This window comes from Physcomitrium patens, chromosome 23 (genome assembly GCF_059467195.1).
Source record: "Physcomitrium patens ecotype Gransden chromosome 23, ASM5946719v1, whole genome shotgun sequence".
NCBI lineage: Eukaryota > Viridiplantae > Streptophyta > Bryopsida > Funariales > Funariaceae > Physcomitrium > Physcomitrium patens.
The window spans coordinates 3,905,292-4,044,615 of NC_143432.1; the positions used below are offsets into that span (position 1 = coordinate 3,905,292).

The window sequence follows — 139,324 nt, forward strand, 5'->3', positions numbered from 1 at the left end:
AGATCAATAGTTCATTAATTAATTATTGAGGTTTAAATCTGTTTTTGAAATTACTAGGGTTTAGTTAAGATTTGATTTAGGATCAGGGTTTGATTAGGGTTTGATTTAGGATTAGGATTCAGTTAGGATTTGATTTAGGATTTAAGATTAGAATTAAGGTTTGATTAGGATTTGATTTAGGATTAGGGTTTGGTTAGGATTTGGTTAAAGTTTGATTTAGGATTAAGGTTTGGTTTAGGATTTAGGGTTTGATTAGGATTTGATTTAGGATTAGGATTTGGTTTAGGATTTAGGATTTGGTTTAAGATTTAGGATTAGAATTAAGATTTGGTTAGGATTTGATTTAGTGTTAGGATTTGGTTAGGGTTTGCTTACGATTTGATTTAGGATTAGGATATGGTTTAGGATTTAGGATTTGGTTAGGGTTTGATTTAGGATTAGGATTTGATTTAGGATTAGGATTTGGTTTAGGATTTGGTTATGGTTTGATTTAGGATTAGGATTTGATTTAGGATTAAGGATTTGATTAGAATTTGATTTAGGATTAGGATTTGGTTAGGATTTGATTTAAGGTTTAGGATTTGGTTTAAAGTTGGTTAAGATTTGATTTAGGATTAGGATTTGATTAGGATTTGATTTAGGATTAGGGTTTAGTTAGGATTTGATTAAGATTTTATTTAGGATTAGAATTTGGTTTAGGATTGGTTTAGGGTTTAGGATTTGATTAGGATTTGATTTAGGATTAGGATTTGATTTAAGGTTTAGGATTTGGTTTAGGGTTTAAGGTTTGATTGGGATTTGATCAAGATTTGATTTAGGATTTAGGATTTTATTTGAATTTATTTAGGATTTAAGATTTAGTTAGTTTTTGGCCTAAAATTTGAATGAAATCCAATAAGATTTCAACTAGGATTAAATTAAGATTGAATTGAGATGTATTTGAGATATGTTTGTAATCATTCTAATATTTATTTAAGATTTCTTGTTGTTTCTTTGGAATTTCTTTGAGGTTTCTCTGAATTTGATTAAAGCTTATTTAGCATTGTTAATGTTCTATTAGAATTAGGATTTTGTTGTTGTAATTTCTATTCTACCTTCCACAGCCAGGTGCTTGGAGCATTCTCAAGCAAGACTTCACATATTATGACACGGTTGTCTTTATAGAGAGAATTTACTTTAAGAAAGTATTGGATTTTTGATTGTCACTAATTACTCAATTAAGCTTTTAGATAAAAAAAAAAAATACCAAGTCTATATATAAAATTGTCCTTATAGGAGCAATTACATCAATATATAAGTCTTAAGTACCAATGGTCGCCAAAAATATGATAAAAATATTATAAAATCTTGTATATCCATAAAGTGAATTTTTTTTAAACTTCAAGAACTCATATCTCATAATCGGACCATCTAAGCAAACCAAAATTTTACATGAAGTACTGATTTACTATAAAAAAATATTACAATAAATTTCAAATAAAAATTTGTTACAGAACTTGAGATATTACCAAAACCCTAATAGTAACTTCAAATCCTTGCTTATATACATCCATATATAATTTTTTTCATATCTCACAAATTAAGTATTCAAATACTATAAAACTTTGATATATAACTTTTTAACCTAATAACATGTATTTTTAGAAATTTTGAGCCAAAAATTCACTCAAAAATCCAAGATATGGCTCCAACCATTGCTATCAACAAAACAATTCACTTACTACGTTTGAATTACATATGTTATCTTCAATGCTCTATAACTTCTTCATATAGACTCCAAATGCAAAAATTCTTTCAAAATAGATGTAGATCTTAAAATCATTCTTGCAGTCGCAGCTCTTAATCTCTAAAATCTATCATTAAATTCCTTAACTTCAAACGGCTATAACTTCATCACACTTATTCCAAATCCTCTAAAATTTGTATATAAATTGTGTTCCAAATTCTAAACTTTATAAATTTTTCTTTTGATTTTCAAATGCTCCTTTTGAAGTCATTGAAATCTTTATTATGGTCGTAGATAGCCTACTGAATGCCTATTGAATATGGCCTTTGATCAATAGGGATAAAGATCTTTATCTTTTACCTTCATCCATCTACATCTTACTTTCATCCTTCCAAATAAGTTTCTTAGAGGTTTGGAACTTCATCTTTGAGCTCTAATCTTTGCTTTAAGTTATATACTAAATATTTAAATCCTATATAATTTAAACATTATAATCAATATAAGTAAACCTCAAAATAATTTTTTTTACATCAACTCTCTTTAAATTAACCTACTAACCATTCTAAAATACATCAATACTTATAAATATATTATCTATTTTAATTAATTTTTATATACTATAAATAATTACAATATGACATCGTGACATTATTCCTCCTTCTAGAAATGAGTTCCTTAAGAAGTAATGATCATATTTTGAGGAAGTCTAAGATACGGCAAATTATATTTGAAATATTTTTTGATCTTTATTCTTTTTAAAAGTAGTTGATAGGTCTTCTTAACCATCGATAACATTACATTTCAAGGTAGGAAGACCACCCTGTGATATGATCATTGTTGAAACCTTCGTAACTTCTTTCAAACAAAATATTTGTAATACCATTAGGAATTGTGCCTGCTTCTAATAAAATCACTAAACATCCAATTTTTTTTCTCAAGTTGTGATATCAAATGTATTGTATCTTGCCATGTATTCAAAAAAAAATATGTTGTTCTCAAAAGTTATCATCTCTATTATGTCGTCTTGAAGATTGTAATAATTACAATGTCTCATCTAGTAAGTTAATAAATGATAGCTCTTAAGTTGAATCTACTAACTATTAATTTTCTATTTTTTTACTATCACAATTATGTAAAAATTAAAAATAAAGATAGAATGTAGAATGCAAAATTTTTTGATTTTTTTTTCTTTTATAGCAAAGATTTTATATCCTTCATCTTGATTTTGATGGATGTCATTAATGAAAAGCTTTAATCTTCTCTGCTATATTTGTGAGATTTTTTATTGGCTTCTATGTGTATTTATTAATATCATGTCTGTGCTAATGGAAAAGATATTCTAACTTATTTCAATGCCGCCTTGAGTCTAAAACTTCTTCCACTTCAAATTCTTCATTATTATCTACTTCTATAGGAAGAGGTGGGACTTGTCTTTTTTTTGGTATGTTCACAATCTTGTATGATTCAAGAAGAGACATGTAAAATATAGGAAGGATCTTCATTGACTCTTATAGATATAATCAATAAATAACTAGATTGATTTATCTATTAATAAGAAAAGGTCCAACTTATAACAAGGACAAGTAGTCTTCATATTACAACAAAATAATCTTCTTAATTATTAATGGTACATCTTAAATATAGCTCCAAAATTTAGTTTATGCACTTTTTTTTTTTCATCAGTTTGAGGATGAAAGGTCAAAGAAATCTTAAGATCCATCTTTAGAATATTAAAAAAGATTTCTAAAATTTTAATATAAATTAAGTCCTCCTATCTAAAATAATATCTTTTGATAATCCATGATATTAATTATTATTGTCAAGAAAAAACTTTGCTATTTTTTTTTTACCTGTGATAGATTTTGTACATAATATAAAATAAACCATTTTGATAAAATAATCTACTATCACAAATATAGAATCATACAAACTTGAGATTTGAAGATTTGTGATAAAATCCATAGAAACAAAAGACTATACTTATTCTAGAATAGATAATCGCTGAAGAAGTCCATAAGGTTGATGAGAAGGAATTTTTGACCTCAAATAAATTTCACATGATTGAACAAAGTCTTTTACATTCTTCCACATTTGCTACCACCAAAAATCTCTAAATATTAGCTCCAAAGTTTTATTGTATCCAAAATGTCTTATTGCTGGAAAGTCATGATGTGCTTGAAAAATACATAAATATGTTTCTTTTTTTGGAACATATAAGCGTTCTTCAAAATAAAGTAGGTTGTTTTTAAACTCAAACTTAGAAATATCAGGAGACTTAAAAGAAGTATTTTTGATATCATAAATAAGAGGATGAAAGGACATACTTGATTGAATTTGATTGAGAAAAATTGAATCAACAATCAAAAATGAAATTGTTTTGCCTTCAATAAAATTATCTTCTATTGATTAAAAGCTATATTTTTTTCTTTTGGTATATAATAAGAATATTTAAAAAGGATATTACATAAACCTTATTATTTTCTTAGCAAATAAGTGATATTGAAGTTAAATCTTGACAAAGACATGCTCCAATGAGCTTGGAAATGATTCAAAATATATGCTGATATAAAATACTTGATGTTCTTGTGATCTATATATATATATATATAGTAATTGGATTAGAAGCACCTTCTAGATAATGATACTTTCTTAAAAAGAATCTACAATTATAAGAAGTTCTTTATCATGGATCTTATACTTGATCTCGGCTATTGAGAATTTTTTAGAATGGAAAGCTATTAGTAAAACTTGTCATCTTTTTCTATTTGTAATAAAATAATAGCCATAGAAAAATCTGATGCATTTGTTTTCATAAAAAATACCTTAAAAAAATTGATGCAATATAAGATTGGTGCAAAAATAAATGTTGATTTTAAGGCTTAAAAAGATGTTTCAGATTTTTTACTCCAATCAAGTTTGTCTTTGCATGTAAATTGTATAAGAGGAGCCACAACTTGAAAAAAATTCTTCATGAAGATTTTATAGTACTTGGCAAAGCCAAAAAAGCATTGTATATTTTTTACAATTTTTGGAAACTTTCAATCTAAAATAATTTGAACCTTTTTGGATCCATAATAAGTCCTTCATTGGAAATGATATATCTTTAGAAGTCAAGTTAAGTAGTATAAAATATATATTTTTTCAACTTGGTATATAATCTTATATTTCTAACTTTTTATAATATATAATTGATATAAATTTCATGTTTTTTAGTATTCTTGGAATACATTAAAATGTCGTCTAAGTAACAAACAAAAAAATCATCTAAGAACTTACAAAAAATACTATTCATTAGATGTCAAAAAAACTATTTTTTTTACCACAATTAAAATATTATATTATTACTTGTAATAATATAAAGGCTTTCTTACACAATTCTTGGATTGAAACTCAAAAAATTGATTGTTACACTTCACAACAAAATCAATTTCTTGACTCAATGTTTGAAGTTTAGGTAAGTTGATCATCAATTTTTTTATTTCATATTATAATCTATAGAAAAATTGTAATACAAATTGCATCATATTTTCTATACATAGATCAAAAATTTGCCAAAAAAGCCTCTAGATCATCCAATATTAGATCTTATTGTTCAAGAAAAGATGTAAAATATCATAATATTAAATCTAAAAGAAGTATATCAATGAATCTAACTTGTAATCTTGGTATTCGATAGCTTTGGAGTTGAGGGTCAATTACAAATTATATTTAATTGATAAATCTTCAAAATTTAGATCTTGTGCAATGAAACTTCTTAGATAAGGCAACTCTAGGTTTTTTAATATTGAAAGAACATTTTACTATTGAAAAAAGGATGTAATTTGGTGTAGATGTTGAAGCAGCTTTAATCATATTTTTATCTTCATTTCTTGCCATTAATATTATTTTTGGTGGCAATAAATTGAGTCAATGCATTGCAAGCATCAACTTCTATAATTACTCTTACATTTTTGCCATTGCACTCTTCATTTCAAGAAGCTTTGCCATGATAATACTTTAAAAAAAATATCTAATATTACTCAAGACAAATAAAAGAGAGAACTTGAAAATAAAGAAAATACTAAAAATAATATCAGTTTATAAGAGGATAATATGTAACTTCTAATACGCTTATGTCTTATCAAGAAAAAAAGATAATATACTCTTAATCAAGAGAAGATAAAGCTCTAATATTATAAGTGCACTTTTGTCAATCTTTCAAGGACATGAACTAAAAGAAGATGCATAAATTTGTGAAATCTATAGTAAAAGAAATATAAAAAAATAAAAATAAAGAAGTTTATATATTGAAAAGAAATTAGAATGGCTATTACCAAAAGACAAGGAAATTAGAGACTCTTGAATCTAGACTAAAAGCAAGAAAAGAATTGATAAGGGTGAAGAAAATTTCACTCTTATCTCTGTATATATTATCTATCTAGGATCCATGTGGCAATATTCTATAGGACCTCAAAAACGTCTCGACTTTATATGACACATATCTTGATTTACAAGACAAGTTTTTTATATGGATGCTACATAGTTAGCTTGTTTCGCAAGCAATCAATACATGTGGTATATAGTTAGTTTGTTGACCAAGTTTTTAACCTACCAATCAACTACAAATACATATAAAGTCAATACAACATCTACTAGCTTCTAAGAAGCTTCTTCAGAAGGTATTATAAAATTAATCTATTTTTACCTATTTCTACCTATTTATCTAAGTAATAATTATAATAGATATATATTTTTGATACATGTATATTTTATTAAATTTAATGCCTCACTTTGCTTAGATTTCATAACCACTATATAAGTTATTTGAAAATGTAAAAAAAATATTTGACAAGAAAAACATGAAAAAGCTACAAAGAATTTTAAGGAGGTTTTAATATGACCATCTACTCTAAGTCAAGTAGATTATCAATGTGAAAGGTCAATAGTAGTGACAACAGATATTAATCCAATAGCAATTGGATAGACTATTAAACAAAATGATCAAGAAAAAAATAGATTTTTTATAAGATTTTGAATTAGAATTCTTATTGATAGACAAACGATATATCCATAAGATAAGTATGAATTTTGAAAAGCACTTATGGCTTTAAAGGCTAAAAAAAAATTATTTGATTGGAACTAATGTTATTTTAGAAATAAATTGTCTGCTTTTATTTGGCATGGTAAGAAATTGATCGACTTTGGATATTGCTATGTTGACATGGATAGCTTACATCCGGGCATTAAATCCAATTTTGAAGCACATCAATAGCAAAGATAATTTAACAGCAAACATATTGTATAGAATTAGATATATTAGTAAAGAAAAGATGATGGCTTGTAAAGATAAAAAAAAGTTGAAGGTAAAAAGACCTATGGATATTCATTTTCTATTAAAGAAGTGAGTTGTAAAAATAATATTCAAGTATTTTAAGAAAATCTATATAAAAAAAAAAAATTAAAGATATTGGAATTTATTTGAATACAATGAAGAGGCAAAAAGGTTGAATGGATAAAGCTTTTAAGGATATTTAACATCAATCTTATCACTATCTTTTCAAAGATGGATTTTTGTAGAAGAGTCCAAAGACAAGTTATAAATACCTATTGTAGATGGTATGAGACTTCATGACCAAAAACAAGGTTTTAGAAGAATTTTATAACAAACTTTGAGTTGAGTATAAAGGAATTTGGACCACTTGTACTAAAATCAAGAAGAGATATTGATTGAAAAGATTATTCAAATATTTAGAAGACCTTTTAGGTTCTTACACATATTATTAAGTACAATCTAAGATTAAGTATACAAATGAGCTTCAATCTATCTATCTACCTTCTATATATTTTCAATAGGTGATTAATTTGATAGCTATGCCATCTAAACTTTGGGACATGAAATATTTGGTTTTGACAAGAAAAAGACTATCAAATTTTGTTGACGGAAAGACTTTAAAGACCAAGTCTATAGTTTTGTAATAGAGAGAGTTTGCCTCAAGAAGGTGCTGCATTTCTAGCTGCCACTAACTATTTAAATAAGTTGAAAGTTATAAAATAAAAATCTTATTTATAGTTTGTCTTCAAAAAGACAATCACATCAAATACACAAGTCTACGATGTACAATAATTATCAAGATGTAACTAAATATCTTAAAATCACTTCTACTTCTATAGAGATTTTTTTTTGTTTATATATCACTTAATAACTTTTAATCTAACCATCTAATTAGATTCAAACTTTTTTACAAGTTATCCTGTAGTTTTAACTATTTTTATAAAAATATTTAATTATAAATTTATTATAAATCTTTGGATATTGTCTAATTTCAAACAAGTATTAAATATATCAATTTTTAGGCTTATAAGCACTAATTCCATCATATCTCAAAAATCCAATACGCAAATTCCATGAATTTTTCTTATACAACTTCTTAACATAATTATCTATACTTTTGAAAATTTTAAGTCAAAAATTCATCCAAAAATTCAAGATATGGTTCAAATAGAAACCTCAATAAAAAAACATTCACTTATAAATTCCAATTTTTAAGCACTAATTACTAATAGCTCTTTCTTCCTAATACTAGATTGGAAAGCATCAATTTTTTCATATAAAATGTAGTTCTTTAAGTCAGCTTTTAAACATTATTTTTTGATTCCTAAATACCTTCCTACAACTTTTTATAATTATTGAGGACTTTGGAACTTCTTTTAAATAAAACATTTGAAACACTATTATTATATAACATGAATTCTTACTTGAAAATGTATTGAATACCTAATTGTGGAAGGTAAATAGAAAATACGACAAGATTCCATCATATCTAATAAAATTTTAATTAAATTTAATTAATCTTTAATAATCCTAATCAAACTTTAATCAATCTAAAAAAATACAAAAGAAAGACGAAGAAGTCATTAATTAATCTAAATTAAATAAATAAAGAAATTTGAAATATATATATATATATATATATATATATATATATAAATAAATAAAATTCTTATAAAATAATAATAATCTCTAAAAAAAAATTAAAAATAAATATTTTTAAAGAAATAATAAAAAATATTTTTAAAATAGTAAAAACAGAAATTTTAAATGAATCCTAAGTAAATCTTAGATGAATCCTAATTAATTCTTAATGTAGCCGTAATCAAATCCAAATAAAACTTTAACAATCCTAAACAAATCCTAGATAGGAAAGAAATGTAAATAAAGAGATTATTATTAGATAGCAAAAAATCCTAAATAAAGAGATTATTATAAGCATATATTTAGCTTATCTAAAAAATTTATTTTTAAAGTCAATTGAAAGTTTAAGATTTAAATTTCATGATTTATAAGCTAAAATAACGTAGTTATTTTCAATTTTTGACATTCTTATTTTGACTTAACTTATTATGAATTCCATCAAGTTTAGGATTTAGGATTTAGGATAATATAGATGTCTTAATTTTTTGACGCCTTTATTTCTAAATTTTAACTTTTTCTATTTCTTTTCTTTTTCTATTTTTAATTTTAAAAATAAATAAGATTTTATAAGTTTTGATTTGATCTACACCTCTTCTTTAAAGATTAAAGTTTAGAATTTTAAAGTTTAGGATTTAGAATTACATGTGTATGACTAATGTTTTTACTTTCTTATTTTTTTTTTATTTTGATTTGATCTATTCTTAGTTTTTGTTGTCTAAAATTTCAATGGTATAAATAACTTGTTGTATAAATTCTTAGTTTGCAAGATATAACATCTTTGACTTATAATTTTGAATTTTGAATTTTTTTCATAGAAGGAATTTTTTTAAATTTGAAAATACCACTATGTCCAATTGAAGGTTGTCCATTCTAAATATGTCATTGATTTTTTTTTAAAAGTATGTAGATTTGTAGATATTGAGTATTTGATTATTTTGAATTTTAAATTGACTTTGTGTATGGATAGAATATTATAAGTTTTGATATCATCTAGTTTCTATCTTGGTGGTTTAAAAATTTGGTGGTGGATTTAGAATGCTCTATAAGTATTTTAATTTTTAGATTTAGGATTTTTGACTTGGTATGTTTTTCTATTAATTTTTTTTGCCTTGACTTTTTGAAATTTAGAATTGAACTACCCTCCTAATTATGATGCTTTATGATTCTAATAGTATGTTTAGAATCTTTAGAAAGTCTATATTTTAGAGGATATGAGATTTCAAAATTACCAAACAATCATTTTTAGAATATAATGGAAAATTAAAAAATTAAAAAGACTTGTTTTACTATTACATGAAATTAGTAGCTCACATAAGTATATATGTATTTTTTGGTTGCAAAATGTCATAATTAAACTACTTTTTAAATATATTACATGTTATTGTGTGGTAATACTCAATTTGTTGTTGTTTTTGTTTTTTCTTTTCTTTTCTTTTTTCTCCTCTACTAACTTAGCTCTTTATAGGATATTTTTTATAGCATTTATGAATTTTCTACTATTCAAAACCTACAAGTAACAAATCAGAATCTACAAGTAATAAACAAGTAACTTTAATAATGACTGGATTGCTTCCAAAAATGAAAATATCCCAAAAATTGCAAACATTAACTTCTTTCTGTTCTATAAAAACAGTTGTATTACTTGGTCTTGTCATACACCATGTTTACCTTATTTATAGGTTATTCAACACTTCCAATGTTCTTTGAACTTTTGCAACAAAGGAAGCAAACAACAAAAGCCGTTTATCGTTGAATGTGGCTGACAATTTGAAGGCACTTAGCCATTACTCTGGTATTTGTTTAATATGTCTCAGGTTGGAATTTTCATGTTTAAGACGCATCAACGAAATGAAGACCGTCGACACAATTGAGATTTTATCCGTCCTTGATCAACGTGAATGTGAAAATGTGGCCTTATCGGTGAAGCTCTGATAGTTTTGGTTGTGCAGAATGTGCTGCATCAGCATGAGCAAATAAATAGGGGGTCCACTTAGTAGACACTTCGGAGCTCTGGGCTTACTATGTTAATAGTGGGGGATGTTAACCTTGTTATTTCAAGATTAATCTCGCGGCCAATCTCACCTGATTTTTGCCTCTAATGAAATGGAGCACACCCAATCATTGGAAGTAAACAATTGCTTGCGTCCATGAGCAGAGATAGGAAAGAGCGATGCGGTTACGACCATTTTAATTACAAGCTTCCTAAAGAGAGATAAGCAGGAATGACGAGACGTTGTCTTGCTCACCATATAACCTTCAGGAAGGTTGGATCCATTTCAGTAAACACTAGTCAAAATACCAGCTTTACTTTCGCCAGCAGAAGCAGGAGAGTTGTGTATATAGTTTACTATGATTCTAGCGTTGGTTAAAACAACCTTCGGCATAGTGTGACACCATCACTAATAGGTACCTGGCTGATTTGAATCCGGGGATCCTTGGCCAGGAAGCTGTTCAACTCTAGGATGAAAGGCTTGTAGTAATGGAGATACTTGGGAAGAGGATCGTCGGCGCCAGCAACAAGCGCCCCATTCCAGAGCGTGTTGTCGTAGCCGATCAGTCCTCCCACCCTCACCAACTTCATGAGCTTCTTGTGGTAGTTCAGATAGTTGTCTTTGTCCGCGTCTACGAAGATGAAGTCGAAAGAATCGTGATTCTTGTCCTGCCAATTCCAAGTTTGCAATCTGATGAGTTGGCCTCACATAGACAGGTCAATAACTGTTTTTCTTTCCACACCCTGTACAGCTTCTTACACTTCCTTGTAATAGTGGGTGTTGGTTTCCAACAGTAAGATTCAACTTTTGGACGGTTTTCAGGCTTTTTCTCTGGCAGGTGGAGGAAGCTGTCACCTCAACATGTTCCCGTCACTGTGGCAATGCAATGACAAAGATGTAAAAATTAGGGTTCGAGATACACTGATTTTACATCTTGTAGGAGAACTTCAATGCTGTCCATTGCAGGTCCGTCCCGGAAGTCGATCTTGTGAGCAACGCCCGCCTTTTGAATTACCGGCGCTCCAATGTCATACCACTCCTTGCTGATGTCCAGCGCAATCACCTGCACCGTCGAAAGTTCTCGACGTCAATAATTGAACCCATCGTCTTCGTTGGACTGAACATTCTGGACAAAATGATTCCTGGAGCACAGAGTTGTCTTGGACGAGATTTCACCTTGCCATCCGGCGGTAATGCAAGGGCGGTGCAAAGAAGCGAATAGCCTGTGTATACACCGATCTCCAGAGTGCGCTTCGCATTCATGAGCCGAAGGAGAAGCATCAGGAACTGGCCCTCATCGGGAGGTGTGGCCATCATATTCCTGCAAACAATTGTAAACATTCCCGTTTGAACAAAATTCATTTTCTAATACTTCCCTTCAATAGTTTGAGCCAGAATATAAAACTCATCAGTGTCTCGGTACCAAGAGTGCCGCTCGGTGAGTTGTCGGAGCTCCTTAAGCTCGCCGGCTTCACGAGGATACACGCTGGTGTCCAGAATGTACTGCAACAAAGAGGCCAATACCGCAACAATCAGGTTTCCACTAGCTGCAGGAAACAGCTCAACTCTGGCAGTTCATCCAGCTCAATTGCTTGTGGTTCGATTAACGATATTGATGTGCACCTTGTAAAGAGCGCTGCTGCGAAGGAGAGTCTTATGACCAGTCTCTACGTGCCGTCCTTTCACCTGTGTCGCTACTTCTTCCACCTCTTCGACGTCCTCCAGGTCCAGCCCCATCTCTCGAAAAGGCTGCTTCTCAATTTCTCCGTTTCCAGCGATCACCATCCCTGTTTTTCTTAATGATAGCCTCTGGATCTTGTCCAAATTTTCAGAATGGTGGCGAGAAATTCAAGTCTATTTCCAATCAATAGTGGTAAACAGCTAGCTTGGCAGCGGGTTTCTTGGCTTCTGAACATTTTCCTTTGCCTGGTTATAAATAAAGTAGAGAAAGGCACGCCAAAAAAGCATGCCCAACCAGTCCCTGCCTAACAAAAACCAAACCCCGGCATGCTTTTCTTACCACCCCTCATAAAATCAGTCTCACTGACCAATAATGTCGTTAACCTCACTAGTCAAACAATAGGAAACAGCAACGCACCTCCACGTTGCCTTGATACTATCCCACATAAGTAGACTTGAACGTTAGTCTTTCCACTGCAACTGTCCTAATTCAATCAATAGACAGTCACCTGACCACTTTCTGTAGGCAGGAACGCAATAACAACGTCACAAATATCCTCTGAAAATGTCTACCTCGTAGCCAGCGGTTCAAAAAAGCTTGGAACAAAAAGAACAATCCGAAGCTTGGAAAAAATTCAGGTAGGTTGTTACACAGAACTAAAATTGATTGCCCATTTTAAAAAAATCAAGTGTACAAGTACTGCGCTTTACGCACATTAAACAAAAGTACAGTAAAAGTGGACATCTGCTGTCAAATGTACGCAAATTCCGTTAGGAACCAGCCAGTAAACTGGTCCTGAGGGGTCTATTGTACAAGAGCTCTGATTAACAAGTAGAAAGAAGGCAAGCACGACGCTTTGCATCGCCTCTCATTCTAAGCTGTCAATGCCCTCGCATGATTCCATGGATGTATCCGCCTGCCATCACCAACGAGTACAAGGAGACGACTCCTGCAGGGAAAACCTTTCCAGACTCCTGATACCGAGAGCCCATGACGAACAACAGGAGGCCTGATATTCCTGCGAAGGGAAGTGGAATGAACATCGGTTAATTGAGATAAACTTCCGGTTATTGCACTCCTGCAATTGAACACTAATAAGAACGAATATCATAAGACAAGGTTGCCAGTTGCGAGAACTTACCGAGACCGATGACTGAAGACATGATAGGTTTCGTCGGCAGATTCATGAAGACGTAATATAGGATAAGGGCTGATCCTCCACCAGCCATCAGTGAGTTATTGCTGCCAGATTTGGCATATCCCATAATTCCTCCAACTGCAACCATTCAAACCAATCAACACGAGTATTAGAAGCGCAAATCCATCATACTTTTACGTTGCAATCGAGATACAATCAACGAACTACAAAAAGAATATCATACGACCACTCAGACGAGAAACAAGGACTGATTTCTGCTGCAAGCCACAATAAATCCTTCTCAGAGTAATGTAAGATGGGTCCTAACGATTAGAATGGTAAAAATGGTTGATCCTCCACAATACACAGAAACTAGTCAACATTTGCCTGACACTGCTAAAAATTGGTTATAATGTAGGTTTCAGCTCCACGCCCTTCCCAGCTATGTCCGATGAGATATAAGCTCACCTCTGACGCGCACACTTAAAATACCTAAACCTTGGCCATAGATTCAGAGTACCATCTTCATATTTGGTGCTTGTCATCACCGACGATGTATACAGCAGCATCAATTTAGGTCATGCCAGTAAGTAGGAAAACGAGCTACTCACCATCTTCGTTTCGCGGGACAAAATTGGAGTTACCCAGACGATAGAACATGACTCACTAATCAGAGATGCTTGATTCTACAATCAGATTTAATAGATCGAATCGAATATCGAAAGCTGATTGACAAGTGATGAAGAGTAGAGAGAAAATGTTGAGAATCGAGCACCTCCCACTAGAATCGCATACGCTAACGTCAACTTCTGCGACAAAGATAATCCAGCCAGCTTCTTCTTGGCGCCCTCTCCGTCAGCTCCGTCATCGCCATCCCCACGGCCTCCACTGCCACCGCTGCCACCATCGCCATCTCCTCCATCCCCTCCTCCCACTGCGTCTTTCTCGGCTTTCTTAATATCCTCAAACGTGGCTCCTGAATCTCCCAGCTCGGCCTTACTTGGCCCGTATGCATGTGGGGCACCGTAAGCTCTGGGCGTTTGAAAGTTCACGGGCGCTGAGTAGTCCGCAGGCGAACGATAATTCCACTGGAAATCGGGCCTGCTCTTGTCACCGAAACTGGGATTGGGAATCGTCTCCGCCGGCCGCGACCCTCCGGAGGGATTCTTCACAGCACCAGGCGTCTGGTAAGGGAAAGGCGCGCCGTAGCTCGGTATGCCATAGCTGGGATGTGAGGCCACTACGCCGGAGCTCTTCCGGCTCCGCAACCCAATTCTCTTACCCGAAAGCGTTGATGAAAGAGAGGGCAAAAACAAAGCTTGAGGACTTAATCCGACACCAGATGCAAGTGGGACAAACGAAGACGAGGGGAGCGTAACAGCTGCTGTAGTTGCGAGCGCCATCACCATCTACCTCGCAAATCAATCCAAGCAATCAATTCGTGACCAGCAATCTAATTTGTGTAGCCAAGCTTCGTACAAAACCGAACGAAACCAGAGCTTAAAGTTGCAGGGAACCAGGACACAACCAATCACCCCCGAAGAATCCGAATGATGCTGTTGCTCGACTGAGCAAAGCTTTTTGCAGCTTGCATGGATAGATAAACCAAAAAGATGTCGGACGGAGGAGGTGGCGATCGGGGTGATCCAAAGCTACTCCAAGTGGCTGGATGAGACGCGTCAACACCCACAACGAAAAGTGGGTGCGGATCCGGATTTGTAGACAGCCGTCAACAGTTGATGCTTCTGCTTTTTACCGTTCCGAAGGCCTCGGAAATCATTGGCCCATGTTACTGGTTGCGACGGTGCGGAAAGTCGCTGGTAAGGTCGACTTACTGATGTGTTAGCATGATCGACACATTTTAGTTCGGATAAGTTCAGAATCCTTAACAAGTACGTGTTTCATTCTTCAAAATATCTGACAACCTGTTAGTTCGACAGGTAATCTTTACATTTGCGTCGACCCGGGGAGGTATACACTCGTAAGTCAGTGAAAATCTACATTGCTTCAATGTTGGAACGACCAGTAGAGTTGAGGGTGGACAGGATCAGGGTCGATTTAAAAGGAGACTCAGTCTAGATGGAAAGTGGGAAGAATGACGATCAATTGACCCATTAAACTTCAAGGTACTTGCATCGCTGTCAGTGTTTGAGTTAATATATCCTCCGCGATTATTGATATCTACAACATACTCAATACGTAAGTTTCCCATCTTTAGCACCAACCCACACATGGGACCCTTTCCAACCCTTGCAATTATTCTATCAGGATCGTTACAAAGTGCTCAATTTTTTTGTAAATTGGTCAGCAAAGCGTATCTACCCATTCAGGAGTGCGCATCTGCTTATAATCCGACAGTACGTTGCGTTCACTACATTGCAAGATGCAACCACAGCGATATTCTAGCCGATAGTTACTGCTAACACAAAACATGAGCACGGTTGATGACTGGCTTCTACACCTAATTGAAACGACTGAAAAGAGTAAGATTCCGATATGGTGACCGCGAAAATCCGTTTTAGGACCGAAAATTCACGAAGTCTTCCATATCTAGTGTGCAGGGCAAAAGAAGAAAGATGATCTTTTGGTGGTGCTTTAGTTAGCTGAGGTATGTATCCAATTCTCACAAGCTTATGCCTATTAAACAAGGGCGCCTAAGCTCCCAATGATGACTCGAAACCTGGATGAACCTGCGTGAAAATAGAATAAGTTCCCTTGTGAATTAGACTAAACTTCCTAAGCATTTATGGCGAGTATTGTACCACGAAACTGTACCCAACTGCAATGAGAATCAAAATCGTGAGGAAAAGAGCATCAATCTGCATACTCGATAGCCACAAAGACAAGTTTCAGAGGATTTGTGTGCACCATTTCCTTCGTGAGTGGCACATTTACATTAAATCAGTCCAACTGGCCTTCTTCCCAGCTCCACTTCGGAAACTGACATTAAAAAGCAGTCAAACATAGGATGGACTAAGAAACAGCTGCTTCTACAGTAGGTTTTCCAAGACATGGAAAGTTATGGGCACGATCGCTTGGTCATTACTAGACATAGCGAATTACATTTTGATGTCTTAGTGCAGATGGCTTTCGAGTGCCCTTATTTCTGAAGTTCCAAAACCCTTCATCTTAGCGTGTACACAACTTCGATTATGGTACCAACCCGGAAGTGCAACACACTCCATGTCGAGAGCGTCAGGTTAAAGTCGCTGCTAACCAACCACGCCAAGTCGGGAGCGCACACGGTAGTGTTCTGGTAGACGGTCATGTCGCGAATACTCACGGTCTGTAGCGAAATGCCTGGCGCTCTGTGGCATCTATCTGTAACAACTAATGCCACAATAAGACAACAGACAATGATTGAAAACAAGAAATAACTTATATTACATCCAAAGTCGAGACATCGTGTTTGACGAGACGGCTGGAAAGTGACGGTAACGACATAAGTTTGGTCTCCTACACAAGTCTGCGTTGTTGCAACTATCTCCGGAGACTTCATTGTGCAATAAATGGTCAGAACTTTGGAAAGTATGTGCAAAAATTTGTTGCAAATTATCGTTGCTTAGGCCTGCAAGTGTTAGCCAGTGAATTAAGGAAGCAATTCAAAGGCAAAGTATATGATTTGTGCTCGACTTAAACCATGTTCGTGAAACCGGGAATTGGCAAGCTTCAGAATCGGGGGGTTGGATTCAGTCGGTATCGACTGTTGTTGACAAACGTAATACAGAAGCATTAGGATCGACAACTGGAATCTAAGCAGCTTTTGTGCAGGATTCCGTCTCCTGGAATGGCTTGAAATGAGCTTGCTTCAGTCGGGATTATTTGACTTTACAGTCCTATGATTATTTCTGTGATTATTTCAATGACTATTTCTGGGCTGCATGAAAGTATTCCAGTCAAGTTCAATGTACTCTAGTGTGTTCGTTGTTTAAAATTTTGCAATGTAGCCCAGAGTCAATTTCAATGGCTTCATTCTTCGGTGGACTGCCTTCTTGGATTGAGAGCTAGCATTTGTACACTAAAATGAAGTCAGCTGCAAACGGCATATTCAGACATCACCACTACCACTGTAGTATCCTCAGAATTTGCTAACTATGTGTTGACACATTTGCAACACCAGAGACTTCGCCTCCATGATATAGGTTGTATTACATTGCCGCCCACCATCTAATCCCAAGATTTCATATTTCAAGAAGGCCCCGTTCAATTCCAACCCTTCGCACCAAACCCAAAAATGAAACAATACAATTACAGAATAAAAACAAGCTGGAGTCACAGGATTGGTCAATTACGGTCATGTACAATACGGAAACACAAGATAGCTCCTCCACCTGACCCAGAATGCACTCTATTCATCGTTACGCTCCTGAAGAGTTCTGTTTCCTCTGCTCAGAAGCAGCTAACTCCACGAAAGACATGAGAAGAAACCCAAAGGCTCTCACAAACAAAATCAAGATAAATGATATGCAGCTTAGCTTAAAGCCTTGGGAACACCATAAACAAATAAATGAAATTCTAGAGAGCACCATTGGGATAATGTTCCGAGCAACACGACATCAAATGGCAGCCTACCTCATAAGAGTGGACGTGGAGGGCCATTACAATTATCATTACCTCCGACAAAACTATTTGTTGTTTGATGAGTAGCATCACAACGAAGTTTATTACCAAATAATTTTGAAACGGCAGTACAGTGCTCTTCAAATGCTCTCAAGTGACAAACCGTGTATTTAAAAGGCTACAATAAAGAAGTTTCAAAATTTAGCAACCGCTAACAAGGTATCTTGCACAGAGCTGCACTATTCCTAGACCATTCAATTGAATCCATAGGCTTAGCCAAGGAGCTTGGAAATAACGCCAGCACCGACTGTCCTTCCTCCTTCTCGAAGAGCAAAGCGTTGTCCTGCAAATAGAGCCATGCATCAGAAAATGAAGAGTTCGAGGAGGATAACGTGAAGCAAGGCTATTTCATAATTTTCCCGTCTACTCATCCTCGTAGCCTACTGGCAAACACTGAAAAAATACGCCTAAATAACTCGATTATACCATTTTATCACTGGTTTTTTTCAGAAGTCAAATGGTATTGAATAGAAAAACGAAAACAAAACAAAACTAATGAGCTGAGTGTATGCTTCATAAATTGTGCAGATAGTAAGTTACCAAGTTCAAGGGGGCAAGGAATAATTAGTTCAAATTGGGCAGTCAAGTTGTCTCCAGGCATGACCATCTTGATGTGTTCTGGAAGCTCAACTTTTCCAGTTACATCTGCAGTACGCAAGTAGAATTGGGGTCGGTAGTTGGAGAAGAAGGCAGTATGTCGGCCTCCCTCTTCCTTGGTAAGAATGTAAACCTCTGCTTCGAACTTGGTGTTAGTCTTGACAGTACCAGGCTTGCAAATGACCTGCACCAGCAGTACAAGAAATAAGGAGGGTTAGTAAATGAAGCCACAAACAAAGATCTCACCAAAGAGGAATGTTCAGGTCTGCCAACAGTTGCAAAGATTGTTAAAACAACTTTAAAGATTTGATTGTTGTACATCACAGAAAATGTCCACCTGTGACATTGGTAAAAGAAATGCTTCACCTGTCCACGCTGCACTTCGTCTCTCTTAAGACCACGAATCAGAAGACCCACGTTATCTCCTGCCTGTATCAACAAAACAGTTGGATAAGATTAGTTGTTTGACAACGTGAGCCTATCAGAATATATGTTTGTGCCAATGAAATCAGATGTTCAAAAATAAGATTCTTGTTAACCGATCTGAAGATATTTAGACCGAAACGAAAAGAGTAAATGACGAAAAAACCCCAGTAACAAGATCACGAGGACGCCTGAAACCTTCAACCCGCAAGTCATGTTCACATATTTGGGTATATCCATTTCATCTCAAGTAACATCCGAGACATAGCTCCAAATCAGTGTAAACAAATACCTGGCCTTGATCCAATTGCTTCTTGAACATCTCCACACCAGTGACAGTTGTCTTAAGATTGGGACCCTGCGACAAATGAAGTCACAAAAAATGTTCATTGGCAAAGCTTGGAAGAGTGGAACAAAGAAATCGGTTCGCTTATGCAAATGCAAACGGAAGAAGTTCGAAAAGTATTCCGTACCGTGCGTAGTCCAACAACCTCCACCTCCTCACCAATTTTAACAACACCTTGCTCCACACGTCCAGTCACTACAGTTCCACGACCCTGATCATAGAAATAAACAATGTCAATAGATAGATAATCTAATATGTGGCAAAGGGCATCATTAATACTTACATATATAAGGTGCTACATGTATACATCGGCGCTTACTTACCAGAGATGCAACTTCAACTGAAAGTCATGGATACACGTTTTTCTTTGATGATCAAGATGAACAACGAAATCACCAAGAACCGAAGCTTAGTCTAAGATCAAAGACATCGAACATAATCTCGCCTGAATAGAGAAAACGTCCTCAATTGGCATGAGAAAGGGTTTGTCGAGGTTGCGCTTGGGCTCAGGGATGTATGAGTCTACAGCCTCCATCAACTTTAAAATTGCATTCTTCCCAAGCTCTGGGTTAGTTCCCTGCAATGCGGCGAGAGCAGAGCCTCGGACGATAGGGATATCATCTCCTGGAAACTTATAAAATGAAAGTAACTCTGCAAAAATAGTTATTGATCAGAAATTTTTCAACATCTGAAGAACAAAGTTTTCAGCAAATTTCCCTGAATAACTTGAGCCAGAGCAAAAAGTTCACCTCGCAACTCCATCTCCACAAGCTCCAACAACTCTTCATCTTCGACAACGTCCACTTTGTTCAAGAAAACCACCAATGATGGAACTCCGACCTGTCGCAGTTGCAACCCACGTCAGAATTTAGGACCTTACACATTAAACTCCTTTGCGAGGTACAGGAGTGGGTGATACTTTGATCCAAAAAAGACACGTGTTAATGCGATCACAACCCCTTGAAGATTGGGCTCCAGAGGATCTACTAACCTGCCGAGCTAACAGGATATGCTCTTTAGTCTGAGGCATAGGGCCATCTGGTGCTGATACAACTAGAATACCACCATCCATTTGTGCAGCACCAGTAATCATATTCTGCAAACATAAACCTAGAGATTAAGTATCATCTTCTTCGAGAAATCCATCAAAGACAATTAGAGTGGTTTCGGTCCAGATAAGTGACCATAGAAAGGGAAAAGAAATGCTAGGACTAGTAAAATAGGATCATGAAATATACCTTCACATAATCAGCATGTCCTGGACAGTCAACATGAGCGTAATGTCGGTTTTCAGTTTCATACTCAACATGTGCCTGCAAAACATACGCAAAATTTCTTCATGAGAAATGGAATTATATTTATAAAGGTCTTGGTATTCTCAGTTACAACATGCATTAGTAATCAGGTTGAGCATTCTGTGTCCTTGAAAGGAATTATTTCGTCCCAAACAGTTGTAACAAAAGAATATAGCAAGTTGAACATAGCCCCAGCAGAGCAATAATGAAAAAATAGCTTACTGTAGCAATGGTGATACCACGCTGTTTTTCCTCTGGAGCTTTATCGATCTCGTCAAATGCGATTGATTTAGCCATACCTTCATCAGCCAAAACCTGCCAGAGGAAATCGCGATTAAAGGATAAATGCATAATTCTCAAAGAATAGAATTGAAATATATCAATGTAAAAAAGTAAAGGAGAAACTTGTGACAATTCGATTAAATTCAACCAAAAACTGGGAATACCACAACGCTACAGCTAGCAATCAGATGATCTTTCTAGTGAACTCAAAAACCAGAAATTACTGGTCAGAGGCAAACCTTGGTGATTGCTGCAGTAAGAGTAGTCTTTCCATGATCCACGTGTCCAATTGTTCCAATGTTCATGTGCGGCTTACTGCAAAAATCTCAACACAATTCAGCGGTTAAAATCTATCATGGCCTGAATTATATATTCAACAGCAATTTACTTCATAAAATGTCCATACTACTCACTAAAAAAACTAGAAACGTTTCCACAATGGATTGTGCTCGTCTCCTACCAAAAGGCCTGATTGCCACCCACCATCAACTACTGACGTTTCTGTTAATTCAAACGGAAATATTTCCAATACATTAAATACACGACTTTGACAATGACCTAATGAATGAAACCGCATTTGTACGAATAATAGGAAGATCAAAGCATTCCATCATTACACAAAAGGGTTCCCAGAGTTTCACTTCAGAAGGTTCGAACGCCACAGTGTATCATCTAGAACCCTAGTAAACCCTGCCGCAGTAAAACATAAGTGACCGTACGCTTGCACATACACGCCACTAAAGGACTATTTTTGCAAGAGAGGGTAATTTCACAAAACCCTTTCCGAACCCTACCTACCCGGAAGCCAAAAAGCCATCCCATATGTCATTCATGTTTTCTGCATGAATCCAAAGTATCCAACAAGCGCCAAATTACAATTCTCCTGCTTAAATGACCTCTTCGAATGGATTCTTAGTATTTACAGAATCAAAGCGATTCATGGTTTCACAATACCTAAAGTCTCACGCATATCTAAGGATCTAGCGAACGGTAAGTTACGAGAGAAAATTCAACATAAGAAAATGCAATGGCGTTGGGAGATTCTATTTACACTCACTTTCGGTTGAAGGTGGCCATCGTTCGAACGGACACCAGCCCTTTCAAGAAATTCCTCCATAGGGTCAGCTCCTGTGACCTCGCAGACGATTCGAACGCATTGCGGCGACTCTCGATGGCGCTTGATGATGCAAGTCCGCACGAGTGGTACGTGCAGACAGAGGATTGTGGCAACACAAACTTCAGCAACGACTGCGAGCGCCGCGCCCGCGCTATCGCCGCTGCCATGGCCGTTCGCACACACCTAATCTAACAGTAAGGCACAACTCGAGGCACCCACAAACCCTGTGAACCCACCTCCCGAACACAAACCAGCGATCGATCGATCACACCCTCTGCGAAGATCCGATTCCAAGATTTTTCGAGCTAGTGCACCGATCTGGCCCCAGCCTGGAGCGACTCTACCGAAGAAAAGTGCCGAACCTTAAACCCTAAACCCCACCCTGGCTGGCATACTTACAGTTAGACTGCCTGGTTTCCATGTGTCCACCTGTCTTGCTGGTAACCTTTCCCCATTACTTTAAAGCATATTCCGATGACTCCTATCGTCTTCTCTCCTGTAGAATTATTCGGAAGATTGAAGTGATAATTCTGTGAGTCCAAACTTAGCGAGATTTCAGCACATTCTAATTGTGTGTTTACATTTAACATCTTGTTATTGCGAAGGTTCTATTACAGGTCAATTCATGGGTTAGCTATCTTATTTTCTTCCGTTCCTTTTTTCGGTAACCTCAATGCTCTACTTTTAATCAGAACCCAAATTTGGATGCATTTAGTTGCCACAATGAGTCGTTGAATAGAAGGCCTCCCTTGAATCGGCACAAAACTGCTTGCATTCGAGGTATTCCAGGTCATGCGTCATTGTTGGAACAATGCAACAGATAATACTCAGTTCCCCTTCCAAGCAATCAGTCCTGATCAAGGGCGTGTTTGAGGAATTGCAATTTCGAGTTCCCCTTCCAAGCAATCAGTCCTGATCAAGGGCGTGTTTGAGGTATTGCAATTTCAGATTGACATTGGTTGGGCCCCCGAAAGGGCATTCCAAAAATATTGATATGCCGGTACGTGTACCCAGCGTACGGTATTCTTTAGTAAAAGGCGAAAGAATAGTTCGCTCTGAGCTGAGCACCCGGTTAGATGTTAACAATGAATGCAACTGTGTACTAATGTGATCCAAAGGACTCAGTGTAACCGAATGATATGGGATAAATGAGAACTGGGCATGATATTGACATGCGAGATAGGTGTGTATAGATGATATGTAAAGAGGAAAACGGAGCTTTGAAGAACCACAGAGCTCGCCTGTGTGTTCTAGCAATGGCTTGTCGATTGCTAGATCTCAATGAGCATCGTCACCACCATCTGATCTGGTTGCAGAAGCTCCTTGTGATGATGGTTCCGGCACGCCACTGGGAATGGCACAAACGCCGAAAGCAAAACGTGTTTGGAAACGACACAGACGAAGAAACTTGGCCCTCGACCCACAAGGCATCTATTGTGTGGTTCCTACTATTCCTCGACGTTCACAGGTTCCATGATTCACAAGACTACCTCAGATCAAAAGATTTTTCTGTCGATTTCAGTTTCAATTGAAATATGGAAACTGTGATGAGGGATCTAAACATAAGCTTGAAGTTTGAAGAAAAAAACTTAAGAACGTTTGAAGATTATCCATTTGTTGCAAATATCAAGAAGCCATTGAGTTTTAGTCACTCTGCATTGCAAGATGATATATAGGAGAATGTTAAATAGACCCAGGATTTTACTAATTTAATCCACCCATCATGACAAAAAAAAATGACCTCCATTCATTTCTCCACTCTTGTATCCAAAACCAATGAAAACTAACTATATTCTTCATGATTACCATATTCATGGGTAAATTTAATAAAAACTTGGGTCTATTTAACATTCCTGTATATGTAAATATAAACATACGTATAATTTTGTTTCCAATAATCAACACATGTCTACAAAAATGTATTTATTTTCTTTACCAAGTATCTTTACCAATCTTTACCAAAGATGTGAAACACAACGGATGAGCGCTTTCATCGACGATGAGAAAGACGGTGGTTAGGAGTTACGGCTATGCTGGAGAGTGCCCGCGGCTCGAACGAACAAACGAACGGACGGACGGACGGACGGACGGACGGACGAACACTGGACACACATACACGCACGCACACAGACAGACAGACCTACCGATGCATCATCGGGGTGGAATTTCGTCGACGGGGATGTCCCCTAGCTCAGGATCGAATGCGAGTGTGTACTCACTCGTAGCACACGATCGCATGCTCCGATGTTGGTCCTGCTGTGGAATCTAGCGAAAGTTAGCCCGCTGCGTGCATTTCGTCTCGTTGCCTGACTTGTATTCTTCTTTGCACTGTTTTATTCGGCAATTGGAGTCGTGGATGCTCCAATTTTGAGCCGATGTCTGCGATTCTTGTGTGGTTTCTGTTCCTCGGCAATCTGGCTGCAGAGAAGGTCTTTCTGGGACGGGATTGTGCGTTACTCTCTGGATTTTCGTCTGTTGAGCTCGCTTTGTAGCTCAATTGACTTCGTCCCATCACTTGTTGGACACCGATTCTGGGAATTCGTGCGTTAATGCTGCCCTACAGCTGTGTATCCAGCTTGCTTTTGCTTGTTCTAGTTTCAGCTTGTTTTATTCTTGCAGTCGTGAGGATCGTCGTTGCGGGTGGGCGGAAGAATATGATCTGGATGTTCTGGGATGTGCAGTCTCACAAGTTTTTGATTGTTGCCGCAGTTTCTTGTTTTAGGCTGGCTTTTTGCATGTTTAGGTTTGTTTCGGTGAAATTAATTTCTGCTGCTTTCTTTTGGCAGCTTTCTGGGATCTTGGGCGACTGGACGAGCATCCACGATGATATCCTGTGAAAGAGTGCATAGCTCAAGATCAAGTAACTTGGGCAATCAGCGAGTCACTGCAGGCTCAAGATTAGTAAAGTGAGTTGTACTGCAATACAAGCTCCCATCGAGCATACCTTAACGGAAGAGCGTGGGAGTGGATTTCACAATGTAAATAATTTTTGTGTTGGGGTATTGTCGACTTCGAGGGTTTTAGCAACTGTATAACCATATTATCAATCCAGTGGGAATTCGCAGATTTTATCCACAGTTGATTATCTGAAGTGAAAATGCTAAATCTCTGGAGCAGGTTACTTGCGTTACAACACGCTGAATCGGATCCACAGCTCACACTGGTGTTTGAAGCATTGCACGAGTTAATAGAGGTTGAGAACGGTAGCACAAGGATGTAAACTGGGAGCATTGGATTTGCCTGCAGTGACTAGAGTATAATCATGGTCTCTACCTGAGCTTATGTACCCTGCTAGAGTATCTCGCAAGAGGATTGTCACGAACATATTTATCGCATGCTTCAAGCATTGCGCTCAGCAATGGGAAGTTGAGATACAATCCTTTATAAGTTTGTGAAGCTCAGACGAACGAATAAGGAGATGCCGTGACGTTGCAACAGAAGATTTTGGAGGATGGAGGAGGTTGTGGCGACGCTCTTAGAAGAGGACGAGGTGCTGGGGATTGCTCAGAATTCGTATGAATGGGATTTAGGTGGCTGTGGAGGTCGGGAAGATGTGAACCACGAACATTCTCAGGATCTTACAGCTAGCACTAGCAGACGGGAAATAAATAATAATTCTTTGGGTAGCAACGATGGTACGCTGGTTCCTGCAACCAATCTTGAGGCGTTTCTATTCATTCATGTTTGTTCTGATCACGTTCAGTTCTCATGAATATGTTATAGCTTCATTTCGTTGACTCTCTTCTTCCTTAATTTAAGATTATATGGTTAATCTAATGGGATCTTTTCTCATGTGCAGAGGTATTCTGCCACTCCGCTATGTGCTTCGAGGAGAGTGGTAATGATTTTGTAGCAGAAGCCAGTGGGAGGAACAATTCTGAGAGGGTGCATTGCTCCAGAGTAGGTGCTGAGGAGGATGTCGTAGTGGGCTTAAAGAAAGACCATGCGGAGTTGGGTAGGTCTTTTCAAATGGCAGTCAGTGTTCACGACTGGGCTCTAGCCGAGAGTCTCATACCTCTGGCAGTTCCTCATAAGCTCAACGATGGCTTGTGTATCGCCCTGGATTCCATTTGGTTTTTAAGGTGAGGTTGATGTTGTGTAAGATTATTGATCAAATTATAAGTGACCTGAGCTAGAATAAGCGTTGCAAAGTAGGATTGAGAGACTGGATGGTTCAAATGAAGGGAAGTAAGCAGAGACATTTGTGGATTATTTCCAGCACGACACAGGAATTGGCGGCTGCAACACGTTTAATTGAGTGTTTGATGCTTGCTGGGGCTCACGACTTCACACGAGCAGTTCTTCGTACTTCCTTCTTAGCTTCCTGCGTGTCAGCTTGCCGATCACGGACTATGAGCCTGGCAGACACCGTTACTGTAATGGCACAAAGGTAAGATTTTCAATATCTGAATCTAATTAGCTTAGTGTCTGATAAATGTCATGGCTTGACACGTTTCGATTTTGTATTCATGGGCTGGGTAAGGAAGCGGTAAAACTGTCTGCTCGTTTATGCAGGTTAAGAGAGAGACTTCAGGAATGTAATGGTGATGAAACTCCGAAGGATGAAGCTGCAGCCAAAGTTCAGAGGTTCATTGAATGGGCTTTGAAATGCATTGGCTCACAATCACGTGGAAAAGGAGCACACTCTGGATCACCCGGTGACATAAGCATGGCTATTATACACAGTTCCGCTGTAGAATCACGGCTTCAGCTTATGGCGTTCAAGCGACTTTTGGAACTAGCTGGTTCTCGATTGAGTAAAAAGGATTTTACAGAAGCTTTTGACGCAGCATGCTTTCCTCTCACTTTGTTCTCCAGCGCCATTGATCCTGGATGGGCAACTGGCATTGCCGCAAGTGCTATGCAAGGGCTGTTAGGGCTTTTAGTTGAGGGAGGTGCAGATAATGTTAATCAGTGTTTTCTAGAAGCTGCCAGGTTTGGAAGCACAGAACTTGTACGAATATTGCTCCAGGTGATCAATGGACCTTTTATTAGCTGTGAACCTACGACAGAAATTTTGTTTCTGGGCAAATTCCATTAATGCCAAATAGTGTTATTTTTATGCTAATTTCTTTCATGCACACTTAATGATTTGGGGTGACTAAATGATTCAGTACGTAATTGGAGCTGCGAATCTAGTTCTTACTCGCGTAAATAGCTTGAGCAGGATATGGAATCTAACAAAGGTTTGATGTGTGCAGATTGCACAATGGAATGGTGTGGAGTTAGACGTGAACTTAGCGGTGGGATTTGCCTCCCACTACTGTAAAATTGACACCATGGAATGCCTTGTTGAAGATGGTAAAGCGAATTCTTTTTTGGGGCCTCTTATGAGAGGTGCTGAACGGGGTTGCATGGAGGTTAGACTCATCAATCGATTTGTCTTGAAATTATGCTCTACTCATTGGTAGTGAATTCATCTGGAACCATGTGAAGTATGCGTCGCAGAGAAGAGCCATGTCTTTGTTTCTGGTCACTATATTCGTAGTGCTGGGACATAGTGCTTTCAGTTACTCTGTCTTCTGCAAGAGATAGGAATACCCTTCATTTACTTAATGCGCACATTATGATACTAATGAATAGCGCGTCAATGGGTTGCTGTGCAACAGGTCGTTCAATGGTTTGTAGGAAAGGGTTGTAAAGATATGGAGTTGTGTTTAGCGCTTACTGCTGCAGCTTCCAGTAGCCATGTGGATGTTGCTGCCTTTCTCTTAACCCATGTTCCTCATCATGTTTTGCACACTCTCAGCGCCGAAATTCTCAAGGTATTTTTAATATTAAAGATGCCTAATGAGTTTTGGTTACCAAAGTAGAGAATAACTGGTTTTATTGATATGCTTTTACACACGAACATCTAACAAGAGATTTCTGCTTCTTGTCGTAAGTAACATTTCTACAATAAATGTTAGTAACCTTGAACTACTAATATTATCTTATGGAAATCAAAGATGTTCTGAGCAGATCTTACCTGGTTTTCTTGGAGCACAGGCAGCAGGTGAACGGTCTGGTGGATCTCTTGAAGGCATAGCTTTTCTTTTGCAAGCTGATTTCTTAAATAACCCCACCGCGACGTACAGGACTGCCGATAGCATTTCAAAATCGGAAGACGAAGCAATCACCTTGGAGCTACGGACGTTTCTACAAGAAGAATGGTCAGAGGATGCTTTTTTGAAGGGGCGTTTACTTGGCCAAGCTCACCATCTTAACGTCATGCGTGCTCTGAAGCGGGGTTCCTCACCACTTCACTTGCAGGAACTTCCTTTGCAACTGCAAGTCACCGTCGCTTACCTTCCGCTCTACAAAGAATGCATGGCTTCAAGCGGGGTGGTTCTTTCGCAATGGCTTAGAGGCCAGCTTGTTGAGGCAGCTCTGAGGCTGAATGAAGGCGATCTATGCTCATCGGAGGAGCTTTTCATGAAGTGCAGCAAGCATGAGCTTCTCTTAATCCTGGAGTCTCGATTGCCGGGTTTCGTGCTAGCTTCCGAAGGCAAATGAAGACAAATTAAATTCTACACGGTGGCTCGCAGTCATGAATTAATATTCGAAATTTTGAATTGTCATAATGAGTCTCTCTCTCGTCGCCTGAAATAAGAGAGAGCCTTGGTCCTTGAGGAGCAACTTCATCTCCCCTTGTTGGTTATTGGACAGCACAGCCGATGAGAATTATTGTCATTGAAAGCACAGGAAACATGGGTCACGCTTCAGCAAATAAAGTTGACTCTGCTGTAGAGGAAGACGACGGTGATCACGGTCTTTCTGTTCGTTCTCAACTGGATCAAGCTTTAATCCGATACTACGGTTATGTATTGTTGGGAGACTGACGATTGAAATCACAAGTTCGATCTCCATTCCAAGCCGGTCATGGCTCCCTTGAATACTTTGGACTCATTGGTTGGATCCATGCTGATGTGGGGGTCCGTGAAGCCACATTCAATGCTCAAGTTATCAGGTTTAACACGGTTGGCTGCTGTGGATGATGATGAGCTATTTGTAAAGTGCTTGGACTTGGAGCCTAAGAGTGTTCCGAGTTAGATTAAGTGCCCTGAGTGATACTCGTCTTGGATGCAGGCCATTTGATGTCTTCGAGAGCGTTCCAACTTCGTGACATAATCTCTTGTGGCAGTGTGTCTATTAAGAGGGATTGGTGATGGAGTAGGTGCAGGTGTGGTTGCATCCCGCCCCTTCCAAGGCGAAGGCTTGCATTAAAGATGGCCTAGAAGAATTCACCCAGTGGTTGCATGTGGTGCGGTATTCGTTTGTGCGAGAAAAGTATATTGGAGTTGAAATGTACAAAGAATCCATTTTACTGGGCTTGCGCATACAAGAAACTGAAAACGTGAAATAAGGCTGCATGGCATTGAAGTCTGATCATTTTTCACGGTAGGGTTGGTGTGTGTTGTATTCTAGCTTAATGCACTTCGTTTTGTCATCGCTGTTGATTTCACACTTATTCTCAGTAGTAATCAGAGCTAAAGGGTGGTTGTTTTGGTAAAGGCGAAACTGCTCTGCACTAGCATTGTGAAAATCTGATTTTGTGCCACACAATTGATGACATTGCAACACTTGGCATTTTGGAAATTACTGAAGTCTATGATGAGATTGACATCCGCTACGAATCCTTTTGCAGCACCTTGTGTTAGCTGAAATATATATATATATATATATATATATATACAATGTTGAAAATTATCTAAAAGCTTCAGAGCAAGAGCGTGTAAGCTCCACAATTGTCACTCTCAATTCCTGGATCACCACAGTGTGTCTATTACAGAAACGGTGATAACGCCTATTCAGAAACAGCATCCAAATCGTCAAACATGTAAAATCAGGACAATCAGAGCCAGCGAGGGGCAATAAGCAGAAACAGACAACCGAAAGTGATAAAGAAAGCTAGAAATTAATGCTTGATTTTAAAAAAATGTGACTGGCTCGATCAGTGACAGCATCGTTGAACCTGGCTTCGAACACATTTGCAGGAATCTCAAGCCTGTTTGCTAGAGCAATCAGCCGGTTCACAACGTATTCAAGAGTCTCATGGTTCGTGCTGAGGTTGGAGAACGTGCCGTGCTTTGATCTTCAAGAATTCGCCACCCTAGCCATGGGGCATCGAAGGCGAGATTAAGAAAATTCGACACAGTTTGATAGCAGGACCAGGGAGTAGCAAGAATCATACGGAGCAGGAAAAGGGTGCATGACAATCATGATAGTAGAGCAGTAACGCTCCGCTACGTGGTTGACAATCGGACACCCATACTCGCTGCTCGGATTGTTGTACACGAAACCAACGTAGTGGTCAGGGACTGCAAATTGCGCCCAGCTGCCGCCAAATAATTTAGAGCAACAACAAACCTAACTCAATTGCTCTGTACAACTACCTAGTGAAGGAGGAAGCGTAAAAAGTCATCTTCGGGAACAGAACTGGAGAATTCGATGATTCCAAAGTCTTAAAAGACGTTTCTCATTCAAATTCTAGAACAACTGACATTTTCTAAGCTAACAAACAAACGCGATGAGATGCAAGAAGTCCAGAATCCGAGACCGAGACTCTTACCATCCCCACGGCCGCGAAGTAGCCTTTGATCGCACGTTCTCACAACAACAGATTCCGACAAGTCTTCATTGACAGATGATTTCAGTGAAGAACTCTTTCACACATTGGCAAAGGATGCAATTGTTGCTAGCGAGTGAGGATCTTGTTGTAGAAACCTGCATCATCAAGCTCTCTTTCAACAATTTGCCCGTCTCATGTGTTCTACCAGCAGTTTGTAAATGTAGAATCCGATGCATATGCACCGGTAAGGGACATTTGACGTGAGGATAGGAGATGTTGGGTGAATGCGGTGAATTGGTTTAGGGCTGTGGTGTTTGGGTGATGGAGGTGAGTGGACAGGGAGGGAGTTGAGGTGAAGGGGAAGGAGATGCAAGGCTCATCAGAGTTGGCTGCTGGGGCGTGTCGCGCGTGGTACTGCCTGCAATGGCTGTCACACGAGGCTACGGCATGCCCGCTGCCATGCACTAGACGAGCGCGTCCACTTGCCATCTCGCGTATATGAGAAGGGCAGTGCTTCGTCCTCACAGAGTACAGAACTTTCTGCAATTTCGTCTACCAGATTAGAGGTGAAACTTACAAGGTTTTGTTGATCAACTAGTGCTGGGTTGAAACTGCTACCAGCAAATGTACAGATGACACCGGATGTATCTTTGGAAATCTTTTGATTCCCTTTGTGGCGCTAATTGATAACAAGAGTCCAGGGTTTGAGGTCGATCGGGTGGTTTGGCAGTGTACCAGCGCCGGCAGTGATTGACCGAAATGAGGAAATTAGCGATATCAAACGAAATTTCAAAGACAGCGACAACCAGAGCCAGTGGATCCGCCAGAGATGTCAGTAGGACGGATACTGAACGCAAATCTTGCACATGTCAGAGGGACTGACTGACCGGCCTCAATCTCTCACCAGCTATGGGGCGTCAACTGCCGGGCAGCACGTTGTATCCATCGCGATTATTCAATCCCTAGCGTCACCTGCACTGGGATACCTCAGCAAAGTTTGAACATCTGGCCTACTCGTGCAAAGTCGTTTGAGTTCCTCAGAACAATAAACAGGATTTAGGAAAATTCTATGAGTATTTTGCTTGGATTGAAGAAGATGATGCTGAGAGCCGAGAAAGTTGCTAGTCAATTCATGGTGTACTTCGTCTTGAGTCCACGTTGTGAATTTGTTGTGGGGATGCTGTTATCAAGCATTTATTAGTGTAACATGATGATTCAATGCGGCATCGCTTTCATATCTAGAGGAGCTTTGTGTTACGCTTCCTACAACTTTGTAAAACTCATGGCTGAGTAGACTTAAGTGTACTGACAGATTGCTCAGCAATTACACGAGGGAGTGAGGCTCAAGAATGACGAATAACCCAGGAGTATTATCAGTGTTCCGTTGTCTATTTTTGAAGTATCAATAAGTGTAGCTTCTAATTTCTTTTGTTTTGTTGGTTACGTGCACACACATGTTGCCTGTGGTGGCAGTCGACATTCGGCACTTATCTGGTAGTTATTGTGGCTTAGATACCAGATGTCTGCAGAACCATTGGAGGGTATGCTGTCACTGGCTTACCTTAGGTTAAATGCCATTTAATTTTGCTTTTTTCCTGTTTTTAGGTCTCAATCATCATTAATTTCAGACGTACTAGAATCTGTCCTCAAAATTGTCATGGATGCTTTCATCACAGTTTGCAGTTAATGGCTTGGCATCCATTAGAATTCATATTTTCAGTAGTGACCTATCTGTCAGTAAGTCTGCTGTTCTTATATCACTTGGTCATATATCCTTTATTGTGGATCTTTTTGGCTTGAGGTACCCCTTTGCCTTGTGATGACATGTACTACAACTTCACTGGAAGTGTCCATTGATGAGTCAACAACCTGATTTTCTTTTGATGACACACATATCCCAAGTCAATACTGATCTCAACTTGTTCAACTAGCAGTGAGCACATTAAATTGTATTGCAGTACTGAATGTTTGCCCATTTCTTTAAACAGCCTCAATACCAACACTATATTCTGAGATGAAGTCAAATGAGGATGAAGGTTCTGGAGCACCAGCTGCTCAATGATCTGCTACAGCACATACTCAAAAACAAACAGACAACAACAAAAAAAAAAAAAAAAAAAAAAAAAAAAAAGGAAGATGTCTAAGGTATGGATTCTGTCAAAGGTGCAATTTTAAAGCATGCCAGATTGTAATATACAAGAAATGTAGGACACTATATGGAAAGAACAGAGGGTGTCTTGGTACAATTCACTGCTTGTGGCAACAAAAGTAGTTTTGACACTAGTATGCCATCTGTAAAAACAAATGATTTGCATGTTGTAGTATGTACTGTGGGTGTTCATCATATGAGAAACCTTCCAGCCAGTGTTTTTCTAAAGGTCCATAAAGTGTGTTTTGTGTCACATAGGATACATACACTGCATGGATATGGATGAGGCTTCACAACTAAAGCAAATGGAACTTTCCATTCCTCCCACAATTATCTACTTGTAAGTTCAAACCACCTCCCTTGTTACCCACAGTTTTGAGGGGATTGTCCATGTACCTTCTTGAGTGTGTCTTCACATTCACAACACATGAAAGAAGTTGAAGTGTTTATTAAAACTAAAAAATGACAAAAATAAATAAGAAAATGAAAATACTCCTGTCCCGGTAGTAATAGGTTTAAACACTTTCTTTAGACACCAACATCATAAAATTTGTTGTCTTGTGTGTTTGGTTGTTGTTGCAAATGGTTATGCATTTGGATGTGGAACCTCTACTGTGTCAATTTGCACCTTTTTATGTGCAGCAACCTTAGTTTATAGTTCACATGTTTAATTGATACAGAGTGACATCTGTGTCCCACATACAATTTAGATTATGCTCATATATACATGCATGTATATGTGAGTGCATTTCCTTAAAACATTTCAAAATTGCAAAATTTATGCACTGTAAAAGAATGGATATATCAATCTTGAAAATAGTAAGCACTTGTTTAGAATATGAAAATTGTGGAAAAAACATACACACTTTATTGGCTTCTACATTGCTAACAAAGCCTTTCAATTAACATACATACATGTACCATTGTTTTGTAGTATGATAATAATAGCCAGGTTTGCATCAATGAACTTGATTCTTTGTCAAAAAAAGACTCATTATGTATTGTCATAATAACTTTTCCAATTGATAATAACCAAATAATGAAAAAATGTAAAAATATATTTAAATAGTGATATTATTTGCCATCACAAAGTTCCACAAACAAAAACATGATTTGGCATACACTTCTTTTTGAGGAAAAAAACAGTGTATGATGAATAAAGTTACAGTTTTAATAGCTGGAAATAAAGGTTGTTTGTATGCATATGAACTACACATGAGTAAAAAGATAAAAATAAAACTAGATGCAATCCACACAAATTTACAAATAAAAAGTGAACATTCACATTTCAAAATCACATATCAAAATTACATGAAAAGTTGAAGATTGATTTTAATTTTAAAAAATATTAATAAATAAAATGAAGTAATGTCATATTTAAGTGCAAAGAGTTGCTAAAGAAACACCTCCACGTTGTCAACATGACACCCTCCTTCCTCTATTCCTCCTTATTCTCAACTCATGTTCAATGTCTTCATCTCCTTGTTTCCATTTCCAATAACCATTTTCTATTCCAATTCATTATTATTTTATTTTATTTATTTTACAACAATAATCCTAAATAGAGTTGTTTTTATATATAATTATTTTGTGACTAAAATGTTGCTAATGTTGTATTGCAATCTTCTTATTGTAATAAAAAGATAATATATATTGTTTTGATTAAATACTATTGAATAACTTGATTGTATTTTATGTACCTATGGAATATTAAAAAAAATAATTAAAATTTAAAATAAACAAGTCTTTTGAAATAGACATCATGTATATAATCCATGATTGAAAGCTTTGGAATTCACAGTGTTGGGATAGAGAGAATTTGCTTTAAGAAAGTATTGGGCTTCAAGCTATCACTAATTGCTCAATTAAGTGTAATTAGGTATAGATAAGATATTGGTATTATTGACACATAAAGATAGATAGTTAGAACCATGGAAGTTTCTAGAATTGGAATTAGATTAGTAGACTAGGTAGGATCCATCATAGAACATTCTAGAAAGAGTTTAGGGTGGTTATTTAGATAAGATCCACCATAGAATCTTCTAAAAGGAATTTAAGGGGGTTATTAAAGTGAGATCCACCACCTTGGAACATTCTATAAAGTCTAGGGTAATAGAAAAAAGTATAAATAAGGTTGACTAGGGCCTTTTGCAGCATCTAATCAAGTACGGCTTTGGATCCTTTCTCTTAATACAATTGGATTTTTTATCTTCCTGTTTTGTTTTGTTTTGTCTAAATTTTAGTTGCTCACTTTTGTCTTCCATGTCTCATTTAATTTAATTCTTTTGAATTTTTTTCTGCTCCAATTTGTCCTACCTTAGCATGAGATTTTATGTTATCATGAATTAGAAGGATCTTAGACACTCAAGGTAGACCAATCATGTTTCATTAAGCCTCAAGATTAAAAATACACTAAGTTTATATATAAAATTATTCATATATGGCCAATTATATTAATACATAAGCCCTAAGTACTAAAAATCACCAAAAATGAAACAAAACTGATCTCGAGGGTCTAAGATTTTTTAATCCACAGGAATATAAAACCTCATTACAAAGTAAGATAAAATGGACCAAAAAAAAATTAAATAGAATTAAATAGAATAAAATATGAAAGACAAAATAGTGCAAATAGAAATAAAATAAAATAGAACTAAATAGAAAGATGCAAAACAAAACTTTACTAAGAAAGAAGGTCCAAAGCCATATATGATCAAATACTCCAAAAAGCCTTGATTAATCTTATTTATACTTTGTTCTACCACCTTGGATTTTTTAAAATATTTTTAGATGATAGATCCTACTTAGATAACCATCTTAAATTCTTTCTAGAAGGTTCCATGATAGGCCCCACCTAAATAATTTTTCTAAGTCTTTTTTAGAAAGTTCCATAGAAGACCTCTCCTAAATAATTGTCCTAAGGTCTTTCTAAAATGTTCTATGGTGGATCCTATTTGATCCATGAACCTAGCCTCAATTCTAAAAACTTCCATAACTTTTCAAACATGGTTCCAACTATCTATTCCTATGTGTCAATAATACAAATATCTTATCTATATCATGTTATAATTAATCTCCCTCCACTACTACAAAACGTCCTTGTTTTGCTCCCAATAGTATTTATAAATTGTCTTTGGGCAATAGATGAGGTTCTATAAAGGTTCTTACATTACATCCTAAATGAAATAATCTTTTTAAAAAACTTTGTACTTAAGTTGCGAACGTCTATTGCGAGAGCAAAGGTAGCAATGCTCCAAAATACTATCCACTTCATATTCTTATTGGTCATCAATTACAACAGGTAGTAGTGGTAGTTGGTGTCAATTTGATAAGCGTTTTGGCTTAGTATAAAATTCTTTCAATTGCAAAATATGGGAGAATGATGAATTCAAATATGTGGCAAAAACTTGAAGTGGTATATGACATCAAAAATCATTATAGAAATGCGGAAAGGTGCTAGTTTACAGATTTGATTTGATATAACAAGTGGCAAGTTAGCATTGGAGAATAACACCTAATCACCATTTTCAAAAGTCTTATATTGCCAGTAATTATCCATATATTGCTTCTATCAATTTTGTGTGATAAAGAGGCAGTACAATGCTACTTGTAAGGCTATTATAAGTCATTATATAAACTCTTCTATTAACAAATTGTTGGTATCAATGGGACAATAGAGATTTGTTGGCATAATTAGGTGTTGATTGATGTTAAGAAAAAATGGTGTATGATCAATATTTGCTTGAATACTATCATTGTAAGTAAATTTTAAGGGTGTCAAGTATTAATCCTAGTCATTAAGATGAACTACTACAAATGTATGTAATATATCTTCCAAGGTCCAATTTGCATGCTTTGTTCATCCATCTATTTGGAGATAGAAGGTTATAGACATAACAAGTTATGTGCCTAGTAGCTTAAATAAGGCTTGTCAAAAACTTCTTGTGAAGAATGAATCTCAATCTAAAATAATGACATGAGGTAATCTATGGTGACGAAAGACAGTATTGAAGAAGATCCATGTAAATGTTGGAACATCAATACCTTAGTGTATCGTAGCCAAGTAAAGTTGCTTGAAAAGTCGATACACAAAGACAACAATTGGAGTATGATATTCAGCTTGAATACAAACAAGGCAACAACATATTATATCAGATATAGTATTTAGAATCATACAAGTGTTCTTTTTAACGATGATGTCATGATTTCATATTTTTTAGATGCAAATCATATAGCAAGGGTCAATGGACAGTCAAAACAACTAATAGTTTTTCCAACAAATAGTATCGCTACACCTTTGTTGCATGTACAATTACTAATTCTCTTGATTATATGTAGCGTAATTGCATTCTACTCTTTTGAGCTTATATGATTCATACAATGTTAAGTATATAAAGAAGGTTGAGATTATATGATTGTAATATTAGAGCAGTAATGAATGCCTCTTTTAAACTATCAAAAGCACTTTGCAGTTCTAGTTTCCATTCAAATGAAGATCTTTCTCTAATTGGTTCGTCAATGAGGCATCAAAATGTGTAAATTTTCAAAAAAAATAGTAATAATATCTTACAAGGCTTAAAAATAAGTAGACTTCAAAAGCATTCTTAGAGGTTAGTCAATCTTCTATTGCTTTCTTCTTATCTTGCTCTATGCATATGCCTTCATAAGATACTACATGTCTCAAAAAATTGACTTTTTACTTCCAAAGTTTATATTTTGATTACTTACAGTAGAAGCAATTATCTTGTAGCTGACATAACTCTTCTTGTAGATGTTACTGATGGTCTTTAGAGGTTTTACTATACACGAGGATATTATCAATGAAGACAACTACATACTTATTTAAAAGGTCTCAAAACAATAAGTTTATGTGATCCATAAAAGACATTAGAGTATTAGTGAAGCCAAAAGATAAATAAGCCATTCAAAATATCTATACCACATACAAACTGTCATCTTTTCAATATCCTCTTTTGCAATAGGTATCTGTTAATATCCACTCCAAAGATCTAATTTGCTAAAGATGGTTGCACCTTAGAGTTGATTAAGAAGATCATCCACACATGAAAGTAGATATATATTTTTAACGGTGTGCTTATTGAGCCCTCGATAGTCAATGTAAAGTCAAAGTCTACCATCTTTCTTAGGTGCAAAGAATACAAGTATTGCCCATACTGATGTGCTTTATCAAATGAGGCCCTTTTCAAAGAGTTTGTCAAATTTTTTCCATAACTCTTCGAGCTCATTTGGTACTAGGCAATAAATTGGCTTACTGATTTGGCTCTAGGCAATAGTTTTATTTGAAAGGAGATACCTTGATCAAGACGCACACCACTAGGTAGGTCGCTTGGAAAAATATCTCAATATTCTTGTATGACTTGTTTTGCTCGTTCTATTCCTTTAATTGTCTTTCCTACCATTGATGTAAGATTTAAAACCACCATATATAGTACTTACTTATGTTATATTTGCTTCTTTATAAAGCTCATTCCTATAAGTAAGCCTTTAATTGCAAATTATTTTTTTTCTTTACTTCATGTGGAAGTACAAAGAGTCACCTTGTGTCTATCATCTTTGAAGGAGATTGTCCTTGTTATACAATCAACTTACTTATTTTTCACTTCTAGCCATGGCATACCAAGATAACATCATATCTTAGTTGTATTATATTGAACCTCTCTCTTAGGATGTAGATGTTAGTCAATCTCAAGGTTTCTTCTTCACATGTGTCATTTAATACATTCTCTTGATCATCTGCAAGTTCTATAATATCTTTCTTGATTATGTTAGTTTTAATCCCATGTCAATTGATAATTTAAATTCAGATGTAATTTTCTATAGAGCCACAATTTATAAGCACTTAACATAGTTGTTGATTTAGTAGTCCTGTTAGATGCACTAGTTGATTCTTTTTATAGTTATTTGAGGCCATGTCATTTGTCTTTGAGAGATAATAGCTATCCCTACTACTAGCCTTTGGTGCTTTTATTAACGAGCCTTATTTCCTTGCTTTATCTTATTATTGATTAGGTGAATTTTGAGACTATAAACCTACCTTGTTTTATTGGAGATTAAATTTTGAAATTTTGGATAATCTCCTATCTAATGGCCTGGCTCTCGATAATAGAAACACAATTTCTTTTGTACTAATACTTGTCATCTTTATAATATCAATGATCCTTATAGGGCATTAATCTCCATTAGTATTGGTTGTTGTACCATAATGTTAAATAGTGGCATAAGACTTTGTGCTATAGGTCGTGTTCCATGATTTTTGAAATCTATAGCATCAACCATCTCTATAATCTTAATTGCCACTTCAAACGTTTGTGGATTCTTTAATTCCATATCTTGCTCAATCCTAGATTTCAAACCTTGTAATAATTGATCCATCATCTTTACCTATGAAATATTGCCAATTTGGAGACATATTGACTTGAATTGGGAGACATAATCTTACACCAACCTAAATAGTATAAGATTTATAAATTGATCACATGCTATCTTGTTCACATTGGTGGGCCAAAATTGATTTCTAAATTTGGTTTCAAACTCCTTTTAATCACAAAATCCACCTTCATCTCCATAGCTTTGAATTCGATGTTGCCACCAAATAGTTGCCGCATCTTTCAAATAGTTGGTTGTATATATAATTGCTTCAATGGTATTTGGTCTAGATAGTTAGAAGTATTGTCATATGTTAAAGAGCCATTGACATACATCTTCTTATCTTAAAGTCTCAGAGTATGTATTAGGCTTATTAAATTTCAGCCTAGCACATGTTGACTTTCTTGTTTTGAAAGCTTGTATTTGTCCTTGCAAAGTAGCTATCTAATCTAAAAGGTGTTGTATTTGAGCCTCCATTTGAGATTGCTCTGCTATATCTTCCATGCTATAATTTCTTTGTTGGACTCCACTTTTGTATTGCTTTCTTACCTTTTGGTTGACTTTTTAAGAATAATGCATAGTAGCTTCAACACAACATCTACTATAATTACAACAATTAACCTCAAATTAGATGATGGCTATCAATAGACTACCAAAAAACAATCAAATATTTTTTCTCATACCAATGAAAGAGGACCAGTTTACCTTGAATATTTAAGATTCTTCAAATCCACAGCAATATAAAACTTCATCACAAAATAAGATAAAATGGAATAGAAAAAAAAAAAAAAAAAAAAAAAAAAACTAAAACTAAAACTAAAACTAAATAGAATTAAACTAAAAAAGACACAAAAGAAAAAACTATGCAAACAAAAATAAAAAGATATAGAAGTGAATAAGAAGATGCAAAATGAGACTTTACTAATAAAGAAGGTTTAAAGCCATATTTGACCAAATACCTCAAAAGACCCTGGTCAGTCCCATTTATTCTTTGTTCTACTATCCTAAACTTTATAGAATATTTTTAGATGATGGATCCTACTTAAATAACCACCGTAAACTCTTTCTAGAAGGTTCTATGATAGGCCTGACTCAGATAATTATCCTAAGTATTTTCTAGAAGGTTCTACGGTAGACTCCATTTAGATGACTGCCATGAGCTCTTTCTAGAATGTTCCACATTGGGTCCTATATAGTCTACTAACCTAACTCCAATTCTAGTAACATCCATAACTTTTCAAACATGGTTCCATCTGTCTATTGCTCTATGTCAACAATAGAAGTACCTTAACTATATTCTATTACAAAAAATGTGATAAAATATTATAAAATCTTATATGTCCTTAAGGTGAATTTTTTCCAAACTTCAACAGCTCATATCTCACAATTATAGTGTCTAAACAAACCAAAATTTTACATGAAGTATTGATATACTTTTAAAAACTACCACAATAAACTTCAACTCCAAATTTATTATGGATTTTAAGATATTATCAAAATCCTAATAGTAGCTTCAAACCCTTGCTTACATACACTTGTGTGCAAATTTCTTCATATCTCACACACTAAGAGTTTAAATACCATAAAACTTTGATATGTAGTTTTTTAACCTAATAACACACACTTTTGGAAATTTTGAGCCAAAAAATCATTTGAAAACTCAAGATATGGCTCCAACCATTACTATCAACAAAACAACTCACTTATTGCCTTCGAATTACATGTATTGTCTTCAACGTTCTACAACTTCTTTATACAAACTCCAAATGCAAAAATTCCTTTGTAGATCATGAAATTGTCATTGCAAACACACTTGTTGACCTCCAAAATCTATCATAAAACTCCTTGTATCCTCAAAATAGCAACAATATGGCTTAAAAAGACACCTAAAGAGACTTAAATAACTTTAAATTCAAATTAAAGGTCAAACATAAAAAGAACAAATGTCAACAAAAATGCAAATCCTTAATGGTTATTTCTAATCCATTGTTATATTTATCTTTTTATTACAAAAATAATTATTAAGTGATATAATTATCAAGAAATTTTAACACAGATTTTTTTTTCTGTTTTGAATTTACAATCCATTGTTATATTTATCTTTTTATTTTTTAAAGAATATTAATTATAAATAATTTAAATTTATTTTTTAAAATTATTTAATAATAATGAAGAAAAAAAATCCATAAAGATACACAACAAAGATCTATAAAGGGTTCCTACTTTAGTTCTAAAAAAACCACAATCCATAGCTTGAACAAAGTATATTTCTCTTATCAATCTGCTGTTAACATTCCACAAAACTAACAGAACAAGATTTTATAGCAGTTAAATTTCCTCAGATTTGTATGGATTTTGGTTTAAATGACATACCCCCTGAAAAATACTCTATTGACAGTGTATTTTTCCTAATTATCTTTAGATTCAAGGTTGTTATATTTGCAAGTTAATTTGAGTATATATCTATATACACACACACATATATATATATATATATATATGAATGTGTGTGTGTTGAAGAAGAGTCTCGGGACTACTATGAAATTTTTGTTGAAGTACTTTGCATATTCTTATTCTGCAATGTTATTGACTTTGTAAGAAAATGTTTTATTATAAATGCAAATTAGTCTAACATGATTAGCAGGGTTATTTTCTAAGGAATTCAGAAATGAAAAATAATAACTAACATCAGTTATATTTATTTATTTTTTCATATAAATCCATAAAACGCTGAGTGAGATATACATATGTATTTTTTTTAATTCAAGTGAATAAAGAAACAGGGCTAATCTTGTTAAGCAATAAAAATTTACTTCAAATTCATAGAATCAAATTATTTTTTTACTGTTAATATTAATGTGATGGTTATTCTATAAACATTTTGTGATTTGAAAAGTAGAAGGAATAAGGCATTAACCAAGAGTTCACCTTTCGATATATATATATATATATATATATGTATATTACACACACACACACACTCACAATGTTTGAAATAATAAAATTATTTAAGTTATTAGATGTGATGGAGCAAAGTTGCTATTTAGAACCCGTTGAGTGGGTTGTGATTGCAATTCTGAATATAGAACATATCACTCAAGTATTAACCGTATCCTACCATTCAAATCCCAACCATATTGTGCTGAATGAAAAATGCTAGGATCAAGGAATGGGATATCGTTGGCTCATTGCATAGAACCCCAATATAGAGAAAAAGTTACTTTTCTAGACAAGAGTGAGCTAGAGGTGGACCCAAATTCTGAACTCAATTTATACACTGGATCCAATGCATTAACTTATTTTCATTCATACAGACGATACATACATTGTGGACAGATATTGACAGGAACAGGTGCTAAAGTAGAAATGGAATCATGGGAAAAACCATATCCACCTAAAAATTTGAATACTACGTGGGTTCAACTTAATCAACACTGTAACCCATCCATTTATCAGTATGTTAATAATCTAAAAATATCTGTATTATCTATGTGAGCAAAAAGAGGAATGGGCCTCCACGTGGAACTAACAACTTGGAAGTTTCATGCAAGTGGATGGGTATATTTATTGATGGATGTCTTTCGTTCAGGCTTAGTCTGCCACGTGGGCGATGGGAGCACGAGAAGGGCACAGGTTCTCGGTGTGGCACTTCTCGGTTAGACCAAGTGGGAGCGGGGCTATTTTAGTGCCCATCGTGTTCTCAAGTGGGAGCGCTAATGGCACAAGTAGTGTAAGTGTGGCTGGGCTTGAAAGATGGGGGGGGGGGGGGGAAGATGGTTCACATGGAGGGCACTGCTGAGTGTGCACGGTGAAGAGTGAACTTGCACCATGTTTTTATAAATGTACGTAAAGAAATGCTTACTTTTATCATGTATTTTAATGTTCACCTTTTACCACATGAAACGTATTGGTTGCTAGAAAAAACGAGTGCCAGTACACAGTTCGAAAACATGATTTGGGTCATAGAGCTTTGGTTAATTATTTTTAATGCAACGTAATCGACATTTGCAGAATTTTTTGTTGCTCAATTATTCAAGCTGGGTGTATTGGGATATGTATAGATGGTTGAACATTTGTACTTTAAATTGTGTAATGTTAGTATCAAATGCGCTGAATTTCTACTTTGATTTCTTAAGAGATTCATTATTCCTCAGTTTCTAAGTAAAACTTCATGGTTTGTTTTACGGAAGATATGTTGCAAAGTCAAACTATTATTGATGCAATATTAATATATTTTGTTTGAATGTATTTTACTGTATCGTGTTCTTAGGGATAAATCATAACTGACAATTTTCCTTTACGACACATTACTTAACCTTTAATCATATGACAAAAGTTTGGTTAACGATAGCTTCTTAGAATGACAGACTGGACCTCTGATCGTAGTAATGCAATTTCGAATGATTAAATGCGATTTAAATAATATAATTATTTGTAGCTATGGCGTTTGATTTGAGCACATACTGAAAACTACATTTATGAGGCTAGGCAACCTCTATCAATCAACACGTGTTTAATTTTAATTTTATTTTCATTGAGTTTGTAGCTTTCCACTCAAACATCACACTCAACAAATTATTCCTAAAGTCTAAATATCTAGAGTTTAAAAGTTATTTCTACAATAATTTCCTTTATTTATTTTCATGTCAGAATTTGTATACAATTTGATTCCAGTATGTTGTTTTGTTGCACTTGTTGGATTAATGTCAAGCAACAACACAGTGTGAAAGGGGTTTCGTTTAGGTCTACTGAAGAAGGCGTTTAAACTTTACACGAACCTACTGAAGAAGGAACCCTTAGGCAACATTTTCCCCCCCTCCCTTCCCACAAGTTCTCTCGGCCACCTCGAGGGCAGATTCCTGAACAAATCCAGCTGGAACGGTCGTCCGAAAAGTACAGGATGACGTTTCCGAAAAGAGCTCCCCGGGTGAAGATATCTCCCTCGGAAATTCTAATCAAATCCACATCCAGGACCCCCCCTATCAATGAACCCCATTTCGTATCCTTTTCGGGACCACGTTCACTTTCTCACAGTGCCTAAGTTAACCCAACGAAGTGTAATCTAACGAGGGTGCAATCCAGCATTAACCATCGTGGGAAATTCAGTTGAAGAGAGCCTATTTCTGTTTGGAAGCTCCTGAAGGACCGGTAGAAGTGGGATAAGAGTCGGATGGTGGGGCAGTTAGGAAGCTTCCTACTAATCAATGCTAATTCCGGGGTGGAATCGTCCTGCGCCTCGCGGTCTCGGTTGTCGTCAGCTATGGGAACTGCCATTGCTTACGACTTGCCTTTGTCGCAAGGCTTCATTACCAGTCTAGTTTTTGAATTACTGTTACTGTAGCTGGCATCTGCATTGGCACGAGAGAGTACGGACATCACGGGTGAGCTTCGTTGGTCCTCGTTGGTATGGTGTTTTTGTATTCTTCTGGGTATCCTTGTGGTGATCGAGAGAAGGGTCTGTGAGAAGTGTTTAAAATACGTGTGATTTGCGGCGTGAGCGGTGTTGAACAAGGCTACTAGAGCGGGAACCAACTTTAGTTAATTCATTTATTTATGTTATTATTTTTTTTCTTTCCCCTAGCGTCGTTGGCATGAGAGAGAGAGAGAGAGAGAGAGGGACAGTGGGAGGCAAACTAGACACTTACGAGCGAAAGAGGTGAAGCGCTAGAATTCCGCTGCTGCGGCACCAGTTGGGTTTTTCCATCGAAGGTTCCTGCTACGATTGCATTTCAGAGCCGAAAAGCATTCGAAGATTTGATTGCGATAATTGCAGATGTTGTATGAATCATTCGGTGTAGTCGAGAGAGAGAGTGAGTGAGAGAGAGAGACACCGACCTTGCGAGTCTAGTGAGGTGCGAACGGCTTGTGCTATGAAAGTGGAACTAATTTTTGTCGGACTGCGTTTCAACCCTCAGTTGTGGTGTTCATTCCCTGGTTGAAAGAGCTCGGTTCCATTTAGCCGAGAGTCTCTTGTTCTGCCTTGTTTCTTCTAGGCGCTATTTATCGGTAGGTTTTTTCCTCCTGTGTTGAAGAAAACAGGGTAGATAACGTCGGTGTTGTCGCCGTACAGTTCTTTTGCCCTTGAGCGACACCTAGGAGGTGCCTGAGTTTGAGTGAGGCTTGTAAACAAGCTCTAAATTCAATTTTACAGTAAGCCTGTTAAAGCTCAAGAGTGCGCTGAGGAGTTTGCTTTTGATACAGCAACAATTACGGGCTATGGTGAGAGATGTATAGAATATGTTTGATACTGCAGAGTATCGAGCTCTTCGGTGAGGTCCATGGTTCCATCCTTTTTGTGAGCGGTTGTTAGCGCATCTTTTGCGTAGAATTTTGAAGGATTTAGTGTGTGCTCTTGTTCCGACTTTTTTCTATCACAAAAAGTAATCGTTATGAATGACAAAGTTCTTCAAGGAGTATTTTCTTAGTACAGCACTTGCAGCCCAAGGAGTGTAGGCTATGCAAGTAAGGTACAAGAGACGTAGTATCATTTTATTGGTGGTGTATCAAGTCCACCGTGATGAGTTACCAGGTGCGACACTTTCAACCAAGCACCAGCAGGTTTCGTAGTGGAGGATTCATTTCTGTGTCACTACGCATTTCTTCTGGATGCCAACACTCCAACTGGATGTCATCGCCGCACAAACCTGTGCAACCGGAGCCCAAGAAGCGGAAAGCGTGTCCCACAGCCACTGCGTTTCTAGATCCCGGGCTTTGGAAATTTCTTCCCGATGATTTGTTGGAGAAAGTGGCGGCTTTCATGCCTTTTCCGGGTCTTTTTAGGTGCCGGGCCGTGAACAAACGACTCAAGGATTTTGTGTTTTCCGAGAAGTTTCAAGAAGCTCGGGCGTGTGTTCAGTCATGGAATGCCTTGTCTCCTACATCTCAATATCTTCTTATTTTTGCCACAATTGAGGGGAAGAACATGTGCACTGCTTTTGATGCGGTAGCGAATCGATGGTTGTGCATGCCCCCAATGCGGGGACTTGATCCTCGAGCCAAAGATTGCATAGCAGGTGAGGAATTGTTCTTCTACCTTTTGTTTATCCCAGTGCTGCGGTTCTTGTTCTTCGATATACTTGGAACGATCATCAGTGTTGATTTACAGTACGTTGAGGCATCTTGTTGTCACCAGAAGCTCAATCCCGTCTTTTGTATATGTGTGTGGAGGTGTTTTAATATTAGTTTTAACTTTATATGGTTTTCCTTCTTCCCTTGTAGTGTTCCTCTGACAGTTCTGATCAAACCCTCCCCCTGCATCCCTTTCAATCAATTTATTTGATTGCGCTTCTATCCAGTTGATTAGAATATGAACATTCTGCTCCTTTTCCACGTGGCAGTATGACCTAGTCATATTTGTTCTTGGAGCCAGGAAGATTCATGTCTCTTTGTGGGCGAGGTGGTACCGGATGTTCTACTTTCGCAACAAAACACTTCGAGTCGATGCCGTGTGTAGGTGTTGTGGAGTGATGACGTGGAGTCTCTCGAACTAGTCTAGTGTCAAGGTTTTTCCCCTGATCAAACGTACATCTTATTCATTGCAGGAGACGGGGGACTGTTATGTTTCCGAGACGTGAATGAGCAAGGGATTGCGAGTTTGTTTGTCTTCAATCCTGTCACAGCGAGCTGTAGAGAGCTACCGCCAATGCACGTTGGCAACTCCATGATGCAGCATAATTGGCTGTTGACGCATATGATCTTTAACAGATTCACAAGTTCCTACAAGTTGTTAGTGCTTACCAAGAGAACGTGTCCTCAAGCCCTTGCTCACATGGAGATTTACGACTCTCTTACGCAAATGTGGTCCGTCGACAATAACTTATCGGTCATTGAAAGAAAGTACAAGCTAAGCTTTCCTCCCCAGGTGGGAGCATGTTGTGACAACTTTTTTTACTTCGTGGCCAAGGAAGGCATCCTAAGGAATAGCAATGTAATGGGGCTGGTTGTGTACGACATTTACGAGGGCGTGTTCCGTGAGAAGCTTCTGTACAGATGTGAACCAAGATGTCCAGGAAGCAAGATTGGAGTGCAAGTCGTGGAATGCAAGGGCACAGTGTACATGGTGGTTCGCGAGGACGATTGCAAAGGCACCAAGGGAGTTTCTTTTTGCAGGCTGAATCCTTCTAAAGAGCAAAAGATTGAGGACGCAGTGTTGTTTGAGAGTTTCTTCGCCAAGTGGGGCTCCAAGTTCCCTGTCTATCGGTGCGTTTCTGTGCGTAATGAGCTAGGCTTACTTCTCTACGACAAGTCATTTCAAGTCCTGGCAGACGATTTGTCCGAAGAGCTCAAGCTTCCACCCTGTCCTTTCCAAGGACTAGCTAATTTTGTCTCCTCCACATCCCTGCTCTCCTGCAACAAGCCGTTACACGTGTATTATGCTACACAGAATGTGGTCTCCGAGGCTCACTTTCAGCCCAATGCGTCTGCCACAGTTTAAGCGTAGAATTGCAAACCTCTTCACCCTCTAACAAGTTTGGTTATATTCTTATTTTTAACTGAAGGTAATTTTTTTGGTGATCAATAGGTAGACAAAGGAATTGTCTTTGAATGCTTCTCAGGGATTCATTAATTCCCTAAGGAAGCGGTTTTCTGGGTTAGCCAACATCTGGTATGACGTTAGATATAAATCGTATAGCGTGCGAGGGATGCACTCCACATGTGTATATAATGGTTCAATTTGACGCGATCTATGAGACTTACAGCATCCAGTTATTTTCGTGGTACATCAAGGAATACCCTTGGTTGTATCTGTAGAGTCCTTGCGGATGAAACTTTCGTTTTCTCCTTGTGCACATTGTGACCTTGCATGTGTAGCTTCACAGGAGTGTACGAGTCTGAAAATTGTTGTCATCAAGTGTTTGATGACTTGTACATTCTCAAAGAAAGCTTTGCGAATGTATTGAGGGGTGGTGTTTTGATGTATTATTTCAATATAATACACATTCAATGCAGGAAAATGTACACAACAAATCACTTCATCAATTCCTACTTATTCGTATCAGGAGTCCAGATTCTTTATTTGGAACATGATGAATGCCGTTGGCAACTCCATTTGATACACCTTTACAACTTCTAAATTACATCAATAACAGTTTATATGTCAAAATTCGATTATTGAAGTGTGTTGGATTTCACACATTTTGTGAAAATAAAGAATTAAAAATAACTCTTGCTTGGTTTGATTGTTTGTTTGTTTGTTTGTTTTACTTCATTGGCATATTACAACTTTCTTAATGTTGGTCTCAACCTTTATGCAAGAACCTTTATGCAAGGTCTACTATATTATTCATTTGAAATTGATTCGAAAAATGTATAAGATCTACTTTATACTACCTTGATTTGATTTAGAGTTGTGTTGTCATTGATTGCAGTTTTTGTATATTTTAGTTTATGTGTGTTTTATTCAATAATTTTTTGTTTTGATAATTCAAACATTTAATTTAATAATGAGAAAAATATTAAAAATATATATGTAAAACATCATTAACATGTGAAAAGGATCCCAAACTATTCGTAGTTTCTAAAAACATGTGAAAAGGATCCCCAACTTTTTGTAGTTTCTAAAAGTATCTATAGAGGATTCTGTAGACTTATGGAATTGGTCTTAGGACCTCCCTTGGAAAATTCTACATGACTTAGTTGTTATTGTGTATCAAGGAGACAATTCCACAAGACTAAGTTGTTATTGTGTATTAAGGAGACAACAAGAGACACATTGATCTTGCCAATAATTATTTTTAACAATCCTATTATTGTACTATTTCTAACCTAGTATCTATTCTTGTTTCAAATCTAAAATATCATTTTATTTTATTTTATTTTTTAACTTTTTAATCCTTGGTTCTCTATATTTAAACCCTTGACATGTACAATGACCATACCACACACATGCTATAAAACCAGTATTTATCTGCAAACATTAATTGAATATTTTAAAAAATAAAAATAAAAGATCCTATTTTTACATGAATCTACATTTACAATCTCCAATCTTTCCATTCAAACAAGGACAAGTCAATAAATTTTTATTTATGTATCTACTTTATAATAAATTTACAATTATTTTTGTTTTTACATTTGTAACTTGATTTGTTTATGTCAATTTTTTTCGTTTTTTTACATGTATGATAGATGAATATGATTATATATTACACATTCACTTATTGATATTTGAATCAAGTCAATAAACAAAATATTCCATCTTATTTGGTCTCATCCTGTATATATATATATATATATACACATATGTGTTCTACAAAAAATAAAAAATAGAAAATCATAAAAAATGACTATCTGATGATTACTATATATATATATATATATATATATGTTCTACAAAAAATAAAAAATAGAAAATCACAAACAATGACTATCTGATGATTACTATATAAAATATAATAATTCTTCTTATTAATCAATTGAATATTTCATTTAAATATTTCTGTATTTAATTTATAAGAAATCTTAAAAACATAGAGGATTTTTATACAGTTAGGTTTGAAGAGATTTTTAAAGAAAAAGTATGAAAGAATTCATGGATTTTAAATTTATAATTAGTTGATAATTTATTTTCCCCTCTTTCACACTGTGTACGTGTGTGCAAAAAGAATTAGAATTTGATGTTCATTTTAGCTAAATTTATTGGAAATCTTACTTGTAATGATCTATCATAATAAGTTCACATAGTAGTACACTTATGATATGTTTATTTTATCTAATGTTACTAATTTCAAAAACTAAATAAGCAAATAATATTTTCATGTTTTATGTTTTATATTGATTTAATTTCTTTGTTAATTCTTTACTTTATCTATGTGATTATTTAAATGCCATAAACACATATAAAAGATTCAAGTGAAAGCAGGTGATCAATTATTAATTTATGAAAAAAATCATATACATGACACTAAAATAACACTAACACTGGGGCAAAAAATGTACACTTAGTGTATTTTATTAAAAATAAATGAACAAATAAAAGGGAAAAAATAAAAGGGAAAATGTAGTATAACCCAATGTAATTCCAGGTTTTTATTTATATCATATTATATGTATATATATATATATATATATACATACAACCAAGTCAATTAATAAGCCAATTCGTAACGAATGGGTTTGGCTCCAAATGAACTTGGACCTAACACTACATGGGTCCTAACACCAAAGGAACCTAATTCCGTGTCAACGTGAATCCGCAGGGATGTTATGCTGGTGGCGTAGCATGGCAAACGATGGATGACCATGAGTTTTCTCCATCGCAGTTCAGCTGACAAACTATTCAAAATTCCCAGGGCCTGCTTGTTCCGATCCTCACAACGTTACAGTTCCCCTCTCACCAACTTCATTCCTCCTTTGTTAAGAATTCTCGGCCTCGCTCGATTTGTTCTCAATCTTCTGAATTGATGGAGTACTGCTAGGGTTTCAGTTCCTAGAAGAAAATAACTCATACACTCGCTTTCCGTGCTTTTCGTGCACGTTTCGATTTGGTTGGCCTTTCTGAGTGAAGTTGATGCTATTGCGCGGTGTTTTTATTTTTTTTATGTTTTTTACGGTTAAATCAGAATTTGAGATATCGGTGGTTGGATTTCTTGGCGAGGTCTCGATGGCACGCACTTGAGGATATTGAAGAGGTTTTGGTGGGACGAGAGTCGATTTACATGTAGTTAGTTCGTGAATGGCCTCAGAGTGATTCTGGCTTTAGAGCAGAGGAATCAATCGGGGATTTGTCGTGTTGTTTTTTGAAGTTGCATGCAAGTTTTAATCCTCGAAGGAATGATAATAGCATTGTACGAAGTATGCAGTGAGGCCGCCTGTTACGGGTAAATATCGGATGCACAGTGTATTTTTAGGAACCGCGGGTGGACCGGTAGGCGTGATTACATGGATTGTGTCTGAAATAATGTTTGTCCGCTATCTTTGACGACATCGTTTGCGAGATTAGACTGGACTAGCGTGAATGCAGCAGTAGAGCAGATGTTCTTTTGTTTGTGAATTTGAGTAGAGGAGATCTTGAAGAAACAGAAGGAGTTCAGCCATGGACGTGGGATCCGCGGCCGCTTTATATGCTGGTTCAGTGTTGGTGAAGAAGACGTTCGAGGCTGTGGCGCAACGTTCGCTTTCGTCTCTTTTCACACGTCTTAACGTGCGCTTTCGTGGCCAGATTGAGCTTCAGGTTTTTGGCTGCCTTCATCTTCTTTGTGCGTGATTTATTTATCCCGTGCCGTAATTGTGTGTGAATGCGCTGCTTCAGTATTTGGTTTTGTTTCAGTATTACATTGAAAAGAGATTTTATGCCTTTTACTTTGTCCGACTGTTGTGGGATATGGTATTTTGAACTTGAGTGGGTAGTGGTGAAGCTCACCTCCTTCACGTGGATTTTTACTAACAGTCTGTTCTTGGCAGCTCCAATTGCTGCAGAAGGAACTTGAATCTCGACTACAGGCGAGTCGGTGGACCCACGTTTGGATTGTGCTTGGTGTAGTGTTTGTCAGACTATCTCTTCATGCGCTCAATGTGGCGACTTATCAATAAAGGACTTGAAGTTCCTCCGATTCTGCTGTTGTTGCAGTTATAAATTTGTCATTCGTCTAAAATCAATCTGCTCTGTCTTCGTCGTAAAGTGCATTCCATGTATTTGTTGCAGCAGTTGAATAATACTTACACGAGATCAGTTCGTAGAACTCCTGTTCCAAGGAGCTGTCAAAGGCATGCCGCACTGAACCTTCATCTTTCTCAATCGATTTGCAGGTGTTGAGCTTACCAGTCGACATGTGTGTGCAGTATGTACTTCATGGGAATACAGCACTTCAGGTGCGTGTATGCGATTGCTATCTTTGAGTCTCCATTCTGCCCTAAAGTTGACCTGGTTGCGAAGGTAAGTGGCATCAGGGAACTTAGAAACACTATAATATGTTGCTATTAGGAAATCATTGACTATCCTGTGATTTTCTGTGTTGATTAGTAAAAGATTCTTACTGTGGGTTGGACTGGAACTAGGGTGCACTGGACATGGCAATTCGTGTCATTAACGATATTGTGAGCTTTCAAGAAGAGCTCGAGGCACAAGCATATAACGAGGTGAGTAATTGGTGCTCTTACAGTTGGTTTAAGAATCCCAAGGATGAATGGTTTCCGGAACGGTATGTGGTGCTAATTTTAAAAATTGATTTGTTTGCTCTTTTGTAGAGCATTGTGAAAACTTCCCAAGCTGATGCAGTCGCCCGGCTACAGGGTTTCATGACACGGTATGTCCACGTGTGCACGGCTTCTTCATCAGTGAAGCTATGAAATCTCTAGGGGTTGATATGTGCTCTTGATGGTCGCAGATTATATTATAGCTGGTTCTAGTTGTCTGTGCATGTCACAAGTATTCTTTTTGTGATTGTAGGTTGGACTCAATCTTGCCATATCTTTCTATGGCAGTCAATGCTGTGTCTCTTCTAAGAGTAGCAGACTCAGGCTTGTCGCCTTCACGACTCATGCAGGCTAGTCATTTGGTGAGAATTTGCAACTTCATTCCAAATATTTTGGATTAGACCGATTTAAAAATAAAACAAAGATCTTGATCTAGTATATTGATAGAAGTGTTCACTATTTTCCGTGATGCAGAAAACGTCATATCGGTAGTATTAAGGTTCTCAGTTATCTGCTCTGTAAATTGTCCATGAACGACAGATTCGTACAGCTAATGACAGGGAAGGAACTGTAATAAGTTTTCGTGCTAAAATGTACAAGTACGAGACAAAACTGACGTTGCCACGGTGGCAAGAGAAAATGATGAGATGCTGCGTATCTCTGAAGCAAGCTGTTGCTATGCCTGGTTTGGGAAGTACTGAGTTTGTGCTTTCTATCACCAATGTAAGTGCAGTATTTCTTCAAATTGGAAAGAGAGATTTTATTGCTGAATGCTTTATACATTTGTGAACCCGTTTAGGGTTTCTTATAAAAAGTACTTTGCATAATGACTACCAGGAAGAAGAATCTGAATCTGGAGACATCCTTATGTGCATTTGCCTTCCAGTATCGCATGTCTCTGCTGTTGGTCTGTCCTTTTTCCTTCTTGAACGAGCTTTTTGGCTAGTCCTTTTATTCAAAAGCTCCGCATTCTTTTTAACCATGTGAATTTCCTAATTTGAGCGAGCATCATGTCTGGATATGATCCCGTTGCAATCTTGTTGGTTTCATCAAGTTCAAGGCAACTTCATCTGTAAGAGATGCAATTGCTCGTTTTTATTACTAGTCTACGAATTTGCTTTAAACTCCCCTCTGGTTTTTATGGAAATCGAACAGTTTCATCATATATGTTAAGATTTGGGTGTATGTGTGGTGGGTGCCAGGCTCATGCACATTGCATGTTCTTGGACTTGGTGAGCACGAGTTAGAAGCTGTTTTGCTGGTAGACGCGGTGGTTTCTTCTGGATCTGTCGCGGAGATTGCTAAGGATAGCTCTGCAAGCAGTTCTCTTTTGGTACGTTTTCCCTCTTTGAGTTGCAGATTTGAGTATAACTTGAAATGGAGCTAGACAGTATTTTCGTGCAATTCGGTCTGCTAGTGTATCTGTTGAAATTAAATTCTGCATTCTTTATACTTTTTGATTAAGTCCATTGAGTTCCTGAAGTCAGAAACCGACTTGGTTGTTTTTGGTGTTCGGACTAGTCTCCGTCATGCTTGCATCAGAGCGTATCATTGAGGACGTGCTTGGATAGGGTAGAGTAGGTGGATGGACGAGAGCTTAATGTTTGTATCCGTATTTTGTATCTGAAACCACACCTTGGTGATTTGCAGGAATCGAACCACTATGCATTCCAGGTATATTGGTCCCCTACATAAAGTAGTATGAAATTAAGGACATGGTGTAAGTTGAGGGAACACATTGAAGTGCCTTTCTATTCTTTGGTTTTGTCTATGGAGCAGTGTGGTTTTGGAGAGATAATCTTGCAGTTTTACATGCATTCAAGTGTAATGACCTGACTACGGTTCTGCATTAATTTGTGGGTATTGTTGATGTTTTTAGGCCCTAAAAATTGTTATTTTCCATGGACTGGGGTATGGGCGTGAATACGTGTGTTGTCTCTGTGTATATTAAAGCATGTTGATTTTACAGTGTATCGAAGGTGAAAATGATGCTGGTAACGAGGACGATGCTAGAGGCCATGATGGAAATCCTAGTCATGATGGTCAAGAAAGTGATACTTTGGAGCTGGAGTCAACATTTGGGTCGAAGGTGTACAAGTTGGGGATGTTGGAGGTGAGTCTCCAGATACACTAAGTAATTGAATGTCTTTCAAGTGATTTTCTATTCTTTTTGTGTCAAATTCAAATCCTGGATGCAAGAACCCAATTCCTTGATTTGAAAATTTAGTTTGTAATCGAATGCACATTCATCTTGCTTATCTAAGTTTCACTTATCCTATGATTCAAAATGTAACTGATTGATTTGTGCAGTACGCCTTGAGACTATGTATGCTACAAATGAAGGAAGAGAAGGAGCACTGGCTACTATCTGATGAGCGGATTCGACTCTTCTTTGAAGATCCAAGGTAAATTACCGATAATTTTCTGATTGTATGTACCGTCGTGTAACATTTCCAGATAGCGGTCTTCTGTTGGGTGGAAATTCCAATACAAAACCTTTTTTTAGAATGGTGCTTTTTATTTGCTAGTATATATATATATATATACAAATAAAATTATCCAGTTGATTGTTTTGTTTATTCATGGCTAGAATGACGAGTATGGATTTTGAAGTTTGAATAGACGTTTTCATTTGTTGCAGGTACATTAGCGAGCCTGCGGGTATATCCCAGAAGACTAGATCTGGAAGTGTGAAGATACCGAGTGGCTTTCGAACACCCACACCAAGGAAAGGAGACTCAGTTAGATCTTTAAATAGTAGGACATCAGTTGGACCCAAGGTAGCACCAAGGATTATCGGTTCAAGATCGAACATCTCTGAATTGTTTTATGACTTAAAACTGGAAAGTCCTGGTGGTTCTGGTTCAAGTTGAGGAGATTCCTGATGGAGGAAGTTAAGATGCTCAGTCTAGGGTGGAATCCAGTTCTTGACGGGCGACTGTAAATGCTCCGTGCGAATTGGACGGGAGTGTTCATCACTGGTCCTATGTAACTAGCAGGACTGCTTAAATAACCTTGGTGAGTACATCTTCAATAAATCAGAGCAGGTACCTATCATGTTCCGCAGTTTTGAAGTCTAGACAACGATGGTGGTCGCAATTTACTAAGATGAGCTTTCGAAGAACCGTCAGACAGATTCAGAGTATGGGCGGCATGACTTGACAAAGAACAGGCTGCGCCCCAACTTCCTAGCTGACGGTGCTGATGCAACATTCTCAACTCTTCCCAACCCTGATATTTTAAATTCCATGGTCAAATCCATGGTTAAATGTTATGATTGATGTAAAAATGTTGGAAAGCATCGACGTAACTTATGACTGCTAACGTTTGATGTGTACGGCGTGTAATGTTTTTGTCTTGAACGTTAGCTTGTTCTGAATGTGTATGCCCAACAAACCAGACGTTGGTTTTTCTCCACGGTCACTTGAATGATGATTTACAACAGGTTGTAACATCATGCCCTCTGCAGGGTGTGGAATGTAGTCAGCAAAGTTTTGCACCAGTCGACTGCAAATCTAAGACCAGAACTTATCCATCGAATTCATCAGTCAGTCAGTGCGAGCCAGGAATTCCCCTGAACCCTTACTGACATAAGAAGATTTACGAACTGGGTTGCTTGCGGGGTGTTCCATCCTTTTTAGTAGTGATCATGAAGGCGCAAGGGTATCAGTGGTACCACCGACGTTGCCAGCTGAATGCGATTTTGGACTGACCTGCCCAGTTGCATATCCCACGAAAGTAACTGCAGTACACTACGAAAAGAAACAGTCATCTAACTCTATAGATGTTGAAAGCCTTCTCACAGGAAGAGTCACCATTTTATTTTATTTAGGGAGTTTTTTCAGTACCCTTAGAGTAACTTGCTTCATTCGTGTTGAATTTCATTGAAGACGTAAGAAAAAACCAATAAACAACCATAGACAATATCAAGGAGAAAGTAGATTGAATATTAATTTCTATAAACAACGTTATGCTTTTGAATCTAATAATTAGTAATAAGCATAAAATTAAGAAAAAATGCTTATAATCCTCTTGAATGTTGGTCGTTTTTCTTCTCCAATCTTGATGTCAATCTTCTAATGTTAATAGATTCTTTTTGAATTATTTACTTATTCTCAAAACTTGCATAAATTTTGGAAACTAAGTCAACTATGAAAAAATAAAAAATAATTTTAATCCAACTAGCATATTGCTCAAAACCATAGGAATCTTTATTGACTTTCAAAATCCATCTATTGAAAACCTAACTCATTTGAATTTTTATTTCTTTTGATTTGACTTTCCAATTTAAATCAATTAAATAACAAACATCCAACACAAATATATTCACAATTCCAAAAAAAATTACTTAAAAATCTTCTTAAAAATTTATATAATTCATCAAAATGTATATTCTTTTTTATTCTACAAAAAACAAAGTTACCAAAGATAATTATAACTTTGCAAAGCTCTAATAAAGTCATTATCTACTCATATCCTTCAAATCTAATGTTTTCAAAAATTCTATCAAATTTGTTCTTCTACCTTACTTTTTAATTAACAAAAGAATCTTTCATTTGCTGTAAGTGCACAATTTTATACATCATAAGTTGATTCCAACTTTGATTCACAATTGACCTTCTTTAGGTATCAGTCTAAGGTTTTTAGGTAATTTTTGAATGCCACTCTTTACTTTCAACTCTTTATTTACATATTTGCATCATATTTTTTTCTATTTTGTATCAAAAAATTATATTAGTAAATCTCATAATTATAAGAGATTTATTATCTATTTTTATATTATTATTTTAATTCATTGTGTATGAATATCAAAAATAAATATTAAAATGATTTCATAAGAAATATTTTAAAGTTTTCTTGTCTTAAAATAAAACAATTCTTTTTGGAAGATCTTGTTTCAAATATTTGTATAAAAAATTATCTTGAAAAAAATAATAAAACTAACTTTATGAATAAAAAATTGATATATTATTTTTAATAGAATATAAACTATTAACAAATAATTGAATAGGTTTCTTGCTATTAGTAAATCTTGCTTGTAATAAATATCAAGGACATAAATTGTCACTATAAAGAAAATAAAAAATAAAAATATAAGAAAAGAAGAAATAGTTACAAGATAGAAAAGAACTAAAATAGCTTTTGTCAAATACAAAGAGATTAGAAAGTCTTAAACTAAGACTAGAAATACAAAAAAAGTATTGATAAGACTAAGGATGGCCTTAGTCTTCTTTATATATATATATACTAGTTGTGAAGAAGGTCTTGTAAAAGCATCTTAAGAACCACAAGGCATGTGACTTAAAAAATTAATTATAAATTGCTTCCAATGTGGCTTTTCAAAAGTAGAAAACTTGTTGCACAAGTTTTAATGGCCACATGGCATATCTATAAAAGTCTAAACATCTAATTTGTATCTATAAAACTTTCTCAAAACTTCTTTAAAAAAATATTATCTTTCTAACATACTTCTACTAACTTCTATTTATTCCTCTTTACTTAAGTATTATAAATATCTGTTATATAATCTCCACTTTTAGGCTAGAAGTTCCATAAGGAATATTCAATTTGTTTCATAAGTTGATAAAGTTCAAGATCCATTGTTGTATTATAACATGGCTATTGGATAAAAGAAATAAAAGAAATATTGTATTATAAAATGGCTTTATTAAAAATATAATAAAATTTTATTTTAGAAAATAAATAAAAGTTAGGAAGGTAGTAAAAATAATATTGTTGTTTTTTTGTTTTTGTTTTGTTTTGTTTTGTTTTTTTTTTTTTTGTCATAAACAGCTTTTGCTTACCTTGTAGGACCATAAAGAAGACCAAACAAAGTAAGATCAAGTTTTCATGGTATTATTTGGAGAAAACACCAATCAACCAAGAGGCACCTGCTGCGCTTGCTCCGAAATTGCAAAATGTATGAAGTGCAAATTTCATCACTACAATCCCAGTTTCCTTCAACTACTCCTCATCCTTCAATACCTCCGAGTGCAACACGGCATTGTGGTTGTGGTATCCATTGCTTTGCAGAGCCAGTGTGGTGTAGATGTGGTGTGGTGTAGTTGTGGTGTAGTTGCGGTGTGGTGTAGGGTTGTCCATGGCAGATGCAACCGGGCCTTGCCAGTGCAGACAGTATTAGTACAGCTCTCCAAGTGAATGCAAGCAAGCGATGATGGCGGTGCCTGGCAATAAGTGAGATAGGAGGAGGAGACAAAGAGGTGGCTGCTGCTGCTGTTGCAAGTGTAGTGCTGATGCTGCTGGAGATGGTGGTGGTGATGGTGTGCGTGCATACATGTGTCCCTGAGGACGACGGCGCCAATGTCGAGACAAGTCTTGGCCAGAGGTTTCGCAGACTCCGAGGCGTTGTATAACCACTCAGTCAGGGCGGTACCACCGGAAGCGTGATGCTGAGTGTGAGGAAGCGATCCATCTCTTCTCTCTCTCACAATCAAACTTATTTGGAGGGAGGACAAGTCAGCTGAAGCTTCTTCTTCTTTTAGCACCCTGCCTGCCTGCCTGCGTGTATGCCAAACCTGTTTGTTTGTTTTGTCTTCATCGGGAACCAAGGGGATCACCCTCAGTGGGAAGAGGGGGGGGGGGGGGGTTGTCTTCAGAGGTCCGGCTTGACTTGGATCTGCGGTGGTCCTCGCCACCGTTACAGATTCTCCCCTTTCGAAGAGTTTCCTCTGGTTTCTAGTTTGACACTGAGTTTCACAGGCACTAGGCTGTGCAGGTCTAAACGACTGGTATTATGTGACAATAGTGAGCGGTGATCTATTTTTTCTTTATTCAAGCATATGGTTGCCGTGTGTAAAAAAGAATGGATAGAGGGGATAAAAGCAGGTCCGTTCGTAACGCAGATTGGGGCCTGACAGCCAGTAGTTGAGATACCTACAACTATGTTAATGCCGTCCCCTTCAGTCAGTGGGATAAGTTAATGTTCGCCTCCATGTTAGTACAAGTTAAGCTCCGCCCTCATCATATTTGGCAGTACTGCAGCTGATGGACCGATTCCAATGAGCGCACTCAGAGGAGAGTCAGGGTCGTAGATGCAGATCACAAAATAGACCTCCAGGGCGGCTCCCACCATAATTTAAAACTTGGATTCAATGAAGCACGCTTTGGTGGACAAGCCCCCAGACTCAACCGCGTGGATGAAAACCGCCGCAGCGGAATTTCATCTGCGGGCTGAAGATCGTGGGGCAGCGGGCCATGCACTGAACTCTTCTTCTGCGAAAGACACATTTTCCAATTGTAGCTGACTCGTCCTGGTGAGGCTCTGCTTATCAGCACTACTGCGTCTCGAAGTCGGGGAATCAAACTGTGGGGGCCAGCAGGGGCGAGTGCGCTGGCAAATGTGGCTGCAATCCTATGTTCACCTTCTTCATACTCCCTTCCACCTTTTGACCCATGAGACTCACTCATCCCTCTTTCGCCCTGGGGTTGGGGGAAAATATTGAAGATCTGCCCGCAGCCTTCGAACTGGATGAACATGGATTTTCCAAAGATCATTCCCCCGATTGCTCAGTCTGGGAGTGGATTCGCCCCAGCCCCTTGAAGCAGGGCTGAACTTACCTGCTATTGATTGAGTTCTGCATCCTTGAACCGCATCAACTGATAATCGGAATCATCAACTCTGGTCGGGGCCCAGCACCTGCTCAAATGCAGCTACCAGCCTAGTTTCCTAACCCAGCGTTCCTGAACGATGACTGAACGCCACATTCACAAACACGACACCCTGAAACAAAGCTTCTAATAAAAAGTACTGGTGCTCGCTCATATCTCATTACCTGATCCATCTCAAATCTGCAGCTACTCTGACTTGCGGACACAAGCGCACTTCAACTCTCCAGTCTTGGATTCAGGGCCCAAAACCCCCTGTACTGGTGCTCCCTTTTCTCAGTGTTCCTGCTGGACGGAGCTCGCCGCGCCGCTTAGCCTTCATGAAAAGCGGGGAAAAAGAAAATACACCGCAGCAGTTCTATATGTCGTAGTTCTCTTGTCTCACTTCCAGGGGGGGATCGTTTCCATCTGCAAATGAGCCAGCAGTATTCAGCAGCAGGTGGCGTTTTCCTAGAGTTTCCATTCTGTACTCCACGCACATGTCAAACACACAACCAAGGCTGTCTTAAATCCAATGCTTCCAAGCATTAAACCGAAACTGCTCTGGGTAAGCGAGCAAGTCGTGGCACGAGTGGGTGTGTATCTGTGTGAGGCTTTTTTTTCTGGCTGTGTATCTGTGTCTGTTTGTACGCATCATGGCAGAGAGTACTCACCTTGCTTGTCGAATGAGGACCAGAGCACACTCATGAGAAGCGTACTGCAGTCAACTGCGGCAACGTATTGCTGGCTATAGCGCCTTCGCCACCTGATCAGCTTGAAAAGCACCTGCTGCTGCATCGAAAGTTGAGCTCAGCATTGCAAGCAAGCAAGTGCTACTACTACTACTACTCCTCCTGGTAACACTAGCTGTAGCACAAGGAGACACCCAGAAGCTCCAAGATATGAAGCTGGAGAAGGCAATCTATTTTTCCTTTATTGCTTCTAGCCCTGGTGTTGCAATGGAATGGACTAAAGGTGCACAGATTTCGAGCTATAGCTGCTCATCTGCCGTTATAGAGAGACTTTACATCTGATGGATTAAACCCAGTTGAGAACCTGCACAATGCCCTGCTCTCAGTTGTCATTGCACATCAAAAATGCTGCAGTTTATTATGGATTGCTTCCTTCAATTGGCAGGCAGATGATGCGAACTAATGTTTGGTGATTACTTGTTTGCCATTGTGCATTCACAATTTATCTTCGCTCATCTCGTGGTTGTTGATACGTACGCTTGTTTCACTTTCTGCTAATTTTATATATATATATATATATATATGTGTGTGTGTGTATAGATTTATTTGTTTGATTGTGTGTGGGGTGTATTTTATTGTTTTGGAATATTGGAATTTTTGTTGTTGATATAAATTTGAAAAGGTTAATTATGGGTTAACTTACATCTACAACACTTAGGCAAATTATATCTGCAATTTCAAAAAATAAAGTCTTTACAAGTTAACTTATTGCACTTGAAAGTTAAAGATATATTCTCTATTAAATGTAATATATAAGAAGATTATTTTTAAGCTTATTGGCAAAATGGTAATGTGTGAAAATTGAAGCTATAGAATCATATTGCAATTTTAATAACAAGATTAAAATCTTTCATCTTAGAACAAATGCTTATGACTAAATTTAAATATTAGTCATTATATGAACTTTAAAATTATTAGATGTGGTTAATTAGATTAATTCTTATTATTTAAAATAAAAATAATTATATATTTATAATATATATATATATATATTTAAATCAAATGATATGTTTTTAAATATATTGATATGCATAATTTTAAAAAATATTCTAGGCTTTTTAATTATTAAAATAATAAAATTAAAAAACCACCACATGAATTTATTTATTTATTTTTAATTAGAAATTATAAAATCACAAATAAAATATAAATAAAAATACATAATAATAAAAAAATAACATCTACTTCTTTCATTAAAAAATAAATATTATCTATAGATTAAACTGAGAAGATTATATATATATTTATATAATTTAATTTATAATAATTATTTAATTATGGATATTTTTACATAAAACGTAATAATTTAAAAATAATTTTAATAATTTTTTAAAATATATAAATATAATTTATTATAAAAATCTTAATTGTTATTTATTTAAACATGAGGTGGTGTTAATTGCTTTCTTCTTAATATGTTTAGTTTCTCCATTAATTTGAGAATGAAAAGTTAAAGATAATTTTATATAATCTTTTAATGTATTGAAAATTATTCTCCAATATATTAACACAAATTAAGATTCTCAATTATATACAACATAAATTTAAAGTTTTTAATATATATATATATATATATATATATATATATATATATATATATATATATATATATTGTTTTTGTTGTTTCTTGATTTGTGATAGATTTTGTACAAGATATAAAATATGTCATTTTAGTTAGAAAATCCATTATCATAGAATTAAAAGTATGTACTAAAATTTATTGAAACAAAAGACCAATGTTATTTTAAAGTTGGTAGAAGTTGAAGAAGCCCATAAAGTTGATGATCTAGAATCTTTGCTTTAGAATAAGATTCACAAGATTGAATAAATACTTTGACATCTTTTTATATTTGAAGCCACCAAAAATCTCTTAAGATAGGCTCTAAAGTTTTATTACATCCAAAATGTCATACTATTGGAAAATCATATTGTGCTTGTAATACATGTAATTGTACTTGATATTTTGGAATATATAAACATATTTTATAATAAAGAAGATTATTATGGAATCCAAATTTTCTAGAGTTATTATAAAAAATATTTTCAATACAAAAAATAAAAGAATCTATTAACAATCATATAAAAGCTTCATCAATAAAAGCAATGTCAACTAATTTTTTTGACTTAATGACTCAAATATTTTTTTAGAATAATATGTAATAATAAATATATATTGTAATAAAGACATGATTTAATAAAATTAGTAATAATTTAAAAAATATGCTAACATGAAAAATTCAAGGTTATTATGATTGGTTTAAAATTTAATTATATAAAAAGTATTTTCTAGGTAGTGATGCCAATTACAAAAGAAATCTGTAAAACAAAATTTTCTATGTTATAGATTTTATGATTAATTTTTTATTTTTAAGAATATTTTTGAATAAAAAATAATAGAATAAAATCTATTAATTACATCAATTTTTAATATAACTCCATCTAATATTAAGTCAAATGATTTTTTTCCATAAAAAAGTATCTATATATATTAAAAATTTAGACTATATAAAATAAGACCTAATATGAAAGTTATTATTAAACCTTCATATATTGTTTCTATATCTTTATCACATTCTAATTTGTCTTTAAAAGTTAAGTATCAATAAAAAACGAAACTTGAAAGAAATTTTTGATAAATATTTAACAATAATTTATAAATTCTAAAAATCATATACTATCATGTGTTATCTTTGCAATTGTCTAATCTATGATTGAATGAACCTTCTTAGAATCTATTTACAAATCAACCTTTGTAATACTATATTTTAATAAATTTACATGAATTATGTGAAATAGATATATTTTTTTTATCTTAATTGAAGTTCCATATCTCTAATTATTTATAACATAAGGCAATTCCATTGTTTATAATATTTTATATTATAAAAATAAATAAAAATATTATCTAAAAACATGAGATAAAACAATTTAGAAATTAACAAAATATGTCATTAATCAAATATTAGAAAGAAATTGGAAGATTTTTATATCAAAAGATACAATATTATATTCAATATAGCTATATTTAATGTATAATTTAATTAATTATTTTTTAAAATATACACTAAATTTTAGGCTTACTATAGATCTATTTTAATATATATTTTACCTATATTTAATTGATTAAAGAGTTTTTAGATCAAAAGTAAGGAATATTAATTATTATTGGTCAATTTGTTGAATCCATCATTATGTCAAGGACAAGAACTTGATGAAAAAACAGTTCAGACAAGTAAGCCTTCACTCAAAGAAAAGTAACAAAATATGAATAATAAGTATGTATATTGAAAAGAGAAACTAGAATGGCTATTGCCAAAAGACAAGAAAACTAGAGACCCTTGAAACTAGACTAGAAGCAAGAAAGGAGTTGACAAGAGTGAAGAAGCCTTCACTCTTATCTCTATATATATTATCTAACTAGGGGCTACGTGGCGACGTTCTATAGGACCTCCAATATGTGTTGACTTTGTAGGACACATGCCTTGACTTACAAGGCAAGTTTTTCTACGTGTGGGCCACATAGTTAGCTTGATCTTCAAGCTAACAACATGTGTGGCACATGGCCAACTTGTTGACCACGTTTCTAATCCAAAAAGTCAATTAAAGACACCTATGAAGTCAAAGCAGCATCTAAGAAGTTTTTAGGAAGCTTTTATATTAAATATTATAGAATTAACTTACTTTTATCTACTTTTATTTACTTCTACCTATTTCTATATGTAATTATTAACTTACATGATTATGGCCGTGACATTACCCCTTCTTTTAGAGACGAGTTCCATGAGAAGCGGTCATCATATGTTGAGGAAATCTATGATGCGACGAATTGTATTCGCCACATACTCTGATCTCTGTTCTCTTCGAAGATGATTGATAGGGCCTCTCAACCATCGGTAGTGTCTCATACCAGGGCGGGAAGACCACCCAGTTATTTGATCATTGTTGAGGCCTTCGTAACTTCCTTCGAATAGAATATTCGGAACACCATCAGGAGTTGTTCCTACCTCTAGCAAAATCACCAAACATCGAGAGTCCCTTCCCAAATCGTGATACCAAACGCGTTGTATCTCACCATCTGTTCGAGGAAGAACATGTCGTTCTTGAAGATCTTCATCTCGATTGCGTCATCTTGAAGGTTGTGACAATCGTAATGTCTCGTCCGGCAGGTCAGCAAACGAAGGTTCTTGAGTTGAATCCGCTGGTTGTTGGCTCTCCATCTAATTAGCATCACAAATGCAAAGAAGTTACAAACAAGGATAGGAAATTGAATGTTATCTTGCCTCAATCTTGTCTCTTTTATAAGAGAGATTTTCATCTTGGTTTTGATGGATGTCGTTGATGAAAAACTTTGACTTTAGCTGATGTATTTGCTAGATTCCTGGATGGCTCCCATGTGCGTTCACTAATATCATATCCGCGCCAATGAACAAGATATTTCAGCTTATTTCGGCGCCGCCTTGAGTCTAATATCTCTTCCACCTCAAATTCTTCATTATTATCTACTTCTATAGGAGGCGGTGGCATTTGTCTTCTTCCTTGTATATCCACTGTCTTATATGGTTCAAGAAGAGACACGTGGAATACATGATGGATCTTCATTGACTCCGGTAGATGTAACCGATATGCAACTGGGTTGATCTGTTCAGAAACAGAAAAAGGGCCAAGCCTACGATAGTCCAACTTGTCACAAGGTCGAGTAGTCTTGATATTGCGACGAAGTAGCCATACCTTATCACCCACGTTGATTTGTGATTGCTCCTTACGATATAGATCTGCGTTTATCTTTTGTCGTTCTTGAGCTTCCTTCAATTGCGTCTTCATTATTGCATGTAACCCTGACAACCGATTTGCCATATCTTCTGCTGCAGGATTATCAACTTTTGAAAAATCAAAAGTATCAAGTCGTGGATGATAGCCATAATTGGCAAAGAAAGGTGTTTGTTGCATGGAAGAATGTACCATATTATTATAAGCAAACTCTGCCAATGGCAGAAGGGTTGTCCAATCATCTTGTTGGTAGTTGATAGTACACCTTAAATATTGCTCCAAGACTTGGTTTACGCGCTCTGTTTGTCCATCAGTTTGAGGATGGAAAGCCGAAGATAGCTTTATGTCCACTTTTAAAATCTTGAAAAGGGTCCTCCAAAATCTTGACACAAATTGAGTTCCCCTATCCGATATGATATCTTTAGGTAATCCATGATAGCGATAGATATTATCAATGAAAAGCTTAGCTGTTTCTTCACCTGTGATAGATTTTGTACATGGCACAAAATGTGCCATCTTGGTGAAACGATCTACTATCACAAATATAGAATCATAAGATCTTGAGCTTGGAAGATCTGTGATGAAATCCATAGAAACAGAAAACCATGGTTGTTCTGGTATAGGTAATGGCTGAAGAAGTCCGTAAGGTCGATGACGAGGAATTTTTGATCTTGAACAAATATCACATGATTGTACAAAGTCTTTGACTGACTTCCACATTTGTGGCCACCAAAAATCTCTTGATATGAGTTCCAAAGTCTTATTATATCCAAAGTGCCCTGCTGTTGGAAAGTCATGACGTGCTTGAAGAACACGTAAACGTGCTTCTCCTTCTGGAACATATAGGCGTCCTTCAAAATATAATAGATTATTCTTGAACTCGAACTTAGAAGGATCATGAGACTTGGAAGAATTATTCTCGATATAAAAAACAAGAGGATCTGAGGACATACTGGACTGGATTTGCTTGACAAAAGTTGAATCAACAGTCAATGTTGATTTCATTGCTTGGAGATGAAATTGCTCCGGTTTCAAGAGGACCGTTCTTTGTTGCTCAAAAGCTGCATCTCCTTCTTTTGGTGCAAAATAAGAACGTCTAGATAGGGCATCAGACAAACCTTGTTGTTTTCCTGGCCAATAAGTGATAATGAACTCAAATCTTGACCAAGATATACTCCAACGAACTTGACGACGATTCAACACGCGTGCTGACATGAAATATTCGAGGTTCTTGTGATCTGTATACACAGTGACTGGATTAGAAGCGCCTTCTAGATAATGACACCATTCTTGAAAGGAATCCACGATCGCAAGAAGTTCTTTATCGTGGATCTCATAATTGATCTCGGCTGCTGAGAATTTTATTGAATGAAAAGCTATCGGATGAAGTTTGTCATCTGTTCCCATTTGTGATAAAATTACACCCAAGGCAAAATCTGATGCATCTGTTTCCATAAAAAATACCTTAGAAAAGTCAACACGATATAAGACTGGTGCAGAGACAAACGATGTCTTCAAGGCTTCAAATGCTGCTTCCGCTTCTTGATTCCATTGGAATTTATCTTTACTAGTCAAGCGTGCAAGTAGAGCTGCAACTCGTGAGAAATCTTTGATGAAGATCCGATAATAATTGACAAATCCCAAGAAACATTGGACATCTCTTACTGTCCTTGGAATCTTCCAATCCATGATTGTTTGGACTTTCTTAGAATCTATCATGAGACCATCATTTGAAATGATGTATCCTAAAAAGTCAACTTGAGTAGTGTGAAATACACACTTTTCCATCTTGGCATACAATCCTGCATCTCTAAGTTTTTGTAATACTTGACGAACATGTATTTCATGTTCTTCGACGTTCTTAGAATAGATCAGGATATCGTCTAGATAGCAGACGACAAAATTGTCTAAGAATTCACGAAATACATCATTCATGACATGTTGAAAAGCAGCTGGTGCATTCGTGAGTCCAAAGGGCATGACATTATATTCGAAATGTCCATACCTGGTTCGAAACGCAGTCTTCCATTCATCTCCTTCTTTGATCCGTACTAGATTATATGCTCCTCTTAGATCTATTTTTGTATAGATCTTAGCTTGATTCAATTGGTCAAGGAGTCCTGATATCAAAGGTAATGGATACCTGTTCTTGATTGTGATCTTGTTGAGTCCTCGATAATCAACACACATTCGTAAAGATCCATCTTTTTTCTTTACGAATAGAATTGGAGCTCCTGCTGGAGATTTTGAATGGCGTATGAAATTCTTCGCTAAATTCTCGTCAATATATGTCTTAAGTTCAGCCATCTCATCTTGCGATAAACTGTAAATTGGTCCAAATAGTGGCTGAGTTCCTTCCTTGAGGTCGATTGAACAATCATATAGGCGATGCTCAGGAAGAATATCTGCATTCTTTTTCTCAAAAACGTCTTGATACTCCTGATATTGACTTGGAATGCTACTTGAAGTCTTTACGTTTTCAAAAATAGGTGCAGCATAAATAGCAAAAGTTGATCCTTCTTTTGCTGCGTGTATAAATACTTTTACACCTATCAGTACGGGTTTTACTATACTAGACTTATAATTTTTTACTTGGTTGGTAGAACTATTAATAATACTTTGGAAAAAGTCAAGTTTATGCGAATTCCAATCTATTCGAGGGTTATATTTTTCTAGCAAGGATAAACCTAAAATAACTGGATTGGACGGGGATTTAATTATGTTAAAAGCTATGTAGCTATCATGACCGTCTATTGTTACTTTTATAGGATGAGTTTCATGAGTGACATCTCCAGAAGACAAGGGACGACCATCTATGACTTCTACATGTACTGGTTTAGGTTTCTGTATAAAGGATATTTTACGACTTTTAACAAATTGTTCATCTAAAAAACATGCTGAGGCTCCCGAATCTAATAAAGCAGAGGCTTTGTAATTCTTAGGTCCTAAATATAAGTCTATTATAAAACAAGGAGAGGGTTCTGAGGAGAGGATAGGACCTTCATTAGGAATTGTACAAGGTTCCAGCTGCACGGTCCCTATTGTAGCTGGACGAATCCGTTTTCTGACATATTGTCTTCTTTGACCGTCGTACCCCTCATTTTATAGTTGCGTCTTTTCTTTGGACAATGTTGAGCAGTGTGCTTAGGTTCTCCGCAATATAAACATAATCCTTCTTGACGACGACGAATCTTTTCTTGCTCAGTTAGGGGTTTAAAACGTACCGCGTCAATTTGCATGTCTTCTACTTCCAAATGTACGTTTGGCAAAGATGTTGATGTTGCCATTGAGTAATAACGTTGAGGTTCCCGTGAATGATTCTCGGATCGAAATTCGAAAAGTCGATTATCACATTTTACCGCAAAATCGATTGCTTGACTCAAAGTTTGAGGATCAAGTAAGTTGAGCATCAATTTCTTTACTTCGTATTGCAATCCTTAAAGAAATTGACTGATGAGTGCAGCATCATCCCACTTGATGTCAATTATAAGTTGTCAAAATTGTGAAGCATATACTGTTACTGAGCAATTTTTTTATCGCAGAATTCGGATCTTATTTGTTGCAACACGAGTTGCATCGTATTGACCATACATAGATCGAAACTCCGCCAAAAAAGCTTCCAAATTATCCAATATTGGATTTCGTTGTTCAAGAAAAGACGAAAACCACGATAATGCAGAACCAGAAAGTAGAGTGCCAATAAACCTGACTTGTGATCTTGGAGTTGGATAGCTTTGCGGTTGAAGTTCAATTACCAATTGTACTTGATTGATGAACCCTCGAAACTTTGATCTCGTACCATCAAATTTCTCAGGTAAGGCAATTCTTGGTTCTCTAGTGCTTATAGGGTGTTGTACAATTGGAGAAAGAACGTGATTTGTTGTAGATGTTGAAGCAGCTCCGATCATCTCTATATCCCCACTTTCTGCTATTCTTGTTCTTTCTTGTGTTGGCGAATTGAGTTGATGCATCGCAAGCATTAACTCCCTCATTTGCTCTTGCATTTGTGCCATTGCACTCTTCATTTCAACAAGCTCTGCCATAATGACACTAAGAAGAAAAATTTGTTTGATATTGCTCAAGACAAAAGAAAAGAAAGACTTGATAACAAAGAAGATACTAAGAACAATATCAGTTTAGAAGTGGGTAATCCGCAAACTTCTAATACGCTTATGTCTTGTCAAGAGAAAGGGGTAATCCACTCTTACTCAAGAAAAAACAAAGCTCTGATATTGTAAGTGTACTCTTGTCAATCTGTCAAGGACAAGAACTTGATGAAAAAACAGTTCAGACAAGTAAGCCTTCACTCAAAGAAAAGTAACAAAATATGAATAATAAGTATGTATATTGAAAAGAGAAACTAGAATGGCTATTGCCAAAAGACAAGAAAACTAGAGACCCTTGAAACTAGACTAGAAGCAAGAAAGGAGTTGACAAGAGTGAAGAAGCCTTCACTCTTATTTCTATATATATTATCTAACTAGGGGCTACGTGGCGACGTTCTATAGGACCTCCAATATGTGTTGACTTTGTAGGACACATGCCTTGACTTACAAGGCAAGTTTTTCTACGTGTGGGCCACATAGTTAGCTTGATCTTCAAGCTAACAACATGTGTGGCACATGGCCAACTTGTTGACCACGTTTCTAATCCAAAAAGTCAATTAAAGATACCTATGAAGTCAAAGCAGCGTCTAGGAAGTTTTTAGGAAGCTTTTATATTAAATATTATAGAATTAACTTACTTTTATCTACTTTTATTTACTTCTACCTATTTCTATATGTAATTATTAACTTACATGATTATAGCCGTGACACATTAGCTAACTATAATTGCAAGGATCCATATTTTTTTCTTCATTGAAAATATTAATATATTTGCAAAATATTTTGAATGTTAAAGAAAATTTCCTATAATATTTTTATCAATATATTCCAACTAATTTTTTTTGCAACAAGTTGTAAATTAGTCCAAATAGTAGTTAATTTCTTTCTTAAAGATTGATTGCACAATCATAAGATCAATGTGTATCACGAACATATATAGTGACTCAAAAAATTGTTTCAATGTTGACATATTTTGGAAAGAATGGTTTATTATAGATGAATTGTAGTGAATAATGACACGTGGTTTATATAGCAAATAAAGTACTCTTTTATAGCTACCAAATGAGCCTAGAATGAAAAGAATCCATTAGATAATTGCGGAGCTATGATCAATCTAATTTGAAGTAGTATGGAAATAATTTTTAGAGTGTCATGTCTAATTTTTGGATTCTATCAATTACTCAACATTCTATCATCATCAAATTTATTATTAAAATATTATTACTAATCTAATGACATCATTAATACTTACTAGTAGCTGTAAAAGCACCATTCTTAATCAAAAATTTTGGCATGGATATATTCCAAATTACCACATTTTAGGACCTTCTAAAATCTTCTGAAATTTTCTAAAACCTTCTAAATACTTATAGAATCTTCCACAATCTTTTAAAAAATTCTATAGGCTTCTAAAAGCCTCTTTAGATTTCTAGAAGCTTCTTTAGACTTCTAAAAACTTCCATAGAAAGTACCATAGACTTCTATAATCTTCATTATAATATAAATAGGAGTCTTTGGAACCACTTATGCTATCAATGTTATTCTTCGTCTTTAATCTTGACATATTTCTTTGTCAAATTCTTATATCCGTGACAATTCCTTGAACAACTATGAAACATATTCCCTGCTCTCTCCAAGACAACATCACATTTACTCTTCTTCATTTTCAAAAATCTTATGGCCAAAGTACTTTTGAACTTGGCTATAATAAAGCTATTATATCTAAGGTAAGAAAAAAGATTATTTTTAATAGGAAGAACTTTAAGTTAGGCAGACCAAAGAAACTCACTATAGTAGATGAAAGGGCAATCATTTGCCAAATCAACACTAAAAAGATTGAAAACACTGTTGAAGTTGCTAAAATTTTTAACAATATTATCAATAATCTTATATCAATCCATACCATTTGAAATGTTCTTAAGAAATGGAATATGAAAGCCATAGTGAAGAAAAGAAAGCCACTACTATCTATCTACAATTAGAAACAATGCTTGGATTTTGCTGTGAAGTACAAGAAATGGATTGTGAAGGATTGAAAGAGATTTATTTAATCAAATGAGATAAAAATCAATAGATTTGGATTAGATGGCAGAAAGTGGTTGTGGAAACAAAAGGGTCAATTCTTGCTTGACAAAAAGATCCAAAAAATAGTTAAGCATGGAGATGAAAATATAATGGTATGGAAATTATATGGGATAAAATGAAATTAGAAGGATGGCAAAAGTTGAGGGGAAGATAAATGCCAAACAATTTGTAAAAGAATTTGAAAAAAACTTGTTTCCTAGCATTGAAGAATTTGACATTTCTAAAGAAGAGGTGATTTTTTAGCAAGATAATGATCCTAAGTATAACTCAAAGCTAGCATGAAAGTGGTTTGATTATGATGGGATTAAAGTAATGGATTGGCTTGATCAGTCTCAAGATCTTAATTCCATTGAACACCTTTGGGAGCACCTCAAATACCAGTTCAATACCTAGAAAATAAAATCAAAGGGAGTTTGGAAATTATGGGAAAGAATGGCTACGGAATAGAATAATATTGAAGAAATTTTGTACCAAAATTTAATAGAAATTATGCCTAGGAAGTTAGAAGCAATTATCAAGGCCAAAGTACTGATATATAATTGGATACCACATTCAAAAAAATATTTCAATACTGTTCCAAATTGGATTGGTTATAGCTTTACATTAACTTCATAGATTTTTTTTTAACTTGGGCTCATTTGGTAGCTATGAAGGAGTACTTTATTTTCTCTACAAACCATATATCATTATTCACTACAATTCATTTGTAATATACCATTCTTTTCAAAACATATCAACATTAAAACTATTTTTTGAGTCACTATATATTAATAATTATTTAGATTGTAGACTTAGGTAGAAATAAGTAGAAGTTAGTAAATTTAAAAATATCTAGTAAAATAGCTTCTTAGAAGCTTTATAAACACAAACTTGATTTTTCAAGTATTAGTAAGTAATTGGTAGGTTGAAAACTTGGCAAACAAGTTAGCTATATGTTAGACATGTTGGTCAGTTATTCTATAAGTTGGTCATGTGGTGTATATGTTAGCAACTTGCTTTGTAAATTAGACATATATCTTGTAAGTTGGACTTGTATTAAATGACCTATAAAATGTTGATGTGTACTCTCCTATTTAGATAGTATATATAGAGGCAAGAATAAGACCTTCTTCACTCTTAATGACTTTCTTGTTCTTAACTTTGTTTCAAAAATCTCTAGTCGTTTTGTATTTGGTAATAACTATTCTAATTTCTATCGTATATTTTTTTTTAATATATCTACTTTCTCTCTTTAAATATTATAAGAGTATATTACTTTTGTAAAATCTTTTTTTGATTCATGTCTTTAATAATATATTAGCAATATATCAATTTTTTTTTAAAAAAGAAATCTCCATATTACGTATGTTTTTTTAAGATTCTATTGTAACTTTTATTTGAATAAAGACTTGGTGCTATATAAATGACAAAAATATATATTGCAACTTAAAAAAATGATCCAATAAATAAAATTTGAGATTATTTGATAGAATTTAGATTAAATATTAAAATAATTTTTTATAATTTCTAATAAATATCAAGATAATACATTTAAATCAAAGACAACTAAATTTTATCAGATTTAATAATATGTTGAATGTTGTTGAAGATAATGTTGGATATTTAATCTCTTAATTCTACTTTTGAAGTCTTCATTGCTTTGAAAGTATATAAATTTATTGCAATACAAATTTTCTATCTACAAAACATGCTTAGATTCTAATAGCTAAAAGTTCTTGAGTAAAAAATTCATAATTTGAAGTTGGAATGAATATAAGATAGTTAAAAAAAGATATAGGCTTCAATAGTGGTATGAGATGTATTTTATGGTTGTAGTTTAGATTTGTTCAACAACAATGATCATACTGTAATTAGATGTCTCTATTTTTTTTTGACTTTTTTATATTTAAATTTGCACTCCTTGTTCTAAATCATATTGTTTGATATGATAGTCTTGTACTTTGTGATTCAATTTTTTACATTATAAATACAATTTGCTACAATAGCATAATTTTATTTATTTATTTTATAGTATTCATTGCCTAAATTAAGTTATATTCATTTGAATAGAATTTAGCATTGATAAATAGATTTTTAAGAACTTAAAAGTTTTTTTATTCTTTAATTTGTTCTTCTTCATCAAAAGTTTGTTCTTGGCACCTTTTAAAGTATTAATTGTTGCATGCAATTGCTTAAATGCTAAATTATTCCAATCAATTAGCTTTTGGCATTGCTAAAAATAAATTTTAGACATAGTCTTTTAAATTATATAGAAATGAATTAATAAAAGCTTTATTGTTCTAATCCATATTGTAAGAAACTTGTTGGAATTTGATAGCATAGATAGCATTTGAATGTAATCTTTATTGCATACATTAGAGCTTTATTTTTACTATTTTTTTTAAAAAATTTCTTTCTAAAAGTGGTTGTAAATACTTCTACAAATGACTTTAGATTGTACCAAAGTTAAAAACTCTTCTTTATAAAAAGTGAAAATTAAATAAATAGATAACTAAAAAAATAAATACATAACTATCAATCTTATTTAAATGATTTTATTTAGATATTAAAAAAAATATTTTAAAAAAAATAAAATGTTATAAAATCTTTAAAATTTTGATTTTTTAAATTAAGCTTCTTTAGCTCAGTAATAATTGGCTAATTTATGATTATACTAGCAAAATTTATAGAAATAACTTATGAAATTGATCTAGTAATTTTTCCTTTAATTTGCACAACTTCTTAGTATAAAGATTGGACCTCATTGTTGATTTCTTATACAGGCATAGAAAGGGTACTTCTATAGTTGAAGTTGCTAATTTGTGAGATTTTTGCTCAAATAATTTTTAAAACTCATAAAGATTTATGATAGTTACAAAAATATTGTCACTTCTACTAAATATAGTATCTATAGTTTTTTTTTTTTTTTAATATTAATACTAAGAAAAATTAAGAAATGTACAAGTTAAACTAAAAGAAGATAATCTATAATTATTATTATCAAATAAAATTTTCTATAATAAGATTTAGTCCATTATTTTTTAAAAATAAATTAATGTTAGAAAAAAATTATTAGTTCAAAGATGAACAATTTAAAATCTTTAAAAATACAAAAATAAATCTTAGAAGTAGAATAATCTACTTTCTTTTTAAACAAAATAATTATAAAATATTAATAGTATTATTAAATTATCAATGATAAAATCCAAAAGACAACACACTCATGCATTAATAAATACGAAAGAAAGTAAGGTAAGAAGAATTATTTATACAATAGAAAAGAACCAAAAAAGCTATTGCTAAATACAAATAAATTCAAAAATCTTAAATTAAGACTAGAAACATACAAAAAGTGTTGATAAGACTTAGCCTGGTTTTAGACTTGCTTCTATATATACTATAGCTATAAAAAAATAAAAATAAAAATAAAAAAATAAATTTTGTAGAAGCTTTTTAAGGACTACAAAGCATATGGCCCAAGTGTCTAGTTACAGGTTGCTTTTGAGGAATCTTTCTAAAAGTAAGAAACTTGTGGTACAATTTCAATAGTTTCAATATTTATATATAAAATTTTAAATATCAAATCCTCATCAAGGAAACATACATATATTTATGTTTTAATCTTAAAATACTGTTGTTAATTATAAATTATATAGAAAACATCTTACTTTATATTTAATTATAGATAAAAAAAATTGGTAAGTTTTTTAATTTGTAAATTGAATATGTATATCATACTGAGATTCATAATTCATAGACTAAATGATTTAAAATAAATACATTATTATTAAAAAAATAAAGAACCTATTATCTAGTCTAATCAATATATTAGTCAAGATACAAGTATTTGTTTTATACTATCTTTATAAACCAAAACTAATGCATCAATAGAAAAATAATTATTAAAAATAAGTAATATAAATAAGATATCTTATAAAGATACTAATTGTTAAGATATAAGTAAGATTAAAAGAGATGCTGAATTGAAGAACATTAATATTTTCTTATTTTTATAAGTAAAGTCTTATCTTTATATTTCTTAATTTTTTTAATAGATCTTTTGTTGGCACAATGTTAGACCAACAACAATACTTGTTACAATCTTTATGATTACATAAATGGCTTTAAGATAGAATTGGATTTTTTAAGTGTGACCTAAGATATTATTATAAAAAGACATCATGTAAATATTAAAGTATTTATTTATTTAAATTTAATTTCCTATCATTAAACATTATAGTTTATATTTTTAATTTTGATTCTTTTTACCAACATGATTTCAACTTCAAAAGAAAGTTGAATTCTGTACAATTTGATATTTTATTTCTATTTCATTTGTTTCACTTGTGCAATTTTTTCATTCACAACTTTTAAAACAGACACAAACTTCAAACCAAAAATTATGTTAAACTAAAAAATTATTTAATTAAACTAACAATGTTATATCTACTTTCAATACTTTATTAAAAAAAGCATTCAACTGTTTTTGTGCATAAGAGACATCAGAAATGCAAGAACTTTTATTACAGTTAACATAAGCTTTGTGTAATTCCACTTCGTCACTTCCATCACAATATACATATTTAGTCAATGAAAAATCTCAACATTTAAACAACAAAATATAACCTCACAAGATGCCTCAATTCAGAAATCGCTAACAACGCAAGCAAGCAAAAGAAAGTCACAATGCATACAAAGTGGAAGCTCCGGAGCAACCAGAAGTGCAAAGCAATGCAACGGCGATGGTGGTGGTGCGGAGAACTGCCAAGCACTGCAAGCACGACGAGCGATGAGTAACAACAACAACAACAACAAGAGGCAGCAGCATTGCATGGAAACAAGGAAGCAAATATAGAAGGGAGAAGGGCAGCGGTGTGAGCTCCAGATGAGCCACCGCCCACACGGTGTCAGTGAACCAGACAGGTGGGTGACTAGATCACGGCCGCCAAGCAATGCCCGGCTTTGATTTCGTGGATTATTTGCAGAGAGGCATCGAGAGCTGTGCGAACACCCTGGTCACATCGACTCAGCAGCACTCGAGTCTAACGAAAACACATTGCATCGATGTGTGTATAACTATGTGTATATGGATATATATATATATATATATATATATCCATGTGTGTGTATGTGTGAATATTTGTATATATATATATATATATATGGAAAGTTTGATAGATAGAAAGAAAGAATGAGAAAGAGAGGGGGGTTTTTACTCATGAAACCATTCCAGTATGAGAAATCCAATCAAGCGAGAATTACTGACTTTGCGTGGCACTCCAAGTTTACACCCAACAAGAAGAGCTGGTTTATACAGAGCTATGAGGACTTGGGCATAGCCAGGGATCATTCCAAGTCAGTCCAACTTGGTGTGATATGGTGTACCTTGCTAAGCTCCACCCACAAGGCGGCACTAGGGAAGGCTATATCTGTCCGTGGGTTCGTCGAGGCTGTCGCCTCAGGTGAACCGCATACCCGGAGCAGCAAACTATATTTCTCTCTGGTGATGTTGGTGGTGGTGTGGCAGCGGAGGAGATCGCCACTGCAACGTTGTAGTGGGTTGGTACCTTGCAGCTGTTGTTCTATACTATAGACCAGGCCCAACAAGCGGTGCGCCTCACATGTCGAAGTACGTGAAGGATCACTTCTATTCCAAACGCCTCATGATCTCAAGCAGATATTGTTGCAAGTAGCGGTGGTGGTGGTGGTGTGTGTGTTTGTGTGTGTATGCGTACGTGTGCTGGCTGTGTACCTCCTCCTCCTCGCTTTATGCCACCAATGCCACGACCTTATACGCTCTAAAAAGTATGTTACACTATTATGCTCAGCACTCCTGCGGTGGAATCGATCTACAAGCGATTTTTACTCACGGCATGTAGTACCTGTTGCCGCACTGACAGCGCCACACCTCGGGGTAATATTCCGTCTCGGAGATGACGCCGTGAGGGCTGCTGATGGCAACGTGGACTGCCTTGCACGGTGTGCACAACCCGCACTTGGATCGGCATGTAGGGGGCGATGATCCCACTAGACCCCTTCTGCCGCTGGTGCTGCTCATTCTCCCACTGACGAGTTTCGGGAGGGAGTCAAAGATGAGGTCGGCTTCCTGCGGTGTTCTCAAATCCATTCTCTGCCACAAGGACCCACAGCTCGCACTCATCAGTGAATTAAACCCAGATCCACGACGGATTTTGTCGAGATTTTAATGTATCCTTCCTCAAAGGAACATGGGCTGCGGGTGCGCCGCGGCGGTGACTGTCAAAAATGGGTGCACAACTGACCCAATGGTTTAGTGCTACGTTAGAAATGACCGCGGTCAAAACTGTTGCAAGCTTCTTTAAAGAGTAGATTCCCTCAGTCTAGAGTCAGAAGAATTGCTACATTCTCACAAGGCTTTCTCTTTTCTCACAAGATTGGAAAGGAAAGGAAATAAATATGGGTGCAGAGACAGGCGAAAACTTGTCAGCTACCAGCGACTTTGGGAATACAATTGTGACAATCAAGCATGACAGTTGTTCGTAATTGTTCCTCGGAGCGAATCACGTACAACATAATTCAGAGCTAGAGAGAGACCATATCTGAAATATCTATGCGGCCATTCCATTCTCTTGAAGATGAATTCCAACTCCCTTCTATGAACAACGAGCTGTACAGGTCTAAGAGTTGTTAAGTACCTGAATGGTGTGTGGTTCCTTTTCTGCTGATTCCCGCTCGGCTTGAGTAGAAGTTGCCGGTGTCCTCTCCTCATACGATATCATCGTCTCTACCGATGGCGTGTCTGTGCACAACATATAACGTGATGAGTGAGAGTCGCCTTTCCGATTTAGTGGAGCCAATCCCAGAATATGATGACATTTATAATCCCAGCTTCCATTCGCTGGTCGAGAATTCTCTTTAAAAACATGTAAGTCCTATTTAATCACAAAAATAAACTGTTGGTTTTCTTATGGTCAAACTAAATACGAGAACGACCACCTGATCGATATAGAATAGAAACATTCCGAGGGAGGTTGTTCAGTGAGCCGAATCAACCATTCCCCGTGAATGTCGAGACAAATTAGATTTCATGGATTCTAGAGATTCAATAGACGGATCTGTCAATCTTTCTAGTCAATGTGGATTAAAGAGGAGGGAATCTTAACGCTCCCCATCTAAACACCATCCAGACCTGAGGAACAAAAATAAATAAATTAAAGCTTCATTCTATTCATTGAACTGATCGATTCAGCTTTCCGATCAAACATGTTCATCTGGATAAAAAAAACAAAACAAAACAAAACCAAAGAACTTTTAAGGTTCAACGGGAGTGAAGAATGCGTTTTACTTAATCAGAAAACCTGAAGACAACCTCAAATTTGCAAAATCGAGGAGCGGCGAGAGGAAAATGGGTTACCAGCTGGGCTGCTTCGTGCAACAATGGAGACAGGGAAAATCGCGAAAAGCGCCAAGCCGATCAAACAAGTAACCATACCGGCCGACATGTTGGTTGTTCGGCGCCTTCTCCCGGGCAGTATCCCCTTGCCACACACCGATTCAAATCGTGTGTGAACTAGGACCATAGTCTGACCGTTTTGTGAACTTGAGGAGCGATTTGGTTCGGGGGTGCCTACTCCAGAACCGACCGACCACTCTGACACCGCTGAGGCGAATTGGGAGGAGAAGAAACAACTGATCGTGTCCAGCTGAGCTGATCAGCGACGTCGCAACGTCGAAGCACGCTGCGAATATTGTCAGCTCGAAGAGGTGTGGCTATGTCAGGCTCGTCATCTCCAGACCGTGAACTGTATCAGTCGTGTACACAATACGGCTCACAGGGATGGATAGGGAATAGAAGTGATATGCGTGGTACAGCAGCGACGCCTCTTTCTTATGAAGCCGTCAGAGCGCCCACTGAGCTTTCCAGCACATTTAGGTACCAAGCTCGATGACTCGAGGTTTGATCAAACGTCACAACGAGGCAGAGAACTTACAACTTACATCGACTGGTCACGGTGGTTGTTGTCACACTGGGTTCAATCGTCATGTAATTCTCGCACCCAAAAGCCTTTTTAGTCCTCATACTTTTTATGGTTCTGGATGAACATACAGGGACCAATTGTGTGTCATGACTTGACTTTGGCGAGCGTGCAAGGAGGGACGGGGGAGGAATCTCGTGAACTAATGGGGGAAAAAAAAAACTTCTGGTAACCGTCGGTGATCGCAGTAAGTTTTCCTACCCAACGTCTACGCTGATCAGTTAGGCCTCAAGTCAAATCGACACATATGTACGCTACTCTCCAACGAATCGGAGTGAACCACTCTCTGAGTTTGAGCCAATCGTGGATTCAGCTCCGAGCCGCCACCACTGTAAGAATTCTGACGACGTTGATCGATAGCCTAGAGTGCTACTAACCAACGAGGATCGTCTTCAAAGTGTGTTTTCTATTCGCGTCTTAGCAATCAATCTAGTAATGAGACAAAGATCAAAATAAAGTGAGTGGGAATATGCATATATATATATATATATATATATATATGCGTGTGTGTGTGTTTGTGTTTGTACATACTCAAACTAGTACTTGAGCTGCTGCTGCTTACGAGAAAGAGGTAACTACCCCGACCAACTCTTCTGATTACTTAACTTCCCGGCCGCCGTTCCCACAAACTCTACCTACAAATCGATTAGAAGTCAGCGGGAGATGCAGCAATCATGGGGTGGCTAGCTAGCAAACGAACATGAACAGATCACGAAGGTCTGGAGTCACAAAGTCTGAAGCGAGGCGCAAATCACGGCACCAATGATTCCCTTAAGCCTAGTTGCTGCGGGAGTTTAAGCGCACTCGTAAGCACGACACTCCGCGGTTTGTCTCATTCTCCGAACCTAATCTCATCATCCACATCATCAGCATCATCATCGTCGACGTGTTGATCACTGATAATACGCTGCAACCTTCTTCTGCTTCGTCTTCTTCTGATTCTCAACCTCTCCACCACCACACCCCGGTGCGGGTCCTGGAGCTGGGTCGAAGATGCGCGCCGGAGTGGAGTGGCCCCCCCTAATTCTGACAGTTGATGGTCAGGCAGTCAGACCTGTGCGGCACGAAGGGCGAAGCGACAGGCATCTTTCTTTTCTAGATTCAGCTGGTCTCCTGCCCTCACGCAGCAGCAGCAGCTCCATCTCCACAGTGCTCCCTTCCTCCCTCCCCCTACTCTACTCTACTCTACTCCACTCCACTCCTACTCTCATCCCATCTGCTATAGTCTAGCCTAATCTAGACTAGACCCCCTATCCCAACCATCACACCCTGGAGGGGGGAAAAAAAAAAAAAAAAAAAAAAAAAAACTCCACTCCTTTCCACACTCCACTCCTTTCCACACTCCACTCCTCTCCACGGCAATGCAGCTGCAATTCAGCCTGCTAAAATTCTCACCCCTCTTGATGACAATCACACCCTCCCATTGTAAACCAAACCAGTGTGAGCATCGAAGCTAGGAGGAGGAAGAAGAAGAAGAGGGAAAGAGGGGGGATGATGAAGAAGACGATGAAGGAGAAGAAGACGAAGAGGAATCAGGAGTTTGCAGGGATGGCAGAGCTTTGTTTTAAGATGACGATGGCGTATTTGTGGTGTTGCAGAATCAGCGTCCATGGAATGATATATTTGCTAAACTTGCATCATCAATTGCATCAAATCACACACAAACACACACACACACACACAGACAGTGGGTCCTGGTGTATCACAACTGAGATGGACGGAGACTAGTCAGTGAGTACCCAGTTCCATCTCACTCGCCTTCTTTCGCTGTCTCTCTTCTCTTCTCTTTTTCTTTTCTTTGTTTCATTATTTGTGTGTGAGTGAGTGAGTGAGTGAGTGGGTTTGTGCGTGTGGGTTTTGATTCTTTTTACCTGCCAGCGTGGCATTCAATCATGCTCAACCACAGAGGCTGTGGTGGTCAACCCCACAGAAAAGGAACCTTGTCCTTCTACAACCTTCTTCTGGCTTCTTATTCTTTCCTCTCCTTCTTCTTCTTCTTCTTCTTCCATTCCCACTGCTTCTAATTCGTCTTCTTCTTCTCCTTGCATATGTCAGAATGTGTGAAACATGTCAGACGCAACTAGAATCACAAGATTTATAGAAATGTGTGTATTCAAAAAACCAAAATTATATTATTTATTTATTTTTATTATGTTGCAGTTGGAGATAGTCTTTGCATTAGGCATGTTTTCTATAACATGTTCTGCATGTTTCTGTAAGGAAGCGTTTGAGTTGCCTACTTCATGAGAGAAAAAAACTGGTGTGTTGAATGAATACAGCATTTTTTTTTTTTTTTTTTTTTTGTTCTGACCAAAATTCTGTAAACTATAAATGAAAATTGAATAACATAAAATGAAGTCAAAGTTAAAATTTAAGACAATAAGAGAATAAATACAATAATAAAAAGTAACAAACACATGGTGTGTATTCAATAACAAAGTGAACGACTCTTGAATTCGCATTCTTTAGAATCCAAGTTAATATATTTGAAACTGCAGATTTTTCTATGAATTCAACTTCAATTTCATTACTCAATTCTTTTTCTTTTTCTTTTTACCAGATCTGCAGCCCCAAGCTTGAGTTGCTGGTGGTTGAATTTGGAGGGTGATGGTGACCGAGCAGCAAATGTGGACATTCTATTATACTCGGTCTTTTTGTATTGAAAAAATATATATAAATAAACTAAAATTAAAAACTTTGTTCCTAATAACTTGTGTGATTAGAGCACTTGATTGTGAAGGGGGAACACAAAGATGGCACATATGCAAAAAAACACACACACACACACATTGCAGCTGTGACAACAGCATTGGAACCCAAACCCAAGTGGTTGCCAAAGAGCTTTCTAACACACAACAAACTCTTGTTGAGCTCCACTGACCCACTCAATGACTAGCACTTTGTTGCCATGGCCCCAAGTGCCCGCATGGCAATCCTATGTGGCCACATCATGTGCCACTTCACCACTACATTGGTTCAATTTTTTGCTATGCTAGCCAAAATCCCCATCCTTAGAGTTGTAGAAGATGTGAAGAAGAAGATCTTTTAGGGCTAGTGTATGTGTTTTATGAATTATTGGAAGTGAGAATAATTATGTTTCCATGGGTGTTTCAAGTCCTAATTCAATGACTAGCTATTTGTTCATTAACTTACTTGCTTGTACTAACAATTTCATCACAATTCACTGATTAGCTGCAAATCAATTGTTGCCTACTCACATCACATGTTAACAAACTCAACATACTGCCTGTTTAAGTACATTGTTGTTGGAACGTTAACTAATACATGATTGTGGCTACATCATACTAATACATGTATTAGTATAAGGGAATGATTTATAAAAATACAATAAAATCAAATAAAAAACAGTAGACAACTGTGGTAGCATCTTTAGCTTTACTCAAAATACATGAGTCAAAATTGTTAATCCCTGTCATAATTCATTGCTATTTTCATTTTGATTGTAGCAATATTATCACTATTTTTCAAATATTAAAAGAAAAAAAATAAAATAAATCAAGAACCAATTTTTTTCATCTTTTCTCTACTTCTCTCTCTCTCTCTCTCTCTCTATATATATATATATATATAGAATTTTATTTTCTTAGTTTGGAGGGAGGTAGGAGGTGGCCATTATTAAAAAGAGAGGGCTAAGTCAATGAAAGTGGAGGGGGGGGAGTTAGTGGAGCTTGCCAAAGCATGTATGTTTCATAGAATAGAATAGAATAATGGGATTTGTCAATGCCATGCACATGGAAGGCTACCAAAGAAGGAAGTGGCTCCATCTCTTGTCCACTCTCCCACTCCCACCTTTCTATCTATACTCTCTCTCTTGGGGCACTCAAACCAAACCAAGCCAAAAAATTAAAATTAAATTAAAATAAAACCCCTCTTCCAATGCATTATTCATCCATCCATCCATCCATCCACTCTTCCCTTTTCATCCATTGGCTTACAATTCGGAGACCAAAGCATCCGCCATATGTCCAACCAACTACATTCTCCAAGACGCGGGAATGAATGAGAAGAGGTGCTTTCCTCCATGACTCCCGCACCACTACCACTCCTTTGTTGCCCCCCCTCTCTGACATTGCTTGCATCATTCTATCATCCCCCATTCCGTGCATCTATGCATGAAAACTCGCATAATAACCTGTATAAAAACTTGCATAAAAACTTGTAAAAAGTTGGCAAAAAGTAGAAGAAAAACCCTAAACCTAATGTTGTAGCCGTAGTAGACAAATAGCAGGACAACCTTCAGCATGAGTTTGAGGTACCCATGAGTGGATTGGGAATACAACCCATGTGTGACTTCACCCACCATATGGTTTGTGAACATGATTCAATGTTGTTGGATGCTTTACTGTACTTTATAAGAATTTGAAATTGATTATTGTGCACATACATTACATAGATGACTTAATACTGAAATTAGTGACCTTAATCTGCACCAATAATTAGCAATTAATATATATTGCTTTTCCTTGCTTCATGCAATAACATGTGTTTAAATGATTTCAGCTTGAATGACTTCATGGTGCAGTTAGTTGCATGTAAGATCAACAACATTGATATAAAATAAGAAGGTACTGTTAAACTTTTTTTTTTAAAAAAAAGACTAAAATATCACTTATTTAATTACAAAAATATAATTTTCATAATGAATTTGTGAAAAAAAAACCAAAGTATAAATTCTATACTAATGTTTTTTCTTCTCAGGATGCTTTTAGATTTTAGGAAATTACAAAGAAGTTTAATGAACTATACAAAGAAATTACAAAGAAGTTTAATTTCACCTATACTGTTTTATGATTTACAAAAAAATATATGAAATAAATAAATATTCAATCTTAAATTGTACTTATACTTAAAGGTATTGATAGTTTACTCATTCTTAAAACAAATTAAAATTTATATTCATTCTTAAATTGATATTCATTCTTAAATTGTACTTATTTCAAATATGCCACTTCTAAAATAAATTTTTACTTAAAGGTATTGATAGTAAATAATAATAATAATAATTATTATTATTTTAATAACAACAACAACAACAACAAAAGATATCAGCATTATAGATTGATTTTTAATTTTTTTTTAAAAAAAACATATATAGATGTTGATGTTAATTTGAAAATTTTCTTTATTTTTTATTATCTTGTAAGATATTATTGATAGAAGAGATGCTTTTGATTTTTATATTTTTAGTTTTTATTTATTTTTATTCTAGTTGAAATGAAACTCTTCAAAGTTTAATATCAGAATATATAAGACTTTTAAAATTTATTTTGAATCTCTATTATTCAAGTAATTATTGTCAATCATCTTCAACATTCTCCAACTTATGATGCCAAGGCTCAGCATTGTTTATTGAAATAGAAGTGATGCCATATTCAGTTTTATATTTTGTATGTAGTTGCTTGACAAGGTAATATAACCACATTGTACAATGGTTGTACTACAAAAATTAATAAATTGTTGACAAATGAAGTTGTGATTTTACTAACATGAGTAATTTAAACAGAAAAAAGACTTATTAGTGGAAAAATCAAATAAATTGTGATTAAGTTATTTATTGTAACATTCAATAGCTAATAATTTAGAAAGAATTGCAACACCCACATAATAAACATGTTCTTTTGGATGATTAGACTATCAATGTTCATTAAAATTGGCATTGACACTATCATTTTAAACAATAACCATGAGCATGGTTATTTTAATCAAGTGGATGGTAGTGAAATTATCAAGCTGATTAAATTCAACACACCAAATTTATTTTAATTTTTTAAAAAGGTAAATCATAAAACAGTAATAATAATACAATTTTTTAATAAAAAAATAAAAAAATGATATGAATTGATATAAAATTAAGGGAAGATAATATAACTCTACCATGTAACATAGATTATCAAAAGAATAAGAACACTCTACGAGGAATGCTAAGGCTATTAATTTTTTGTAGTTATGGTTTGAATAACAGAATCCAATTGATTTGTTGGCATTTAAACTAACACATTTTAAATCATTTGAATTGTTTTGTGGTTTGTAACCATTGTAAACGTTCTCTAATGAGAAAAAAGTATCATAGACATGTGGCAATATAAAATTTTACGATGTTATTATTTGATTTGGATCAGCTGTTGCATTGTATGGTTTTTATTTTGATCATTCTTTGTTCAATGACATTTTCTTGTATGTTGTTCCTTTTTTTAGAATCAAAATCATTCAACAGCATTCAGCATAATTTACTGTTTTAAAGTTCTTTTTTTCTTTTTTTCTTTAATAGTAGAGGCAAATGTTTCAAGGCACAAAATTCTCTAAGAAATAAAAACATAATGTAATATGTTGCATTGTAAAAAAAAAAGTATAATAATTTTCTCTTAACTATAGTAAAAGCAATGATTGGCCAAAACTTGTAATTTTTACTTAAACTTATTTTATGTATTTAACACATGATGTTTTTAATCTTTTTATAAAGAAAAAAAGAAGAAGATATTAATCATTTTTTTAAAATAAATTCATTTCGAATACTTTACTTATTATTGATTATGCATTAAGTTTTTGGAGGTTTTCAATTCAGGTTAAAATACTCTGAAGGTATTCCAGATTTTTATACTAACAAAACATTTAAACTTTATCAAATTTTTATTGAGTTTCACAATGACACGATTTTATTTTTTATTTTTATTATTATCCTTTTCTGTCATCAAGAAGGATTATCATATCATACTTTCTTATCTTTGACTTTTTTCAATCTATTATATTTTTATTTTACTTCTTAATGATACTTGCTTAAACTTTAACAATCATATCTCCTGCATCACACTATTATCAACTCACATATTATTTATTGTATAGTATTTTGTATCACATTACTATTAGTTTCCCTTTATATACATAATCAAATTTTAAAGTTTAAAGTGTAGACCAATTTTTTTTTTTAAATTTTTTATTTAATTCCCATCAGAAACCATAATTCTCAAATAAAATAAGAAAACAAGAAGAAAAACCACATTTATATAAATACAACAACAAAACTAAAAGAAACGATTTCTAATTTTAATTTTTTAAAATGTAAACGCTTAAACTTGATATATAATAAGAAATGATTAAACTGCAAATGTAAACACAAGAATTTCAAATGTTAAATACTTAGAACTCAACCTATATCAACAATAAAAGTATACATTGTTGTTCCCACTATCCATGCATGTTTCCGTCACAAACGTGTGTTTTTTTTTTTTTTTTTTTTTTTTTGCACATCAGGTTTGTTTAGAAAATTGTATTATGGTTCTACAGCCACAAATAGTTTCATGTTCAACTATTTCATGATTTTGTGACAAGCTGGCACCATGACGCCATCAAATTGATGAGGTACAAAATCATTCTACCAATCTATGCCATGAATAGCATTGACACATCCACAATCATTCCAATGCAACATTCTTTTATACAAAAAAAAATCAGGTTATTAATTGTTTCTTTCGAACTATTAAAAATAGAATTATTCTACATGGCTCTTCAGTACCAAATGACATCAAAATTGAAAGCCAGCTGGGTGATGGTCCCCCCATCACCCAACATTTTCTGAACCAATCTTCTATGCAATAGTCTGCATTAATTTATACTTCAATATATATATATATATATATATATTCATATATATAGAGAAACACACAACAAAGTTTGAGAGCATTAGAAGTTTATATTAGTTTCAACTTGACTTGTGGACCTAGCTTGTTTCAAAATTCCACAGGCTATGGCATTTGCAGCCAGGCTGTTCAGACATCCCCAACTGCAAGCTGTATTTTATTTGTTTATAAATTAATGACAGGGTTTTCAGAGAACTGAAGTTTTGAATCAGTTTGAATATAAAAATTGAAGTCAACAAGGTTGCAGAATGGGTGGTTTTCCAACTTCCCATTCATCTCGTTTTACTTGTTCTCCATTAAAATACTACCTTGTGACAGCATTTGCATGCATAAATATATGTACGTGTATCTATGTGTATATATATATATATATATATATACTTAAATAAGTTCAGTTCTGTCTATGTTATGTTATAAAGGAAGGACAGCCAGGGGTCCCTTGCACAGAGTGTGGGTAAACCTCCAGCTGGGAATTACAGTTGGAAGCAAATGCTTTGAGCAGTCACTGCAATTGTTGAATTTTGGTAAACTAAAAAAACAAGTCAGGTGTGTGGCTCCACGTGGGAAGTTGCAAACAAGCCATGGTCAAACTCTGGACTACTTTCTCAGTGGAGTTGTCAAAAGATTTCTTAAGAAGGTCAGGATTTTAGCTTGACACATCACATACTTTTTATTACCATTCTTATTCTTATTGACATTCTTTTATCCTTTTCCTTCACTTAAGACTACAGAAGATTAAAAAAACGAAAAAAGAAAAGAAAAGAAAAAGGAGTGTGGTGGAATTTCCATCTTGGGCACTTAAGTGAGCTTGGACTAAGATGAGCTCTCATTGAGGTTGACCCAACCACTTCTAACGACATCATCAGAGTTCTACTGTTCTCCGTTCTCCCTTTTATTCCAGGTAAGAACATAACCACCACTCCAGGAATTGCTAAGACAACTTCCCTCGATATAAAAAGGACTACAAGACGTTGTTCTACTGGAAGAAAGAATGCCACGTAAGAAAGCAACACAAGGTTTATGTGAAGAAGCCAAAGGGTCCTGGTGCTCATAATCGATGAAAACGCGACCAGGTATCAAAGTCAGACTACAACAGATCATTACCCAATTTGGAAGGCTGTCAGGAGTAGGGCTACACGTTCTACAGCAAACCCTGTTGTGTTGTTTTTCCTACTATTACTAAATGTGAAAGATGGTGCAATCAGTATGCGCAACAGTAGAATCTGTAACACCAATGTAGGCATATTATACTGAGATTGTCATATAGGGGATACATCACCGTGTGTCGATCTCAGTGTACACCTACATTGGTATGTTGTCAAACAGGAGTTCGTCATCATCGTACCTTACGTTGTTTTCTGAGGAAATGCAGACAAGCACCAGCCTCGTAGCTCACCACGATAGTGATTTTACACCCAATATTGAGCTCCTAACTGTTGGAAGCCTTTGTCACGTGAAACCCTCCAGCAGGGAGCTGGAAGCTGGAAACAAGCTGCTCGGGTACAGATCGTCATCAGCGTTAAATTTCTCAATCAAGGGGTCATGACAATGTTTGTAGTTAAGAACTGTGACAGTCTTCAGATGAAATGCTGAATGGATAGCCCATGACATGAATGTTGATCTGGTTATGCAGGGTCAATGCAGCTGCTAATTATGAATATTTTCATGAGATGCGTCAAAAGTAGAAAATGTGCAATGAATTAAAGTAGGATGGTTTGGAGATGGGCCTTGAAAGATGGCGAAGCTTCTTAAAGTACACTTAACATGTTGGGAGAGCGTGTAGAACCTGGATTCGAGGTTGTAATAGGCACGTCCCCACAAGCTGTAAGCGAGACAGCCAAGCCAATTGCAGTTGAAGGGATACTTCTTTGGAAATGTAGGTATGCAGAAATCTCTCGACCTTTCTGAAGCTCTGCTCCAAGCTGCACTTACAAGGATTTCAATCTAGAGGAATGACAATACCAGCAAAAAAATTCCCAGTTCAAGTAGGAATTCCTAACTTCTTCCAATCAAACAAAAAATGTGAAAAATCCACGAATGCTACCGTGGGTGCGACAATGCCTATCAACTTTGACTCGTCATGTCTACATAAGGCATGAAGATCGGTTTGTCAATTGTGGCAATCGCGAGATCTCCAGCGCAAGTGATGCTAACAGTTGATGACCAGATGGATACTACCTACCCACTTTAGCCTGATAGATCCACCTGCACAAGGTCGAGTGCTCAGTGTTTTTTATTTTCTTCTAAATTTTACCTTAAATCCAATGACAAATTTCCATCGCCTCAGAACGAGATTGACCTTAATTAATTACACATCAATTGACATAGGGACAGTAGTTGATGAGCTAAAACCTGTTTGTTACAATGAGAAAATCCTGTCGTTATATTCAGACACCAGTTGTGTAAACGATTCAGAAATAGCTCAAACAATGTATGAAATATTGCTGGCAATAGATGGATCTCTGGTGATAGCTGAAAGCGGACAGATTAGGGGAGGAAAATTTGTACTTTATCTTTTCGAAGTCAATTCTTGAGTGTAGGATTATTTAATGCATCATTGATTCGGGTATTGATTCAGGAGAACAACTCGGTTATCCTTCCGTGCATTTGACATCAGCTCCAAACTACCGCAGGCCCTTCACCAAATCAACATCAGATCTTTCTCATACGGGCCACTATATGCAACGCATGACTGAACAATTACGTGACAAACTGTGGACATTCTCAATTTCACCGTAATGGGAAACACCTCTTTTTCCATTAAGTATATGGAAGCGATGTGACACAACCGAAGCCAAAGGAGAATTTGATCAAATAATTCATTTCTAAAGGAACTGCTAGGAGAAGAGGACGTCTCGAGAGCGATTTGCATCGTTGAAGCTTGATTTTTCCACTGATGATTTCAATTGATTTAAGAGTAACTTCCTGCAATTCACTCCGCAAAAGCAACTCCAGCAACCCCAGCCTTACACCCCTGTTTCCCGAATTAACCTATCTTCTCAACAGCCTTTAGCAAGTCACGAAATATCCGGTTCACAAAACTTTCATGAATTCACTTGGAAGACGTCCAATCGAATCTCTACTTGTCCAAGGCATTGACTCGACTCTCACAGATGTGCAGCTACATGTCTTGGATGATGATGACATACAAAGCATCTCTACCGTGTTCTACTTCAAACAACCCAATTCCAGGTATCTGCCAGGAAAAAGAGGATGAAGACATAGAACATGTCACACAAGCACCAAAGACTAGGGGGAAAAAAAGTAAAAAAGTAAAAATAAAAAATGCCACTACACTCAACAGCTCGGCCTTCTCAGTAAGCATAATCAAGAAACAGCACCACAAAAAAACCTAATTCTCGCTTTCTCTCTCTCTCTCTCAAACTTTGCAGCTCTTGTCGCCATCGAAACGAAACACAAAGTTGCGGAATTCGGAGCAAGAACAATGCAACGTAAGACAAGAGCCCCAAGAACAGCGCCTTATTCTTCAAATGCAGCTCGCCCGATCGCTCGCTCTGTGCAGGACCCGCCACGAAGCCGTGATTTTGGTGACATGGGAAGAAAAAGGATGGAGTGAGGAGCTCCCAGGTATCTGACGACAATGGAGAACAGATCTACGGAGAAGCAAAAACTGGCTGCAATTCGACATCTGCTGGAGTGGAGACGAAGGCACACTGGGCAGCTGATCCATGCCCAGTTCCTACGCGTGTGAAAAGGGTCCCCTTCATCACCTGGTCTTCCAAAAGACTCGTGTGCTCCTTCGCTGTGTGAAAAGGATTTTCGGAGTTCCCTGATCTGAAAAACTGACATGTGCGCTTCTTCGCCGTGTGAAAAGAGATTAGAGATCGCATGACTTGGAAAAAGAGACATGTGCTTCTTCGTAGTGTGAAAGGGTTTCGTCACAGTGGCTATTTGTTCACAAAGCCACACAACATAAATGGAAAGTTTTATTTTTTAGTGTATATTTTTAGTAAGTTTATGTCAATATTTTTAATATCAAATTGTATTTAAAATTCTCATGTTTAACTATTGCCAAGTAATATTTTATTGAATGAATTTTGCTCATATCTATCCACATATGACCATTCGAAAAATGCTGAGGCTACAAGCACATCTTAACTTGCTACAAGCACATCCAAAAAATGTGGATGTTATAATGTGGATCCTGCCACATGGATACAAGTGAAGGGGATAAGATGGATAGCAATCCTCCTCTGGTGGTCCCATTGATTGGTCAAGGGGCAGCATCCCTTGCAAGAGCCTCCAATGGTACTACTTCTAGAAAAAAAAAAAAAAAATTGAATCCACCAGTTCGGAAAAGTATATTGCCAACTTTTACTACACCACACCATAGAATAGCAACATGCAGAACAGTGTTGTTATTTTGCAATATAATGCAGTGACTATCACTGCATCCCATATTCTCTTTCTAAATTGGTATGGTGCTAAGAAGTTTGCAATATGTTTGTTTTTAATAACTTTGCAGATCAATTAGAGTTTCTTCAAGACTTACTCAATTCTTGTTCATCATCTTTCTTATAAAAACAAAGTGGGTGAGTACATTCAAATTCATGTACAAATTATTTTTGACATGCCAATAACAATAAATTATATGTCTTCATGTAAGTTTTTCTTTGTGTTTTTGGCAATAATGGTGCAAGGAACATCGGAGAGATGCTCTCATTGCAAGTTGCAAATATGTTGTGTTGGTGAAGATGCTTTCCACTTTTGATATTGGCATTTGGTTTTTTTCCTTTTAAATAGAATATTATCATTAATTATGAAGGTTTTTAAGTTTCTTTTGTTGCATATTACAAGAAAAGGCAAAGAAAGCACAACTCATTAGTGATGCCTTTTTAAACAACTTAGCTTTCATAACTTTGTGTATAATGAAGGCTAGCCAAGAAATTACAAATATAATTTCTACCTCTCAAAATTACATATTTTTTAGAACTAACTCTTTACTTCTTAACTTGAAAGACTTAGATGTTCAAGACATTGAACTTAAGATAAAGCTCCAAATCAAGAAATAATTGAGAATTAAGCTATTTATTTTGGATTTTCAAATATACATCCTTTTCTTATCAATCTTCTCATAATTGATTGCAATTTCTCTAGAGTAATAAAAAAAAAGAGTTTTTGAGATAGCTTTGTCCTTTTAATCATGCAAACTTCATATTCATATGGTGTAGTAGGGTTCAATTTTCACAAAGAGAATTGCTTTTGGACTATTGTTCATCAATTCTAAAGTAGTCTTATAAATTAGTCCATTATTGCTTAAAACTTTGTTAGAGAAATTATTAGTGACGTTGTACAGCAAGTGCTTAAATCCTTATTTCTATCAATTGAAATCTTTAGTTGTAGTTATGCATGCATCATGTATAGTAAAAGTCTCTAGTCCAAAATTTATAAAGATAATTAATGCATTTTTTTTGTAAGAATTGTTTAGCTTAATAATCAAAAGCTTTTGATATCATGAATGTTATATACTTTATTCTCCAACTTGTGGTGCATAATTTGATAAGTCTTCTAAGATTTGGTACACAACCATAGCTAAGGACAAAAAATGTCATGTGCAAGGAAATATGTGATTTAGTAGTTTTACACAAATTATTATTTATTTTTTAATATAATTTTTTTCTTTGTAAATTATGAATTATAATTATCATAAATATAATGACTATGAATATAATATATTTATTTATATTTATCTATATATATTTATCTATATTTATTTTATTCATCCTATTTCAATAAACAATATTTTTATGAATCAAAAAGTATTGTTGATTAATACCACCTATAAGACCAACAAGTATTGGATGCCAATCTTGTATGTTGTTAGGTGCACAACTTTTAATAATTCTATTATAGTGGTGCTTGTCTTCATGACTTCAAAAAAAGTTGGATTTTATTAGATTGCAGTCAAATGGATCAAATAATTATTTATTGAGGTATCTTTGCCTAGCATCTTTGTTGTAGATTGTGAACTAGTCCTAATCAATTTGCAATTAAAGAAATCTTTACATCTACTAGAATTCTTCTATGCTTCTAGTATATTAATAAGAATATTATGAAAAATTACAAGCAAGACTTTACAAATGAATAATGGCAAGAAATTTTGCAAGATTATCACTTAGTAGTATTTGTATATCCTAGGACAAGTTTGAAGTGCAATATACTGCTTTTGAAAAGATATGGAATGTCAATTTTTCTAAGGAAATTAAGTATATCAAAAATACATAGATTAATATACATAAGAAATGTTTCTTGCCACTTGCACAAACAAGTTTTTTTACTTTGGCAACTTTGTGACCTTTGCAATAGAAGACATATACTACAAACTTAAGCAATGTTTAGAATCAAGTAAATTTGATTTTCTTGGCATATGCTAGTATATAGAATTTTTCATCAAAAAACATGCACAAAAAATATGTGGCACAATTCTCATGTGAAAAGATGCTTATTTTGACATTTGCCAATGTAACTGTTTGCAATGAAAACTTTCAAGATCTTAATTAACGAGTCTCTTATCAAACATTGAAAAAAGTCTATGAGCAAGTTAAACTTGCATGTTTGACTATCATAGACAATATTGAGCCTTGCAAAGAAACTTTCATTATAATACTCAGAGTACCATATTCACATCTAATTTGAATTATGCTACTTCAAGAATAATGCTTCAATTTCAATAACTTTGTGTAAAGGATATGAATCCCTAATAAAGAAATCTTTAATACACTCACTATCAAGGATATAAACCTTGAAGTAAGAAATCTTTAATACACTCTTGTGTCATTCAAAAAAATTAGAAAGTCGATCAAAGATGATATAGTATTAAACTATAATTGCTATTATTAAAGACAAGAAGATTAGAAAGTCTTGAAACAAGACTAAAGACTAGAAAGACATTGATAAGAGTGAAGATGGCTTCACTCTTGCATCCATATATATTCTTAATTAGGAACTACGTGGTTATGTTCTATAAGACCTTCAAAACATGTTGACTTTACAAGACGCATATCTTAACTTGTAAGGCAAGTTTTCTATATGTATGCCATATAGTTAGCTTATTCTTCAAGCTATCAATATGTGGTTAATTTGTTGAACAAGTTTCTAACTTATCAATCAACTACAAATACATGTAAAGTCAAAGCAGCATCTATGAAGCTTTTAAGAAGCTTCTCTAAAAAATATTATGAAATAAATCTACTTTTATCTACTTCTACTTAATCATATAGATAAATATCATATTAAATATGTATGTCCGTAATATTACTCTTCTTTCTAGAGATAAGTTCTATGAAGTGCAATCTTCATATGCTGAAATTCAAGATACGATAAATTATGTTTGTCACATACTTTGATCTTTATTCTCCTTGAAGATGGTTGATAGGTCCTTTTAGCTATCGATAATATCTTATACTAGGATAAGAAGATAACTTTGTTATTTGATTGTTATTGAGATCTTCGTAACTTTCTTCAAATAAAATATTTAAAATATTGTTAAGAGTTGTTCCTACCTCTAATAAAATCATTAAATATTGGAAGTCTCTTCCAAAGTTGTGATACCAAAAATGGTATATTTTGCCATCTATTTGAGGCAAGGTATGTCATTCTTGATGATCTTCATCTCAATTACATCAGCTTAAAGGTTGTGACAATCATAATGTCTTGTCTGAGAAGTGAGCAAATGAAAGTTCTTGACTTGAATTTATTAGTTGTTGATTCTCTATCTCCTTAGGATCACAAATACATAGAAGCTACAAACAAGTATAGAAGATAGAATGCTATCATTTTTGGATCTTATTTCTTTTACAATAAAGATTTTTTATTCTCTATCTTGATTTTGATGGATGTCATTGATAAAAAGTCTCAACTCTCTTTCTATAACACATATATATATATATCTATTTTAATTGTTACCTAAATAATAAAAATATTTAGAAGTAAATAAAAATAGATTCATTTCATAATACCTTCTATAGAAGCTCCTTAGAAACTATTTTGATGTTGTTTTGACTTTACATGTGTTTGTAATTGATTGGTAGGTTAGAAACATGATCAATAAGCTAATCATGTGCCATATATATTGGTAGCTTGCAAAATAAGCTAATTATATGGCATCCATATAGAAAACTTGCCTTACAAGTTAAGATATGTGTCATGTAAAGTCAATAAGTTTTTGGAGGTCCTATACAACGTCGCTACATAGATCTTAGATAGATAATATATATAGAGCCAAGAGTGAAGTCTTCTTCACTATTGTTAAGTCTTTATTTACTTCTAATCTAGTTTCAAGATTTTCTAGTTTTCTTATCTTTTAGCAATAGTGTCATGGCCATAATCATGTAAGCTAATAATTACATATAGAAATAGATAAAAGTAAGTAAAACTAAGTAAAAGTAAGTTAATTCTATAATATTTAATATAGAAGCTTCTTAGAAATTTCCTAGATGTTGCTTTGACTTCATTGGTGTCTTTAATTGACTTTTTGGATTAGAAACGTGGTCAACAAGTTGGCCATGTGCCACACATGTTGTTAGCTTGAAGATCAAGCTAACTATGTGGCCCACACGTAGAAAAACTTGCCTTGTAAGTCAAGGCATGTGCCCTACAAAGTCAACACATATTGGAGGTCCTATAGAACGTCGCCACGTAGCCCCTAGTTAGAGAGTATATATAGAGACAAGAGTGAAGGCTTCTTCACTCTTGTCAACTCCTTTCTTGCTCCTAGTCTAGTTTCAAGGGTCTCTAGTTTTCTTGTCTTTTGGCAATAGCCATTCCACTTTCTCTTTCAATATATATACTTGTTTATATATATTTTGTTACCTCTCTTTGAGTGAATGCTCACTTATTTGAATTATTTTTTCATCGAGTTCTTGTCCTTGACAGATTGACAAGAGTGCACTTACAATATCAGAGCTTTGTTTTTCTTGAGTAAGAGTGGATTACCCCTTTCTCTTGACAAGACATAAGCGTATTAGAAGTTTGCGGATTACCCACTTCTAAACTGATATTGTTCTTAGTATCTTCTTTGTTATCAAGTCTTTTCTTTTTCTTTTGTCTTGAGCAATATCAGACAAATTTTTCTTCTTAGTATCATTATGGTAGAGCTTGTTGAAATGAAGAGTACAATGGCACAAATGCAAGAACAATTGAGGGAGTTAATGCTTGCGATGCATCAACTCAATTCACCAACACAAGAAAGAACAAGAATAGCAGAAAGTGGAGATATAGAGATGATCGGAGCTGCTTCAACATCTGCACCAAATCACATTCCTTCTCCAATTGTAGAACACCCTGAAAGCACTAGAGAACCAAGAATTGCTTTACCCGAGAAATTTGATGGTACAAGATCAAAGTTTCGAGGGTTCATTAATCAAGTACAATTGGCAATTGAACTTCAACCGCAAAGCTATTCAACTCCAGGATCACAAGTCAGGTCTATTGGCACTCTACTTTCTGATTCTGCATTATCGTGGTTTTCGTCTTTTCTTGAACAACGAAATCTAATATTGGAAAATTTGGAAGCTTTTTTGGCAGAGTTTCGATCTATGTATGGTGAACACGATGCAACTCGTATCGCAACAAACAAGATCCGAATTCTGCGACAAGGAAACCGCTCAGTAACAATGTATGCTTCACAATTTCGACAACTTACAATTGACATCAAGTGGGATGATGCTGCACTCATCAGTCAATTTCTTTATGGATTGCAATACAAAGTAAAGAAATTGATGCTCAACTTACCTGATCCTCAAACTTTGAGTCAAGCAATCGATTTTGCGGTAAAATGTGACAATCGACTTTTTGAATTTCGATTCGAGAGTCGTATACGGGAACCTCAACGTTATTACTCAATGGCAATATCAGCATCTTCGCCAAACGTATATTCGGAAGTAGAAGACATGCAAATTGACGCGGTACGTTTTAAATCCCTAACTGAGCAAGAAAAGATTCGTCGTCGTCAAGAAGGATTATGTTTATACTGCGGAGAACCTAAGCACACTGCTCAACATTGTCCAAAGAAACAACGTAACTATAAAATGAGGGGTACGGCGGTCAAAGAAGACAACATGTCGGAAAATGGATTCGTCCAGCTACAATAGGGACCGTGCAGCTGGAACCTTGTACAATTCCTAATGAAGGTCCTATCCTCTCCTCAGAACCCTCTCCTTGTTTTATAATAGAATTATATTTAAGACCTAAGAATTACAAAGCCTTTGCTTTATTAGATTCTGGAGCCTCAGCATGTTTTTTAGATGAACAATTTGTTAAAAGTCATAAAATACCTTTTGTACAGAAAACTAAACCCATACATGTAGAAGTCATTGATGGCCGTCCTTTGTCTTCTGGAGATGTCACTCAAGAAACTCACCCTATAAAAGTAACAATAAACGGTCATGTTAGCTACATAGCTTTTAACATAATTAAATCCCCATCCAATCTAGTTATTTTAGGTTTATCCTCGCTAGAAAAATATAACCCTCAAATAGATTGGAATTCTCGTAAACTTGACTTTTTCCAAAGCATTATTAATAGTTCTACCAACCAAGTAAAAAGTTATAAATCTAGTATAGTAAAACCCGTACTTATAGGTGCAAAAGCATTTATATACACAGCAAAAGAAGGATCAACTTTTGCTATTTATGCTGCACCTATTTCTGAAAGCATAAAGACTTTAAGTGGCATTCCAAGTCAATATCAGGATTATCAAGACGTTTTTGAGAAAAAGAATGCAGATATTCTTCCTGAGCATCGCCCATATGATTGTTCAATCGACCTCAAGGAAGGAACTCAGCCACCATTTGGACCAATTTACAGTTTATGGCAAGATGAGTTGACTGAACTCAAGACATATATTGACAAGAATTTAGCGAAGAATTTCATACGCCATTCAAAATCTCCAGCATGAGCTCCAATTCTATTCGTAAAGAAAAAAGATGGATCTTTGCGAATGTGTGTTGACTATCGAGGACTCAACAAGATCACAATCAAGAACAGGTATCCATTATCTTTGATATCAAGACTCCTTGACCAGTTGAATCAAGCTAAGATTTATACAAAAATAGATCTAAGAAGAGCATATAATCTAGTACGAATCAAGGAAGGAGATGAATGGAAGATTGCGTTTCGAACCAGGTACAGACATTTTGAATATAATGTCATGCTTTTTGGACTCACGAATGCTCCAGCTGCTTTTCAACATCTCATCAATGATGTATTTCATGAATTCTTAGACAATTTTGTCGTCTACTACCTAGACGATATCCTGATCTATTCTAACAATGTCGAAGAGCATGAAATACATGTTCGTCAAGTATTACAAAAACTTAGAGATGCAGGATTGTATGCCAAGATGAAAAAGTGTGTACTCAAGTTGACTTTTTAGGATACATCATTTCAAATGATGGTCTCATGATGGATTCTAAGAAAGTCCAGACAATCATGGATTGGAAGATTCCAAGGACAGTAAGAGATGTCCAATGTTTCTTGGGATTTGCCAATTACTATCGGATCTTCATCAAAGACTTTTCACAAGTTGCAGCTTCACTTACACGCTTGACCAATAAACACAAATTCCAATGGAATCAAGAAGCGGAACCAGCATTTGAAGCCTTGAAGACATCGTTTGTATCTACACCAGTCTTATATCGTGTTGACTTTTTCAAGGTATTTTTTATGAAAACAGATGCATCGGATTTTGCCTTGGGTGCAATTTTGTCACAAATGGGAACAGATGACAAACTTCATCTGATAGCTTTTCATTCAAGAAAATTCTCAGCAGTCGAGATCAATTATGAGATCCACGATAAAGAACTGCTTGCAATCGTGGATTCCTTTCAAGAATGGTGTCATTATCTAGAAGGCGCTTCTAGTCCAGTCTTTGTGTATACATATCACAAGAACCTCGAGTATTTCATGTCAGCACGTGTGTTGAATCGTCGTCAAGCTCGTTGGAGTATGTCTTTATCAAGATTCGAGTTCATTATCACTTATCGACCAGGAAAACAACAAGGTTTGTCCGATGCATTGTCTAGACGTTCTTATTTTGTACCAAAAGAAGGAGATGCAGCTTTTGAGCAACAAAGAACGGTCCTCTTGAAACCGGAGCAATTTCATCTCCGAGCAATGAAATCAACATTCACTATTGATTCAATTTTTCTCAAGCAAATCCAATCCAGTATATCCTCAGACCCTCTTGTTCATGATATTGAGAATAATTCTTCCAAGTCTCATGATTCTTCTAAGTTCGAGTTCAAGAATAATCTATTATATTTTGAAGGACGCCTATATGTTCCAAAAGGAGAAGCACGTTTACGTGTTCTTCAAGCACGTCATGATTTTCCAGCAGCAGGACACTTTGGATATAATAAGACTTTGGAACTCATATCAAGAGATTTTTGGTGGCCACAAATGTGGAAGTCAGTCAAAGACTTTGTACAATCATGTAATATTTGTTCAAGATCAAAAACTCCTCGTCATCGACCTTACTGACTTCTTCAGCCATTATCTATACCAGAACAACCATGGTCTTCTGTTTCTATGGATTTCATCACAGATCTTCCAAGCTCAAGATCTTATGATTCTATATTTGTGATAGTAGATCGTTTCACCAAGATGGCACATTTTGTGCCATGTACAAAATCTATCACAGGTGAAGAAACAGCTAAGCTTTTCATTGATAATATCTATCGCTATCATGGATTACTTAAAGATATCATATCGGATAGGGGAACTCAATTTGTGTCGAGATTCTGGAGGATCCTTTTCAAGATTTTAAAAGTAGACATAAAGCTATCTTCGGCTTTCCATCCTCAAACTAATGGACAAACAGAGCGCGTAAACCAAGTCTTGGAGCAGTATTTAAGGTGTACCATCAACTACCAACAAGATGATTGGACAACCCTTCTGCCATTGGCAGAGTTTGCTTATAATAATACGGTACATTCTTCCATGCAACAAACACCTTTCTTTGCCAATTATGGCTATCATCCACGACTTGATGCTTTTGATTTTTCAAAAGTTGATAATCCTGCAGCAAAAGATATGACAAATCGGTTATCAGAGTTACATGCAATAATGAAGGCGCAATTGAAGGAAGCTCAAGTACGACAAAAGATAAATGCAGATGTATATTGTAAGGAGCAACCACAACTCAACGTGGGTGATAAGGTATGGCTACTTCATCGTAATATCAAGACCACTCGTCATTGCGACAAGTTGGACTATCGAAGGCTGGGACCATTTTCTATTTCTGCACAAATCAATCCAATTGCATATCGTTTACATCTACCGAAGATAATGAAAATCCATCCAGTATTCCACGTGTCTCTTCTTAAACCATACAAGACAGTGGACATACCAAGAAGACAACAAGCTCCACCTCCTCCTATAGAAGTGGACAATAATGAAGAGTTTGAAGTAGAAGAAGTCTTAGATTCAAGGCGGCGTCGAAATAAAATAGAATATCTTGTCCATTGGCACGGATATGATATTAGCGAACACACATGGGAGCCAATGAAGAATCTTGCAAATGCAGCAAAGGCGGTGGAGGCTTTTCATCGACGACATCCATCAAAATCAAGATGAAAACCTTCTTTATAAAAGAAACAACATCTAGGCAAGATAATATTCTACTTTCAATTCTTGTTTGTAGCTTCGTTGTAGTAGTGGCGCTCAGGAGATGGAGAACCAACAACCAACGGATTTAACTCAAGAGCCTTCATTTGCTGACTTGTCGGACGAGACATTACGATTGTCACAACCTTCAAGACGACGCAATCCAGATGAAGATCTTCAAGAACGACATGTTCTTCCTCGAATAGATGGTGAGATACAACGCGTTTGGTATCACGATTTGGGAAGGGACTCCCGATGTTTGGTGATTTTGCTAGAGGTAGAAACAACTCCTGATGGTGTTCCAAATATTCTATTCGAAGGAAGTTATGAAGGCCTCAACAATGATCAAATAACTGGGTGGTCTTCCCGCCCTAGTATGGGACACTACCGATGGTTGAGAGGCCCTATCAATCATCTTTGAAGAGAACAGAGATCAGAGTATGTGGCGAATACAATTCGTCGCATCATAGATTTCCTCAACATATGATGACCGCTCCTCGTGGAACTCGTCCCTAGAAAGGGGGGTAATGTCACGGCCATAATCATGTAAGCTAATAATTACATATAGAAATAGATAAAAGTAAGTAAAAGTAGGTAAAAGTAAGTTAATTCTATAATATTTAATATAGAAGCTTCCTAGAAATTTCCTAGATGTTGCTTTGACTTCATAGGTGTCTTTAATTGACTTTTTGGATTAGAAACGTGGTCAACAAGTTGGCCATGTGCCACACATGTTGTTAGCTGGAAGATCAAGCTAACTATGTGGCCCACACGTAGAAAAACTTGCCTTGTAAGTCAAGGCATGTGCCCTACAAAGTCAACACATATTGGAGGTCCTATAGAACGTCGCCACGTAGCCCCTAGTTAGAGAGTATATATAGAGATAAGAGTGAAGGCTTCTTCACTCTTATCAACTCCTTTCTTGCTTCTAGTCTGTTTCAAGGATCTCTAGTTTTCTTGTCTTTTGGCAATAGCCATTCCACTTTCTCTTTCAATATATATACTTGTTTATATATATTTTGTTACCTCTTTTTGAGTGAATGCTCACTTGTTTGAATTATTTTTTCATTGAATTCTTGTCCTTGACAAATAGTCATTCTAATTTCTTTTTTAATATACATATTTTTCTATTTCTATTGTGTTATATTTCTTTGACAAAGTCTCACTTGTTTATTTGCTTTCATCGAATTTTCATCCTTGACAAACTGACAAGAGTATACTTACAATATCAAAGCTTTGTCTTTTTTTGATTAATAGTGGATTATCTCTTTTTCTTGATAAGAATTAAATGTATTAGAAGTTGTAGATTACCATCTTTAAACTAATATTGTTTTTAGTATTTTTTCTTTGTTTTTAAGTCTTCTCTTTTATTTGACTTAAGTGATATTAGACATCTTCTTTTCTTTAAGTGTTATCATAGCAAAGCTTCTTAAAATAAAGAGTACAATGGTACAAATGTAAGAACAATTGAGAAAGTTAATATTTGCAATGGATCAATTTAATTTATTGCCACAAGAAAAAATAAGAATGTCAAAGAGCAAAGATATAGAGATAATTGGAGCTCCTTCAATATTTGCACCAAATTAAGTCTCTTTTCCTATAGAAGAACATCCTTGTAGTATTAGAAAACCAAAGGTTGTACTATTCAAAAAATTTGATGGTATAAGATCCAATTTTCAAGGATTTATCAATCATGTAAAACTTATGATTGAATTTTAATTCCAATGCTATCCAACTCCAAGATTAAAAGTTGAATACATTGATATATTCCTTTTAAGTTTAGCATTATCATAGTTTTATCTTTTTTTAAACAAATAGATTCAATATTGGATAATTTGAAGGTTTTTTTAGCAAAATTTTGATTTATCTATGGAAGACATAATGCAATTTGTATTACAACTAATAAGATCCATATTTTGAAACAAGACAATCAATTAGTAATATTACATGCTCTAAAATTTTGACAACTTGTAATTGATATGAAATGAAATGATGTTACTTTTGTTAGCCAATTTTTTTTATAGATTATAATATAAGGTAAAAAAAATTGATCATCATCTTATCTGATCATTAAACATTAAGTCAAATAATTGACCTTGCTATGAGGTATAACAATTGAATTTTTGAATTTCAATCAAAGAGTTGCACAAGTACACCTCAACATTACTATAATTCAATGACAATGCTAATGTGTTCTCAATACACACATTTAGAAGTAAAAAATATGTAAATTAATATGGTACATTTCAAACCTTTTATTCAACAAGTAAAGACTTTTTATTGTTAAGAAGGATTATGCTTATATTATTGAGAACCTAAACACACTACTCAACATTATCCAAAGAAGTGATGCAACTACAAAATAAGGAGTACAATTATCAAATAAGATAGTATGTCCAAAAACAAGTTTGCATGTCTACAATAAAGACTATGTACCTAAAATCTTATACAATACTTAGTGAAGGTCATATTCTTTCTTCACAATCCTCTCTTTATTTTATAATAAATATTATTTGAAGACCTAAATATCACAAAGCCTTTGCCTTCTTAGATTTAGGAGCCTCAACATATTTTATAGATAAAAAACTTGTTGAAAGACATAATATATCTATAATGAAGAAAATTAAATATGTTCACATAGAAGTCATAGATGGTCATCCATTATTATTAAAAGATGTTAATTATGAAATCCTTCCTATAGAAGTAACAACTAATGGTCATAGTAGCTTTGTAATATTTAATATCATTAGATCTTCTTCTAATCCAATCATTTAAGATTTATCATGGTTTAAAAAATATAATCCAAAAATAGATTAAATTTCTTTTAGTCTTGACTCTTCATAAAGTATAATTAAAAGTATAATTGATCAAGTAAAAAATCAAAAGTCTAATATAATTAAACTTGTATTTGTAGGTGCAAGAATTTTTTTGAATACTGCAAAAGAAAGATTATCTTATATCATTTATATTGCATCTATTTCTATTAGTGGAAAGACTTCAAGTAGCATTTCAAGCCAATATTAATATTTTTAAGATACATTTGAAGAGAAGAATGTGGATATTCTACAACAACATCATCTTTATGATTGTTCAATTGACCTTCAAAAAGGAGCTCAATTGCTATTTAGACCAATTTATATTTTATGAAAAAATAAATTGGCTGAATTTAAAGAATATATTGAAGAAAATCTGGCCAAGAACTTCATATACCATTCCAAATTCTAATAGGACTTCTAATTTTATTTGAAAAGAAAAAATTTTGATCATTTCAAATGTGTATTGATTATTAACAATTCAACAAAATTACCATCAAGAATAGATATTTTTTACTATTGATATCTAAACTTTTTGATTAGTCAAATCAAGCTAAGATCTATATAAAAATAGATCTATGAAGAGCATACAATCTAATACACATCAAAAAAGAAGATGAATGGAAGACTACATTTCAAACTAAGTATTGATATTTTGAATATAATGTCATGTCTTTTGGACTTATAAATACACCAACTACTTTTCAACATTTAATGAATGATTTTTTTTGAAATTTTTTAGATAACTTTGTTGTTTATTAACTAAAAAATACCTTAATCTATTTTAAGAATATAAAAGAATATAAACTTTATGTTTGTTATGTGTTAAAAAAATTAAGAAATACAAGATTCTATGCGAAGATAGAAAAGTGTATATTCTATACTACTCAAGTCAACTTCTTGAGATATATCATTTCAAATGATAGACTTATGATGGATCCTAAGAAAGTTCAAACTATTATGGATTGAAAGATCTCAAAAATGATAAAAGATGTCTAATGTTTTTTGAAATTTGCCAACTATTATTAGATCTACATCAAGGACTTCTCTCAAGTTACAACTCTACTTACATGTTTGACTTATAAAGACAAACTTCAATGTTAATAAGAATCCGAAGCAATATTTGAAGCTTTAAAGACAATCTTTATTTTTGTACCAATCTTATATTGCATTGATTTTTCTAAGCCATTTTTTTTATCAAAATAGGTACATTGAACTTTATTTTGAGTGCTATATTATTATAAATAAATAAAAAATGATAAAATTCATCCAATAGCTTTTCATTCAAGAAAATTTTCAGTAACTAAGATCAATTACAAAGAACATATTCACAACAAAGAACTTCTTGTAGTTATCGATTCATTTCAAGAATGGCGCCATTATCTAGAAGGCACTGTTAATTTAGTCATTGTTTATATTAACCACTAGAATCTTGAATATTTTATGTCAACACGTATTTTGAATCATCATCAAGTCTATTAGAGCATGTCTTTATCAAGATTTGGTTTTAAGATTATTTATCAATCCAAAAAATAACAAGGTTTATCAGACACTCTTTCTAGATGTTTTTATCTTATACTAAAAAAATAAGATATAATTTTTAATTAACAAAAAATAATTCTCTTAAAGCCAAAGCATTTTCATCTTTAAGCAATAAAATCAACATTGATTGTTGATTCAAACTTTGTCAAAAAAAATTAATCAAGTATGTCCTCTAATCTTCTTGTTCATAATATCAAGAATCCTTCTTCTAAATTTTATAATAATTTAAAGTTTTAATTTAAAAAAAAAAAAAAAAAAAAAAAAAAAACTACTTTATTCTAAATGATACTTATACATTTTAGAAGAAGAAGCATGTTTACATATTCTTCAAGTACATCATGACTTTCCAATAGCTAGATATTTTGGATACAATAAGACTTTAGAATTTATGTCTAGAGATTTTTGGTGGCTATAAATGTAGAAGGCAGTGAAAAACTTTGTTTAGTCATGTGATGTTTGTTTAAGGTCAAAAACTCCTTGTGATCGATCTTATGGACTTCTCCAACTATTACTTATTCTAGAACAATCATAGTCTTTTATTTCTATCGATTTTATCATGGATCTTTTAATCCGAGGTTCTTATGACTCTATATTTGTGATAGTAGATCATTTCATCAACATGGCACATTTTATATCATGTACAAAAATTTTCACAAGTGAAGAAACATCCAAGCTTTTCTTTGACAACCTCTATCACTATCATGGATTGCGTAAGGATATTATATTGGATAGAAGAACTCAGTTTGTATCAAGATTTTAAAGAATTCTTTTTAAAATTTTAAAAGTCAATATAAAATTATCTTCAGCTTTCTATTCTCAAATTAATAGACAAATAGCATATAAATCAAGTTTTAGAGCACTATTTGAGGTATACCATTAATTATCAATAAGATAATTATACAACTATTTCCAAATTTCAATAGTTCATATCTCACAATTAGATTGTCCAAACAAACCAAAATTTTATATAAAGTATTGATATACTTTTCACAAAAATCACAATAAATTTTAATTACAAATTCATTAAAAATCTTGAGATATTTCTAAAATCCTAATAATAGCTTCAAATTCTTACTTATATATATTTGTATATAAATTTCTTTATATCTCTTAAATTAAATATTCAAATACCATAAAATTTTGTTATATAGCTTTTTAAACTAATAACATATACTTTAAAAAAATTGAGCTAAAAATTCATCCAAAAATTTAAGATATGGCTCCAACCATTACTATCAACAAAATGACTCACTTATTGCCTTCAAATTACATGTATTGTCTATAATACTCTTGAACTTCTTCATACAAACTTTAAATACAGAAATTCTTTTGTAATAGATGTAAATCTTAAAATCATCATTGCAACTACATCTCTCGATCTCCAAAATCTATCATAAAACTCCTTGTATCCTCAAAAGAGAAATAGTATAACTTAAAAAGCCACCTTAACTTCAAATGGCTATAACTTTATCATCCTAATTCCAAATCTTCTAAAATTTGTACATAAATTATAGTCCAAATCCTAAACTTTACAATTCTTGCTTTTGATTTTTGAATTCTCCTTTTGAAGTTGTCATCATCTTTTTTATGATTGCAAATAACTTGCTAAATATCTATTGGGCATAGCTTTCAAGCAATAGAGATGAAGATCTTTAATTTTAGTCTTTATCCATCCATACTTTACTTTCATCCTTCCAAATAAGTTTTTTAGAGATTTGAATCTTCATCTTTGAGTCTGAATCTTCTCCTTAAATTTTGTACTAAATATCTAAATCTTATATAATTTAAACACAATAATCAACATAAATAAACCTCAATATAAATTTTCTTACCTCAACTCTCTTTAAATTAATCTATTAACCTCTCTAAAGTACATCAATATTTATAAATATATTATCTATTTTATTTAATTTTTATATATTATAAATAATTATAATATAAAAACATATCTTTTTAGAGCCATATAAGATAATGAATTTCCCAAGAAGAAGATAAATACTACCGCATCTTTTAGAAGTGGATAATGATGAGGAATTCAAGGTAGAAAAAGTCTTAGACTTAAGATGGTGCCAATATAAGTTGGAATATCTTATTTGTTAGTGTGGATATAATATTAATAAATACACATAGGAGCCAACAAAAAATCTTATATATGTAGTAAAAAAGATCAAAGCTTTTCATCAACAACATCCATCAAAATCAAGATGAAGGATAAAAAACCTTTCTTATAAAAGAAATATAATTTAAAAAAGATTTCATTCTATCTTCTATCCTTATTTGTAATTTCTATATAATTATGGCATTAAGAAGACAAAGAATCAACAACTAGCAGATTTAACTAAAGAACCATCATTTGCTGACTTATCAAGTGTCAAGGACAAAGACTCGATGAGAAAAAATATACACCAAAAGGCTATCTCGATATAATAAGTCAAAATATAAACAAGTAGGTATATTAAAAGGAAACTGGAATGGCTATTGCCACAAGACAAGAAACTAAAGACTCTTGAACCTGGACTAGAAGCAAGAAAGGAGTTGACAAGAGTGAAGAAGCCTTCACTCTTGTCTCTATATATACTATCTAACTAGGGGCTACGTGGCGACGTTCTATAGGACCTCCAATATGTGTTGACTTTGTAGGACACATGCCTTGACTTACAAGGCAAGTTTTTCTACGTGTGGGCCACATAGTTAGCTTGATCTTCAAGCTAACAACATGTGTGGCACATGGCCAACTTGTTGACCACGTTTCTAATCCAAAAAGTCAATTAAAGACACCTATGAAGTCAAAGCAGCGTCTAGGAAGTTTCTAGGAAGCTTCTATATTAAATATTATACAATTTACTTACTTTTATCTACTTTTACTTACTTCTACCTATTTCTATATGTAATTATTAGCTTACATGATTATGGCCGTGACATTACCCCCCTTTCTAGAGACGAGTTCCACGAGGAGCGGTCATCATATGTTGAGGAAATCTATGATGCGACGAATTGTATTCGCCACATACTCTGATCTCTGTTCTCTTCAAAGATGATTGATAGGGCCTCTCAACCATCGGTAGTGTCCCATACCAGGGCGGGAAGACCACCCAGTTATTTGATCATTATTGAGGCCTTCATAACTTCCTTCGAATAGAATATTCGGAACACCATCAGGAGTTGTTTCTACCTCTAGCAAAATCACCAAACATCGGGAGTCCCTTCCCAAATCGTGATACCAAATGCGTTGTATCTCACCATCTGTTCGAGGAAGAACATGTCGTTCTTGAAGATCTTCATCTCGATTGCGTCGTCTTGAAGGTTGTGACAATCGTAATGTCTCGTCCGGCAGGTCAGCAAACGAAGGTTCTTGAGTTGAATCTGCTGGTTGTTGGCTCTCCATCTAATTAGCGTCACAAATGCAAAGAAGTTACAAACAAGGATAGGAAATTGAATGTTATCTTGCCTCAATCTTGTCTCTTTTATAAGAGAGATTTTCATCTTGGTTTTGATGGATGTCGTTGATGAAAAACTTTGACTTTAGTTGATGCATTTGCTAGATTCCTGGATGGCTCCCATGTGCGTTCACTATTATCATATCCGCGCCAATGAACAAGATATTCCAGCTTATTTCGGCGCCGCCTTGAGTCTAATATCTCTTCCACCTCAAATTCTTCATTATTATCTACTTCTATAGGAGGCGGTGGCATTTGTCTTCTTCCTTGTATATCCACTGTCTTATATGGTTCAAGAAGAGATACGTGGAATACATGATGGATCTTCATTGACTCCGGTAGATATAACCGATATGCAACTGGGTTGATCTGTTCAGAAACATAAAAGGGGCCAAGCCTACGATAGTCCAACTTGTCACAAGGTCGAGTAGTCTTGATATTGCGACGAAGTAGCCATACCTTATCACCCACGTTGATCTGTGGTTGCTCCTTACGATATAGATCTGCGTTTATCTTTTGTCGTTCTTGAGCTTCCTTCAATTGTATCTTCATTATTGCATGTAACTCTGACAACCGATTTGCCATATCTTCTGCTGCAGGATTATCAACTTTTGAAAAATCAAAAGTATCAAGTCGTGGATGATAGCCATAATTGGCAAAGAAAGGTGTTTGTTGCATGGAAGAATGTACCGTATTATTATAAGCAAACTCTGCCAATGGCAGAAGGGTTGTCCAATCATCTTGTTGGTAGTTGATAGTACACCTTAAATATTGCTCCAAGACTTGGTTTACGCGCTCTGTTTGTCCATCAGTTTGAGGATGAAAAGCCGAAGATAGCTTTATGTCCACTTTTAAAATCTTGAAAAGGGTCCTCCAAAATCTTGACACAAATTGAGTTCCCCTATCCGATATGATATCTTTAGGTAATCCATGATAGCGATAGATATTATCAATGAAAAGCTTAGCTGTTTCTTCACCTGTGATAGATTTTGTACATGGCATAAAATGTGCCATCTTGGTGAAACGATCTACTATCACAAATATAGAATCATAAGATCTTGAGCTTGGAAGATCTGTGATGAAATCCATAGAAACAGAAGACCATGGTTGTTCTGGTATAGGTAATGGCTGAAGAAGTCCGTAAGGTCGATGACGAGGAATTTTTGATCTTGAACAAATATCACATGATTGTACAAAGTCTTTGACTGACTTCCACATTTGTGGCCACCAAAAATCTCTTGATATGAGTTCCAAAGTCTTATTATATCCAAAGTGCCCTGCTGCTGGAAAGTCATGACGTGCTTGAAGAACACGTAAATGTGCTTCTCCTTCTGGAACATATAGGCGTCCTTCAAAATATAATAGATTATTCTTGAACTCAAACTTAGAAGGATCATGAGACTTGGAAGAATTATTCTCGATATCATAAACAAGAGGGTCTGAGGACATACTGGACTGGATTTGCTTGAGAAAAGTTGAATCAACAGTCAATGTTGATTTCATTGCTTGGAGATGAAATTGCTCCGGTTTCAAGAGGACCGTTCTTTGTTGCTCAAAAGCTGCATCTCCTTCTTTTGGTGCAAAATAAGAACGTCTAGATAGGGCATCGGATAAACCTTGTTGTTTTCCTGGCCGATAAGTGATAATGAACTCGAATCTTGACAAAGACATACTCCAACGAGCTTGACAACGATTCAACACGCGTGCGGACATGAAATACTCGAGGTTCTTGTGATCTGTATACACAGTGACTGGACTAGAAGCGCCTTCTAGATAATGACGCCATTCTTGAAAGGAATCCACGATCGCAAGAAGTTCTTTATCGTGGATCTCATAATTGATCTCGGCTGCTGAGAATTTTCTTGAATGAAAAGCTATCGGATGGAGTTTGTCATCTGTTCCCATTTGTGATAAAACTGCACCCAAGGCAAAATCTGATGCATCTGTTTCCATAAAAAAATGCCTTGGAAAAGTCAACACGATATAAGACTGGTGCAGAGACAAACGATGTCTTCAAGGCTTCAAATGCTGCTTCCGCTTCTTGATTCCATTGAAATTTATCTTTACTAGTCAAGCGTGTAAGTGGAGCTGCAACTCGTGAGAAATCTTTGATGAAGATCCGATAGTAATTCGCAAATCCCAAGAAACATTGAACATCTCTTACTGTCCTTGGAATCTTCCAATCCACGATTGTTTGGACTTTCTTAGAATCCATCATGAGACCATCATTTGAAATGATGTATCCTAAAAAGTCAACTTGAGTAGTGTGAAATACACACTTTTCCATCTTGGCGTACAATCCTGCATCTCTAAGTTTTTGTAATACTTGACGAACATGTATTTCATGTTCTTCGACGTTCTTGGAATAGATCAGGATATCGTCTAGATAGCAGACGACAAAATTGTCTAAGAATTCACGAAATACATCATTCATGAGATGTTGAAAAGTAGCTGGTGCATTCGTGAGTCCAAAGGGCATGACATTATATTCGAAATGTCCATACCTGGTTCGAAACGCAGTCTTCCATTCATCTCCTTCTTTGATCCGTACTAGATTATATGCTCCTCTTAGATCTATTTTTGTATAGATCTTAGCTTGATTCAACTGGTCAAGGAGTCCTGATATCAAAGGTAATGGATACCTGTTCTTGATTGTGATCTTGTTGAGTCCTCGATAATCAACACACATTCGTAAAGATCCATCTTTTTTCTTTACGAATAGAATTGGAGCTCCTGCTGGAGATTTTGAATGGCGTATGAAATTCTTCGCTAAATTCTCGTCAATATATGTCTTAAGTTCAGCCATCTCATCTTGCGATAAACTGTAAATTGGTCCAAATAGTGGCTGAGTTCCTTCCTTGAGGTCGATTGAACAATCATATGGACGATGCTCAGGAAGAATATCTGCATTCTTTTTCTCAAAAACGTCTTGATACTCCTGATATTGACTTGGAATGCCACTTTAAGTCTTTACGTTTTCAGAAATAGGTGCAGTATAAATAGCAAAAGTTGATCCTTCTTTTGCTGCGTGTATTAATTCTTTTGCACCTATCAGTACGGGTTTTACTGTACTAGACTTATAATTTTTTACTTGGTTCGTAGAACTATTAATAACGCTTTTGGAAAAGTCAAGTTTACGCGAATTCCAATCTATTCGAGGGTTATATTTTTCTAGCCAGGATAAACCTAAAATAACTGGATTGGACGGGGATTTAAATATGTTAAAAGCTATATAGCTATCATGACCGTCTATTGTTACTTTTATAGGATGAGTTTCATGAGTGACATCTCCAGAAGACAAGGGACGACCATCTATGACTTCTACATGTACTGGTTTAGGTTTCTGTACATAGGGTATTTTACGACTTTTAACAAATTGTTCATCTAAAAAACATGTTGAGGCTCCCGAATCTAATAAAGCAGAGGCTTTGTAATTCTTAGGTCCTAAATATAAGTCTATTATAAAACAAGGAGAGGGTTCTGAGGAGAGGATAGGACCTTCATTAGGAATTGTACAAGGTTCCAGCTGCACGGTCCCTATTGTAGCTGGACGAATCCGTTTTCCGACATGTTGTCTTCTTTGACCGTCGTACCCCTCATTTTATAGTTGCGTCGTTTCTTTGGACAATGTTGAGCAGTGTGCTTAGGTTCTCCGCAATATAAACATAATCCTTCTTGACGACGACGAATCTTTTCTTGCTCAGTTAGAGGTTTAAAACGTACCGCGTCAATTTGCATGTCTTCTACTTTCGAATGTACGTTTGGCAAAGATGTTGATGTTGCCATTGAGTAATAACGTTGAGGTTCCCGTGAATGATTCTCAGATCGAAATTCAAAAAGTCGATTATCACATTTTACCGCAAAATCGATTGCTTGACTCAAAGTTTGAGGATTAGGTAAGTTGAGCATCAATTTCTTTACTTCGTATTGCAATCCATAAAGAAATTGACTGATGAGTGCAGCATCATCCCACTTGATGTCAATTGCAAGTTGTCGAAATTGTGAAGCATATACTGTTACTGAGCGATTTCCTTGTCGCAGAATTCGGATCTTATTTGTTGCAACACGAGTTGCATCGTGTTCACCATACATAGATCGAAACTCCACCAAAAAAGCTTCCAAATTGTCCAATATTGGATTTCGTTGTTCAAGAAAAGACGAAAACCACGATAATGCAGAACCAGAAAGTAGAGTGCCAATAAACCTGACTTGTGATCCTGGAGTTGGATAGCTTTGCGGTTGAAGTTCAATTGCCAATTGTACTTGATTGATGAACCCTCGAAACTTTGATCTCGTACCATCAAATTTCTCAAGTAAGGCAATTCTTGGTTCTCTAGTGCTTATAGGGTGTTGTACAATTGGAGAAGGAACGTGATTTGTTGTAGATGTTGAAGCAGCTCCGATCATCTCTATATCTCCACTTTCTGCTATTCTTGTTCTTTCCTGTGTTGGTGAATTGAGTTGATGCATCGCAAGCATTAACTCCCTCATTTGCTCTTGCATTTGTGCCATTGCACTCTTCATTTCAACAAGCTCTGCCATAATGACACTAAGAAGAAAAATTTGTTTGATATTGCTCAAGACAAAAGAAAAGAAAGACTTGATAACAAAGAAGATACTAAGAACAATATCAGTTTAGAAGTGGGTAATCCGCAAACTTCTAATACGCTTATGTCTTGTCAAGAGAAAGGGGTAATCCACTCTTACTCAAGAAAAAACAAAGCTCTGATATTGTAAGTGTACTCTTGTCAATCTGTCAAGGACAAAGACTCGATGAGAAAAAATATACACCAAAAGGCTATCTCGATATAATAAGTCAAAATATAAACAAGTAGGTATATTAAAAGGAAACTGGAATGGCTATTGCCACAAGACAAGAAACTAAAGACTCTTGAACCTGGACTAGAAGCAAGAAAGGAGTTGACAAGAGTGAAGAAGCCTTCACTCTTGTCTCTATATATACTATCTAACTAGGGGCTACGTGGCGACGTTCTATAGGACCTCCAATATGTGTTGACTTTGTAGGACACATGCCTTGACTTACAAGGCAAGTTTTTCTACGTGTGGGCCACATAGTTAGCTTGATCTTCAAGCTAACAACATGTGTGGCACATGGCCAACTTGTTGACCACGTTTCTAATCCAAAAAGTCAATTAAAGACACCTATGAAGTCAAAGCAGCGTCTAGGAAGTTTCTAGGAAGCTTCTATATTAAATATTATACAATTTACTTACTTTTATCTACTTTTACTTACTTCTACCTATTTCTATATGTAATTATTAGCTTACATGATTATGGCCGTGACATCAAGTAAGAAATTATAATTATTAGAACGTTTTAGATGATATAATAAGAATGAAGACCTTCAAGAATAACATATTTGTCTTAAAATAGATAGAAAAATACAACATATTTGGTATCACGACTTGAGAAGAGACTCTCGATGTTTGGTAATTTTATTGGAAGAAAGAACGATTCCTAATAGTGTTACAAATATTTTGTTTGAAAGAAGTTACAAAGGTTTGAACAATGATCAAATAATAGGATGGTTTTTTTGCCTTAGAATGAAACATTACCAATGGCTAAGAGGACCTATTAATTATCTTCAAAAGAAATAAAGATTAGAATATATGGCAAATATAATTTGTCGCATCTTAGACTTCTTCAATATTGGATTACCACTCTTTGTGGAACTTCTCTCTAAAAGAAGGAATAATGTCATGGATATATATTTACTATAATTATTACCTAGATAATATAAATAAGTAGTAGTAAGAAAAAATATATTTATTTCATAATATCTTCTAAAGAAACTTCTTAGAATTTTTTTAGATGTTGTTTTGACTTTCCATGTATTTGTAATTGATTGATAGGTTAAAAACTTTATCAACAAGCTAATCATATACCACATGTGTTGGTAGCTTGTAGAAAAAGCTAACTATGTAGCACCTATATAGAAAACTTATGTTGCAAGTTAAGATACATGTTATACAAAGTCAACACATTTTTAAAAGTCCTATAAAACATCGCTACATAGATCCTAGGTAGATAGTATATATAGAAGTAAGAATAAAGCCTTCTTCACTGTTATCAATTCTTTTTTTATTTCTAGTCTAGTTTCAAAAGTCTCTAGTTTTTTTATTTTTTAGTAATAACCATTTTAGTTTTTTTTTTAATATACATACTTCTCTATTTCTATTTTGTCATATTTCTTTGAGAGAGTCTCACTTATTTATTTGCTTTCATCAAGTTCTTCTCTTTGATATTTTATTATATTTACAAGATTTTTTTTTGGCTCTTATGTGCATTCACTAATATCATATTTGTACCAATAAAAAAGATATTCTAACTTATTTTAGCATCACCTTGAATCTAAATCTCTATTTATCTTAAACTCTTCATTATTATTCATTTCTATTATAGAAAGTAGCATTTATCTTCTTCTTGAGATATTCACTGTCTTATATGGCTCAAAAAAGAAATATGTGAAATATAAGATGGACCTTCATAGACTTTGGTAGATATAATCAATAAGCAATAAGATTAACTTGTTCACAAATAGGAAGAGGTCCAAGGCTATAATAGTCCAACTTGTCACAAAGACAAGTAGTTTTGATATTACAATATACTAAACATATCTTATTACCTACATTGAATTGTGGTTCTTATATCTATTATAAATTTTATGATAGGTATCTACATTGATCTTTTATTGTTCTTGAAGTCCCTTCAAATGTACCTTCATTATTGCATATAACTCTGACAAACAATTTGCGAAATCTTTTGCCATAAGATTATTAACTTTTAAAAAGTTAAAAGTACTAAGTTAAGGATGATAACTATAATTAAAAAAAAATATGTATTTATTAAATAGAAGAGTTTATTGAATTATTGTATGCAAACTTTGCCAATAGCAAAGGAGTTGTCCAATTATCTTAATAATACATGATGGTATACCTCAAATATTTCTTCAAAACTTGATTCTTTCATTTTATTTGCCTATCAATTTGAAGATGAAATTTTGAAGAGAACTTTATATCCACCTTTAAAATCTTAAAAAGAATTTTTTTAAATCTTGATATAAATTGAGTCTCCCTATTTGATATAATATCTTTGGAGAATCCATAATAGCGATAGATATTGTCATGAAAAAGCTTAGCTATTTCTTCACCTATGATAGATTTTGTACATAATATAAAATGTATCATCTGGATAAAATAATCTATTATCATGAATATAGAATCTTATAAACTTGAAATCAAAAGATTTGTGATAAAATCCACAGAAACGGAAGACTATAGTTGTTTTAGAATAGGTAATGGTTGAAAAAGTCCATAAGGTTGATGGTACGGAATTTTGGATCTTGAACAAATATCACATGATTGTATAAAGTCTTTGACTACCTTTTATATTTGAAGCTATCAAAAATATTTTGATGTTAATTCCAAAATCTTATTGTATCTAAAATATCTGGCTATTAGAAAGTAATGACAAGCTTAAAGAATATGTAATTTTGCCCTAACTTTTGGAATGTATAATTGTCCTTTAAAATAGATTAGATTGTTTTAGAACTCAAATTTGAAAGTATCATGAGATTTAAAAGAATTATTCTTGATATCATAAATAAGAGGATCAAAAGACATACTTGATTGAATTTTCTTGACAAAGATTGAATCAATAATCAATATTGATTTAATTTTTTAAAGGTAAAAATATTCTAACTTCAAAAAAATCATTATTTTTTTATTTAAAGATGCATCTTCTCCTTTTTGTATAAAATAAGAAGATCAAGAAAAGGCATTTAGCAAACCTTATTAGTTTTTAGATCGATAAATGATCTTAAAATTAAAATTTGATAAAAACATGTTCTAATGAGCTTGACAATGATTCAAAACACATGTCAATATGAAGTACTCAAGGTTCTTGTCATTTATTTATATAATAACTGGATTCGAGGTATCTTCCAAATAATTTTATCATTCTTAAAATGAATCCATAATTGCAATGAGTTCTTTATCATGGATCTCATAATTAATCTTAACTATTGAAATTTTTTTGGAATAGAAAGAAATTGAATAAAATTTGTAATTTGTTCCCATTTATGACAACACTACATTTAAGGCAAAGTCTAATGCATTTATTTCCATAAAAATTATCTTAAAAAAATAAACACAATATAAGATTGATATAAAAATAAATTATTTTTTTAAAGCATCAAATAATACTTTGGCTTCTTTACTCTGCTCAAGTTTGTTTTTAAAAGTCAAACATATAAGTAGAACTATAATTTTTTTTTAAATCTTGATGAAGATTTTATAATAATTTGCAAAGCCCAAAAAACATTTCACATCTCTTACTGTTCTTGAAATCTTCCAATCTATCATAGTTTGGACCTTTTTTGGATCCATAATTAGTCTTTTATTGGAAATAATATATTTTAGGAAGTCAACTTGAATAATGTAGAATATACACTTTTCTAACTTGGCATATAATCTTGCATCTCTAAGTTTTTGTAATATAGGACAAACATGAACTTCATATTTTTTTGTATTCTTAAAGTACATTAAGATGTTGTTGAAATAATAGACGTTAAAATCATCAAGAAACTCACAAAAGACATCATTCATTAGATGTTGAAAAGCAGCTAGTACATTCATGAGTCCAAAAGGCATGACATTATATTCAAAATATCCATACCTAGTTCAAAATTTAGTTTTTCATTCATCACCTTTTTTAATGTGTACCAAATTATATGTTCCTGATAAATCTATTTTTATATAGACCTTTGCTTGATTCAATTAATCAAAAGATCTTGAAATCAAAGATAGAAGATATCTATTCTTGATGGTGATCTTGTTGAGTCCTCAATAGTCCATATACATTTGTAAAGATCCGTCTTTTTTCTTCACAAATAAGATAGGAGCCTTCATTAGAGATTTAGAATGGTGTATGAAATTCTTCACCAAATTCTCATCAATGTACTCCTTGAGTACATCCAATTCGTTTTGTGATAGGCTATAGACTCATCTAAATGGTGGTTGAGCTCTTTCTTGAAGATCGATGGAACAATCATATGAACGATGCTTTTAAAGAATATCTACATTTACAACATATATATATATATATATATATATATATATATATATATATATATATATATATATATATTATAAAAATCTTGATACCAAGTAGGAATATTACTTGACGTCTTTCTACCATTAGAAATTTACATGGTATGTATAACAAAAGATGATCTTTCTTTTGTAATATGCATAAAAGCTCTTGTACCTACCAGTAAAGATTTTGATGTATTAGACTTATATATTTTTACTTCACTAATAAGATTTTAGATTAAACTACAAGAAAAATTAAGATTATAAAAAATCCAATCTATTAAGGATTATATTTTTTTAACCAAGATAATTCTAAAATAACTAAAGTAGATAAAAATCTTATTACATTAAATATAATTATGCTATTATGATCTTTAATTTCTATATCTAAATGAATAGTCTTATGCGTAACATCTTTAGAAGATAGTAAATGACCATCTATGACTTCTATATGTACAAGTTTAATTTTCTTGACTAACAATATCTCTTACTTTTAAACAAAATCTTTATCTATAAAATAGATTGAGGCTCTTGAATCTAACAAAGCTAAGACTTTGTGATTTTTTGATCCTAAATAAACTTCTATCATAAAATAAGATAAGGGATTTGAGAAGAAAATAAGACCTTTATTAGGAATTACACAAGGTTCTAACTGTATAGTTTCTATTGTACTTGAAAAAACTTGTTTTTTGATACATTGTCTTCTTTGGCAACCATGCTTCTCATTTTGTAGTTATGTTGTTTCTTTAGACAATGTTAAGTAATATGTTTAGCTTCTCCATAATTTAAGCATAAACCCTCTTAATGTCATCAAGTCTTTTCTTATTTTGTGAGGGATTTACAATGTATTGTATCAATTTACATTGATTCTACCCTTAATGAATAAGTTTCTAAAAACTTGGGAGGTGCCATGATTATTTGATTTGTTCCTCTCTATCCAAGTTTTTATTCTTGATGTCTTTCAAATAATCAATTATTGTATGCAATGGCTTGATCATTAAATTATTCCAAAGATTTTGTCTTTATCATTTTCAATAACAAATCTTTGATATTATCCTTCAATTCATATAAAAATTGATTGATAAAGGCTTTATCATTCCAATCTATATTATAAACAAGGTTTTGGAATTCAACAACATATATATTGGCTGACTATGATTCTTGCCATAAAAATAAGAGCTTAATGTCTACTATTCTTTTTCAATCACTTTCTCTAAATGTGGTCTTAAATACTTCTAGGAATAAATTAAAAATAAAAAAGAGTTGGAAATCTTTTTTTACTAAAGATGCAAACTAAGAGAGAGCATGTCTTAATAAAAGTATACCTATGAATTTGACTTAAGTAAATCCATTAAGATATTAGAAGAAACGCAACCTTAGATAGAACTTTACTTATTGTAAAAATCTTTGAAATTTTAATCTTGTTCCATCAAACTTCTCAAGCATAATAATCCTTGTCTTTGTTATACTTATAGAAGCAAAACTTCCTGCATTTGGTTGTGAGGTCAATCTACTTACTTTCTTCAATTGCATAAAACTTCTTAACACAAACTTTGAACTTCTTTCATATGGATAGAAATAGTACATCTATTATTTATATTAGAAATACCTAAGATTTCTACTCTTAAAGTGTTGATAAGCTCATGAAGATTTGCAATAGTTGCAAATCTATTCTCACTTTTACTGAGAATAGCATCCATATCTTTTTTTTCATAGTCAATTCAAATTTATTCAAAAATTAAATTAGAAGTGAGTAATCTACAACCTCTAATATCAAATGAAAATTTCTACAAAGAGGGATAATCCACTCTCTTTTTTAAAAAAATAGTGTTAAAAAAAAAGATTGTTTATTTAAAAGTAAGTAGTCTACAATCTTTAAAATATAACAATAGAAGTAAAATAATCCATTCACTTCTAAAATAAGATAAAAATAGTAAATTAATACTCTTATCAAATTATTAAGGAAATGAATCTTGAAATAAGAAATTCTTAATACACTCTTGTGTCACTCAAAAAAATTAAAAATTCATACAAAGATGATATAATATTAAATTAAAATGGCTATTGCCAAAGATAAGAAGACTAAAAAGTCTTAAAACAAGACTAAAGACTAAAAAGGCATTGACAAGAGTAAAAAAGGCTTCACTCTTACTTCAATATATATTCTTAATTAAAAATTATGTGGTTATGTCCTATAAGACTTTCAAAACATGTTGACTTTATAAGACATGTATTTATATGTATACTACATAGTTAGCTTATTTTACAAGCTACCAATATGTGGTTAATTTCTTAACCAATTTTCTAATCTACCAATCAACTATAAACACATGTAAAATCAAAGCAGCATCTATGAAGCTTCTAAAAAGCTACTCTAGAAAATATTATGAATTAAATCTACTTTTATCTACTTCTATTTAATTATATAGGTAAATATCATAATAAATATGTATGTCTATGATAGTTTGACTATCATTGGCACTTGTCAAAGCCAAATGTAGTCTCATTTTTTTGAAAATGTGCTTAATGTCTTATCCAACATATTAAAATAAGTTTCAACCACCATCAATAGTCTTTTACTATATCAATAGATGTCTATACTTACAAAATTCTAAATTATATTACAACAATAGCCACAACATATTAGTGAATTATAGATGGTGCAGAAAAAGAGATATTTCATATAAAGAAATGATACAAAAAGAGATCCATCTAAATTTGAGAACTTTCAATGCAAAGCTTTGATAATGTCTCATAGTGCATGCAATGATGTTGGACATTGATGAGCAAACCACAAGTATCCACAATATGGACAAACAACAATATAACAAAGTTCAAATTTAAATTTTTCTTGTTAGTTTTTTATATTATTATATGTATGCACTATAATATGATATTATGTGAATTATAATAATTGATTCTACCAATGGTGATGTAGTCAATAAACAAGCATAAGTTATCTAAATGAGAATTAAAAATTTGGTGAAATAAGTGCATCTTATAATTAATATTCAAATAAAAATATAATTTTATTAATTTTTAATTATTGCAAGATTTTAATTATTTTTTTTTATATGCTAATATATATAAAATAAATTGTAATATTTAATTTATACTTAAAGTTATAAAAAAATCATAATTTGATCTAAATAAATTTAATACCATTGTTATTTTATTATTTATTATTTATTTAAAGTTTTATTTTTTATTAATAAATTTATGGTTATCTCATTCATATAAATTAAATATTTAATTGAATTAAAATAAAAAAGAAATGAAATAAAATATTATACTAATATTGATTGTATTAATATTTTAAAAAATTAATATATTGAACTTACTACTTTTATTTATTTCTTTGTTTATTTTTTACAAAATCGTAATGAGCATAATTAATATCAATTTTTACAACATAAAAAAAATCATTAATACATATTATATGACTTATATTAATGTTATTGATTAATTTTTTTATAATCAATTATCTACAGTTCAAATACTATTTGCAAATATTTTAGAGGTTTTTATTTTTAGTTTTTATATAAATAAAAAATGCATACTAAAATATTTAAGTTTAATTTTTAAAATTATATAATTTTTAATGAAATTTTATGAATACTAGAACAAGATTATTATTATTTTTTCTTAGATCAAATAATAATATAAAATATTTTTGGTTTCTTGAATTTTTTGTTGACAAATACTTTAGAACATGTCAAGAAAATGGTTTGGATCAGATAATAGATTAATCTTATTATAATAAAGATTAAATTGTTATCAATAGATGCTATTGTTTTGAATGATCTATCCTATGCATGTCAAAACCACTCACACCGTTCTTGCAATGCTTATCAAAGGTTATGCCTCTTCATCTACACAATATATTTGTAACTTATAGCAAGAACTTCTCTTCAATGTTTCTTGTACCACTCTTGCCAAAAATACAAAGAAAAATTCATATCAAGACATATAATTTATTGATGTTGGCATGTTAAAAATAATTTGTGCATGGATATGGTTGGATCCACCAACTTTGTTTTTATGAACAAGATGATGAGCAACAATTGAGTAAGTCTTAAAGAAACTCAAGTTAATTTGCAAAGTTATTGGAAGCAAACCTATTGCAAATCTCACCCCATCATATCAATCTAAGAAGAAAATGTATGATGAGGTGATAGTCACCACACTACACTATAAAATAGCAACACTATACTATATGTTGTTATTTTGTAGTGTGGTGTAGTGAAAGTTGACAATGTATTTTTTTGATCTAGTGGATTCAAATTTTCTTCCAAGGGCAGCACCTCCAAAGGCCCCCACAAGGAGTGTTGTCCCTTAATCTTACTCGTTGACTAATTAGCAAGATCACTAAAAGAAGGGATGTTGCTTCCTTCATTCTCTGTACTTATGTCAAGTGGCAAGATCCACATTATAACATCCAATCAATTACAAGCCTCTACATTTTTTGGATGTACATATAACAACATTAAATGTATTTGTATTAAGTTAGAATGTGCTTGTAGCAAATTAGGATATTCTTATAGTCTCATCCTTTGAAAAATTAAGAACTTATACATTTTTTTTTGATAATATATTTAATAAAATATAATAAAATTATTTTAAAATAATTGATTATTTAATTAATTTTAATTTTATATATATATATATATATATATATATTATTTTTTAAAATTTATGATTATCGTTGATATTTACATGATATATTTATTTGTTAATATTAAAGATTAAATGTTATGGACATATACATGTAAACCAATAATTACCTATATGATTTACATAAAAATAAGTAAAAATAGGTTGATTCCATAATATCTTTTATAATAGCTTTCTAGAAGCTTCATAGACATTGATTTGATTTTATAGGTGTCTATAATTGACTTTTTAGGTTAAAAACGTAGTCAATGAGTTAGTCATGTGCCACACATGTTAGTAGCTTGAAGAAACAAGCTAATTATGTGGTCCACACATAGAAAACTTGCCTTGTAAGCTAAGGCATGTGTCTCGCAAAGTCAACACATATTAGAGGTCCTATAGAACATTGCTATGTAGCTCTTAATTAGATAGTATATATAAAGGCAAGAATAAAGCCTTCTTCACTCTTATCAACTTATTTCTTGCTTCTAATCTAAATTTAAGAGTCTCTAATTTCCTTGTCTTTTGGCAATAGCCAATCCAGTTTCTTTTTAATATACATACTAATTTATTGCTATTTTGTCACTTTTTTTTTAACACAGATTTTTCAAGTTTATGCATCTTCTTCCAATTCATGTCTTTGATATTAAATCAATTAAATTTATCTTTAAATCTAAAAATTATTTTTTAATTTTAATAAATAGAATTAATTTTTAATTATTAAAATCCTTATTAAACTAAAATCAAAAATTTAAATATAAAAACTATTACATTTATTTGAAAGATTTGAATATAGATTTGAGTATAGATTTGAGTATAGATATGAGTATAGATAAGTGATTGCATCTCAAAAGAAAAAAATTAAGTTTATACGTTACCAACGTACAAATTCAAAAGTTTCATTATTTTATATACAATAAGATTGTTATACAACTTTTGGCTTTGAAATATAACAAAAAAAATCAGTAAGTCAATATAAAAGTAGTAGTTTTAAGTCTATTTCCTGCAATAGCAATATAAGAAAAATAGTTAGAACTATAATTTATACAAGTAGGAAAAAAAATAAAAATAAAAATAAACACTACTATATATTACAAATCAATATGTATACCAAATCATGATCAAAGATACTAAATTACAAACAAGACATATACCTTATAGATTAATAAATAAAGAATGTAAAGTATGATATTATATAAAAGTCCAAAAGGCTCCTATAGATTAAATTAGAAAATCACTTAATGCACATTTAAAATTACATTTTTAAAGAAATTAGCCAAAGATATAAAATAATAGCAAAGGTAAGATCAATTATAGTATAAATCTTATCTTAATTATATTAAAAAAATATTATAAAAATAAAATCCAAAAATCCTCTTCTAAAAATAGAAAATACAAGATATTTTATTAAGATAATAGTAAAATAAGAATTGATAAAAAGAATAGAATAATTTATCTTATAAAGAATAATTAATAAAAATTTAATTGTAGGAAAATAAATAAATAAATAAATAAAAACTAACAATAATTAATCAAAAAGTATAAAAAAATATTAATTTTTAAAGAATAGTATATCTAAAGAATACTTTCATAATTTTACTTTTAAAATACATGATTAGAGCATCATATTCAAGAACATAATTTTTTTTATTCTTATATCATAGAATTATATAAAAATGAAATATTAATAAATTATATATATATATATATATATATATATATATTGAATGGACTTTGATCCTTAAAAATAAATAGAAAAGTGGATCTAAAATGCAGCTTTGCATTGACCAAGCATGCTTTAAGATGCTAAAGCTTTAACAAATTATACTTTTTTCTAACTTTCTTTGAGATATATAACAGATTTTTATATTAGGAATTGAAGTTTTTTAAAATAAATATCCAAATTAAGCCTCATAGGATAGCAAAAATTCACAAAAGAATAATGCAAAAGCTTTAAGATGTTTGCAATTTACTAAAAAAATATTTTTTATTGAAAAAAGAAATGGTGTTTCAATATTTTTTTTACCACCAATGATGTAGGTTTTCAACATCTACTAAGTAGGTATCTATGATCTTAGATGGTTTTATTTTTTAAAATAATTTAACCAAATATATATATATATATATATATATATATATATATATATTGATCTAAACATTATAATTGAATCATATTTTTTAAAGTTTTTAATTTAAAATAAGCAGCACATCCTTAACAGATAATTTGTACACATGCTTTGAAATTTTTAAGCAAATAAAAATAAAAATGCATATGGTAAGGACATAATCAATATTTCTACATTACAATAATATAACTTTAGAATCACTTACAGTTCCTAAAGTGGATTTAGCCAATAAAAACCTTACTTGTATACAAATTTTTTTCTTGAGAAAAACAAAGAAATATAAAGAAGACATCATGATAAAAATGCTTTAATAAAATACCAAAGTTATGACTTTGAAATTTATTACTAGAAAGAAGATTTTAATATAATAACATATACAATTAAATTAGGCTACAAGTTCTTGCAAAAGTACCAAGGCTGGTGGAATTCAATCACTTTTAAGTAAAGAAATAGACTAGATATTAATTAAAAAAATAATTTATTTTTACAATATATCTTCATATTTTATAAGAATTAATGTTAATATAAATTAAAAATTAAAAATTAAAAATATTATGACAAAAGAGAAGCACTACTACATAGCTAAGACAAACCATAGATGGTCAACAAGCTATTTAAAATCAAAACAAAGAAGATACTATAATAGAATTTCAAAATCTCAAAAAGTGGTTTATTTATTCACAAAGTTACAAAGAGTACCTAATTAATTTGTATCACAATAGCTTGTGACAATATATCAATGCCCTTTCAAGGTGTTAAGACTCCATATATTTTTATGTTCTTTAACCAAAAATTAATTAATACAATGAATAAATAATTTATCTTCTATATATAAATAAATAAATAAATTGATGTATAATTTTGTATGGAAGTTGCAATACAAAGAGTAATATCTTCTAATTGCTATAGTCATCTTCTTCTTCTATTAAAAACATACAAACAAAGATTACTAATTCAACGTACAAAAAAACATAAGGAACAACCTTTTAATTGTATTCAATCATATCACTACTTATAGATAGACACCTTTTACTTTAATCAAGAAGATCCTTAGCATCTACAAATTAACTATCCTTGCATAGTTTGATGGAGCTTGTTACCATAACACCAAACGGACATTAGGAGAAAGGGCTAACAGATACATATATCGTAACTAAATACATATATCGTATCGTATGTATTCTGGTGTGTGTGTGTGTAATGTTGGAGGGCTCCTAATCTCGCCGTCCTTGCCCCTTGGGTCTAGATGACCACATAAACATCAGACCACGAAAGCAGAATTGTTTATTCATGGAGTGATGGAGGCATTTTGCAAGTTTGCGCTCAGAGCTGAAAGCTGATGAGAGCCTCTACTAGAAGAAATTTGAGGTGGTATTGATGATGAGAGAATCTGTGTGATTGATGGATAGACAACTCGAGGCTTGATCTTGTGGGTTCGACAAGAAAACATGGTGGCATTCAACTTGTATTGGGTGCGTTAGAAAGAGTTAAAAGAAAGAACTGATGAAGGTCTCTCTCTCTCTCGCTGTCTCTCAAGCTCACAACACATGATTAGGGTTCCAACTGTGCATGTTGAGTGGCTACCATATCGTCCCTCACACGCTGTAAATGTGACCCATCGATGAAGCATGGGTGGCTGACAAAGTGATTGCGACATTCCTTAGTGCAGATCCTGTAGGTTGCGAAAATCCCAACCCCGGTGGCTGCATTGCTAGTGATCGGATTCGATGCAACTTTTGGTGAATCCATCATGCAAACATAATACTTTATCAATGGCTGATGGATGTGGTCGGTCGCATTTTTTTTCTACCCTAGTGCAGAGACAAACGTGAGGTCTCTCTTCCAAGATTGGGCAGAGAAGAGGTTTCGGGAACTCGAGATTCAGCAGCATAGGATGCAAAGAGTACCATGATGCTCTTGACAATATCGTTTGTCAGTCTGCTGCAGTAAGACGTAGCGTTGGAATTCATTTTGGTCGTGTCATGTGTAGTTTTGTGGAAAAGATACAAGAATCTGCTTACCGCAGCAAAACACGGATATCTAGAGATCCTTGCAGACAATCTGGATGAGATCCCCACAGTCGGTTGGCTGCTATATTGGCATCAAATATGAGCAAATATTCAGGGTACGTCTACTTCGACCCAATGACCATTAAATCATTTTTGATTAATTTTCTCCTGCTGGTTCCCCTTAGTCGTAGATATTCTGAACTTAGAGAAATGTGTTCTGTGGCTACCAACCTATATCCAAAAGGGCTGGCAGAAGTCTGCGACCTGAGAATTCCGCCGTTCTCTCATGACTTAGTCTTCATGTTGGAGTTATTTGTGTGAGGTTAACTGCCAGATGTTCCTTACACAATTTCTTGAGAAGGCTGGAGATTGCGCTGTGAATGGCTCCCATGACTCTTCCAGGCTAGCTTAAATTCAAGCGCATTTTTATTCCATTCAAGTGTCTTGAAACTCTTGAAAAAAAAATGGGCTGACGTAGATAACACACCTGTTCTCGATGGGATTTGCAGCTTTTGAGATTGAATCCTGTGTGGGCGGGTGCAAGTTCGTTCCTGTTGTCATCTTGAAAACCCGCCTACTCGAAAACCATGTAGAATGAAAATGGGCGATTGAAATTGTGGGCGGAGCTTGTGAACCAGATCAATGAGAACCAAGAGAATGACGATGGGGTTGAGCGGCTAAGCGAAACATTTTCTGCAGCTTCGCGAGGGAGGATGCTTGGACTAACAGTGGTTACAATCAGTAGCTTCGTCCGTGGATCAGACCCACCAACTTGGTGCTTCCTTACAACTCTCGATTTCTTGTGATAAACCCAAACATCAAATGTCCACGCGTAGTTTTTAGTCAAAGCATCTGGCTGCATCTGCCAATGATTATTACAGTCAGGCTTGCAACGGGCAAGCACAAGTGTCCGAACTCTTTAACTCTGCATGTGGAGCATTCAGATTTTCGACACTCTAGGCTTAACGCTACCTAGGTGTACCACCCTTACAGAAAGCCAGCATGTTCACCGCATCAGGCAAGCCCAGAGAGGATCCAGCCAAAAACTCTACAGTAGAATCACCTTAACCCCATTACTCTCAGCTCATTACAACCGATCAAATGATGCAGAAAAGCAAGCGTTAGACAAAGTGCAGATTGAGGTGCACCAGTGCGGCCAATAGTTGAGACAAATATGAGACCATGTGTGGTTTCTGAGGCCAAAGAAGCAGGGGAGGGAAGGACGGTAACCCTACAGTTGATCAGTTAGAAGCACATGCAGTAGTTGGTATCAGATTCCTCAGATGCCTGTGTACATTCTGTCCCCAGGAGATTTAGTTCCATGTTTCATGTGTTCTCGCCAGGACGCTTACATTGATGAGAAATAGGAGCTTCTGCGGTGCTTCCTCTTTCCTGCAGTTCCTATTGCCCCTAATATTTCTGCAATTTGTCTTAATGCATTGAATTTCCCTCATGATGAAATGCTTTAATAATAGTTGTCTGAAAAGGTGGTCTATGCAACCGGCTTTACAATTACAGAATAGCTATCAACAGGCTGGGAAAACAAAGATGAATCGTGTACATTGACTTTTGCGAAAGAATGCAAGAGAGATGCATTTCTAGATTATTTTGTGAGCATCGGTGGAGAACTAAACGCTTTTACGATTTGAATCCAGAGATGGGCATGTACTTCAAATTGACTTTATTGGCAGCCGCCTCTGTCACAGAAGCCAAACCTTGTCAGACTTCACGAGACCGGAGGTTTTCTGTCATAGAAGCAATAAATGAAGAGTAGTGAACACATGGAATTCTTTAACACTTTTAGTGTAAATCGGATACATCGTTTTCAAACAGGGAGGCAACCAAGATGTAACATGTGGCTAATCGTGCAGCTGAAAGTAATAGGTCAAATAGAAACCTGGAGTTACACTGGGCCGAGTTGAGCTGAGCAGTATGTTCCTACATCTGGTTCGAGAATTCCACACCCACACCATAAACTAGCTCTCTAGCTTGTGGCAAACAAGGCTACGAAGAGCCTCGATGTGCTTGATCAAGAATTAATAGATTTAGCCTAGTCTAGTATTTCCGGGACTGCGTACATACAAGCGATGTCAGGGGGAGGTGCAGGCTTTGCAGGCTTCAGAGTAAAGAGAGCTGGCCTGACACTCGCAAGGACACCAAGATGCAATACCAGCCTGCCCACTTGTTACCAGCGGGAAGGTGGCAAGCAAGAAAATATAAGAAAACAAAGGTCCTTGTAATGGAACATAGGCACACTCTATGTAACAGAACAATGCCCATCACACACTGCAATACTGATAATCGGCCAAACCTGCAGGCAACTGGAAACTAGTAGAAACATGGAAGAAGAGACCATGTGTGAGGGATTTTTTTCCTTTTTACTGAACACGGACCATCAAGGTTAACAGAAAGTGCGTAAAGGTGCCCAATGACAGCCCATCAACATCTTGCGTATTACTGGACCGGGTCCTTCGGGTGAGGGAAGTCCAGATGCAATCAACATTGTGAGATAAATGAGATGGCCCCAAAAACAGCTCGGCAGACTTTCCTACAGAAATGTGTGTACTAAGCTCTCTACAAGGGAATTACAATAGATATTATGTACAGTATCCAAGCTACCTCTTGTAGCACCCAAGCCTAAAGCTGACTGCAGAGAAAGCAAGCCAGCCAGCCAGCCAGCCAGCCGGACGGCCAACCAGCCATCTAAAGGTCATCTACAGCCAAGCCGTCTACCTCTCCGAGGGGGCTTCTCACTTTTACCCCTTGCCTCTCCTTCTCTGAGTCTATGGCTTCTCACAAGGTGGAGCAAATGTAGGGATGGAAGAAAGAAAATAATGGACAAGGAGTCCTAACAACCGGAAAAGATAAAGAAAGGGGAAGCAGTAGAATAAGTATATGCCATGTATTTTCACTTCAAAGTTTCTACGAAGTGTGGGGCATCGCTGCGGCGCCCCTCAATGGTGCGGTAAACGTACAATTTTTCGACATACTGACCTTGCTCATGGGGTGGCTTCTCAACATCCTTGATAATTTCGACGTTGAGCGATGGATTGTTGGCTGCCAAGAACTGGCAACCATCCCGGGTGAGATGGCACGACGACATCCACAACGACCGCATGGACTCGTACTTCTCGATGCCCGTCAAGAGGGCCTCATCGCCGAAGGGACAATCTCTAACCTCCAGCTTGCGAAGCCTTGGGCAGCCATCTAGAACGTACTGCATTCCAACATCACTATCCCCCGCAAATGCCACTGACAGCATACCTAGATTTTTAGCATACCGACCAATATACTCAAAGGTCTTGTCGGTCATCTTCCCCGAAAGGGACAGTCGCCGAAGATCTACACATAGCCTGCAAACTGCTCCGAATCCTTCATCCAGGGGCTGTCCAGTTACGCAATCTTCCATGTAGCACTTCATGATACACAACCGGAAGTGGGTCATCTTCGGGCAGTTCTCGGCAAACCTAGTCATTGCAGCGTTGGTCATCTGCTTGCAGAAGTACAGAATTTTCCTCAATTCAGGGCATCCCTCGGAGATCGCTATGAAGCCCTGTTCTGTGACAAGGCCATCATCATCAATAGGGTAGACACGAAGCTCCTGCAAATCCTTGCAATTCACTGCTGCAGCCGCTAATCCCTTGTCACCCACGAAGTCCTGAACCTGAAGCACAACACCACAGGGATTAGGGTTAAGTTTGTATGGGGACAGTTACAAGCTAATTTTGGACAGAGTGTCCCCGTTTAGCAGAAATGATCGCAAATTCAACTAAACTCCTGCTGCTCACATTGATTCTACAGTGAAGGTGAGGGACCAACCAATAGGCGTTGCACCTTAGTGCAATAACTGATGAACTTGGTAAAATCCGTAGTCTTGAGAGTGACATTTGATAGATCGAGGCTAGTTAGATTCAAACAGACTGGGTACATCGTGGGTAGGCACATTGGAATTACTTCCCAAAGCCCTGACAGGCTCCGAAGATTCTTACACCTCTTGAGAGAACCCTGAAGCTCGTGGAGTTTACCCCATGACAAATTTTGGTTATATATTCCTGTGCCCAACACTTCCAGTTGCGGAGCTCTTAGCAAAAGCTTTCGCAACTGATCGAGAGAGATATCCTTGTTCAACTTGAGCCGCTTTAGACATGGGCAGCGAGCCACCAGAGCTTCCAAACATTGGAAGGCTTCTTCATCAATCATGCATTTCACAGTAGCAAAGTTGAGCCACTCTAGAGATGTTTGGGTTTCTGGAAAAGCTTTCAACCAGTCTCCACTCCGAATATCAATATCGTTCTCTTGAAGATCCAGCACTGCGAGATTTCTACGCGCACAGGAGCAAATAGATTAGCACACACATAGTATCTCAAATATGTCCATATTACTTTATTGTTGTTATTATTGTTATTATTTTAACATGTGTTAATCTTTTAAAAAAGACGACGACGTAAAAGTTGCTGCTGTTGCGTCGACGTACTAAAAATCATTTCGCTGTCGTTCATTCGCAGATGATGACATGTGGAAAGATTACTAGAAGCCCACATGAACTTCACGAATACTCGTCAAATAATACCCTAGTAAGTTCCTACATCGAAGTGACATCAAATAATATCGATTAAAAGTAAAAAGAAAAATTTAATACCTGCAATTTTTCGTGATCTCTGTGATCCCATCTGTACTGAACCCATCGCAGCTGGTGAGGCGTAAAGATCGAAAATTGGGGAAAGCGACAGCAACCATTCTCAGACTCTCATCGGACACAGTCATGCGCTTCAACTTGAGCTCTTCTAACCCAGGGTAGTACTCAGCCATAGCCTCGATCCATGGCTGAATGAAAGCGCCCCAGTTTTGTGGAACTAAGCCGAAATCAGTAAACCTCGGCCGCCCTTTCATCTCAAGGGCTACCAACTTGGGGAAACGTTTGATGAGGTGGGCCGGAGAAGCCGCGTAGCAGTTCCCAATGAAAACTCTCCGCCTGCTCCATCCCTCGGCCTTGTACCAGGCTTTGCACACCAGCGAGACAGAGTTTCTGTCCCTATGGGAATCCAGAAAGACCAAGACGTGTTCGAGAACCTCGTCTGGGAAGACCGATGGGGGCATCACTGCCTCCTCACTCCCTGAGGATTCCAGGGCTACAATACTTTAAAAGCGAAAGATGTTTTGTTCACACTAACCAACCAACCCGCACTTGCATCCCTTTTCTCGTTTGGATCATGATGCTACGTATTCACTGGGATCTCAAAAATTAGCAAGCTATAAACCGCGGTCCATCTGCCACTCCTACAGAGATCTACCAGGACCACATAAGTGCATTCGATGCCACCAGCACTGTAGACGAAACCCTTTCATTTGCTTAAAACTCACATCAACTACTGTAGTGGAGAACCAAGTCGACCACGATCTCGAGGTGAACGTGCTGGCTCTGGAAAACACCAAGTCCTCTCAAAACTTAAAGGAACAATGTATGGGAAGCCGCAAACCCATTCCCTCACAATAATTCTATGCACGTGACAACCCACATGCAACGCCTTCACCGGTCTGTCCGTAGGCAGCTCGGGCACCTAGAGAACCGCCAGGCTTGACATTCACTAGCAAATGAAACCAAATACTTCGACCTTGCGAAACAATGCAGGACACCAGCAGCAAGAAAAAAGTAACCTTTAGAGAAGTATTCCCCGTCTCCCTCACTAAACAACTCTAATGTTTTCTGACCAAGTTTCGCCTCCTCGAGAACACAGGCGTCTATGTTCAAGTTCAAACCTCGCAATGAAACCATGCATGAAACAGCCTCTCCTGTTCTTCTGTGCTCGCCTGTCAAATTCCAGCGAATAGGCGTCAACCAATAGCAGAGTTGTCACCGAGACATGAGCTAACAGAAACAAGGATGCATCTCACACTTGTAGACACAACCACCATGTCGATAAATGGAATACCATCCTACCCTAATACTACTGCAAAACAAAACCCCAAATCACCAAAAGAGGCAGATCAAAGGAGATGACATCCTAGAATCCAGAAAAATGACACATAGACTTGCACACTCCTCAACCAAATAATCAGATGCACCAGAGCCAAATCCCACGCAATGGACGACCGCCAGCCAGATACACCTCCAGCTAAAACAGCTTGCGAAAGCCTATCCCTCAACAGTGACAGCCCTAACTCCCCTCCCAACCCTCCACACTTCCATGCCTCACTACGCCCATTATTCGACTCTATACCACCCCTTCGCAACGCCGCAACACTACAGTTTCTCACATCCAAACCAAACATTCTTTTGCTTTCGATTGTTTCTAGTTTTTTTTTTTTTTTTTTTTTTTTTTTTTTTTTTTTTTTCCGATAAGAACCATAGTACCAGCGCGAGCTCAGTCCTCACAATCACTGCAGCAGCAAACTAAAACTCCCCCAAAATCCCATGGACTCCGAAAACAATCAGACCCACATGGGAAGGAATATATATATATATATATATATATATATATACACACACACACACACACTAATACTCACACAAAATCGTTCTCTTCTCCCACCACTCATGAACAACACCTCCCTTCCTCCTTTCAAATGCAAACCTTTCTCTGTCGCTCTTCTCTAAAGCTCACAAACCTGCTGCAATCCTCACCATACAAGAAAAGCTAAATGAGCGCCAAAAAAAAACAAACAAACAAACAACAACACCAGCAAAACAACACTGCTTCACCACCTCCCACCCACCTCGGTCTCCCTGAAACAAGTTTCTTACTTTCGACTAAGAAAACCACAAGACCTTTTTCTTCTTCTTCTTCTTCTGATCCGCGAGGTCGTGATGCGGAAACTGGCAGAGGGAGAGTAGAGAGTAGACAGACAGACAGAGAGACAGAGAGAGCTCCACTTCAGGTGGGGTGGGGAGCGGAATGAGTAGTAGACGACGGGGAATGAATGAGTAAGGAAAGAACGATTATTAACTTACGACGACAGTTAGCGACGATGATGATGATGAGTGCAAAAGGCAAAAGGGCAAAAATATATGGGAACAAATGGCATCATCACCATCATCATCAGATCTGGCCAGGCAAAGTGGCACAACGCAACGCAAGACAAAGCACAAGCACAAGAGGAAGGGGATGAAGAAAGCAAACCAAAGCTAACCGAAGGGAGACGTTAACCAGGGCAAGAAAGAAGCCTTGGTTAGAGAAAGAGAGTGACAGAAAGAGAGAAAGAGAAAGAAAGACGACCCAGATTCTTCTTCTTCCTCCTCTTCAGCAAAGGAGAAGTGGAGTGGAGTGAGGCCTTCTTCCCTTCCCTTCCCTTTCGCTTGCTTGCTCGCTTCCTTGCGCACTTCCTCGCACCTGGTCAGCACCCCCCCCCCCAACCGCCCCTCTCGGCGCGGGTACCTGCCACTGGCTGGGTCGAACCGAGGCTCTATTGCGTAACGGCTGTAGGTGACCGAGGCGGGGGAGCAGAAGAAGGTGGGTGGGTAACCGTGGTAGGGTTCCCAGTCAAGGATGGGTCAAACCCACCGTGCGCGGGTATGGGGGAATGAATCGCAGTAGGGGGTGGGGGTAGGGGGTGGGCTTGATTGCCCTCGTGTGTGTAAGTAAAAGGGGGGGGGAGGAAGCGGGGCCCAGTGGGCAGAAAGAGGGAGAGTGTGTCGTTGTTGGGTTGAGTGAGTTCGATTATCATTGGGATTATTATTATGACATCATGCACCACCACCACCAGCCTGGCTCCCCTCCCCCCTGCCTTTCTTGCTACTGCAATGAGAGATTTGGATGGATGGATGGACGTAATTTTGCGGATGAATGAGAAATTCATGTTACTTCATGACCAAACTAACTACTTACTACTTTTTGAGAACCTTGGCCGATTAACTACGAATCCATATGTTGTCCTAATAATGCTTACTCCAATTGCATTGGAATAATTTCTTTTATTTTCTACATAAATAGAGTTGCCTGTGTTACAAGAAAAGAATCAAGTTCATTCTTGCATTACAAAGGGAAGTGTCTGCATGTGTGTGTGTGTGTGTGTGTATATATATATATATATGTGTGTGTGTATGTGTGTGCTTACTTGAACACACTTCCTTTAGTGTGTTAAAGTAATTGGGTGACTTAGACAAATTTCTGTTTTTTAAACAGGAAAGCATTTTTTTCTTCTTCTTCTTCTTGCCCACCCTACCACACCCCCACTCTACTTTGAACACATAGGAGATGTATACCCCCCCCCCACCCCCCATCACCCATACATTCACTGCTCACACTCCACATCATTCAACAAAAATGAAGAAAAAATGGCTCCCCAGAAGCTGCCATTTTCCCACTAAACTATGTCAGAATCTGTTTTAAACTTTCTTCACCACAGAGTAATAGTCAACTTTGTTTCATTTCTTTTGGGGGCTACACTTGGTTTTGTTTGGCATGCCTTCCAGTTGCAATGAGTTGGAAAAGTCTAGGCACAAAAGGGAAGGCAAGGAAGGAAATCACCCTCATTTGCTGCAGCTGTGGGGTCTTTGTGAAAGGGCCAATGGAATGGCAAGACCTGAGGGAGAAAATTAAAATAAATTAAAATAAGAGAGATGGAAGAGGATGAATATAGTAGCTGGTTTGAGTGTGCATGGATGGATGATAATCGTTTTAGTGGAGGCTCTATTTTTTTATATCAAAGGCTACCATAAGTGTTGCATTTTAATTTTTAATTGTTTTTTTGTTGATGAAGTGAATGGCTAGCTACTAGCTAGAACCCATATTATGAAGATGCTAGCTGTCATTTCTTACACTAGGCGGAGGTGAAGAATAGACTTTAGATTGTTATTCGTTTTATAATGTGAAATATCCCAACTCAAATGAATTCTATGAATGCACCACAATTCCTTTTACATCCAGGTTAGTAAGTACAAGAATAATGAGAAAGGTGCACTCTCCTTAGTTGGCAACACAGTGTGACAAAGGAGGAGGGCCTGGAGTTCACCCCCAAGTATAACTTTAAGACAAAGCAATATTCAGCAATAAAGTGCCACACTTCACCTCTTCCACATGAAGTAAGTGGATCCACATTATTAAGATTCCAGTCTTGTCAAAGCTGAAAAATGGCATCAGTGTTGCCACACAGGCCCCACCCACCCCAGCATCTTTCCAGGTATCTGGTGAAGCCTTCAGAACACAAAGAAGCCTCTTGCTAGAAACAATGATAAATGAAAAATATAATAAAAAGGAGTTTTGAGAAGAAAAAGAAAAAGAATCACCTGGGCCACTTCCAAGTAGGTATTGGTCTCTCTTTCTAAAGCTTGCATATTTGCTAAACAAAGCTCAGCAAGGAAAAGAAAAAACCTTTGTAAAGCATGAAAGAAAAGACATTGGGAACATGCTTGCTTGAGTTTAGTAGAGAGGAGTCAACATGTTGATAAAAAATAAAATAATAAAATAAAATAAAAGCTACACAACAAATACCCCCTGCCCTACTCAACATGAAGAATTAAATAGTACTGAGGGCAAGAGTTAAGAATACATCACAATGGGGAAGCTCAACCTTTTCTAAGCTCAGACAACAGCTTTGTGGTCTCCACATGCATGGAACCCAAAGGGGGGGGGAGGTGATTCCGAGGCGGAATCACATCTCTGCACTCTCTCTCTGTGACTCTCTCTGGCATGGGTGTGCATTCCATGTGGATAATTCTGTTTTGCATGATATCAAGGACAATCTTAGTAGCTGCTAGTCTAGAGATCTAAACCTTTTTCAGTAGACTAGGAAGAGGGGAATGCAACATCATTTTTATGGTTTGGAATTGTTCTCCTCTAATCATTTGTGGCTGATCTGATTTCTTAATGTGGGGGGCAGTGCATGTGACTAGCATGGCCACTGGTCCATACTATACTATTAACCCAGTTTATACAATAAAAACATGCATAGAAAGAGAGGATGTCATCAAGAAGTTTAACTGCAGGGAGGATCAAAGTCAGTCCTACTGCCCAATATTGGAATTTTATTAATGAATGGTCTTGCTTTTGGTGATTTGATTCCAATGCTCAAAAATCATATCCAGCAGTGCATGCATGGAAGTTTTTATATTGTAATTGTGCTATTAAAAGTAAACTGTGTTCCCATGCATGTGGGTGTTGGTAAGAGTGGGTTTGTTTTTAAACAACCACAAATCAAGTTTGGGACTAGGTGTGGGAGCATACCCTAATTGGAATTTTTTGCACAATGGTGTAGAAATTTCTGTGTTTGATATTGCTCATGGATGAATGTGCAAGATCCAGCTTGACGTGGCAATTATATATTAATGCTTCCCAAGTATGAATGTCCAGAAAAGGAAAGAGAAGAAAAGAAAAGAAAAAAACAACTTTTCCCATCTACAACAACAAATCTTAAATTGTGTGAAGTTTTTCTGGTGAAGAAATTGAAAAATCTGGTTGTATACATTCAAAGTACTGAGATCTAGAAGGAGAAGATATTTTCCAAAAAAAAATTAAGTCATCTCAAGCTAGTTTGCCCATTTATTTTTTTGATTGCTGTTTGATGGGATGAAATGAAAACCTATAATTTATATTATTCTATTATAATTCATATTAACAAGCTTTACTTTCGAATAATACAAGTGCATTACACATGCAAAAAATAAAAATACAGTATATGAGTGGTTGAAGAACGTCTGATCGCATCAACTTATGTTTATCAGGAAATCTCACTTAGTATGTTCAAAGAAGGAAAAACATCATGTAATTTAAGGGAAAAATTTTAAAAATTTAAAATTCACTGTTATATTTAAAGCAGATGATGAAAAAAGGCAATTTTAAACACGAAATAACCCAGTCATATATATATATATATTTCGAAATTGAATATTTAAAAGTATTATACAGCTTTGTTACGGGGGTAACATACACAAGAAGCTCCACAAAGAGACCAAATATGAGAAAGTAACGACTGACTTTTTCTCTCCGCTGTATTGACGCGACCTTTACCTTTTTTTTCACAAGTGTGTGCAACGTTGCCTTTTTGGGGGAATTAGGTGAACGGGGAACCACATTGAACCACGTTCCCAATTCTCTCTCTCTCTCTCTCTCACACGTTTCTTTCCGATTAGGTGGGGTGATAAGTGGAAGTACATGATTTGCCATTGTAAGTGTGGAATAAAGAACAGCGTGCTTGTGCTTTTTAATGAGAATATGTGTGTGGGAGGGTGTAGGTGTTCCCGAAGGAGGGGAACTTTTGAAGGGAACAACAGCATTAGGGCACCCACCCCACCCCACCCACTCACCCACTCAGGCAGGGCATCAGAGGAAGGGAGAGAGGAGAGAGGAATATTTTTTTGTATTTACTTAGTATTTTTTTTTTTGTTTTATTTTTTGTGTTTTTTTCCTTTTGGGGGGGGGGTTGCTGTGTTGGGTTGATGTGTGTGTGTTTTTTTTCCATCTGGAGACGTGGGATAAGGTTTGTTATGCGAAATGGTTTTCGGATCTGGCTCTTGATTCATTCTACTCCCTTTTGGATTTGTAGTTACAACACAGTTTGTGTGGCCATCTCGGGCAGCAACATCACGGGCAGCCACAACCACTCCCATTACGGGCTGCGTGAAACTTTTTATTCCTATTTTTATACCACGCCCCAGACATGATTATTATACTAATCATCATGTAACTAATCTCTGTAACAATATTACATACATAGTACTATTGCAGTTAAAAGAAGACAAAAAAAAGAAAAAGAAAGGGGACCACGGAGATTGCCACGTTGGAAGCCACGTGTCATCTTGCTATTGGTTTTCCTCTATTGAAGGTTGTGTTTTGTTTTGATTTTCTGTTTTGTTTGTTGAAACTTCTCTATATATTTATTTGATTTATCAAGGCAAGTATGGGAAAACGTTAAGGATGTAGGACTCTATAATGAACTAATTGTGTGATTCGTATTTGTTTACTTGGTGGATAAATGGTTGGTTATTAAATGTTTTGTTATTTATTATTATTACTTTTTGTTTTTTAATGTTTCTAAGGGATTTGATTTTAATGTTTTTAAGCCATTTGATCATACAGTCATAAATGCAGGAAGCAAGGGAAGGTAGGGGAGTTGGTGGGGTTTGGTAATAACATGTCAGTTTTGGTGTTGACTCATTCGAATTTATGAGAAAATCTTTATATTTTTAAAATAGAATTTGTTATGGTTTTGGATTTATTGGGGTATGAAGAAGGAAATGAGCTGTAAATGAAAGTAGATAAGACCAAATAAGATATTTGGTCACAAGGCCACTTTTTTTTAACATGGATATAAGTGTTAATTTGAAACTTGTATTATTAAAAAGAAACTCCTTTTATTTTTTTTTAATAATAATACACTAATAATTATAAAACAACAAAGGTAGAGTAGCTGTATGTTTACAACGAATATTATACTAAAATTTAAAATCATTTGAAATAAGACAAAAAATTTGAACAATGTCATTTTTTTGAGTAGATTGTTAGAAGATCATATAAATAAAAAAGACTATATATATATATATATATATATATATATATATGTATTTTCTCATGAAGAAGAAAAAGATAAAAACCAAATTGATATTAGAAATTGATACCAAATTGATTAGTTTATTCATGTAGATATATCTCTTTTTTCTCTTTTTCTTAATTTAATTTGTATTATTCTTCTCACATCCCTCAAGAATATATGTTTGTAA

General features: G+C 34.9%; 8 protein-coding genes, 5 long non-coding RNA genes and 1 other non-coding gene across 21 annotated transcripts; 7 read left to right on the top strand and 7 right to left on the bottom strand.

The window, feature by feature from the left end:
• Positions 1 to 10,836: 10,836 nt before the first annotated feature.
• LOC112276043 (caffeoyl-CoA O-methyltransferase) lies at positions 10,837 to 12,597 on the bottom strand. Its single transcript, XM_024506998.3, has 5 exons — positions 12,293 to 12,597; positions 12,093 to 12,172; positions 11,846 to 11,990; positions 11,601 to 11,732; positions 10,837 to 11,337 (listed from the first exon to the last, which is right to left on the bottom strand). Exons 1-5 carry the CDS (start codon positions 12,452 to 12,454, stop codon positions 11,044 to 11,046), a joined length of 813 nt encoding a protein of 270 aa, XP_024362766.1. The 5' UTR covers positions 12,455 to 12,597; the 3' UTR covers positions 10,837 to 11,043.
• Positions 12,598 to 12,993: 396 nt separating this feature from the next.
• Positions 12,994 to 14,952, bottom strand: LOC112276042 (uncharacterized). The gene is made up of 3 exons (XM_024506996.3): positions 14,264 to 14,952; positions 13,492 to 13,626; positions 12,994 to 13,368 (listed from the first exon to the last, which is right to left on the bottom strand). Exons 1-3 carry the CDS (start codon positions 14,895 to 14,897, stop codon positions 13,232 to 13,234), a joined length of 906 nt encoding a protein of 301 aa, XP_024362764.1. The 5' UTR covers positions 14,898 to 14,952; the 3' UTR covers positions 12,994 to 13,231.
• Positions 14,953 to 18,098: 3,146 nt separating this feature from the next.
• Positions 18,099 to 22,519, bottom strand: LOC112276263 (uncharacterized). The gene is made up of 12 exons (XM_024507416.3): positions 22,109 to 22,519; positions 21,291 to 21,366; positions 20,992 to 21,084; positions 20,713 to 20,787; positions 20,466 to 20,570; positions 20,224 to 20,314; positions 19,920 to 20,125; positions 19,602 to 19,685; positions 19,421 to 19,486; positions 19,072 to 19,134; positions 18,649 to 18,889; positions 18,099 to 18,391 (listed from the first exon to the last, which is right to left on the bottom strand). The coding sequence occupies exons 1-12, from the start codon at positions 22,333 to 22,335 to the stop codon at positions 18,321 to 18,323; spliced, it is 1,398 nt and encodes a 465-aa protein (XP_024363184.1). The 5' UTR covers positions 22,336 to 22,519; the 3' UTR covers positions 18,099 to 18,320.
• Positions 22,520 to 23,129: 610 nt separating this feature from the next.
• Positions 23,130 to 23,242, bottom strand: LOC112276276 (U5 spliceosomal RNA). Its single transcript, XR_002967964.1, has one exon. It is a non-coding gene; the product is annotated as a U5 spliceosomal RNA (small nuclear RNA).
• Positions 23,243 to 24,321: 1,079 nt separating this feature from the next.
• LOC112276154 (ankyrin repeat protein SKIP35) lies at positions 24,322 to 29,513 on the top strand. 2 transcript variants are annotated; one of them, XM_090246576.1, is made up of 9 exons: positions 24,322 to 24,709; positions 24,955 to 25,074; positions 25,221 to 25,803; positions 25,968 to 26,250; positions 26,388 to 26,558; positions 26,684 to 27,140; positions 27,370 to 27,528; positions 27,778 to 27,933; positions 28,157 to 29,513. In XM_090246576.1, the coding sequence occupies exons 3-9, from the start codon at positions 25,620 to 25,622 to the stop codon at positions 28,661 to 28,663; spliced, it is 1,917 nt and encodes a 638-aa protein (XP_090102702.1). In that variant the 5' UTR covers positions 24,322 to 24,709; positions 24,955 to 25,074; positions 25,221 to 25,619; the 3' UTR covers positions 28,664 to 29,513. The 2 variants fall into 2 exon arrangements, with proteins under 2 accessions (XP_090102702.1, XP_024362989.1); XM_024507221.3 differs by having other exon boundaries at positions 25,286 to 25,803.
• On the top strand, positions 28,983 to 29,513 carry LOC149986486 (uncharacterized). Its single transcript, XR_016500269.1, has 2 exons — positions 28,983 to 29,117; positions 29,237 to 29,513. It is a non-coding gene; the product is annotated as an uncharacterized LOC149986486 (long non-coding RNA).
• A 15,063-nt stretch (positions 29,514 to 44,576) lies between these two features.
• On the top strand, positions 44,577 to 47,964 carry LOC112275968 (F-box only protein 13). Its single transcript, XM_024506830.3, has 2 exons — positions 44,577 to 46,268; positions 46,797 to 47,964. Exons 1-2 carry the CDS (start codon positions 45,773 to 45,775, stop codon positions 47,687 to 47,689), a joined length of 1,389 nt encoding a protein of 462 aa, XP_024362598.1. The 5' UTR covers positions 44,577 to 45,772; the 3' UTR covers positions 47,690 to 47,964.
• A 2,532-nt stretch (positions 47,965 to 50,496) lies between these two features.
• On the top strand, positions 50,497 to 55,663 carry LOC112276111 (uncharacterized). Of its 3 annotated transcripts, none has more exons than XM_024507143.3 (13): positions 50,497 to 51,427; positions 51,658 to 51,696; positions 52,003 to 52,065; positions 52,252 to 52,332; positions 52,441 to 52,499; positions 52,643 to 52,751; positions 52,930 to 53,112; positions 53,227 to 53,296; positions 53,592 to 53,722; positions 54,040 to 54,063; positions 54,359 to 54,502; positions 54,700 to 54,794; positions 55,031 to 55,663. In XM_024507143.3, the coding sequence occupies exons 1-13, from the start codon at positions 51,290 to 51,292 to the stop codon at positions 55,260 to 55,262; spliced, it is 1,368 nt and encodes a 455-aa protein (XP_024362911.1). In that variant the 5' UTR covers positions 50,497 to 51,289; the 3' UTR covers positions 55,263 to 55,663. The 3 variants fall into 3 exon arrangements, with proteins under 3 accessions (XP_024362911.1, XP_024362912.1, XP_024362913.1); XM_024507144.3 differs by having other exon boundaries at positions 52,036 to 52,065; XM_024507145.3 differs by having other exon boundaries at positions 50,507 to 51,427; positions 52,036 to 52,129.
• Positions 55,664 to 59,157: 3,494 nt separating this feature from the next.
• On the bottom strand, positions 59,158 to 60,802 carry LOC149986487 (uncharacterized). Its single transcript, XR_016500360.1, has 2 exons — positions 60,669 to 60,802; positions 59,158 to 60,423 (listed from the first exon to the last, which is right to left on the bottom strand). It is a non-coding gene; the product is annotated as an uncharacterized LOC149986487 (long non-coding RNA).
• A 16,114-nt stretch (positions 60,803 to 76,916) lies between these two features.
• On the bottom strand, positions 76,917 to 79,513 carry LOC112275574 (uncharacterized). The gene is made up of 3 exons (XM_024506046.3): positions 79,077 to 79,513; positions 78,358 to 78,461; positions 76,917 to 77,813 (listed from the first exon to the last, which is right to left on the bottom strand). The coding sequence occupies exons 1-3, from the start codon at positions 79,240 to 79,242 to the stop codon at positions 77,550 to 77,552; spliced, it is 534 nt and encodes a 177-aa protein (XP_024361814.1). The 5' UTR covers positions 79,243 to 79,513; the 3' UTR covers positions 76,917 to 77,549.
• Positions 79,514 to 83,714: 4,201 nt separating this feature from the next.
• LOC141044806 (uncharacterized) lies at positions 83,715 to 87,902 on the top strand. The gene is made up of 5 exons (XR_012216535.2): positions 83,715 to 84,025; positions 84,220 to 84,284; positions 86,968 to 87,075; positions 87,458 to 87,593; positions 87,773 to 87,902. It is a non-coding gene; the product is annotated as an uncharacterized LOC141044806 (long non-coding RNA).
• A 390-nt stretch (positions 87,903 to 88,292) lies between these two features.
• Positions 88,293 to 89,146, top strand: LOC149986488 (uncharacterized). 2 transcript variants are annotated; one of them, XR_016500245.1, is made up of 3 exons: positions 88,293 to 88,426; positions 88,726 to 88,853; positions 88,987 to 89,146. It is a non-coding gene; the product is annotated as an uncharacterized LOC149986488 (long non-coding RNA). The 2 variants fall into 2 exon arrangements; XR_016500244.1 differs by lacking the exon at positions 88,293 to 88,426 and having other exon boundaries at positions 88,720 to 88,853.
• A 36,822-nt stretch (positions 89,147 to 125,968) lies between these two features.
• Positions 125,969 to 128,116, top strand: LOC149986489 (uncharacterized). Of its 2 annotated transcripts, none has more exons than XR_016500224.1 (2): positions 125,969 to 126,788; positions 127,182 to 128,116. It is a non-coding gene; the product is annotated as an uncharacterized LOC149986489 (long non-coding RNA). The 2 variants fall into 2 exon arrangements; XR_016500223.1 differs by having other exon boundaries at positions 127,311 to 128,116.
• A 913-nt stretch (positions 128,117 to 129,029) lies between these two features.
• On the bottom strand, positions 129,030 to 134,040 carry LOC112275914 (protein AUXIN SIGNALING F-BOX 2). Of its 3 annotated transcripts, none has more exons than XM_024506675.3 (4): positions 133,415 to 134,040; positions 131,312 to 132,480; positions 130,492 to 130,993; positions 129,030 to 130,336 (listed from the first exon to the last, which is right to left on the bottom strand). In XM_024506675.3, the coding sequence occupies exons 2-4, from the start codon at positions 131,767 to 131,769 to the stop codon at positions 129,581 to 129,583; spliced, it is 1,716 nt and encodes a 571-aa protein (XP_024362443.1). In that variant the 5' UTR covers positions 131,770 to 132,480; positions 133,415 to 134,040; the 3' UTR covers positions 129,030 to 129,580. The 3 variants fall into 3 exon arrangements, with proteins under 3 accessions (XP_024362443.1, XP_024362444.1, XP_024362442.1); XM_024506676.3 differs by having other exon boundaries at positions 133,622 to 133,923; XM_024506674.3 differs by having other exon boundaries at positions 133,387 to 133,923.
• Positions 134,041 to 139,324: the final 5,284 nt, after the last annotated feature.

Bases quoted from the DNA above. Each gene is read 5' to 3' on its own strand.
- LOC112276111 (XM_024507143.3), top strand. From the start codon at position 51,290: ATGGACGTGGGATCCGCGGCCGCTTTATATGCTGGTTCAGTGTTGGTG. The intron at 51,697-52,002 runs GCGAGTCGGTGG...ATCGATTTGCAG, and splicing joins AACTTGAATCTCGACTACAG to GTGTTGAGCTTACCAGTCGA. The intron at 54,503-54,699 runs GTGAGTCTCCAG...TGATTTGTGCAG, and splicing joins ACAAGTTGGGGATGTTGGAG to TACGCCTTGAGACTATGTAT.
- LOC112276043 (XM_024506998.3), bottom strand. From the start codon at position 12,454: ATGGTGATCGCTGGAAACGGAGAAATTGAGAAGCAGCCTTTTCGAGAG. The intron at 12,173-12,292 runs GTGCACATCAAT...TCTTTGTTGCAG, and splicing joins GCAGCAGCGCTCTTTACAAG to TACATTCTGGACACCAGCGT. The intron at 11,733-11,845 runs GTGAAATCTCGT...TCGACGGTGCAG, and splicing joins CATTACCGCCGGATGGCAAG to GTGATTGCGCTGGACATCAG.
- LOC112275914 (XM_024506675.3), bottom strand. From the start codon at position 131,769: ATGCCCCCATCGGTCTTCCCAGACGAGGTTCTCGAACACGTCTTGGTC. The intron at 130,994-131,311 runs GTATTAAATTTT...CTGTGCGCGTAG, and splicing joins GAGATCACGAAAAATTGCAG to AAATCTCGCAGTGCTGGATC. The intron at 130,337-130,491 runs GTTGGTCCCTCA...GTTGTGCTTCAG, and splicing joins CTAAGGTGCAACGCCTATTG to GTTCAGGACTTCGTGGGTGA.
- LOC112276154 (XM_090246576.1), top strand. From the start codon at position 25,620: ATGGAGGAGGTTGTGGCGACGCTCTTAGAAGAGGACGAGGTGCTGGGG. The intron at 26,559-26,683 runs GTAAGATTTTCA...TCGTTTATGCAG, and splicing joins GTTACTGTAATGGCACAAAG to GTTAAGAGAGAGACTTCAGG. The intron at 27,529-27,777 runs GTTAGACTCATC...GCTGTGCAACAG, and splicing joins CTGAACGGGGTTGCATGGAG to GTCGTTCAATGGTTTGTAGG.
- LOC112275574 (XM_024506046.3), bottom strand. From the start codon at position 79,242: ATGGTCCTAGTTCACACACGATTTGAATCGGTGTGTGGCAAGGGGATA. The intron at 78,462-79,076 runs GTAACCCATTTT...TGTTGTGCACAG, and splicing joins TGCACGAAGCAGCCCAGCTG to ACACGCCATCGGTAGAGACG. The intron at 77,814-78,357 runs GTACTTAACAAC...TCCTTGTGGCAG, and splicing joins AGGAACCACACACCATTCAG to AGAATGGATTTGAGAACACC.
- LOC112275968 (XM_024506830.3), top strand. From the start codon at position 45,773: ATGAGTTACCAGGTGCGACACTTTCAACCAAGCACCAGCAGGTTTCGT. The intron at 46,269-46,796 runs GTGAGGAATTGT...TATTCATTGCAG, and splicing joins AGCCAAAGATTGCATAGCAG to GAGACGGGGGACTGTTATGT.
- LOC112276042 (XM_024506996.3), bottom strand. From the start codon at position 14,897: ATGGTGATGGCGCTCGCAACTACAGCAGCTGTTACGCTCCCCTCGTCT. The intron at 13,627-14,263 runs GTGCTCGATTCT...GAATGGTTGCAG, and splicing joins GTATGCGATTCTAGTGGGAG to TTGGAGGAATTATGGGATAT. The intron at 13,369-13,491 runs GTAAGTTCTCGC...TTCCCTTCGCAG, and splicing joins GTCTTCAGTCATCGGTCTCG to GAATATCAGGCCTCCTGTTG.
- LOC112276263 (XM_024507416.3), bottom strand. From the start codon at position 22,335: ATGGCAGCGGCGATAGCGCGGGCGCGGCGCTCGCAGTCGTTGCTGAAG. The intron at 21,085-21,290 runs GTTTGCCTCTGA...TTCCTCTGGCAG, and splicing joins TTACTGCAGCAATCACCAAG to GTTTTGGCTGATGAAGGTAT. The intron at 19,686-19,919 runs GCGAGATTATGT...TTCTATGATCAG, and splicing joins AGGACGTTTTCTCTATTCAG to GGTCGTGGAACTGTAGTGAC.